The sequence below is a fragment of the Coregonus lavaretus genome (genome assembly GCF_964263955.1).
Source record: "Coregonus lavaretus genome assembly, chromosome: 33".
NCBI lineage: Eukaryota > Metazoa > Chordata > Actinopteri > Salmoniformes > Salmonidae > Coregonus > Coregonus lavaretus.
In genome coordinates this window covers 24,547,232-24,691,410 of record NC_140020.1, presented here as the reverse complement: position 1 = coordinate 24,691,410, position 144,179 = coordinate 24,547,232, and the positions used below count along the sequence as shown (strand labels likewise).

The window sequence follows — 144,179 nt, the reverse complement described above, 5'->3', positions numbered from 1 at the left end:
CAATGGTGCAGCTGTAGAACTTTTTGACGATCCGAGGGGCCATGACAAATCTTTTCAACCTCCTGAAGGGGAAGAGGCGCTGTCGCGCCCTCTTCACGACTGTGCTGGTGTGAGAGGACCATGATAGGTCCTTGGTGATGTGGACACAGAGGAACTTGAAGCTCTCAACCCGCTCCACTACAGCCCCATTGATGTGGATGGGGGCGTGCTCGCCCCTCCGTTTCCTGAAGCCGACGATCAGCTCCTTTGTCTTGCTAACATGGAGGAAGAGGTTGTTGTCCTGGCACCACAATGCCAGGTCTCTGACCTCTTCCCTTTAGGCTGTCTCATCGACGTCGGTGATCAGGCCTACCATCGTCGTGTTTTCAGCAAGTCGGGTTGGACCACGTAAGATGTGAACCATCTCTGTCTGCATCATCTTTTTTGGTGGCACCTTAATTGGGGAGGACAGGCTCATGGTAATGGCTGGAGAGGAATTGGTGGAAGGGTATAAAATATGATGCCATTCCAATTGCTCCGTTCCAGCCATTATTATGAGCCGTCCTCCCCTCAGCAGTCTCCTGTGGAGTCAGAGTGCATTATAAGTAGTATAACTGCAGCATGCTGCAAATACTGCGACCAAAATAACATTGCTTTTTTTACTGCAGTTATTTCACATTTACTGCGTCCAAAACACCACAGTTGACTGCAGTTACTGCACTTTTACTGCAGTTTCAAAACTGCTATCTTTTTTTGTAAGGGGAGTTCTGCGCTCCATGGTCCAGATCATCCATATCCACTAAATGTCAATTGAGGCAGGTTTCCATGGAGACTGTAGGAAGTAGAGTTAAGGCTCTTTGTCAGCCTGCATTTATTCCATGGCGTTATGCTTTTGGGGAATTATCCCCCTAGAAGAGCAGGGGTATTGTCATACGCCAGGGGTGGGCAAACTATGGCACGCGGGCCGGATCCGGCCTGCAAACCCATTCAATCCGGCCCATGGGAGGTTTGAGCCAGCATGCAGGAGTTTCTTTGAGGAAACTATTATTTTGGGTTAATAAAACACTCCAGGCCACTCTTGAACATCTATATAGAAAGTATGTAGAAATTATGAAGGACCTATACATTTTCAAATAACGTCCCTTTTTCTGGCCTGCAAATATGTTTTGACAAACAAAAATCTAATCTGTGCCACCCTCCATTGAATTTCGAAATCCCGATGTGGCCCTTTAGCCAGAAAGTTTGCCCACCCCTGTTATAGGCTGTAAGAAACAATGGAAAAAGCTTTCCGGAAGTGGACATAAATTAGCCATTTTGACTTAAATTGCACATCTTTTATGATAAAGTATCTTCCTTCTCATATTGTTGAAATTGATTGGGATGTGGGTCATCATAGGGATTGGAAAATGATCCTCTGTGTTTTGGTGTGTGATCACTCTCTAGTGGGGTAATGGAGTTACTACATCCAGTGGCTCCTGGTATCTGTCACTCGACTCCACCTGGGCAGAGACGAAGAAGCGAAGCGATACTACATGCTAGTCAGATTCCGATATCAATCAATGTGATATAATCATTTTCCAAAGCATCTGGTCTATTTCTTAACATTAATAAATGTGAACCCATGGCTGTCAAAGATTGTGTGACACCCTCATATTCAGTGGCGACCCGTCATTCAGGGCAGGTGGGGCAGAGCCCCACCTGTTTTGAACCCCACCTGTTTAGCTAAAAAAAAAAGAAAAATGGTTGCCTGTTTTGCATGTTATTTTGGCATTGATACGTGTCACATATCAGTTTGCAAACAATGTAAAAAAATTAATAATCATTGAGTTAATAAAGATGCATACAAACATTGGCTCTTTTTTGCTTTCTTGAGTAAGGCAGCTCCAAAATGCAGGTGTTTCAGCCTAGCTCAGTGCTTTCTGTGGTGGTGGGGCAGCCAGCGGAAAATACAGAGCGTATGGGGCTGGTAATGTTCTCTAGTTGCGCCGTGATTGGCTCAGTGTTCTGTCACTCATGGGGTCACTGCAAAATGTACGGGGAGAGCTTGAAAATTCAAGCCCCTTGGGTGCTGCCATAGAGTTACATTAGAAGTGCCCATCCAAGAAGGCTCATGGTCAATGGCCACAGATAAAATCACGTTATATCTACCATAGCTTTGATTGGACTGATCATGTCAACATCACACTTTCAAATTCTTAACTAGCAAGCTAGACAAGCAGTCATCATCATGAATCAAGTCGACAATCTACTGGCAAATACTTTTCAATACTTTTCATATGAAGATAAATTATAGATAAAACGTATCGGTGCTCATCGGCCATTGGACATAAACATTACACAAGTTAGAAATCGCAAATTCAACAATGAGTGGTTTGGAAGGAATCGGTGGCTAACTGTAAGAATTGCAAAGCAATCACTAGCCTGCTATTCAGTGGAGTGGGTGTCGGTCCAAGTCTGGGTTTAAGGGTCTCTTTTCCAAGCTTAAAAGGATAAACATTCAACAACATGTGCCAGAAAAGGTTGAATACATTGGCCATGCTGTCAATCCAGCATAATTTATGCCGAATTCAAAACAGCTGAGAACTCGGAACTGGGAAATCTCATACTTCAGTGAGTTCAAGACAACTGGGAACTCTGAAAAAAACAAGCTCCGACTGTTTTGAACGGTCATCCAACTCGGAATTCCAAGTGGGGAAATCTGGCCTCTTTCTAGAGCTACGACCTGAAGATCACAGACATCATGATTCGACCTTGTTTTTTTTCAGAGTTCCCAGTTGTCTTGAAAGCACCATAAATCCAGAGAATGCCAGACTTTGATTACAAAGTTTGATGACAAAATTTGCCCACAAGAATGACCGCCACGCCACCTTGCTGTTCAAGTGAGCAAAGCACAACAAGGTGAGTCCAAAAATGAATTGTATGCAGCTGCATAAATGATGTTATATGCCAGAGAGATATGTATACTGTAGCTAAGAAAGTAATACTAAGTGTATGTTGTGTAGTAAGCTGTTAGTAGCCCATGTGCCTCACCCTAATAATTTGTTCCCTTTGCTCCTCATAACTTAGCCTACTGTTCTGACTTGGTGGTGCACATGTAGTCTATAGCCTGTTTTGAACAAATAGTTATATTGACTACGTCTGTCCTAGCTCGCTCATTAATGTCTTAATCGAAATTACAGATGGCCTCTTATCTGCTCGTTGTCCCCTTATGCCATAATATGTACATCTCAATTGTCAGTAGAAACCACATTTGTTTAAGCAAGTCAGCCATTTCAGCTACTGTTTTTTTGAAAGCAGTAAATGAGGCTGAATGAACTGTTTCGCTGCCAGACAAGGCTCAGCTGATAGCCAGGTGTTGCAGTGGTAAGGATTTACTTAATGGTTCTGAAAAGAAAGCTCTGCTGTTATGACAGCTTTATGTAGACCCTAGCAGTTTGTGGGCACGGTTTGTCACCGTTATAGTGCAATTCATGTATTGTTTAGTGTTGTGTTGTGCAGTGGCTTTGCTAGCATTCATAAAACATTTGTTTTGTAGTTTTCGTCACTACGATTTACATGATAAAATCGCCACTGCTCATATTATGGTATTCCAGTGAAAGAAGAACTTACATATTTAGGGATAACCATTACAAAGGATCAGAAGTCTAGAGGCGTCCTACATTTTAACCCTGTTATTAAAAAAACCCAGAAGAAGCTAAACCAATGGCTACAGCGGGACTTATCTTTAAAAGGAAGAGTCATAATAACCAAGGCCGAGGGTATCTCTAGACTAACAGACACTGCTCTATCTTTATATCTTGACGGTAAAATAAGCAAAGAGATAGACCAGATTCTTTTCAACTTTCTGTGGAGAAACTGTACCCATTACACTAGGAAAACTGTAGTAATTAACACTTGTGAGTATGATGGGCTTAATTTTCTGGACTTTTCTATAATAATTCATAATAATACTTTTCTATAATACCTTAAGATCAATTGGATAAAACAATGCCTAAGAAGACCCACTTCTATGTGGAACTTTATTCCTCATCATGTCTTCTCTACTGTTGGTGGCCTTAACTTCATGTTGATTTGTAATTATAATATTGACAAAGTTCCAGTGAAACTCTCTGCTTTTCATCGGCAGGTTTTCTTGTCATTGTCCTTAATTTATAAGTATAATTTCTCTCCACACAGATATTATATTATTATAATCAGGACATACTGTATGAAAATAAATCTTTGTTTTTAGAATATTGGTTCCGAAATAATATCCTATTGGTGAGCCAACTTGTAAATGCATGGTCTTTTACTTAATTATGAAGAATTCTTATCACTATACAAGATCCCTGTTACACCTAATGATTTTGCAATCTTTTTAGATGCCATTCCCTCAGGTGTTGCTTTATTATTCAGGAACGTGTCAAGCAAGACCTGTTTTTCTTTTGTTCCATACAACAACAAAAGAGCTGGGGCGGCAGGTAGCTTAGTGGGTAAGAGCGTTGTGCCAGTAACCGAAAGGTCGCTGGTTCTGAGCCGACTGGGTGAAAAATCTGTCGATGTTCCCTTAAGCAAGGCACTTAACCCTAATTGCTCCTGTAAGTCGCTCTGGATAAGAGCATCTGGTACATGTGCCTTTCTTCAACAGGAATTGTTTTATTGATAATGTTGGGAAAAAAAAGTTTGGATGTTGCCTCACACATACAGTTGAAGTCGGAAGTTTATATACACTTAGGTTGGAGTCATTAAAACTTGTTTTTCAACCACTCCACACATTTCTTGTTAACAAACTATAGTTTTGGCAAGTCAGTTAGGACATCTACTTTGTGCATGACACAAGTAATTTTTCCAACAATTGTTTACAGACAGATTATTTCACTTATAATTCACTGTATCACAATTCCAGTGGGTCAGAAGTTTACATACACTAAGTTGACTGTGCCTTTAAACAGCTTGGAAAATTCCAGAAAATTATGTCATGGCTTTGTATTTCAAGGCCTACCTTCAAACTCAGTGCCTCTTTGCTTGACATCATTGGAAAATCAAAAGAAATCAGCCAAGACCTCAGAAAAAAATGGTAGACCTCCACAAGTCTGTTTCATCCTTGGGAGCAATTTCCAAACGCCTGAAGGTACCACGTTCATCTGTACAAACAATAGTACGCAAGTATAAACACCATGGGACCACGCAGCCGTCATACTGCTCAGGAAGGAGACGCGTTCTGTCTACTAGAGATGAACGTACTTTGGTGTGAAAAGTGCAAATCAATCCCAGAACAACAGCAAAGGACCTTGTCAAGATGTTGGAGGAAACAGGTACAAAAGTATCTATATCCACAGTAAAACGAGTCCTATATCGACATAACCTGAAAGGCCGCTCAGCAAGGAAGAAGCCACTGCTCCAAAACCGCCATAAAAAGGCCAGACTACGGTTTGCAACTGCACATGGGGACAAAGATCGTACTTTTTGGAGAAATGGGGGAATGCTTGCAAGCTGAAGAATACCATCACAACCGTGAAGCACGGGGGTGGCTGCATCATGCTGTGGGGGTGCATTGCTGCAGGAGGGACTGGTGCACTTCACAAAATAGATGGCATCACGAGGAACGAAAATGATGTGGATATATTAAAGCAACATCTCAAGACATCAGTCAGGAAGTTAAAGCTTGGTCGCAAATGGGTCTTCCAAATGGACAATGACCCCAAGCATACTTCCAAAGTTGTGGCAAAATGGCTTAAGGACAACAAAGTGGCCATCACAAAGCCCTGACCTCAATAGGAAATGTGTGGGCAGAACTGCAAAAGCGTGTGCGAGCAAGGAGGCCTACAAACCTGACTCAGTTACACCAGCTCTGTCAGGAGGAATGGGCCAAAATTCACCCAACTTATTGTGGGAAGCTTGTGGAAGGCTACCCGAAACGTTTGACCCAAGTTAAACAATTTAAAGGCAATGCTACCAAATACTAATTGAGTGTGTGTAAACTTCTGACCCACTGGGAATGTGATGAAAGAAATAAAAGCTTAAATAAATCATTCTCTCTACTATTATTCTGACGTTTCACATTCTTAAAATAAAGTGGTGATCCTAATTGACCAGGGACTTTTTACTAGGATTAAATGTCAGGAATTGTAAAAAACTGAGTTTAAATGTATTTGGCTAAGGTGTATGTAAACTTCTGATTTCAACTGTACTTGTTAACAAAATTAAGGAAGTTTATTTTTAAATTATTCATAAATATTATCCTGCCAACCAGAATATGAAGACGTTTAAAAAAGACAAAATCAAATTGTACCTTTTGTAAGGACCACCCAGAATCTTTTTTGGCATTTTATTCATGTAAAGAATCTGTGGCAAGACATGAGTAGACTTATAATTGATCATACACTGTTTCTTTACCGAAGATAAAAATGATTTTGAACAATTTTATGTAATTTCAGTAATTTCATTATTCTTCTGGCCAAATTTCATATTTACAAATACAAATTTACAAACAAAACACCAATTTTTCTTACCTTACAATGGGACATTTAACAGTATTTTAAGACAATTAAGTACTCTACCAACAAAAAAGCTCTCAGAATAGTAAATGTGTGTACATCCCTGAAGTGCTTTGTGTAATGTGTTATTGTACCCCCTAGCCCCGCCCCTAGCCCAGGGATCATCAACTAGATTCAGCCGCGGGCCAATTATTTATTGAGCGGATGGCCGGAACATAATTACAAAGAATTTGTAGACTGCCAATTAACCACAAGAAGCCCAAACAGAAATAATGTTTAACTAAAGCATAATCATTTCAAACCTTGCTCACATTTGCATAAGATCACGGGTCCTTGGGAACAGATTTCTTGAATTAAAATATTTTATGTCCAACATTTCTTTTTCGTGTGTATGTGTTTTTATATATAAAAAAAATGGCTTAGAAAACTTTAAGGGCCTATTAAAACCAGCCGCGGGCCAGTTGGGGAACCCTGCCTTAGCCCAACTGTCTTACGTATATGTGTGTTCTCGTGTACCTTTTGTATTGATTTATTATTGTTCATAAAAAATAAATATATACAGTGCATTCGGAAAGTATTCAGACCCCTTGACTCTTTCCACATTTTGTTACGTTCAGCCTTATTCTAAAATTGATTAAATAAAAAAATTCCCTCATCAATCTACACACAATACCCCATAATTACAAAGCAGAAACAGGTTTTTTGAACATTTTGCTAATGTATTAACAAGAAAAAACAGAAATACCATATTTACATACTGTAAGTATTCAGACCCTTTGCTTATGAGACTCAAAATTGAGCTCAGTTGCACCCTGTTTCCATTTATCATCCTTGAGATTTTTCTACAACTTGATTGGAGTCCACCTGTGGTAAATTCAATTGATTGGACATGATTTGGAAAGGCACACACCTGTCTATATAAGGTTCTACAGTTCACAGTGCATGTCAGAGCAAAAACCAAGCCATGAGGTCGAAGGAATTGTCCGTAGAGATCTGAGACAGGATTGTGTCGAGGCACAGATCTGGGGAAGGGTACCAGAAAATGTCTGCAGCATTGAAGGTCCCCAAGAACACAGTGGCCTCCGTCATTCTTAAATGGAAGAAGTTTGGAACCACCAAGACTCTTCCTAGTGCTGGCCGCTCGGCCAAACTGAGCAATCGGGGGAGAAGGGCCTTGGTCAGGGAGGTGACCAAGAACCCGATGGTCACTCTGACAGAGCTCCATAGTTCCTCTGTGGAGATGGGAGAACCTTCCAGAAGGACAACCTTCTCTGCAGCACTCCACCAATCAGGCCTTTATGGTAGTGGCCAGACGGAAGCCACTCCTCAGTAAAAGGCAAATGACAGCCCGCTTGGAGTTTGCCAAAAGGCGTCTAAAGGACTCTTAGACCATGAGAAACAAGATTTTCTGGTCTGATGAAACCAAGATTGAATTATTTGGCCTGAATGCCAAGCGTCACTTCTGGAGGAAACCTGGCACCATCCACCATCATGTTTTTCAGCGGCAGGGACTGGGAGACTAGTCAGGAGCGAGGGAAAGATGAACGGAGCAAGATACAGAGAGATCCTTGATGAAAACCTGCTCCAGAGCGCTCAGGATCTCAGACTGGGGTGAAGGTTCACCTTCCAACAGGACAACGGTCCTAAGCACACAGCCAAGACAACGTAGGAGTAGCATCAGGACAAGTCTCTGAATGTCCTTGAGTGTCTGAATTTGATATTTCCATTTATTTTCATTTTATAAATTTGCCAAAAATTCTAAATACCTGTTTTTGCTTTGTCATTATGGGGTATTGTGTGTAGATTGATAAGGGGAAACATTTTTTTAATCAATTTTAGAATAAGGCTGTAACGTAACAAAATGTAGAAAAGGTAAAGTGGTCTGAATACTTTCCAAATGCACTTTATATATATATATTTTTTTTAAAGAAGAGGCGAGTGGGATAACTGGACACAAAATCTGTCTTCTCCATCATGTGGCGTTTATTTATTTATTTTTACTCACCAAGCGAGTAGTTTTTTATGGAGGTCAATGACAAAAAAATCTGGATTATTTGCTACGTGTGGTTTATTTGATCGAATAGAAGTTTCGTAATGGTATTTTGTTATGAGTGTGCTGATATAAGTAGGACACATGACATCCCGGCAACTTCACACGCATATCTACCCTCTCATTGGCTAGAATGGTCCCACCTGATCTTGCCTCCTCCCGACTGCCTTCCATTTTAGAATACATTTATTTTCATTGTTAGAGTGGCCACTTGAGTTTCTGGTCAATATTATGGATAATCTGTGATTTGGGCCAATGGATGACATACAGTACTGAAGGCAGATGCGACATAGGCAGATGCAGTGGATTGAGACGCAGCCCATACAAAAAAACGGATATCTCTAGTTTAAACTGACAGATTTTGATAGGGATTTTTTTGTTATGTTACTTAGTACTGCAGCGTTTCCCAAACTCGGTCCTCGGGACCCCAAGGGGTGCACGGTTTGGTTTTTGCCCTAGCACTACACAGCTGATTCAAATAATAAACTAATCATCAAGCTTTGATCAAATGAATCGGCTGTGTAGTGTTAGGGCAAAAACCGATTTAGAAAATACTTTAGTATTGCAATAAAAAGTGATTTGTAGAGTTTGGGGGGGGGGGGGGGGGGGGGGGTTACAATCCAATCCATGTACCGTTTGTTCAATCAATATCAGAACTTTCCTAACCCTAACCTCAGTCTCCTAACCTGCTACGTTAATTCTCCTAACCTGCTGCGTAAGTTCTCCTAACCTGCTACGAAAAAGTAACTTTGGTATTGAACACCATATGTGAATTGATTGCCCCCCATCTATCCTCTGAGTTCGTACTGCTTGGTGACCTAAACTGGGATATGCTTAACACCCCGGCCATCCTACAATCCAAACTAGATGCCCTCAATCTCACACAAATTATCAAGGAACCTACCAGGTACAACCCTAAATCCGTAAACATGGGCACCCTTATAGATATCATCTTGACTAATTTACCCTCTAAATACACCTCCGCTGTCTTCAACCAGGATCTCAGCGATCACTGCCTTATTGCCTGCGTCCGTAACGGGTCCGCGGTCAAACGACCACCCCTCATCACTGTCAAACGCTCCCTAAAACACTTTAGCGAGCAGGCCTTCCTAATTGACCTGGCCCAGGTATCCTGGATGGATATCGATCTCATTCTGTCAGTAGAGGATGCCTGGTTGTTCTTTAAAAGTGCTTTCCTCTCAATCTTAAATAAGCTTGCCCCATTCAAAAAATTCAGAACTAAGAACAGATATAGCCCCTTGTTCTCCTCAGACTTGACTGCCCTTGACCAGCACAAAAACATCCTGTGGCGTACTGCATTAGCATCGAATAGCCCCCGCGATATGCAACTTTTCAGGGAAGTTAGGAACCAATATACACAAGCAGTTAGGAAAGAAAAGGCTAGCTTTTTCAAACAGAAATTTGCATCCTGTAGCACTAACTCCAAAAGGTTTTGGGACACTGTAAAGTCCATGGAGAATAAGAGCACCTCCTCCCAGCTGCCCACTGCACTGAGGCTAGGAAACACTATCACCACCGATAAATCTACAATAATTGAGAATTTCAACAAGCATTTTGCTACGGCTGGCCATGCTTTTCACCTGGCTACCACTACCCCGGTCACCAGCTCTGCACCCTCCGCTGCAACTTGCCCATGCCCCCCCCCCCCCCTCCCGCCCCCGCTTCTCCTTCACACAAATTCAGACAGCTGATATTCTGAAAGAGCTGCAAAATCTGGACCCCTACAAATCATCTGGGATAGACCCTTTCTTTCTAAAATTAGCCGCCGAAATTGTTGCAACCTCTATTACTAGCCTGTTCAACCTCTCTTTCGTAACGTCTGAGATCCCCAGAGATTGGAAAGCTGCCGCGGTCATCCCCCTCTTCAAAGGGGGTGACACTCTAGATCCAAACTGTTACAGACCTATATCCATCCTGCCCTGCCTTTCGAAAGTTTTTGAAAGCAAAGTTAACAAACAGATCACCGACCATTTCGAATCACACCGTACCTTCTCCGCTATGCAATCCGGTTTCCGAGCTGGTCATGGGTGCACCTCAGCCACGCTCAAGATCCTAAACGATATATAACCGCGATCGATAATAGACAGTGCTGTGCAGCCGTCTTCATCGACCTGGCCAAGGCTTTCGACTCTGTCAACCACCGCATTCTTATTGGCAGACTAAATAGCCTTGGTTTCTTAAATGACTGCCTCTCCTGGTTCACCAACTACTTCTCAGATATAGTTCAATGTGTCAAATCAGAGGGCCTGTTGTCTGGACCTATGGCAGTCTCTATGGGGGTGCCACAGGGTTCAATTCTTGGGCCGACTCTTTTCTCTGTGTATATCAATGATGTCGCTCTTGCTGCTGGTGATTCTCAGATCCACCTCTACGCAGACGACACCATTTTGTATACATCTGGCCCTTCATTGGACACTGTGTTAACAAACCTCCAAACCAGCTTCAATGCCATACAACACTCCTTCCGTAACCTCCAACTGCTCTTAAACACAAGTACAACTAAATGCATGCTCTTCAATCGAACACTGCTGGCACCCGCCCACCCAACTAGAATCACTACTCTCGACGGGTCTGACCTAGAGTATGTGGACAACTACAAATACCTAGGTGTTTGGTTAGACTGTAAACTCTCCTTCCAGACTCACATTAAGCATCTCCAATCCAAAGTTAATTCTAGAATCGGCTTCCTATTTCGCAACAAAGCCTCCTTCACTCATGCTGCCAAACATGCCCTCGTAAAACTGACTATCCCACCGATCCTTGACCTCGGCGATGTCATTTACAAAATAGCCTCCAACACTCTACTCAGCAAATTGGATGTAGTCTATCACAGTGCCATCCGTTTTGTTCACCAAAGCCCCATATACTACCCACCACTGTGACCTGTACACTCTTGTTGGCTGGTCCTCATTACATATTCGTCGCCAAACCCACTGGCTCCAGGCCATCTATAAATCACTGCTAGGCAAATCCCTGCCTTATCTTAGCTCATTGGTCACCATAGCAACACCCACCCGTAGTATGCGCTCCAGCAGGTATATCTCACTGGTCATCCCCAAAGCCAACACCTCCTTTGGCCGCCATTCCTTCCAGTTCTCTGCTGCCAACGACTGGAACGAACTGCAAATATCTCTGAAGCTGGAGACTCTTATCTCCCTCACTAACTTTAAGCATCAGTTGTCAGAGCACCTTACCGATCACTGCACCTGTACACAGCCCATCTGAAATTAGCCCACCCAACTTCCTCATCCCCATATTGTTATTTATTTTGCTCATTTGCACCCCAGTATCTCTATTTGCACATCTTCTCTTGCACATCTATCATTCCAGTGTTAATACTAATTGTAATTATTTTGCACTATGGCCTATTTATTGCCTTAACTTGCTACATTTGCACACACTGTATATATATTTTCTGTTGTATTTTTGACTTTATGTTTTGTTTTACCCCATATGTAACTCTGTGTTGTTGTTTTTATCGCACTGCTTTGCTTTATCTTGGCCATGTCGCAGTTGTAAATGAGAACTTGTTCTCAACTGGTTTACCTGGTTAAATAAAGGTGAAATAAATAAATAAAAATAAATAAAGTGCCGTGAAAATAGTATTTTCCCATATCAAACAGGTGTGTGTACGTGCGTCTGTCTGTCTGTGTATACACTATGCAAGGAATATCCAGCCTCAGCTAACACAGCTTGACATACCAAGTTTTGATCATCAGCTGAGGATGAATTAATTATCAACAATTGTCTATGTTGTAGCTAGCTGTAGCTGGTCATTCACTCCACCTAATAATGGAAGAGATGAAAGGAATTAAGATGGATCATTCAATTGTTCAATCATTCAATTATTCTCAATGGTAATTAGTGAGTATAGGTGAGTCTGCTCTCTATCTTTACAGAAATAGGTGGGCAGACTGCGTATACCTGTGTATGGCCACCACTACACCTGCACCACTGGGTGAGATTGAAGCTGGCAGTGTTGACAGTGACAATACACATATAGGCCCTCAGAACCGACTCAATTCGTCGGGGCATGGACTCTACAAGTTGTCGAAAGCGTTCCACAGGGATGATGACCCATGTTGAGTTCAACGCTTCCCACAGTTGTGTCAAGTTGGCTGGATGTCCTTTGGGTGGTGGACCATTCTTGATAGACACTGGAGACTGTTCAGCGTGAAAACCCAACTGCTACTCTCCCTCTGTTCCCTCTAAGGAAGAATGTCCCGTAAAACATGACATTCCTCTCCTTTCACCAGGACACACACCTCAACCTCCACATTTGTGAGCGTGTCCGTCAGGGTTGGGGTCAATTCCATTTCAATACCAGTTTATTCAGGAAGTACACAGAAATTCCAGTTCTCTTCAACGAGGCATTTTTTTGTGGGGTATATTTATTTGTGGGGTATATTTTACTCCCATTTTTTTTCTCCCTAATTTCGATCTTGTCTCATCACTGCAACTCCCCAACGAGCTCGGGAGGCGAAGGTCAAGTCATGCGTCCTATGCGCCAAACCGCACTTCTTATCACCTGCCCACTTAACATAGAAGCCAGCCGCACCAATGCGTCGGAGGAAACACCGTCCAACTGACGACCGAGGTCAGCCTGCAGGCACCCGGCCTGCCACAAGGAGTCGCTAGAGTGCGATGAGCCAAGTCAAGCCCTCCGGCCAAACCCTGCGCTAGGCCATTTGTGCACCGCCCTATGGGACTTCCGATCACGGGATTGAACCCGGGTCTGTAGTGACGCCTCTAGCACTCCGATGCAGTGCCTTAAACCACTGCCCCACTCGGGAGGCCCAATGAGGAACATTTCTAATTGGAATTAGAATTTGGTTTACTTTCTGAATTGGCTGGAATTCAAATGGAATTGACCACAACCCTGGTGTCCGTGTGTGCTTGCATATGGTGTGTGTGTCAGTTGTTTTAGTCTGCCCTAGCCATAATTCTCATAAAAGTGTGTTTTTCTTTTTTAGATAAGTGAGTTCACTGTTCTATGAAGTTGATGAGTGTTCTTAATTGTGTTTGATTTAATCTCGTTCCCAGACACTTCCGCCAAAATGGGTCTAGTGGGCCAACGCATCAAACTTGGTCTTTAGAGATACAGAGTGCCGGAAGAATCTCCCGATGCATAGGCATTGGCTTAATCTACCAGCCAATCATCTCCCACAACACCTTCCCCCTATCCCTCCCCTGTACGCTAGCACACCACAAGCACAGAGGTACACAAATACTTTACTAAGTAGGTCCCATAGAATTCTACGGTCATCCTAGTAAGGCCAACTTTGAGTGGTTGATATCCCAGGCTTATATGCGCTGTGCGCAATAGCCTGGGGACGAGGTTATGTTTGATTTGACCATGTATTGACCTTGTTGTGTGTTTAATGTGTGGTCTATCTGTGGTCAGAAGGAGCTGGGGTGCAGACGGCAGACAGCAGAAGGTGGGAGTGGAGGTGTTTGCGGTGGAGAGGTCGGTGGACTCAGTGGAGGACATCCCAGCCACTTGGCAGTATTGGCAATGCTACTTCCTACCTGACTGGTAAGTAGACATCACTTCTACTTGTACAATCAATCAAAATTATATATGGCCTTTTTTTATATCAGTAGTTGTCACAAAGTACTTTTACAGTAACCCGGCCTACACCAGAGAAACCCGGGACATAGAAGGCACCAGTGCTCCTGCCATCTCTTTCTCCGAGTGCAGGTGAGCTCTCCCGTCAACATGAGGCTCCTGCTGCTCCCGCCCCAAATACACACATACACAGGTACATACAGACAAAGAGAAACACACTATTAGGAATGTTCCCCTATTTACATGTTTGTGTGTATGTGTGTTGTGTGTCAGAGGTGAGGGATGATATGCCAGTGTTTGAGAAGGGCCGTCTGGTGTGGGAGGAGAACTTGCAGATGTTAAGGAGGATTTGAAAGCGGGGCATCCCTCGTACCAGCGGCAGCACCCGGAACTCCACGCCATGATGGCCGACTTCTTGACGTTCCTGTTACTATGAAAACCGAGCGACGTCTTCATGTTCGCCCGCAAGGACTTCTCCACCTTCGCCAACACCCAGGGGTCCCTTCAACACCTCACCTTGAGGACACACACTGTGGCTGTATCTCAATAGTCTAGTACCTTCCTCTCACAGGCACTTTAGTGAGGACAATACTCTTCTGGTTAGCACTTGTTCTCAACTGGCTTACCTGGTTAAATAAAGGTGAAATAAAAAAAATTAAGAATTAAAATAATCAAATATGAATACTTTGATGGATGTTTTGTATTTTATTTTGTGATACTGTTTTTACGGTATACTGTTTTTATTTTTATTTTTATTTATTTTTATTTAACCTTTATTTAACCAGGTAAGCCAGTTGAGAACAAGTTCTCATTTACAACTGCGACATGGCCAAGATAAAGCAAAGCAGTGCGATAAAAACAACAACACAGAGTTACATATGGGGTAAAACAAAACATAAAGTCAAAGATACAACAGAAAATATATATACAGTGTGTGCAAATGTAGCAAGTTATGGAGGTAAGGCAATAAATAGGCTATAGTGCAAAATAATTACAATTAGTATTAACACTGGAATGATAGATGTGCAAGAGATTATGTGCAAATAGAGATACTGGGGTGCAAATGAGCAAAATAAATAACAATATGGGGATGAGGTAGTTGGGTGGGCTAATTTCAGATGGGCTGTGTACAGGTGCAGTGATCGGTAAGGTGCTCTGACAACTGATGCTTAAAGTTAGTGAGGGAGTCTCCAGCTTCAGAGATTTTTGCAGTTCGTTCCAGTCATTGGCAGCAGACAACTGGAAGGAATAGCGGCCAAAGGAGGTGTTGGCTTTGGGGATGACCAGTGAGATATACCTGCTGGAGCGCATACTACGGGTGGGTGTTGCTATGGTGACCAATGAGCTAAGATAAGGCGGGGATTTGCCTAGCAGTGATTTATAAATGGCCTGGAGCCAGTGGGTTTGACGACGAACATGTAATGAGGACCAGCCAACAAGAGCGTACAGGTCACAGTGGTGGGTAGTGTATGGGGCTTTGGAGACAAAACGGATGGCACTGTGATAGACTACATCCAATCTGCTGAGTAGAGTGTTGGAGGCTATTTTGTAAATGACATCGCCGAAGTCAAGGATCGGTAGGATAGTCAGTTTTACGAGGGCATGTTTGTTTTGGGCTGTATGAGCTGCACTGAAAGCAATTCCATTCAACTCTGTTGATATGGCAATCGCAAGGGTTACAGTTATGTCAGGTGGTGTGAATAAAATAACATGTATTATTTAATGTCTTATATATTTTCCATGCTTTATTTCTGTGAATAACTTTATCCTTGAGTGTGATAATTTCAGTAACTGCTATTTTGCTTTAAATAGAGATGTTTTAGTCACTGGCCTACACACAATACCCCATAATGTCAAAGTGGAATAATGTTTTAGGAATTTTTTTATAAAAAATGAAAAGCTGAAATATCTTGAGTCTATAAGTATTCAAGCCCTTTGTCATAGCAAGCCTAAATAAGTTCAGGAATAAACATTTGCTTAACAAGTCACATAAGTTGCATTGACTCACTCTGTGTGCAATATTAGTGTTTAACCTCATCAGACCCTTTTTTTCAATTTTCGCCTAAAATGACTTACCCAAATCTAACTGCCTGTAGCTCAGGACCTGAAGCAAAGATATGCATATTCTTGATACCATTTGAAAGGAAACACTTTGAAGTATGTGGAAATGTGAAATTAATGTAGGAGAATATAACACATTAGATCTGGTAAAAGATAATACAAACAAAAAAACATCTGTTCTTTTTGTTGTTGTTGTTCCATCATCTTTGAAATGGAAGTGAAAGGCCACAATATGATATTGCAGTTTAGGCGCAATGTAGATTTTGGCCACTAGATGGCAGCAGTGTGTGTGCAAAGTTTCAGATTGATCGTGAAGCGTTGCAATATTGGACTATTTTGTATCAAGTCTGACCAAATGTGCAGAATTGGTCAATTGATACATTTTCAAGTACATAACTATAGAGAACATACAAAAATTACCTGGTAATACAAAATGTAAGTTTACACACTCCCAGGAATGTCATGCAGGATGGATCATTAGCTTATACACTAACTTTCACACATCTAGATGGCGGGGCGATGTGGGTGTGGAGCCAGAGACAGCAGGGGTTCAAACTGTAGAACCAAGTTCCTACATTTGAATATAAAAATTGATTTTATCAAACAAAACTATGCTACATTTTATCTCTGGGACCCTTAGGATGACAAATCAGAGCAAGATTACTGAATGTAAGTATATTATTTACCTTCAGAGGTGAATGTATCAAACCAGTTACTGTGATAAGTGTTTTGTTGTTGTGCATTCTCCTCAAACAATAGCATGGCATTTTTTCACTGTAATAGCTACTGTAAACTGGACAGTGCAGTTAGATTAACAAGAATTTAAGCTTTCTGCCCATGTAGTGAGGGAAAAAAGTATTGATCCCCTGCTGATTTTGTACGTTTGCCCACTGACAAAGAAATGATCAGTCTATCATTATAATGGTAGGTTTATTTGAACAGTGAGAGACAGAATAACAACAACAAAAATCCAGAAAAACGCACATCAAAAATGTTATAAATTGATTTGCATTTTAATGAGGGAAATAAGTATGACCCCCTCTCAATCAGAAAGATTTCTGTCTCCCAGGTGTCTTTTATACAGGTAACAACCTGAGATTAGGAGCACACTCTTAAAGGCACCTGTCCACAGAAGCAATCAATCAATTAGATTCCAAACTCTCCACCATGGCCAAGACCAAAGAGCTCTCCAAGGATGTCAGGGACAAGATTGTAGACCTACACAAGGCTGGAATGGGCTACAAGACCATCGCCAAGCAGCTTGGTGAGAAGGTGACAACAGTTGGTGCGATTATTCGCAAATGGAAGAAACACAAAAGAACTGTCAATCCCCCTCGGCCTGTGGCTCCATGCAAGATCTCACCTCGTGGAGTTGCAATGATCATGAGAATGGTGAGGAATCAGCCCAGAACTACAGGGGAGGAGCTTGTCAATGATCTCAAGGCAGCTGGGACCATAGTCACCAAGAAAACAATTGGTAACACATTACGCCGTGAAGGACTGAAATCCTGCAGCGCCTGCAAGGTCCCCCTGCTCAAGAAAGCACATATACATGCCCGTCTGAAGTTTGCCAATGAACATCTGAATGATTCAGAGGAGAACTGGGTGAAAGTGTTGTGGTCAGATGAGACCAAAATGGAGCTCTTTGGCATCAACTCAACTCGCCATGTTTGGTGGAGGAGGAATGCTGCCTATGACCCCAAGAACACCATCCCCACCATCAAACATGGAGGTGGAAACATTATGCTTTGGGGGTGTTTTTCTGCTAAGGGGACAGGACAACTTCACTGCATCAAAGGGACGATGGACAGGGCCATGTATTGTCAAATCTTGGGTGAGAACCTCCTTCCCTCAGCCAGGGCATTGAAAATGAGTCGTAGATGGGTATTCCAGCATGACAATGACCCAAAACACACAGCCAAAGCAACAAAGGAGTGGCTCAAGAAGAAGCACATTAAGGTCCTGGAGTGGCCTAGCCAGTCTCTAGACCTTAATCCCATAGAAAATCTGTGGAGGGAGCTGAAGGTTCGATTTGCCAAACGTCAGCCTCAAAATGACTTGGAGAAGATCTGCAAAGAGGAGTGGGACTAAATCCCCCCTGAGATGTGTGCAAACCTGGTGGCCAACTACAAGAAACGTCTGACCTCTGTGATTGCCAACAAGGGTTTTGCCACCAAGTACTTAGTCATGTTTTGCAGAGGGGTCAAATACTTATTTCCCTCATTAAAATGCAAATCAATTTATAATTTTTTTTACATGCGCTTTTCTGGATTTTGTTGTTGTTATTCTGTCTCTCACTGTTCAAATAAACCTACCATTCAAATTATAGACTGATCATTTCTTTGTCAGTGGGCAAACGTACAAAATCAGCAGGGGATCAAATACTTTTTTCCCTCACTGTAAGACATGTCTATGTCCTGGATCCCGTAGAGGTTAACATGATTTTCTAATGACTACCTAATTTATGTAACCCACACATACAATTATCAGTAAGGTCCCTCAGTCGAGAAGTGAATTTCAAACACAGATTCAACCACAAAGACCAGGGAGGTTTTCCAATGCCTCGCAAAAAAAGGAACCTATTGGTAGATGGGTAAACATGTAAAAAAGCACCCAGTCACTACAAAGATACAGGCGTCCTTCCTTACTCAGTTGCCGGAGAGGAAGGAAACCACTCAGGGATTTCACCATGAGGCCAATGGTGACTTAAAACAGCTACAGTTTAATGGCAGTGATAGGCAGTAGCGGTGTGTGGGTAAAATCACTGGGGAAGCAAAGACCCCAAACACCCCCCACCCACAAAAAAAAATGCCATATTACAACCTATGTGTTGTGATAATTGCTGTTTGCTCTATAACCTGTTAGTTCATATGCCTTGACACCGTGACATATAGGCCTAAAGGCAGAGACAATAAGAAGACATAGTGGCAGAATAAATTCAACCACACCTTTGTTTTATCACAAAACCGGATAGCAACATCTGTCCAGTGAAGTCCACAAAGCATATTGAATGTACAGTAACAGACAGTTACATGACCTACAGCATGGTCAAGCAAGTTAATGTTTCCGACATTTTTCGGACACTAAACAACTATTGATTTAGAACCACAGATTTACCGCAAGTCGCAAAGAAAACAGAAGCTGCCTCCACTATTCCAGCACCATGTAAACTTCAACATTTCAGCATCATCAAATCACCTCTGCTTAATCTAATACAGTTACAACTAAAAGATACCAAAAACAATTTAGTCCAATCAACGTAAGCTAAATATGATGTGGCTGTCCATGGTTCTGATTTCTGTGTCCGTGCGCGTTCGTATGAATTAATGGTGGTTTAGAATTGCCGTTATAATAATAATTTAAAAAAGACAATTAAGTACATTATAATCCCACTTTGTAACACAAAAAAAAAGTCAAGATGTGTGAATATTTTCTGAAGGTACTGTAGTCCTATCTCGGTCCATTCTTAGCCTGTCATTTCGGTCATTTGTGTGGTATTAAAAAAATATTCTGCATTGTAACATTAAGCAGAATTGCATTTTTTTCTCAGACCTGCAAATACGATTATAGATTCATGCAATGCTTTTACAATAAAGGAGATATTTCCACCCATACTCTTCTCCACGGTGGTCTGTGAACCGACAACCTTCTGGCCCGCAGCCCTGTGCACAATCAAAATTATTGCGTTGCTATAATGTTTACAAGACGAAGAACAGTTTCTAAAACGGCATATCTAAGGCCCTGGTCTGTCCAAGAAGTTTGGGTAAACGTTAAGGATGTTCTCTGCTATCCACTTTAAAATATATTTTGCTGAAGGGAGGGCCATCCCATTTTATTTCAGAGAGGTCCGATTTTCTCCATGTAACCCTTATTTTAAATAACGTTCACGCCCTTATTATAACCAAAGATGATGGATATACTGACAAGATACATGTCTCTTTGCCCTAACAATGGGAGTAGTTGTCCACAAAGCGGCACGGCGGGCTGTCGAGCTCCCGTCTATCCTTTATTTGGATTGGTGGATACATCTCATTGTTGTAATCGTTTTTTAAATTATCGACGAGGGTTGTTGACGTCAACCGCCAGTATTCAATGAAGAGAGACACTATGCTACTAGCCTTAACCATGAATATGCATAGCCATCTCGAGACAACTCCGATATAAAGTATTTTTTCTCAAAGTTGCTGGGATGTCACGTGTCCTACTTATATCAGTACACTTGTAACAACTTTATAAGCATTACGAAACTTCTATTCGATCAAAGAAACCTCATGTAGCAAATAATCCATCATTTTGTTTGTTGACCAAATTCGACACTGTCATTGACCTCCATTCAAAAACTCCTTGCCTGGGGGGCGAAACAACGAAAAAAAACGCCACCTGCTGGAGGGAGACATATTTTCCGCCTAGTTGGTGTATTTTTTCCTCTTCGTCTATGTTATAACTAACCTGGCGAACGCTAGCTAGGTGGATCGATGGTATAGATAGTCACACAACGTTTCCTTTGAAAACCGCTAGAACACGTATCCGGTGGCAGCCCCTTCTCTCCACGCCCACACGGAGGACATAGAAAATGAGTTCATGCACAGGAGCATCGGATCACGGACCAAAGTAGATTACACAAATATGACAATGAAAATATTTAGAAAAGGAAGATTATCCAATCTATAAACATGTTAGTTTCCACTGGCGGCACCATCCAATCTGCATTAGAGACTATTTTCGCTTAGCTCATCAATTCCTGTGCCTGCCTGGGAAATATGGCATTAGACAGTTTGCCTTGTTTTGCAATTTCTGGTCAAAAAAACATAATGCATGAATGCATTGTGATGTTTCTGTTTATATACCAAACAAAATGTAGTAATACCAAACAAACAAAAAACAGTAGTCAGCATCAAAGCAAATCAGAAATTATATAAGCAAAGCTATTTGCTTTTGTGAATATATTCATTCAATTCCCAATACACTACGTAAAAATTAATTTCATAGTACTGTCAAAGCTGAATGTTTTTCTACTGTACGATATTCCCGCGGAATCTCGCGGTAATGACCGGGTTGACCTGCCCTATGTCTCGCGCACTCGCAGCTCCAGCTCAGTATATAAAGGAGGACAACGGCGGGCGAAGAACGGCTGGGAAGGCAGAGACCGGATTTGTAAATAAGACCGTTAAAATCTGTGTTTTATTTACAAAAGTTATGCCGGCTAATTTTAAGTATCGTACCCAGTTGTTTTAGATCGTTTTTCCTTTTTTTGCTCTTATTCCTCGCTTGATTTCCGTGTGGTTTTACACTACGCGTAATGGCGAGCTCGGCAAACTCGAATCCAGTGGTAAGGATCATTCTCAAGAGGGTAGTCAGTGAGACAGAACTAGTTATGATGATGGCAAACTAACTGCTAGCTGCCAAAAAAGTTATTCTGAGTGCAAAAACATAAGGGAACCTAGGGAGTATTGTTTGCAAACATTTTAGATTCTCATCAATAAAAATGATAGGCGTAAGTACAACAATCGGCCATTTTAACCTCTTCGAACCCATAGCTAAATCATTTTCAGAATGCAGCTGGGGAATGACGTTGGTAACTTATCTTTGGCAAATGTTCTCAGATGCAGTTTTAAGCTTTAGCTAGGTGGCAGTTTTTTTTTATAGTTTAAGCTAGATAAATATCAACCTAGAAATGTGATTTGAGCCTTGTTGATTGGCTTGTATGCTAATTTGCAAGCTATGCTGCCACCTAACTACAGTAACTAGTCAACATGCATTAACTATATTGGTGAATTTATTGTTTCCTGGAGATCTAGTTAAAAAAATTATGTAACGTAGTTAGCTAGCAATAACGTTAGGTCTCGTACTAACTAGTAACTTTAGTAGCTACATGAGCTTCGAGTTTAGGAGTTGTTCCTCGAACCTAATGAAAACTAGCAGTTTGCCTCGATGTACAGTTGGAAGCACCTTCTCATCCAATGCGCATTTGTTTAATTCCTATTGTCAGAATTAAAACTGATTATCAGGTGGAATGTATTGCTTGATAATTTCAAACAAGGGCGTACAGTGCCTCTGTCCACCATTACACGAACAAGGCTGCTCGCTAGCCGCCCCAAAACACCTCGTCCTCTATTCTCCACCATTTGTCCCTATCTCTAAAATCAAATTGTAACCAGCTAAAGTCACTATCTTCTAGCAACAATTATATTTACATCCAACATTCGAATATTAGTGACTGCGAGCTTGAGCCAATGTGCGCCTGACTCCCGCTCCGTAAAATGGCTTCCATGTCTCCTCTCTCGACGGTTGTGACCCTCCTCCTTTCTGCAGCTCGGTTTTATACAGCCATATTGGCTCTCTAATATAGACTGCCCGGGATGGGAAGGCGCTACTCAACGCTACGTCACAGTCTCTACGTATAAACACCAGACTGAGCTTTAAATAGTGAGCAGACAGGCCAAGAGGCGGGGAGTTAGATGGGGACACCGGGGAAAGTGGCCGCTGTCACTGTTCATGCGACCATTTTAGTTTGAGGGTATATGGTCGATGATTGAACGTTGCAATCTATCTTGTGTTGCAATCTATCTTGTGCATGGCCGATTGAGTTTAGTTAGCGCAAGCTGATCGATTTATTTCGGTTGTTTACAGTTAGTTGTTTACAGTTAGAGAAAATCCTAAAGTCCGATTGATTGAGCAACGATTCCTGTGTTAACTTGTTTACCGTGTGAAAGCTCCCATATGCACTGACCATTTGCTGTCTAGTCCAGGGTTTCGCAAACTCGCCCCCCCCCCCCCCGCAGGTTTTTTAGCCCTAGCAATACACCGCTGTTTCAAATAATCAAAGCTTGATAATGAGTTGGTTGTTTTAATCAGCTGTGTAGTGGTAGGGCAAAAAACAACGTGCACCCGGGGGCCCATGACCGAGTTTGGAAACCCTGGTCTAGTCTATCATCGGTAATCTCTAGTTTAACATTATTGCTGACCATGGCTATCATGAAATATCACCGTTTTGAATAATGTAGGCTACAATCATATATTAATTACTTGATAACTTGATTCTGAATTGTCCCAACTTCTCCAGGAATTGTTAAAATGTTTGGGAATGCAATGAAAGTCTGCACACTTTTACTTTAAAAAACATAATTTAATCATTTGGAACTGATTTTACATACTTTAGTTGTAAGAATTGCACATTTATTTTGTTGCAATTTTGGGGTTTCTAGAGTCTGTTCATTTAAAAATTCTTATGGTATGTAGTTTATGAATGCCTGGCACTGAACTTCAAAGGCAGTCACACCCCAAAATATGAAATTTTTCAAAACATGAAATTTTGCATTACCGGGTATTTGTTGGCCAACATCCTTTACCAAGCTGCATTTGAGTACATTTCAGTTATCACAATGTGGAATAACTATACTATATATTAGAGCACTTCTAACAGTACTCTGTATGTTCTCTCAGCCTAAACTGTACAGGTCTGTGATTGAAGATGTTATCAACGAGGTCCGGGAGCTCTTCTTGGATGAGGGGGTGGATGAGCAGGTTCTCATGGAGCTCAAAACGGTACGGAACTCATCACTTCTTCCTTTTAGTCGCATTCCATTCTATAATGTTCTTCCTCATCTACAGTCTGCCATGGTCTCCCTCCCTTTTTGCAGATCTGTAGTAGATCTTACTATAGGCCTCAATCCCAAATGAATGGACCATCTAATTCCACATTCCTTTAGTGGTCAGAGGACAAGCAAGTCTGAAGATCCCTCTGGAAAACATGAAGTTCTATTAAAGTCTATAAACAGATGGTCAACTTCTTACCTACCCCCCCCTCCATTTTAAAGTTTTCCTCTCATCTTCCCTAGCTGTGGGAGAACAAGTTGATGCAGAGTAAGGCAGTGGAGGGCTTCCATACCGAGGAGCAGGCGGCCCTCCAGGCAGCAGCAGCCCAGCAGCAGGCCCAGCAGCAGGCCACCCAGCAAGCCCAGGCACAGCAGGTCCTCCTGCCCCCGCAGCAGCAAGGTGAGTCCCAGGCCCCGGCCCTGACACACCAACTCTGTTGTCCTTGGTACGTTATGGGCTGGTTACCCAGACACAGATTAAGCCTAGTCCTAGAGTAAAAAGCATGTTCAGTGGATATTCTCAATTGATTCTGCTTTTTTAGTTTAATCTGTGTTCAGGAAATTAACCCAGCCTATAAGAGTTGCTTTAAACCCTTGCCCCGTTTTACAGCCATGCCCAGCCCCAGCCTCTAACACCTCTAATCACCCTCTTTCTCACTTCTTGGTCCACTTCCAGTGTATGAGCATATTTGGGGCATTGAAAAGCGCTATGTAAAACCCATGTAGATGGTTCCCTGACACGCCCCTTTAAAGCCAACCACCCACCTCAGACCAGCCCCTGCCTGCCACCCCTAACATTTTTACATTTACATTTTAGTCATTTAGCAGATGCTCTTATCCAGAGCGACTTACAGTTAGTGAGTGCATACATTATATTTTTTCATACTGGCCCCCCGTGGGAATCGAACCCACAACCCTGGCGTTGCAAACGCCGTGCTCTACCAACATCCCTAACATCTAACCACCATGTCTGGTATTTTCACACTCACAATGTATGATATAAATTGCTATAAGTCCAGACACAACAGGTCCTCGTCTAAGTTGCCTAATTCAAAGTCAATTTCAAAGAACTACTTGAAATGACTATCTATCTGCAAAGTATGTGAAAACCACAAAGGCATTGAAAAGAGAATCCATTCTCATTCACAGTGACGAGCTGGCAATCGACCCGGCCTACTGTCACAAGCGGTAATATAATCACTTGATTATTATTATTTATTATTATTATACAGGATTTATTGATTACATACACAGTTTGTTCCAAAGCTGCATTGACAAGATGTCGTTTCACATTTATTAGAAGTATAATTACTGAGTGTATGTAATCAATACTTTAATGGATACATGTATCTCCCCCTCTCTCTCCACAGCACCCCAGCAGCAAGTCATTGTGCAGGATCCTAAGATTCTGCAGCACATGAGTGCAACGGGGATGGTGAGTGGAGTAAGGTGGTTGTCTGTAGATATACTACACATTTAGGATCAGAGACGTAAGATCTGGCGCTGAGCGTGACTGACCAGGACAGATGGAACAGAGGGATGAGGGGAGGAGGGGAGGAGACGAGGAGACGTGAGGCCACGCAGGAAATCGTTTAGTGAGAGCTACGGATTTCAGACTGGATTACTGAGCAGATAAACCTGGAAGAGCCTCACACTCGTCTGTTCTAGGCCCCCCCCCCGGTATTTTCTGAGCTGAAGTTAGATCAGTTTTAGAGTCAGGGACATTCTCGCTCTGTTTTTTAAAGACTAGATAGAAAGGTGTCTCCCTAGTTTCTGACCTGTTTTCGGACGGCCTGTTTTTCCTGTCTAATCTTCCCCGACCAACTGGTTTTGTCTTCTGAACTCACATCTGTCATAGATTTAGATGCTGTAATCTTTGTGAGATGCACATATTTCACAGGTCTGCACAGAATGTAGGATTATTATAGCAAATTGAGGTTACATTTTAAATGATTCTCCAGACATGTTAATCTGTGCAGTCTTATCTTGAACAAGCACACACTCTCGCACTCTCTCCCCCCCCCCCCCCCCCCCCCCGAATGATTAGGAGTAGCTATCTGTCCTTGTCCTTGCCTGGTTAGTAATATGTGTTTTCTCTGTTTGTCCTGTAGAGTGCAGCAGCCACCGCAGCAACCCTGGCCTTACCCACAGGAGTCAGTCCCTACCATCAGCTTATCACCAGCCAAGGTAGAACATTTTACATCACACCAGCTCTAGTGTTAATCATGTATTATAACTGATTCATTGATTTGATTATTTGAAAACTAAAAGTATATACACAGCCGTATTGCTGCAGAAAGATTACTTCACCAAATACCAATCTGTTTTTTTGTTCTGCCCTGAATTTCTTATGTCCTTTCCGGGTGACGCACATCAGGCAATTTGCCCCAGAATTGTTTTCTTAAGACAGCGGATGGTGTGTACAACCTAGGAATAAGAAGCCTTTCTTTCTGACTTGTTAATATACTTGTTTCTCAACATTCAAACTGTTCTTGGTCTGGTCATGGTTTCGATAATCTGGATCTTGGGTTGAGTCTCACGAGGTTGGGTCTGGGTCTTGAGGGCTTCGGTCTCCATTGCTCTCTCCTCTCCTCTGTTCTCCAGTCAGATCCTGAACATACTCTTCATAGGTCTAATATCCTCCGATCTCCTCTCTGACCCCAGGTCAGATCCTACAGTTTGTGCGTGCGGCCAACGGTGCTCAGTACATCATCCAGCCCCAGCAGCAGATGGTGCTACAACAGCAGGTCCTTCCTCAGATGCAGCCAGGCGGCGTGCAGGCTCCTGTAATACAGCAGGTACGCCCCATTACACAGGTAGGTCCGCTCACTGTCCTCCCACATACACTACATGACCAAAAGTATGTAGACACCTGCTCGTCGAACATCTAATTCCAAAACCATGGGTTGGTCATCCCTTTGCTGCTGTAACAGCCTCCACTCTTCTGGGAAGGTTTTCCACTAGATGTTGGAACATTACTGCGGGGACTTTCTTCCATTCAGCCACGAGCATTAGTGAGGTCGGGCACTGATGTTGGGCGATTAGGCCTGGCTCGCAGTCGGCGTTACAATTCATCCTAAAGGTGTTCGATGGGGTTGAGGTCAGGGCTCTGTGCAGGCCGTCAAGTTCTTCCACACCGATCTCGACAAACCATTTCTGTATGGACCTCGCTTTGTACATGGGGCATTGTCATGCTGAAACAGGAAAGGGCCTACCCCAAACTGTTGCCACAAAGTTGGAAGAACAGAATCGTCTAGAATGTCATTGTATGCTGTAGTGTTAAGATTTCCCTTCACTGGAACTAAGGGGCCTAGCCCGAACCATGAAAAACAGCCCCAGACCATTATTCCTCCTCCACCAAACTTTACAGTTGGCACTATGCATTCGGGCAGGTAGCGTTCTTCTGGCATCCGCCAAACCCAGATTAGTCTGTCGGACTGCCAGATGGTGAAGTGTGATTCATCACTCCAGAGAGCGCGTTTCCACTGCTCCAGAGTCCAATGGCGGCGAGCTTAACACCACTCCAGCCGACGCTTGGCGTTGCGCATGGTGATCAAAGGCTTGTGTGCGGCTGCTTGGCCATGGAAACCCATTTTGCTTCCAGAGGCAGTATGGAACTCGGTATTGAGTGTTGCAACCGAGGACAGACGATTTGTGCGCTACGTGGGCGGTCCCGTTCCGTGAGCTTGTGTGGCCTACCACTTTGCGGCTGAGAGGTTGTTGCTCCTAGACGTTTCCACTTAACAATAACAGCACTTACAGTTGACCGGGGCAGCTCTAGCAGAGCAGAAATTTGATGAGCTGACACGTTGGAAAGGTGGCATCCTATGACGATGCCACGTTAAAAGTCACTGAGCTCTTCAGTAAGGCCATTCTACTGCCAATGTTTGTCTGTTGAGATTGCATGGCTGTGTGCTCAATTTTTATACACCTGTCAGCAACGGGTGTGGCTGAAATAGCCGAATGGAGGTGGTCCCCCTCGTGCAGGTGGTCCCCCTCGTGGAGGTGGTCCCCCTCGTGCAGGTTGTCCACAGTTCAGTTAAGAGTATTTTGCGGCCACTTGCTCACTAACCAGGGCCAGAATACCTGGTCCTGTGTCAGAGCTGTGGTAGATGGCATGTGTGAGCATAAGTAGTGGAGCATGAAATGGCCGTTAACCTATGGGCCTTCTGTGAGGTCCTCAGATCCACAGAAGTGACTTAAGATGGCTGTTATGTTGTGCAAGCTGAGTGGTTTTGGAAGGTGAAGTGTCCGTTACTAGTTCCTGGTGGTTCAGTGGGGTGTAATATCATGTTGCTACCCCCCAGGTGCTGGCTCCTCTCCAGGGAGGCCTCCCCCAGCAGACGGGAGTCATCATCCAGCCTCAACAGATCGTCCTCACTGGGAACAAGGTCCAGCAGAATGCACAGGTCAGACATTATGCACTCGCTAGTCACTACTGGCGCACCATAGAAACAAAGGATAGTACACTTATTTTGATAAAATATTCATTAGTATAACTACATTCAATGTATTTTTATACTCCGCTTTTGAGAAGCTATAGATATGCATATTCAAGAGGGAATTTTAAATTGTATTATACAAATGGTGCTTCCTCTGCTGAACACCCCATCCCACATTCAACCAGCTCTCACCAACCAGTCCTTCTCAACCCATCCCTCTCTTCAGGTAATGCAGATGGCAGGCCAGCCTGGCCAGGTGCAGCAAATACAGCAGCAGGTCCAACAAGTACAACAGGCCCAGGGTGGAGCTGCTCCAGGGGCCCCACAGCAGCAGCAAGCCAAGCAGCAGCCTCCTATGATGCTGCAGGTTGACGGAGCGGGAGACACGTCCTCAGAGGACGAGGATGAGGAGGAGGAGGAGTATGATGAGGATGAAGATGAAGAGAAGGATAAAGCTGGAGGGGAGGACGGACAGGTGGAGGAGGTGGGTAGTACTCTCAATGAGACCGAGAGAGAGACACACAATGGTTCTAAACTTTTAACCTTAGAATGTTTATGACCTACTGACTAGTTGAACAAAACTATATCTCTAACAAGCTCCAAAGCACTTTACCAGCACACTGTTGTACTCTATAAATTTGGCTGTAGAGACAATCTAGAATTGACTGTAGACATTGAGTGATAGGATGAATATATGTGGGTTATTAACCTCCCTCTCTCTCTCAGGAGCCTCTGAACAGTGAAGATGACGTGAGTGATGAGGAGGACCAAGAACTGTTTGACACCGAGAACGTGGTCGTGTGCCAGTACGACAAGGTAAGGCATCCCCAGATGACATTATCGTGTGTGACTACAATACGAGGCATCCTGTGTGTGAGGAAACCCCAGACTTCCTGTGTGTGTGAGACTGGTATCCCCGTCTGCTCCCCTCCTAACGCCAACACTGACACTGTCCATTGGTTTCCCTCCGATAAACACACACGCACGGTATTGTGTGAAAGAGAGGCATCCCAGTCTGTTCCTACCTAACTCTCACACTGTTCCCTCCTCTCCTCAGATCCACAGAAGTAAGAACAAATGGAAATTCCACCTGAAGGATGGGATTATGAACCTGAATGGCCGAGACTACGTCTTCTCCAAAGCCATCGGGGACGCTGAGTGGTAAAACACACAACAAAAAAGGGTGCGTCCCAAATGGCACCCTATTACCGATATAGTGCACTACATAATCCTCTGGTCAAAATTAGTGCACTACATAGGGGAATAGGGTGCCATTTGGAATGTAGACAAAGAAACAAAACACCACAAAGGAACTCTGGAACTTTCTGTTCGAGAAAGAGAGGGAGACATCAATAACTTAAGACCAGGGAATCACTGGAGACATTTCAGCCAGAAGGCCTGTGGTGGGTTGGTGGGGGAAGGAAAAAAACGTGACACGCCACCCAAAACTGTGAGATGCACATCTGAATGAATGGTATTTCAGTATCAATACCCAACAAGCCTGAGAAGACTGAGGGTTCTATGATGCAGGGACAGAGGAGGGATCCTTTGAGCATCTTTGTTTGAATGAATTCACCTTCATTTTGAACTGACTGTCCTCTTACACACTTGTAGTTATAGTGGACCAGATTTAACCACCGACTTGAGTTGACCCACCCTAAACACTTTATACCTATAGGTTTGAATCAAGGTCAAAGTTCAGTAAAAATGCCCAGCGATTGAACAGGGAAATCTGTCAATCCCAGTTGTGCCCAGCGATTAGCTAGGAAACACAATCCCAGTGTTTATTTTTTATTTTTTAGTGACCCGGCACTACACAGTAAAGTTGACACCGGTGTATTGAGTTAAGATGACTTTTTGCAAAGGCTGATGTTATTAGCTTCTTGTTGTAATTCTCCATTCCATGTCGCTGATATGATATTCCTGCCACATGTTCTCATGGTCCATACAAGAAGTTTCCTTCCGGGTATCTAGTTGATACTAATACGCACTGTGTGTTCGGCAGTGTAGCGCTCCCCTCCTGTTATCGTTGTAACTTTTTAAAGATGTATTTTTTTTTAATGGTTTATGATGAAGACCAACACCACTAAAGTCAAAATGACAATAACGACCTAGTGATGTAAATTGAGTGAAGGAAACCCAGGGCACCTCCTATTCCCTGTATAGTGCACTACTTTTGTGAGCCCTGGTCAAAAGTAGTGCACTACAAAGGGAATGGGGTGCCATTAGGGACAAAACTCGTGTTTTGAATTTGTTTGTCTGCTTCTTTCAAGCCCTCTTCCTGAATCATCCTATCGTTGACTGACCCTTTGCAAAGACAGTTAATGAATCAACCAATTAATGGATAGATACACTTATTGTACAAAATGTCTTCAAACCCTTACGAGAGTTTTCCTATTTTGTGTATCTGGTCTTCTAATTCAGTACTTAATCAGTACAGCCAGCTGGAGATTTGCGCTGTCAGTATCATTGTATCGTGAAGTCAGTCAAGTTTGGCCACAGCATGCCCAATATTTTTCTTGTGTCTTTGTGTTGTGAGTGTGCGGTCTGTCCCGAGTTCACTGCTTGATGAAGATGGAGTCATCAGTTAGTTCAATGTTGTTGGAAGAATGGACACCCCACGTCCCCAAATAGATAACGTTTTTATGATTCATTTCTTTTGTCTATTTTTTTGTTTTATTTATTCCTGAAAGCTCAGGCAATGTTATCTTTTGGGGGTGTAAAAAGAAAGCAAGAAGCCGCACCAAACTGCTCTTATGATAACTAAGTGTTCCCTTTTTTTCTTTGTGTTGGTTGGACTAGGCTCCATGTGCTGTGGGCCATGTCTTGGCTGCTGTGTACAGCGCTGTCCGTCTGTCTTGTGCTTTCATTTTAATCATGATGATTTTATAAAAGTCCTGTTCAAGCAGGTTTCAACTTCTGGGGCAAGGTGTGTGTTCTCTGCAGTTTATTTTAACAGTGCCCCATTTGCATAATTTTTCTCTGAAATAAAGTGTTTTCAGCTTTTCTTAGGAGCTTTGATTCTGTTTTGGTTGTGTGTATATATGCAGTCATTCTCAGACACAATGGCCCAACTCATGACTAAAGTAAAGTAATTTTGAGGAATGTATACTGGAACATTTCAGATTAGGTACTGAGTCTAGAACCGAGTAGCTTCTAGTTCTGGAACTCTGCGCTTGGACAAGCAGTAGCATATGATATGAGCCACTCATCTGCTCAAGTGGTTTTGACCATTTTAATCCAAAATAATTTTAGCATTGTTCATAATTCCACGTGTTCCAATTCCCTGATGTAATTTCGTATGTGCCTTTTTGGATTTTAGTTTGGCTTCTAGTTATTCACATATAATGATAAAATAAGCATTTGAAGAGAGGATGTCTCTAGATAATGTTCTTTGACTTATTTTATTCTGATGTACCATGCTTTTCAACTGCTGTTTAAAAAACGGTTTGAGAAATGTATCGTTTGTATTATCATTCATATAACACTTTATTTTATTTAAAATCTAAGATCTTTGTAAATGACCATAACTTGGAGGATGTGCTTTGAATACAAGTAATTAGAGAAGGTAGTATTTTACTGAACAGACCCGTTTTGAGTTTTTGCCTTTTCTAAATATTGTATTAAAGTAACATGAAAGCTGGTTTGTGTATGGCATATTTTACTGGAATAGTATAATCGTTCATTGACAATTGAGCGGCAGAATTTAAGAATTTCTTACCTCAGAAAATAAAATAATTAGGGTAACGTAGCCTTCACACAGAAACATAAAAAATAAAAAAATGTTTTACATCTGAACTTTCTATCAGCTATAAATCTACAATCCTTTTCCACGGAGATGAAAATCTTTAGTTTAATCCCCACTTTCCAAATTTGGGCGGGATAATTCAAATATTGTATGACAGTGGGCCGTGTTGTGGGTGTTTCTCGTGCCTTAACTCCAGCCCGGCTGGTGTATGTTTTCATATGGGTACTTATGAGTTAAAAGGAATGCTAGTAATGGGACTAGAGCCCAGTTACTCAGCCTAGTTTAAATGGATTGTGGTGGTTTTACCTACTTTAGTTGAATGCTCTGGTTCTAGGTCACTCTGGAAAAGGGTGTCTGCTAAATGACTAAAATGTAATGTTGGTTCTGCCTCTGATTGTAAATGGAGAGTTGAGTAGTGTCCCGTCCTAAATGCCACACAGAATTGATGTTAATCCCTCAGGCGGAATGGAGGAAGGATAATGGACCCTACATACTCCAAAATGAGGCTAGGCCTAGGCTACTCATGAGTGAGCACTGGAGTAGAGCGAGCTGCTGACGTCGCTAGTTCTGCTGCCTAGTCGTTTTTAGGGATCCAGAGACGTCCGGTGTATCCTCCTGCTGTGGGCCCTACGATGAGGTGCAGGAAGATTAGAGATGTGGGTCAGTAACCGGAGGGTTGCTGATTCCAAACTCCCAAGTCCGACGGGGAGAATTTACTGGGAGTAAGCTCACTAGAGAGTGAGTATGGTATTTGACCCAGGTCTACAGGCAGCAGTCCATTTATTATAGTGATCGACACTGGCTGTTATTAAAAGTGTTGGAACGTGTGATGTGGGACCTTGTGACATGTCTCATGTCGGCTGTGTGGTTCACTAGCATGAAATAATGGCAGGCAAGGCGGTCTGGAGACACTTGAACAATCTGAAAGGGAGGAAGGAATGTTTTCTTTCCTCTCCACTTCATCATTCTCTCATTTTCTCTCTGCGTAAGAGAGCAGAGCGTGGTGGAACGCTCTAGTAGTTCTATGAGAGGGTGACCCTTGACCTTTCAAGAGCAGCACACTGACTACACCTACTGACCTGCAGAGACGTGAGAAGGGACAAGTCAACAAGCTGAGTCACAGCATTAATATAAAAACAGCAGGATCTCACAGACTCAGACCAGTCCCAATCTTTTTCCAAATTAGAATCTGTGCCTTCTCACTCGCTTTCTCTCTGTTTCTTCCCATCTCTCTCTTTCTCTCGCTTTTGATGAGTTCAGTTTCTTCCCACTATTTGTGTTGAGAAACTCAATATGGCAGCGTGGTTGCATGTCATTCATCCAAAGGGCCCTGCCCTCCTGGTTATTTGGGGAGCGGCTGGGAGATGAGAGGTTTATTTGAAATACCAGGAGAGGAATGGGCCAGGCCATGATAGGGCTGGGAACCAGGGCTAGAGAGAGAATGGAATGAATTTGGTTCAATTTAACACCACGAGTCAGTTTGTTTGACCCTGTCCGTAGACCATGACTGTCTTTTTCTTCCTTCTGTTTGATGACTATTCTATTATAATTTATGCCATAATTGTGTTATGTACTCTGGTGAACTCAATGAGATCTCTCACCCCTCTATCGAGTACAGTGAAATGCCTTTCTTTCAAGCTCTAAACTCAGCAATGCAGTAATCAATAACAATGTAATACTACAAATAAATTTGATGGCTGTTTTCAAGTATTTTATTGAGAGTTTTTACTACTACAATATAACACAGCCTGTTATATGCTCCTCAGTTTGTTTTATTCTTCTGCAGTGTTTCTTGTATTTAATCATTTTGATATGGAAGACTAAGACAATGTATTGTATGAACCAGAAAAAAAAAATATTCTACCAATTAAAAAAAACATTTTTTTATCTGTTGGAAATCTGACAAAATCTAACAAAAGGCCAATTACCTTTATTTAGCTGAACGGAAGAGTTGCATATCACTTTGGCCTTTATTTAGCTGAACAGAAGAGTTGCATGTCACTTTGGCCTGTTGCAAGTGAGAAAATAAAAAAGAATAAGAAATAATCCCTTTTTCCAGGAAAGTTAATTCCCTAGCTGTCTGCATTTCTCTGAAAATGTCAGTGCAGTTCAAATGCTATCCAGATGTCAAGCGGGCGGTCATTGGTAGAAGGTGTCCCTTTAACTCATAATAGCTCCAATATCTCACTATAGCAACAGCTATCTTGCTTTTTTATATGTAAAATATTCTGTGTTTTTCTGTATGTTTGTGTTTTTACTAGCTTTTTCTAGCAAGGCACAGACCTGGGTTCAAATGCCTGTATTTCCAAATACACAGCCCAAAACATGTAAAAACCATAGTCTACCAAATTGTATTTGAGACTATTTTAAAATACCAGAGTTAAATGCAAGGAATGTGTATTTGAATAAGTGTAGTTGAGTATTTTCAAATACTTTCCAAGTGTATTTCCAAATATATTAAAATATTATACTGCTTGTCTTTTCAAATAAAATATATTTGAATACATACATCGGAATGTATGTGAAAGTAATTGAAATATTTAAAATAGTATTTGAAACCAGGTCTGGTTGTATCTTCTCTGATTGTCTGAAAAGTCACTTATATCCTCTTGAGAATGTAAATATATATTGGTTTTGGGTTTTGGGATGTATTTCTGGAAATTCTTTGTGTTTATTTGAATCAGTTCAGTAGCAATGATTTCTAACATTAGGAAAAAACAGGAAATAGGACAGCGAGAAGAAGAAAAATAAGACAAATGTTTAATGTATCTCTGGAATGTATTATACATTTGGGGCAAAACCAAATCACTTGCGCTGTAGATACTTTTCAAAGAGAACAGTTCGGTAAAAACACTCAAAACACTAATGTCTGGTTTTCGCATTATGGCTCCTTCTATAGATTGATGCCATGTGACGATTAACACGTTTTCTCACTTCCTTTATTTAGCTGGTTTGTTAATAAAAAAATTTAAAGGCACACTAAAAAGATGCAGTATCACAACAATCTTTTGAATTTGATGTCTTTGTACATGGATTACTCTTCTCATTTCTATACAGTATACACTGTGGAACATTAAGGAATGCAGTATTTCCCTGTATGAAGTTAGGTCTAGTTTATAATCACCCTGGACCTGCAGGCTGATCTGGAATACAGTACCATGACAATATCCAGGAGTCTCTAAGGAATCTTTTAATTTCATAGGTCTGACGTTCGAGAATTCAAATATCATATTGCAGACCTCTCTCACAGTTCTCAGTCTCTTCATTTAGCACTTCGTAGTGAAGATGTTTGAGAGTTCCAGTTAGTGTAAAAAATGTCCCTTTTTTGTCTGGTATGAATGAATAATCATGGATTTAAAGTTCACAAGAAAACAGGGTAGATTTATTTGCTAAATGTGATAAAACAATTATGAATTTTTTTGGAACCAGCTCCAGTTCATCTACAGTTTAAACAAAAGTGTAAATCAACTTTGCTTTCAGATACAGTACAGATGACATTTAGCAACAGTTTCAACACCCACTGAATCTTTAGAATTAACAACGAGCGAACTGCAAAAAATTAGAATTTCCTAACGGAGGTTTTGCTGCAATCAACCAGAATATCTCATATTTCACTGACACTTAATATTCCGCGACAGTCAGTATATTAATTGCAACCAAAAACAAATCACAGCAGAAATTGTGAAAACAGTGAAACGTGCGAAAAGGTTCAGAGAAAATACTGGCTTGCTGTAAAATATCCCAACAGTTCAATCCACTTCCAGTTTTGATTTCACTGTGGCTCCTCTCCTCTCCTCTCTCCAACCAAACCACCACTGGCACCATCACGGTACTCTCTGATCTCCCCAGGCTAGGTTTGGGTTCACTTGTCCAGGCTACGGCTCTCCTCCAGACTGGGTTGCTGGAAAGTGGGTTGGAGGTAGGTTTGACCAGACCCAGAACGCTCCTGCAGGTGGATGGGTACCTCCTCTGGTCCGCCTGTTCCCTTCTCATTTTTGTCTCTCTTCTTACCTCTCCGGCCCTGGTGACATACCCCACTGCTACCCTTCGAACTGACCGTCTGCCCTCTGAAGAGCTGCGCCCGGCGCTGGCACAGCCCCACCTTACTGAGCAGGATAAAGACGTCCCCCCTGAAGGCCTTGGTGAAGATGGCGTACAGGAAGGGGTTGGCACAGGAGTTGAGAGGGTAGAAGAGCACCAGCAGGATCTTAGAGTTGGATACAGTGATGAGAGGCCGGTCCAGAACCGCCGACATGGCGTAGAAGGAGATGGGTGCCATACACAAGAAGTCCGTGAAGATAAGGACGGCCATGCGTTTGGCGATGTTGGTGTCTTTGGAGCCGGACGGGTAGTGCGGGTTGTGGACAGCGCAGTAGATCTTGATGTAACAGGCACAGATGACCAGAAATGCCAGGATGTTGAGTATCAGGACTGAGACAATGTACACCTGGGCCACAGTGGACTGGGTGTCCATGGGCAGGCAGATACTGACCTAGTTAAATAAAGATAAAATAAATAATCAATCAATCAATCGTTACGAAACCGATTAGCCAGCCCACTACTATGGCTACTCTTGCAGGTCTAGGGGGTCCTAGGCTTGCCATAGACTGGCTAATTGGTTTCGTAACACAACCAATCACTGAATCAATCAATTAATATAAATAAATAGATAAATACTGACCTTCTGGTAACTACTAACCCCCACTAGGGGGAGCACCGCTAGGAGGAGACAGAACAACCATCCAGCCAGCATCACAGCAGCAGCATGGGGCAGACGCAACTTCCTGTCCAGCCTCATGGCAAACGTTATCGCATGCCACCTTTCTAGCGTGATCACCGTCAGCGTATACACCGACAGCTCGCTGGCAAACACGGTGAAGAACCCTGCTAACCCGCAGCCTGGCCCCGTCTGCCAGTCGATGGCGTGGTTGTAGTACTCTGCCCGGGTGTGAAGGTCCACAGAGGCGATGAGGAGGAGATATATCCCCATGCAGAGGTCAGCGAAGGCCAGGTGACACATGAGGAAGCGGGAGACGGAGAGCTTGTAGTGAGAGGTGAGGAGGACTAGAAGTGCCACCATGTTGCCTACTACAGCCAGTAGAGAGACAAACCACACAGACACCCGCAGGAAGCTGAAGCCCATGATGTCCTCGCACGGGTTGAACTCGTCCGGCGCAGGGGCACAGGTCACCTCCTCGCCTTCCTCACATACCACGTAGTCGTAGCGACTGTCAAAGTCCTGGCTGGTGTCCTCCTGGGGGTTCTGTAAGATAAGATCAGATAAAATATACTTATCTCATCGATTATCACAGAGACACAGAAATGTATCCTTTTCCTTTCCTTGATTATTTCTTTTTCCCCCCAGTCAGCGCTGGAATTCGAACTGGCGACCCTCTGGTTGCTGACCAGTCTCTCTTACCTTCAGTGTCTCCCCGAAGCCCACGTCATCGTCCGGCTGGCCCCCAAAGTAAGCATGGTAGTGGAGGCTGCTGTGGAAGTCTCTCCGGGGGTCTCCCTGGGTGTCTCTGAACACCTCATCTCTGAAGCCCCCCTCGATGGGCTGCTGGTCGGCTGCATCCCCCATGGGGTCCCCTTGGAGGGATGGAACTGTGAGGGGACCCACGGATCTCTTCTGGTGCTGGTCTGCTGCAGCATCAGAGGCTGGGCCTACTTGAAGGGATGGGACTCTGAGGGGATCTACTGATCTCTTTTGATGCTGGTCGTAGAAAGCTGTCAGGTTGCAGATTATGTACTCCAGGTATCTGCAATGTCAAAAGAGCCTCATTGTAGAACTGTACTGTACATCTATGAGTTTTTCTTTGAGTTTCACTTTCTGCTTCTGTTTGTGCTTTCAGGTCTAGGCCGGGTTACTGAAAAGCTTTTTGTGACCTGTGACACTTTTGATGTAAAAAGGGCTTTATGAAGACAATGTGATTGATAGGTTGTTTTTACGACTAAGAATAGTCTGTAATGAACATTGCAAGGTGAAAAAAATTTAACTGAATGACTGAAAGTTCAAGTTGAGTGCAAACAAATAAATACAAAATAATTCAGCTTGAATCCTTTACTTCCAAATACCTCTTTATACACTCCTGAGTTCAGCTATCATATTATTTACATACCCAGTTAAAGAAGAAAAACGGATTCATGTTTTGAGAGGGTCATTAGTCTTGTTTAGACGTTGGTCTTCCTACAATAACAGTGTGGACTGACAGTAATTAAAGCCACCTAATAAAACGTTATAGGTAAACGCGTCATAGAGTTGACTTAATCTCAGCCAACATCCACACTGGAGAATTACAACTGTGCTATTCAACAGCCATTAATCATACTGTAACTACACAATACAGAGCAATACACACTACAGTACACTACCAGGGTTAGTAATGCACTCTGTAATTTGCTTTTCATTTACAAAACCATCAATGAAAGTGTTCACAGGTTTATAGTTGTAACTCCGTTTTAAGGAGCCAAGAAGCATTTATTTACAAAATAAAAGTCTAGACAAACAAATAAATGTGTGAAGGACCACAGTCAGTCAATGGGAAAAATCATTATGCTCTTGTTGCAGATGGGGAGGTTTAAATCCCTAGTGAGACACCATGGTAGAATGGAGGGATGTATTGCGAGAGGAAATGGTAGAATTATGATTTATTGGGAAAGATGGCTTGATCTGTGGCTGTCTGAAGGGTGGAATTGATGAGTGTTGGAATAATTATATGCACAAATGTACAGTATAAATGTTTGAGGTCCTCTAATCACTGTTTATGTTTTGTGGTTTGGTTTCATGCTGTGAGTGGTGTGTGTGTGCTGGTCCTGGTAGTTATGGATGCGCTTGCTTTTTCCCGCCCTTGGAAAATCCCTTTGGGCCCGGGGGCGGGGCCTTGCCTTACCGCCGTCTCGGGGCGGGTGGGGGCGAGCGCAACCACTGACCAGAGCAACCACTGACCAGAGCACCCACTAAACAGAGCACCCACTGTGGGAGCGGAAATGTGTATTGTCAGTGTATTGTATTGTTATTTTAAATTAATAATATATATATAATATATAATCAAAATAAACGTGTAAAACAACAGCTCAACAACAACTCAACAAGATACAGGCTTTTTACCTCTCCAGAAAAACGTTATTGTCCACGCAATATGGAAATGTATCTTTGGCTTCACAATGATTGACATAAAAAACAAACAACATTAAAACATAATCTCACCCTCTCTTCTTCTTGAGGTTCTTGAAGCCGCAGCAGTGGGAGGGGTAGGTGAGGTCTGCGGTAATCAGGTGTTTGAAGGTTTTGATTGGCGGGAGCTTCTTCAGGTTCCAGGCACTGCGGGCCATCAGCTCCCTGAGAGATTCCAGGCCTGCTGTGGGGAGGGATGACACCCCCGTCAGGGACACGTCACTGGAAAAGGAAACACAGGGAATACATGTGACAGCTGGAGGTCATACAGGGCTCATAGAGGGTTCTTACAGAGTTCAGAACAGTGAATACAGGAGACAGCTGGAGGTTAAAACGTGTTCATACAAAGGTCATACAGAGTTCATACAGCTGGGGGTCACAAATTATGTCACCTAAGGGAATGTGTGTGCGTGTGTGTAGAAGTGCTGTAATGGTATTTGGAATCATAGGCCATGGCATGGGCCATAGACATTACTATCATTAAAGCAACAGATGAAGCCTAGTGATGATTTGGGTTTGTACTGTTTATGACAGCAACACCTCCCCACCTCTAGTTTTTAAGATATGCATGGCTACCCATTTTGCGCATTCTCCAAATCTGGGATAAACCTTTTTGTCAAATGCCTATTTATTACCCAATTGTTAGACTTTTGCAACCTTTCTGAAACGGAATGCAAAATACAACGGCTACATCTGGTTCCTGCAAAAGAGTATCCACCGCTCTTCCATCGTCTTTATCTAATTAAACATTCTGTTTTTTATTGTCCACGTTGCCATGCCAAAGACTGAACCTCACTTGGAAGTAAAGTCACAACTCAGTACAAGCACACATCCAGTCCTTGGTTGCATCCCAAATTGCACCCTTTTCCCTATATAGTGCCCTACTTTTGACCAGAGCCCTGGTCAAAAGTAGTGCTCTATACAGGGACTAGGGTGCCATTTGAGACGTGTTCCATTTCTCCTTCAGCATCCTGTGTGATTGTATTATCAGTACATACTGTAACCTACACTCCCCCTTCGAGGGGCCAAGTGGGGGACAAAACATTAACAAGATGTTTCCTCATCTAGTGTATCAGTGAAATGATCTGCTAAATGATTTAATAAGATAATAATAATATACAGAAACACAAGCCAAACAATGCATAAAATTAAATCACACTTTCTTTCTTTCTGAGAGGCAGCTGAGTATTTTTCTGTCCCATTGGTTCTCTCTCTCTCTCTGGGGGAACATTGAGCAACACTGGATAATAATAGTGTGTGGCGAAGACATGCCGGCGGTCTGATTTTGTCATTGGGAGATGTTTAGGCCATGACCTCATGTGGATGACCTCACCGCTCAGCCAGGACTAGGACATGGACCTTGTTCCAATACTTTAGAAATATACATCCTTCCTTCCTTTTTTTCCTTGAGGTAAGCATAGAGATACGTGATTGAATGGGGTATAAGCAAGTTCAAAACCGTATTACTTTCACCAATCCAACCAATTCAGGTCAGTGATTACTTCAAGGAAGGTAGGAAGGAAGGCCGCATTTCCGAAGTATTGAACAAGGCTTAGTCCTGAGAGGGCTGGGGAACAGATTGACTTATTAAAAACGTATTAAAGAGGTTACAGCTTTAGGAGTACTACTCCAGAAAACAGATAACAGAGGTAAGGTTTCTGCATCAAACTCCCCAGAAAGGGAAGGGGATATTTAATTCCACTATGACTCTCAAAACAGAGAGGGGAAGGAAAAGTCAAAAGTTTCTCTAACACTCACACACAATCTGCGTCTGATTTCCCAGTCAAAATCCCAGCTGTCGTTAAGCTATTTTCACTCTGTGATGATTTCTGAACTGTTTCTCCCAGACATGTTTCTCACTCATTCTCCACTTTTATGGGAAAATAGAGAGGTACAAAAAGAAAGAAACTTAGCCATGAATGAATTACGGAAGTTATGATTTGAACCAATCTGGCTTTGTAAAAAAAATTGTTTTCTAGTAATTATTTAAAATTTTAGATACTTAATCATCTGATAATTTTAGACTCTATTATAAACTTTTTCTGTAAAAGTTCCAAACCCAAATCATAAACCACATATCATTGCAAAACACACTTAATATCACATTATTGGAACATGCTGTATCTCTCTGTTTAATAAGACAAATACCTGACATTTAAGACCGGAACGTGGAACATTGGATACATTTGTACCATTCGTTCAAAGTAGTTTGAGCGACTTTAACATCAGATATTAACTGAAAATGTTGGGCAGTGCAGTGAGAGATACTATTTTGTCCAGGGCTCACTTGAAAAAAGAGTTGTTAATCTCTATGTGACTTTCCTGGTTAAATAAAGGATGAACAAATACTCACAGAAGCATTGGCCCACTAACAGTGCCAGCAAACATCCTTTCATCCATCTTGGTCAGACGCTTGTTCCTATGGAGGTACCTGGAGAGAAAACACACACACATGCACACACACACGCAAACACACGAACAAGAATGTAACCGACACACTTCAATCACCATAATCATCCTGATAGCTCTGAGACATGCTACAATATTTTCACTATCCTCATCACACCACGTTTTACAGTTTATGTTCACCGTTTTCTGGAGTAACACTGACTTCAGACGGCTCAGGTCTTATCCTGAGTGTTGTTTTAAATTAGCCGTCCCACCATCGGAGAAGGTACTTCAGAAACACGCTGCGCCTTTAAAATGCATACTGTAGAATCCCTAAATCTAATTTTCATAATAAACGTGTGTGCGAGAGTATTTGTCTTGGTGTTACAGCTCTTGGATCAGCTCTTGCTCGGAGAAAGCACACATACACACTCACACACAGACCGATACACACACTCCCGGATCAGTTTTTGCTCTAAGCGCGCTCTGTGCGTGCCAACCCAAACAGCAGTGTGGTAAGACTGACTAAAGTGACTGCCCATTGGTCTAATTACAACTCCATAAGGACCAGCTAGGGTTTTACTGGGGGTGAATGGTTAAATGGAGGGGTGCAGGGGTGCAGGGGATGAGAGGGTCAGAGCTATATTAATGTTTCATATCCTGACGGGAAAGCTAGAGAGAGGTGACAAAAAGGAGGGAGGCGGGGGGTGAAGGTTGGAGTTAAAGGGCCAACAGTTTTTGTAACAAAAATAAGTAATGTTTACATGTCTTTATACAATATTGGGGGAGGGGTGTGTAGGGACAGTGTAGTGACACAATGATTGTTTTTTTTACATTTCAATTTGAAACTATTCATCCAGGTTAGTCTCAGTACAGTAAGATGAAATCTAGATAAAAATAAGACAACCCTAGAATAACGATTTTTTTGTCCCTTATGGGGAAATACATTTCCTTTGGCGCTTTGATGCTGACTTCCTGAAATCGTCTTCTTAAAAATCACGAGAACTAAGGCTTCCTAATCAAGGCTGGGGTTAACCTCTCTCTAAGCACGTCTGAGAGGACCAGTTCAGATGTAACCGTGATCCTACTGCTTGTGTAGTGTAATAGTGTAAATTTGAGAAAGGAAATATACATGCCAGATGTCAAAAATGGTTTAATCCAGTCAAAATACTAAGTAATTTAATTTAGGTGAAATGAAGGGGTCTGAAATGACTGATTGTTAAGCCAGAGTGAAAGATATCATAACTGTAACAACATAGAGTACCGTACCTCCAGTACTTCTCTATGAAAAGACTCTCCCTCTAAGGCAGTCCAAAGCACTGTTCCAATCTATTTATACAGTCATTGTTTCAAACAGCAAGAGGTCATCAACAATACAACATAACAAGAATATCTGCTGCTTTAGCGCTTTGTCTTGCATGGCTTTGGGTTGGCAGGGTCAAGCAGAGCGGCTACTAATACAGTATTTAATTTTCTGTTCTATAATTTTATATTCTATTATTCTCTATTCTATTCTATACCATTCTATTCTTTTGTGTTAATGATATAAGCAAAATAACTTACACAGCATCCAGTTTGGTCCCGTTAAAAGCATGATGTTGGATGTCGGTGAAGCCATTACTGTACAACATCCTGTAAGATAATACAATAAAATAAATAATATAAACATTAGAAAACATTCATAACAGTAATATTTACTGACGCCATCACTGTGTTATTTTATGCACCAACCCACTGACTAACTTTGAATCTGTCTGGTTGTACAGGTCCTATTAATCAGTAATGCCAATTCCAGCTGGTGAATGAAATGTATATTTTTGTGCTGAGGATTTGCCTGTGTATGCAATTTAGTGACCAAAATCTCTACAACATTTTCTGTAACATATTTCACTGTGTAATTTTCTCCCCACCAAAACCGAACAACTTCAATGTATTGGGCTAGTTGTGTCCTGAATCTGTTTGCCATTGTGACCAATATGACCATGGCTTTGGCATCTAATGTAACGGTGGTTTCTCGGCACACTCTGAGACTGCAAGCAAGGGTAATGTAATGGCCTATAGTCGACAGTGAAGGCACCAGTGAAACTGTAGAGCTATGGCTGTGTACTCACACTGTCAGCACTTGGTTGGTAATACCACGGAATGAATTGGCTGGGACCTCAGAGATGTAAGGATGATCAGCTATTTCACTGTGAGGAGATACAACAGGAAATTAGGTGGTGTTGCAAATATAGAAAACCTTGTCAGAGAGTAGGAAAAAGGAATGGAACGCCACAGAGTGGAAAATAGCTAAGTACATCTTCTAGCACTATTGTAACCACTGGCACTAGACTACAGGCAAGGCATAATGGGTTGGAAAATCCTTACTATATATAAGACAGATCTTTAGATAGGACAGGATGATGCTTCTAAACTCCCCTATGTATTTGTTTGGACAGTAAAGCTACATTCCTTAATTTGGCTCTATACCCCAGAATTCCAGCTTTTTGGTTTTGAGATCAAATGTTTTATATGACGTGACAGTACAGAATGTCACCTTTTATTTGAGGGTATTTTTATACTTATCTGTTTTACCGTTTTGAAATGAAAGCACTTTATGTATCTAGTCCCCCCATTTGAAAGTGTCATGAGTATTTGGACAAATCCACTTTTAGTTTATTACATTTAGTCAAAAGTTTAGTATTTGGTCCCATATTCCTAGCACGCAATGACTACGTCAAGCTTGTGACTCTACAAACTTGTTGGATGCATGTGTTTCGGATGATGTTGTGCCCAATAGAAATGAATGGTAAATAATGTATTGTGTCATTTTGGAGTCACTTTTATTGTAAATAAGAATAGAATATGTTTCTGAACACTCCTACATTAATGTGGATGCTACCATGATTACGGATAATCATGAATGAATCGTGAATAATGATGAGTGAGAAAGTTTTTATGGGGGGTATGATATTTATGCCTCTAACTTATTACCTCATCATTATTCACAATTAATTCATTAAATATATGTGTTCAGAAACATACTCTATTCTTATTTACAATAAAGGTGACTCCAAAATGACACAATACATTATTTAACATTAATTTCTATTGGGCACAAAATAATCCGAAACTCAACCAAAACAAACGGCAAATGCATCCAACAAGTTTGTAGAGTCACAAACTTTTGACAAATGTTATACACTATAAGTGTATTTGTCCTTCAAATGGGGGGACTAGATACATAAAAGTGCTTTCATTTTCTAAACGGTAAAACCGATATGTATGAAAAAAACCTCAAATAAAAGGTGACATTCTGTACTGTCACCTCAAATGCTATTTTGTATAGGTTTTAGCTTCACTGTCCAAATAAATATGTAGGGGAGTGTTTGTGTGTATGTCTCTCTCATAAAAGAGATTCAAACCTCAATCGATTTACTGGTAAAAATGCCATTATTTTTCACATGTAATATGGGAAAATTAGTAAGGTATATATATATATTACAGGGTTGTAATACTTGTGAGACAGTTCCTACTTGTAAGAGTATAGTACTAACAAAGGTATTATGTATTAGTATTGTAGTTTTCTTACAGTATGAAGTTCATATCATCTGAGTGGATGTTGGTGAGATTAGGAAAGATGGTGAGGCCAGTATTGAAAATACCCCTAGAAGGAACCAAGAGAGAGATGGTTAGATAGCTGGCAGGCGATGACCAAGCAGACTATCCCAATCAAAACCAAGAGAGAGATGGAAAGATAGCTGGCAGTGACCAAGCTGACTCCCTCACCAATCAAGCTACCACAGAGTATAAAATTGTAACATGACAGTGCCAGTACTGGCATATACAGTAGGAACCTTTTAAATTGAATAGATTGGATATAATTGCTCAATTATTGCCAAAGCCAAATATTTGAAGGCAAGTCTCATCTATTGTATCTTGTGTTAAAGTAACGTTGTCAGTTTGGACTCAAAATAGCGTTTTCAAAGCAAAGATGGTTTTGATTTTGAAATAAGACTGTCCCTTGATGTTTATAATACACATATGATTTCTAAAAGAGCTCACAGGTATTTCAGGTTTGGAAGGTTCTTAAATGCTTCTGGGTCGATGTATGACAGACTCTTCGCGTTCCGGATCTCTCTGAAATGGAAAACACAAATACACCTCAAGAATTACAGTCAACATGATGTTTTCCAGTTTGACATGTTCTTCTGTGTATCCTAGGATTAAGTGCTCATACATCCTTTGCTTTGCTTAGTAATTTGGCGTTCCTGTGTCACTGAACATACAGGACATGTTCTGTCGTATATATTCAGTCGATACAAGGGTTGTATTCATCCCCACTAGACCTTTACAGCTTCCTTTCATGTTCTTTAAAGGTCAAGTATGTGCTTCAGGTTCACTGACACACACACACACATCAAATGAAATCTTATTCGTCACATGCTTCGTAAGCAACAGGTGTAGACTAACAGTGAAATGCTTACTTACATGCACACACACACATGCACACACACGGACACACACACACTGAGTGCTGACAGAAGAGGGTAAGGTGCATGTCTGTCTATCGGAAAGACCAGGAGGAAAATCTCCAAAGTCTCCACATACATCTAACTCCGGAAGTCAAGGTTCAATTAACGTTTCATTAGTGTGTTGACTCTGGTGCGCCCCGGCCGTAGTGAAGCCCATGCTTGTCTAACCCATGTGGTGTGGATGAATGCTGGGGAACGTGTGATCCTAGCCCTCCTTCGCACACCTGGGTAACCGCAATCAGCACCCTGGCCAACATGTTCTGACCACTGGAAGTCTGAGCCACTGTGTGTGTGTGTTTGTGTGCAGTGAAGTGCTACCCACTCCTCTACCTTCCAACCTCCACCCCACCTCATCCTCCACCACCTTCCTCCCTCCCTCTCAGCCCCCAAGCTGGTGTGTCTGTGTGCAGTGAACCGCTACCCTCCACCCTTCTACCCCCATCCCACACTCCACTCCCTCCCTCCCTCCCAGCCCACAGCTTCTTGGTTCCCTGAACAGCTCTCGCCACCCTCCACCTCCTCTTGGTCCCTCAGCCCTAACAGCTGCTGCCTGCCCGCTGGCCACGAGCAGCTGACAGGAAGCCCAACATGAATTTGTTTCTGACCCCTGGAGGAAACCAAAGAGCGATGCCATTATTATGTGGTGTGGCACAACCACTGGACCAATCAGGTCTGAACAGGCCCTGGAGAGCCACTAGAAAGGGTGGGAGAAACCATCTTGGTCTCTACACTTTGAGCCTATCACAGAGCGTGAGCCAGGACAGGGATTGGCCAAATATAGAGCCTGTCACAGTGGGGACTTTGCTGAGGGACAGTCAATGGAATATGAGATAACGGAAAAGTTAGCGTTCTGTATTATTTACATTTTAGTAATTTAGCAGACGCTCTTATCCAGAGCGACTTACAGTTAGTGCATACATTATTTTTTTTTTTCATACCCCCCCGTGGGAATCGAACGCACAACCCTGGCGTTGCAAACGCCATGCTCTACCAACTGAGCTACATCCCTGCCGGCCATTCCCTCCCCTACCCTGGACGACGCTGGGCCAATTGTGTATTATGCTGATGAAGCAGCTTGATTAGTTTCATCCCATGTAACTTAGTGGTCAGACCTTAGAGAGAACATACATCAGATGCAGTTAAGGAGATAGAGACAACCAAGACTAACCAACATGCTCTCAAGCATGCCAGCTTCTACAGCAGCTCAGGCATGGATAGGAAAACCACATATTGACTGTTGGCTTTCCCTCTCCCCTAACATCTCCAGTTACATGTTGTTACGTCTGTCTGTTTAGACCCAGGCCTAGCGATGATGGACAGGAGACAGATACTCAATATATCAATTATTTTCTCCAACGTCATTACGTCAAAAGCCACTGTGCTAAAGTGCTACTCTAGAGTAACACGGGACGGCAAAGTGACGCTCTTCAGACCTTATGAAATGTTGTTGTCAACCGTAACTGTTATGGAAACGCTGTTGGGTAACAGTTATAGAATTTCTCTTGATCATGTATGCAAATGCTGATGCTCGCAATGGTTTGTGGCATAGAAGCGGTGAAAACTATTTCCGATCCTGAAAATAACAAGGCAACGTCATCTAACTTCTTCACCATAATGTATGTTTCATAAGAGTCACTATTAGAAAAAACACTCCCCTCCATATGTATTTGGACAGTGAAGCAAAACATTTTGTGAAGCTCCAGCATTTTGGATTTGAGATCAAACGTTTCATATGAGGCGACAGTACAGAATGTCACCTTTTATTTGAGGGTATTTTCATGACTTCTTCAAATATGGGGACTAGATCTATAAAGTGCTTTCATTTCTAAACGTTAAAACAGATATGTATGAAGATACCCTCAAATTAAAGGTGACATTCTGTACTGTCACCTCATATGAAACATTCTAGCTCAAATCTAAAATGCTGGAGTATAGAGCCAAATTAGTATTTTGATCTTCACTGTCCAAATCCATCTGGAGGGGAGTGTACATATCCTCTACTCACATGTGGGTGATTTTCTTTAGATTGTAGAAGGAATGCCTCTCAAGTCCTGCCAGTGTCACGTCCACTGATATGTATCTGAAAGAAAGAAACCATCATACTTTGATATAGTGATTCTCAATATACAGAAAGACATACGGTGTCTTTCTAATAAAATTAAAGATCCATTTTGCACTCTTTCCTGCACATTCTTTACACATATGGTTTTACTATGTAACATTTGATCAAATATAATTAAAAGTATTGTGCAATCATACCGGTTAATATACAACATAGGATTTACTTTCATATATACTCCCTTCCATATTTATTTGGACAGTGAAGCTCAACTTTGTATACTCCGGCATTTTGGATTTGAGATCAAATGTTTCATATGAGGGTACAGTACAGAATGTCACCTTTTATTTGAGGGTATTTTCATACATATCGGTTTTACGGTTTAGAAATGAAAGCACTTTATGCATCTTGTCCCCCCATTTAAAGATATTTTCTTCATAAGTATTTGGACAAATTCACTTATAGTGTATTAAGGTAGTAAAAAGGATAGTATTTGGTCCCACATTCTTAGCATGCAATGACTACATCAAGCTTCTGACTCTACAAACTTGTTGGATGCATTGGGCAGTTTTTTTGGGGTTTCTGCCTCGGATTACGTTGTGCCCAACTTTTATTGTAAATAAGAAAATAAGGTTTCTGAACACTTCTACATTCATGTGGATGTTACCATGAGTATGGATAATCATGAATGAATTGTGAATAATGATGAGTGAGAAAGTTACAGCGGAACAAAGATCATACCGCCAAAATAAATGCTAACATCTCAACATTACCAATAACAGGAGAGGCTAGCATTTGTATCCATAATCATGGTAGCATCCACATTACTCTAGAAGTGTTCAGAAACATCTTCTATTTTTATTAACAATAAAAGTGACTCCAAAATGACACAATACATTATTCACCATTCAGTTCCTATTGGGCAAAACAATCTGAAACACAACCAAAACAAACTGAAAATGCATCTAACAAGTTTGTAGAGTCACAAGCTTGATGTTGTCATTGCGTGCTAAGAATATGGGACCAAATACTAAACTTTGGACTACTTTAATACACTATAAGTGAATTTGTCCAAATTCTTTTGTCCACAAATCTTCAAATGGGGGGGAGGGGGTAGGGAAGCTAAAAAATATATGTATGAAAATACCCTCAAATAAAAGGTGTCATTCTGTACTGTTGCCTCATATTAAACATTTGATCTCAAATTCTAATTTGTAGGAGTATAGAGCCAAATGTAAAAATGCTTGCTGCACTGTCCAAATAAATACGGAGGGGAGTGTACCTGAACCACTGTGAGTAGTAAAGCTACTAGACTAATGATCATCTTCAATCCAAAACCAAGCTTTAGCCTCAGTCCTATAGACTTAACCACCCACTTCTCCCAAAGCCTCTAAATCCATGGGTAATTTAACAGGTATGTATGAACCACACATATCCATTACCCAGTCATCAGTACCACTGCTTTCATTTGTTATTACTGAGTAACTACTGTGTAGTTAGTGTGTAGTCTAATGGCATATAAAACAAACTGAGACTTAGAATCTGAATCTATATCAGAAATGGAATGCGTCTCTTCATTGTGAGAAAGCGGGGTTAGTATTTAAAGTGCAGCGCACTAGACTAGAATTGCTCCTGATTGCTAATAAATACTATTTACATGCTGTAAATTAAGGGGGTCAAAAACTTATTTCCAGTCTAGACTGTGTAGATTACAGGTTAAAAAGGGTATCTATTCCAGTATTCTGTTGCAGGTTGAAGTTTATTGTCATGAGTCTTGTCATGGAGGCAGAACTGGGCAGCTGCAAAGTCAAAATTGGCTATATTGTAAAAATGTAATATATATATATATATATATTTTTTTTTACTTTTTGATCTTAATTTAAGGTTAGGGTTAGGCACTAGGGTTAGCAGTGTGGTTAAGGTTAGGGTTAAGGTTAGGTTTAAAATCAGATTTTATTACAGCTAGTGACCACTCTGCAGAGCTGCCTCCAGAACAAGATTCATGACGAAAATCGCTAACCTGCTATTCTGTTGGGCGATATAGAGGTGTGCTGGGTGAGGCTGGGGAAAACATCTCCTTTGCTCTCTCTTTCTCTGTCTCTCTTCTTTCCTCATGCATGACTTGGACACAGCCACTGGCCTCACAGGCTGAGAGCAAGGCCTAGCTAGTGTATATTGTCAGAGAAGTCTTCTAAAAAGAACTACATTTCTAATTTTTGTATTGCTTTTAACATTTTGGCTTGGTGATACCCTTTTCCACCTTTTTCTACTGAATGTATATTTTACCACATCATCTAAACCGTTCCCTGAAAGAGGCACCAATCCATACAGCGACTCTACCGGAATACCTTGCCGATGCCTAGGCCCTTGCGGTGGGAATGCCGACATTCCTATTCTAGGAACGCATTAGCTCTTCCAACTGTGATTAGCAGACAGCGGTGATACTAAACAGAGAACAGATCATCTGCACGAGGTGAGGAGAAGACAGAGAGAGAGAGAGAGAGAGAGAGAGAGAGAGAGAGAGAGAGAGAGAGAGAGAGAGAGAGAGAGAGAGAGAGAGAGAGAGAGAGAGAGAGAAGAGAGAGAGAGAGAGAGAGAGAGAGAGAGAGAGAGAGAGTGGGGGAGAAAGAGAGAGAAAGACAGAAGGAGAGAGAGAGAGAGAGAGAGAGAGAGAGAGAGAGAGAGAGAGAGAGAGAGAGAGAGAGAGAGAGAGAGAGAGAGAGAGAGAGAGAGAGAGAAAGAGAGAGTGAAAGAGAGAGTGAAAGAGAGAGTGAAAGAGAGAGAGAGAGGGGAAGCAGAGAGAAAGAGGAGGCTTGGGAAAGGCTTGGATCTGTGATCCCAATCTTTTGGATCAGAGGGAGGAAAAGAGACAGGTGGATGATGTGGAGTTGGGATATTAAGAATTTAAATATAGCTTTGTGGCTTAACGAGTTGAGAATTTGTGATGATGATCAGAGAGAGAGAAAGAAAGAGAGGGTCAAGGAAGGGAATAATGGTGAAAAGAGACTGTGCAGATGGTGATTCACTCACATCCTTGAGATGTTGACCAGGTTGGAGAAGACATCTCCTGGAACTGATGTCAGACGTGTCTCCAGAAGCCATCTAGAAGAGACATAGAGGAGTACTGATCAATATAAAGTTTACAGATCCATGTAAAGTTGACAGATCCAACACAATCTCACACTCAATTAGTGCAAATATGTACAAAAAGTATTTCAGCAGATTTTGTGCGTTTTGTGTTGCTTAATTCGTGTGAAAATACACACATTTTGGTGCGACTTCATTCGTAGGAAAATACATTTTTGGGGGACAAACTTATTGGAGCAATGCATTTTGGACAATGGTGTTCTACACTGCCTTTTTTGAGTCCCACATTCTTTATATACAGTACCAGTATGGCAAGAACAGCTCAAATAAGCAAAGAGAAACAACAGTCCATCATTACTTTAAGACATGAAGGTCAGTCAAAACGGAAAATGTCAAGAACTTTGAAAGTTTCTTCAAGTGCAGTCGCAAAAACCATCAAGTGCTATGATGAAACTGACTCTCATGAGGACCGCCACAGGAATGGAAGACCCAGAGTTCCCTCTGCTGCAGAGGATAAGTTCATTGGAGTTACCAGCTTCAGAAATTGCAGCCCAAATAAATGCTTCACAGAGTTCAAGTAACAGACACAGCTCAACATCAACTGTTCAGAGGGGACTGTGTGAATCAGGCCTTCATGGTTGAATTGCTGCAAAGAAACCAACACCAATAAGAAGAAGAGACCTGGCTGGACCAAGAAACACGAGCAATGGACATTACACCGGTGGAAATTTGTCCTTTGGTCTGTAGTCCAAATTGGAGATTTTTGGTTCCAACCGCCATGTCTTTGTGAGACGCGTTGTGGGTGAACGGATGATCTCCGCATGTGTATTTCCCACCGTAAAGCATGGTGGAGGCGGTGTTATGGTGTGGGGGTGCTTTGCTGGTGACACTGTCTGTGATTTATTTAGAATTCAAGGCACACTTAACCAGCATGGCTACCACAGCATTCTGCAGCGATATGCCATCCCATCTGGTTTGGTCTTAGTGGGACTATCATTTATTTTTCAACAGGACAATGACCCAACACACCTCCAGGCTGTGTAAGGGCTATTTTACCAAGAAGGAGAGTGATGGAGTGCTGCATTAGATGACCTGGCCTCCACAATCCCCCGACCTCAACCCAATTGAGATGGTTTGGGATGAGTCGGACCGCAGAGTGAAGGCAAAGCAGCCAACAAGTGCTCAGCATATGTGGGAACTCCTTCAAGACTGTTGGAAAACCATTCCAGGTGAAGCTGGTTGAGAGAATGCCAAGAGTGTGCAAAGCTGTCATCAAGGCAAAGCTTGGCTATTTGAAGAATCTCAAATATAAAATATATTTAGTTAACACTTTTTTGTTTACTACATGATACCATAATGAATTATGTGGCTTACACCTATGGCACTTCCAAGGCATTTTCATGATGATTATTACAGTTGTGTCAATCATGTTATATACTTAGGCTATTGTAACAAGTTATTGTAGGCCTACTGCCTCTGCCTAGAGGCCTACTTGTCTTTCATGGCATTGGCCGTTAGAGCTCACTTTGCCATGTACAGTGAGGAAAAAAGGTATTTGATCCCCTGCTGATTTTGTACGTTTGCCCAATGACAAAGAAATTATCAGTCTATAATTTTAATGATGGGTTTATTTGAACAGTGACAGACAGAATAACAACAAAAAAATCCAGAAAAACGCATGTCAAAAATGTTATAAATTGATTTGCATTTTAATGAGGGAAATAAGTATTTGACCCCCTCTCAATCAGAAAGATTTCTGGCTCCCAGGTGTCTTTTATACAGGTAACGAGCTGAGATTAAGAGCACACTCTTAAAGGGAGTGCTCCTAATCTCAGTTTGTTATCTGTATAAAAGACACCTGTCCACAGAAGCAATCAATCAATCAGATTCCAAACTCTCCACCATGGCCAAGACCAAAGAGCTCTCCAAGGATGTCAGGGACAATATTGTAGATATACACAAGGCTGGAATGGGCTACAAGACCATCACCAAGCAGCTTGGTGAGAAAGTGACAACAGTTGGTGCGATTATTCGCAAATGGAAGAAACACAAAATAACTGTCAACCTCGGCCTGGGGTTCCATGCAAGATCTCACCTCGTGGAGTTGCAATGATCATGAGAACGGTGAGGAATCAGCCCAGAACTACACGGGAGGATCTTGTCAATGATCTCAAGGCAGCTGGGACCATAGTCACCAAGAAAACAATTGGTAACACACTACGCCGTGAAGGACTGAAATCCTGCAGCGCCCGCAAGGTCCCCCTGCTCAAGAAAGAACATATACAGGGCCGTCTGAAGTTTGCCAATGAACATCTGAATGATTCAGAGGAGAACTGGGTGAAAGTGTTGTGGTCAGATGAGACCAAAATGGAGCTCTTTCGCATCAACTCAACTCGCCATGTTTGGAGGAGGAGGAATGCTGCCTATGACCCCAAGAACACCATCCCCACCGTCAAACATGGAGGTGGAAACATTATGCTTTGGGGGTGTTTTTCTGCTAAGGGGACAGGACAAATTCACCGCATCAAAGGGACGATGGACGGGGCCATATACCGGTTGAGAACCTCCTTCCCTCAGCCAGGGCATTGAAAATGGGTCGTGGATGGGTATTCCAGCATGACAATGACCCAAAACACACAGTCAAAGCAACAAAGGAGTGGCTCAAGAAGAAGCACATTAAGGTCCTGTAGTGGCCTAGCCAGTCTCCAGACCTTAATCCCATAGAAAATCTGTGGAGGGAGCTGAAGGTTCGAGTTGCCAAACGTCAGCCTCGAAACATTAATGACTTGGAGAAGATCTGCAAAGAGGAGTGGGACAAAACCCCTCCTGAGATGTATGAGCCCTGGTTAGAGTCCCTGTTGCAGCTTTCACTTTCTTCCGCTACATTGGTGGCAGCATTGGGATCACGTCCAGCTCACGTCTAGTTATGTGATCTAGTGGTGGGAAGCATTTTGTTTTTCAACATTGTGTTGGGTGGAATTACATTGATATATCTACAGTGCCTTGGAAAAGTATTCATCCCCCTTGGCGTTTTTCCTATTTTGTTGCATTATAACCTGTAATTTAAATGGATTTTTATTTGGATTTCATGTAATGGACATACACAAAATAGTCCAAATTGGTGAAGTGAAATGAAAAAAATAACTTGTTTCAAAGAATTCTAAAAAATAAATAACAGAAAAGTGTTGCATGCATATGTATTCACCCCCTTTGCTATGAAGCTCTTAAATAAGATCTGGTGCAACCAATTACCTTCAGAAGTCACATAATTAGTTAAATAGAGTCCACCTGTGTCAGGTGTCAGTGTGCAGCGGTAGGACGGAGTCAGGTGCAGGACACAGAACTGAGTAAATAACAAACTTTACTCGGAAAAGCAATACATCTAATTTCCACGCAGGGAAATACAAATGCTCACAGCAGTACATAACACCAAACAAAGAACAATCAGGCACAAAACCATGAGGGAAGCAGAGGGTTAAATAGGGAAATAATCATAACGTGATGGGAACCAGGTGTGTACAATCAAGACAAAACAACATAGAAAAATAAACGTAGATCGGTGGCAGCTACAAGACCGGTGACGACGACCGCCGATAGCCGCCCGCACAAGGAGAGGCACCAACTTCGGCGGAAGTCGTGACAACCTGTGTGCAATCTAAGTGTCACATGATCTCAAAATATACACACCTGTTCTGAAAGGCCCCAGAGTCTGCAACACCACTAAGCAAGGGGCACCATGAAGACCAAGGAGCTCTCCAAACGGGTCAGGGACAAAGTTGTGGAGAAGTACAGATCCGGGTTGGGTTATAAAAGATTATCCGAAACTTTGAACATCCCACGGAGCACCATTAAATCCATTATTAGAAAATTGAAAGAATATGGCACCACAACAAACCTGCCAAGAGAGGGCTGCCCACCAAAACTCACGGACCAGGCAAGGAGGGCATTAATCAGAGAGGCAACAAAGACACTAAAGATAACCCTGAAGGAGCTGCAAAGCTCCACAGCGGAGATTGGAGTATCTGGCCATAGGACCACTTTAAGCCGTATACTCCACAGAGCTGGGCTTTACGAAAGAGTGGCCAGAAAAAAGCCATTGCTTAAAGAAAAACATAAGCAAACATGTTTGGTGTTCGGCAAAAGCATGTGGGAGACTCCCCAAACATATGGAAGAAGGTACTCTGGTCAGATGAGACTAAAATTGAGCTTTTTGGCCATCAAGGAAAACGCTATGTCTGGCACAAACCCAACACCTCTCATCACCCCGAGAACACCATCCCCAGAGTGAAGCATGGTGGTGGCAGCATCATGCTGTGGGGATGTTTTTCATCGTCAGGGACTGGGAAACTGGTCAGAATTGAAGGAATGATGGATGGCGCTAAATACAGGGAAATTATTGAGGGAAACCTGTTGCAGTCTTCCAGAGATTTGAGACAGGGACGGAGGTTCACCTTCCAGCAGGACAATGACCCTAAGCATACTGCTAAAGCAACACTCAAGTGGTTTAAGGGGAAACATTTAAATGTCTTGGAATGGCCTAGTCAAAGCCCAGACCCCAATCCAATTGAGAATCTGTGGTATGACTTAAAGATTGCTGTACACCAGCAGAACCCATCCAACTTGAAGGAGCTGGAGCATTTTTGCCTTGAAGAATGGGCAGAAATCCCAGTGGCTAGATGTGCCAAGCTTATAGAGACATATCCCAAGAGACTTGCAGCTGTAATTGCTGCAAAAGGTGGCTCTACAAAGTATTGACTGTGGGGGGGGTGAATAGTTATGCACGCTGAAGTTTTCAGTTTTTCTGTCTTATTTCTTGTTTGTTTCACAATAAAAAATATTTCGCATCTTCAAAGTGGTAAGCATGTTGTGTAAATCAAATGATACAAACCCCCAAAAAATCCATTTTAATTCCAGGTTGTAAGTGTTGCCTGAAGCTGAATGGAAAGTGCTATGGCCCGACCAGTTATTCAGAAGAAAATCCTCTATGACTGTCTAATTTACATAAGACCCAAAACAAACACATTGTACACATTTACAAACTACCTGTTTAAAGTGTTATTACAACCATGGTGTTTATTTGTTACTGAAGCTTATATATCAAATAACCTGACAATGATCCACATCATATGGGTAGACAAATAATGTGTGTTATCTAGCAAAACAGAATATGTATAAAAATGCCAAAAATACCAAAAGCTAAATAGAGCAGAGATTTACGACTATTTAACCATGTTAATCATTACTGAAATAAGTCAACTACAAACATTTAACCAGTTAAAGATAATGAATACATGACAACTAGATACAAATATTTTATTAAAAATAATTCATACAAAACTCAAGAGTTGGCTATAACATGAGTACAAACAAAGTGAGTGTGTGTATACAGTATGTGTGTGAGTGTTTGTGTGCATGTGTGTATTATGGTGTGTATTATAATTTCCCATCATAAAAATGTATCCCCATTCCCCAATCAAATACCCAGCAATACCAAAACAGTGATATATACAGTGGGGGAAAAAAAGTATTTAGTCAGCCACCAATTGTGCAAGTTCTCCCACTTAAAAAGATGAGAGAGGCCTGTAATTTTCATCATAGGTACACGTCAACTATGACAGACAAAATGAGAAAAAAAATTCCAGAAAATCACATTGTAGGATTTTTTATGAATTTATTTGCAAATTATGGTGGAAAATAAGTATTTGGTCAATAACAAAAGTTTCTCAATACTTTGTTATATACCCTTTGTTGGCAATGACACAGGTCAAACGTTTTCTGTAAGTCTTCACAAGGTTTTCACACACTGTTGCTGGTATTTTGGCCCATTCCTCCATGCAGATCTCCTCTAGAGCAGTGATGTTTTGGGGCTGTCGCTGGGCAACACAGACTTTCAACTCCCTCCAAAGATTTTCTATGGGGTTGAGATCTGGAGACTGGCTAGGCCACTCCAGGACCTTGAAATGCTTCTTACGAAGCCACTCCTTCGTTGCCCGGGTGGTGTGTTTGGGATCATTGTTATGCTGAAAGACCCAGCCACGTTTCATCTTCAATGCCCTTGCTGATGGAAGGTTTTCACTCAAAATCTCACGATACATGGCCCCATTCATTCTTTCCTTTACACGGATCAGTCGTCCTGGTCACTTTGCAGAAAAACAGCCCCAAAGCATGATGTTTCCACCCCCATGCTTCACAGTAGGTATGGTGTTCTTTGGATGCAACTCAGCATTCTTTGTCCTCCAAACACGACGAGTTGAGTTTTTACCAAAAAGTTATATTTTGGTTTCATCTGACCATATGACATTCTCCCAATCCTCTTCTGGATCATCCAAATGCACTCTAGCAAACTTCAGACGGGCCTGGACATGTACTGGCTTAAGCAGGGGGACACGTCTGGCACTGCAGGATTTGAGTCCCTGGCGGCGTAGTGTGTTACTGATGGTAGGCTTTGTTACTTTGGTCCCAGCTCTCTGCAGGTCATTCACTAGGTCCCCTCGTGTGGTTCTGGGATTTTTCCTCACCGTTCTTGTGATCATTTTGACCCCACGGGGTGAGATCTTTCGTGGAGCCCCAGATCGAGGGAGATTATCAGTAGTCTTGTATGTCTTCCATTTCCTAATAATTGCTCCCACAGTTGATTTCTTCAAACCAAGCTGCTTACCTATTGCAGATTCAGTCTTCCCAGCCTGGTGCAGGTCTACAATTTTGTTTCTGGTGTCCTTTGACAGCTCTTTGGTCTTGGCCATAGTGGAGTTTGGAGTGTGACTGTTTGAGGTTGTGGACAGGTGTCTTTTATACTGATAACAAGTTCAAACAGGTGCCATTAATACAGGTAACGAGTGGAGGACAGAGGAGCCTCTTAAAGAAGAAGTTACAGGTCTGTGAGAGCCAGAAATCTTGCTTGTTTGTAGGTGACCAAATACTTATTTTCCACCATAATTTGCAAATAAATTCATAAAAAATCCTACATTGTGATTTTCCTGAATTTTTCTCTCTCAATTTGTCTGTCATAGTTGACGTGTACCTATGATGAAAATTACAGGCCTCTCTCATCTTTTTAAGTGGGAGAACTTGCACAATTGGTGGCTGACTAAATACTTTTTTTCCCCACTGTATATGTATTTATTTATTTTCCAATCTGGCAACCCTCTTAAAATTCGACTTAGCCTTGTGAAAAATGTATGCACTCACTAACTGTAAGTCGCTCTGGATAAGAGCGTCTGCTAAATGACTAAAATGTAAAATGTAAAATGTATAAAATGGTGTAATGTACATGAAAAAGTGGAGCCTTGTATTAAATGCATTATTAAGAAAACTGTGTAATGTAGGCTCCACGAAATATGAAATGAGTTATGAAGAAAACCATGTAGGCCTACTGTTGCCTACTCAAAAAAAGGGACTTTCTGACTACAAGTGCAGCAGTATCCCAAAGTATTAAGCGAAAACAAGCATAGAAAAAAGTATTGGCATTAATAAAATAAAAAACTACGTAAGGCTACTATTATATTATAATTATTTTGGTGACAACCTGGTTGATTAACAATATTGAGTTGTTAACACGTTTCTTTTTTTATATAAATAAATGTGGGACACAAAAAAAGACAGTGTAGAACACCATTGCCCATCATGCATTGCTCTAATAACTTTCAAAAGATTGTTCCGAAGTTTGCCTCCAAAAAATGTATTTTCCTATGAATGAAGTCGCACAAAAATGTGTGTCTTTTCCTATGAAAAGTCTTTTCACACAAATTAAGCAACACAACAACACATAAAAACGCACAAAATCTGCTGAAATACTTTTTGTACATATTTGCACGATGTCACTCCCTGACTCAGGGGACTCTTATACACTGCTCAAAAATATAATGGGAACACTTAAACAACACAATGTAACTCCAAATCAATCACACTTCTGTGAAATCAAACTGTCCACTTAGGAAGCAACATGGATTGACAATACATTTCACATGCTGTTGTGCAAATGGAATAGACAACAGGTGGAAATTATAGGCAATTAGCAAGACACCCCCAATAAAGGACTGGTTTTGCAGGTGGTGACCACAGACCACTTCTCAGTTCCTATGCTTCCTGGCTGATGTTTTGGTCACTTTTGAATGCTGGAGGTGCTTTCACTCTAGTGGTAGCATGAGACGGAGTCTACAACCCACACAAGTGGATCAGGTAGTGCAGCTCATCCAGGATGGCACATCAATGCGAGCTGTGGCAAGAAGGTTTGCTGTGTCTGTCAACGTAGTGTCCAGAGCATGGAGGCGCTACCAGGAGACAGGCCAGTACATCAGGAGACGTGGAGGAGGCCGTAGGAGGGCAACAACCCAGCAGCAGGACTGCTACCTCCGCCTTTGTGCAAGGAGGAGCAGGAGGAGCACTGCCAGAGCCCTGCAAAATGACCTCCAGCAGGCCACAAATGTGCATGTGTCTGCTCAAACGGTCAGAAACAGACTTCATGAGGGTGGTATGAGGGCCCGACGTCCACAGGTGTGCAGGACCAACACCGTGCAGGACGTTTGGCATTTGCCAGAGAACACCAAGATTGGCAAATTCGCCACTGGCGCCCTGTGCTCTTCACAGATGAAAGCAGGTTCACACTGAGCACGTGACAGACGTGACAGAGTCTGGAGACGCCGTGGAGAAAATTCTGCTGCCTGCAACATCCTCCAGCATGACCGGTTTGGCGGTGGGTCAGTCATGGTGTGGGGTGGCATTTCTTTGGGGGGCCGCACAGCCCTCCATGTGCTCGCCAGAGGTAGCCTGACTGCCATTAGGTATCGAGATGAGATCCTCAGACCCCTTGTGAGACCATATGCTGGTGCGGTTGGCCCTGGGTTCCTCCTAATGCAAGACAATGCTAGACCTCATGTGGCTGGAGTGTATCAGCAGTTCCTGCAAGAGGAAGGCATTGATGCTATGGACCGCCCGTTCCCCAGACCTGAATCCAATTGAGCACATCTGGGACATCATGTCTCGCTCCATCCACCAACAGACTGTCATTTTTGTGTGATTTTGTTGTCAGCACATTCAACTATGTAAAGAAAAAAGTATTTAATAAGATTATTTAATTCATTCAGATCTAGGATCTGTTATTTTAGTGTTCCCTTTATTTTTTTGAGCAGTGTATTTTGAGTCAGGGTGTGTATATTCCTTGTTGTGCTTTTTCTATGTGTGGGATCTAGTATGTATAGTTCTATGTTGGCCGGTGTGGTTCCCAATCAGAGGCAGCTGTCGCTCGTTGTCTCTCATTGGGGACCATACTTAGGCAGCCTATTGGCACTGTCTAGTTGTGGGATCTTGTTCCGGTTAAGGTTTGTTGTATCTACTTCACGTTTTGTTTCGTTTATTGTTTTGTCGTGTGTTTATTTAGTTGAATAAACATGTACGTATATCACGCTGCGCCTTGGTCTGTCCCGTCAATAAACAAACGTGACACACGAATTGAGTGTGAGACTGTGTTGGGAAGAGACATACAGGAGTACTGATCAATATAAAGTTTACAGATCCATGTAAAGTTGACAAATTTAAGATTACATTTACAGTTGTTTGAACCCATTGGTACAGAAAGAAAATGCTATAGTATTTCAATCAATAGCATTATACCTTCCTCCTCCAGTGTAGCTATCATATCTGTAACAATAACAATCTGTAATGATAAGCTATAGACTTATTCAAAATGTCCCCCTGCCCATTGCGGTCAGTTGCGTAAATTGCACTAATCCCTGGCTCTTATGTTAACATAATAGATCTCCTTGTGCAGGGTTAGGGTCATTCCAATAAATTCCAATTCAATTATTGAATTCACTGATGAAGTGGAGAATTTGAGTTTAATTCAATTGAACTTGTATTTCTATGTTTCAAGTAAAGCTAGGCTGTCTGAACAGTGACATGATCATCCTGAAAGCCTGAGGGAATTGAATTCAAATTGGAATTTGTGGAATTGTTGGGGATAATATTGAATTGGGAAATGAATCATTGGAATTGAGAGGAATTGAATTATCTCTGAATTTAAAGACAGACCTGGAATTTGAAATTAATTAAATGGAATTTACAGGGAGAGGAAATTGAATTTGTGGAATTAACCCCAACCCTGTCCTTGTGCTGGTTCAGTCAGTCTGCAGAGACTATAAGCATGCCCTGAAAACACTCATCATACACTTTGTATACTGTAAACTGTGCGTGCAACAGAGCAGACAAACGCAAGAGTGCTGAAGACATGGATTCATCTTGGAGTTGAAAAGTAGACCCAACAGTGAAAAGAGAGAGAAACATGGATTGGAGACAAAGAAAGAGGGCAAGTGAGGGTACGAGCTCATCAACACTCCAAAGACTGTCGATTGCTTTGATTTCAGAATTGTCAGTATTACAAATTTGTTATAGAATCAAACAAAATCCTTAACATACAGAGAAGTAGGCCTCGGCCGGGGTTAACCCGGGTCGGCTCCAGACCAACATTGGTAGATAGACTGTATGTTTCTGGTTACTAGGTTTTCTCTCCATGCAATGCAGGGCTGGATGAAAGGGTTCTTTGAAGTGTATGGTGTAAACCCTGTCATAGGAACATGAGGGGAAAACAAAACGTTGGGTCTGAGTATGTAGGAGTGGACCTGGACCTAACCCCTCAGCTCTCAGCCAAACCAAACAACGTCTGGCCCTGCTTACACCTATGACCTGGGGGCTGGGGGTAAACACACTGGGTTATAATGTTTTATTACTAAAAAGTGGTTTATTAGTGGTTTATCACACTTTTTCTTTTTTTTGCAATAGTTCATCGTAGTGGAGGTAGTTGAGCTAGCTATTGGACCTAGGGCTTGTTTCAATCTGTAGCGCTGAAGATCTGCGCCATAGTGCAATAGAAATGTAAAGGCAATGTTCCCATGTTCGCAGAGACTGCCTTCACAGTAAACGCTGCATATGTCGGCTCAATCGGAAAGAACCTTTAAATGTCAATCGCGCTACAGTGCGGATCTTCAGCACTACGGATTAAATTGAGCCCCTAGTATCAGTTTAAGCCTATATAAGAAACACTATTTAAATGCTATTCACTAGGATAAATAGTTCCCTCAGTAGATCATTTCCCCAAAATAATTTCAGCCAACGAAAAGGGAGATCCTCTTTAGACTTCTGACTCAGATAGTAATGGAGCCGTACACTCCATAGACCTACTTCACTGTGCCTAAGTGTCTGCTCAGAACACCTGCACTTCTCTGCTAAGCATGTGTGACATTCATGTAACTTTTCCTTTACCCTTCTCTACTCCCATGTGACAACTATTTTAACACCAATCTTTACTAATTTGGAAAGATTGTATCGAAACAGGGGACGATGGGACAAGGAGGCGGGGGGTGACATGCCAGAACAATTTGGTGAAACAATAGACTAATTCAGAGCTGAGAGCTGGCGGTTCATCAGGGGGTTCGTCAGTGGCAGCGTAGAGCACGGCAGCGCTTTGACAAATTCAAACAAACAGAGGTACACAGAGCAGACTTCCATCACCATACACCATCACAATGTGTTGAGTCATTTCACTGGATACCTACTACACACACACACTCACACACACACACCATAATAATCAGCCCAGTGTTACACTGGAGGCACAGAGGGTAGACCATCAGCATCCTACAGGCCTTAGGGGAAAATGACTCCCTCAATTTGTCATTCAAGAGAGGAAGCTGTGAAAACAAACAAAGTCAGTAGAGAAGGTTTGAAGAGGGGAAAACCCTCGTAATTTATAAAGGTGTCAGAACAGAGGGGCTGACAACATGGCTGGTGTTGTTTACTATGAGATCTCTCTCTCTCTCTCTCTCTCTCTCTCTCTCTCTTTCTCTCTCTCTCTGTAGAATGATGGTGCAATACTGGGATTATTTATGGTCTTAATGATTGGCCTTAATTATTTAGTAAGTGGCAGTGTACAACCTCAAACTGTACTCAATCTTAAAATCCTAAAAGTGTCCCTAATCATGTAAAGTGGAGGCCAGTGGAGGCTCCTCAGAGGAGGAATGGGAGGAACATCCTCCTCAGTGAATTTCGTAAAAATAAACATTGTAAAACATTAAAGAAGTTATCATTTTTAGATAAAACTATACTAAATAATAATAATATAATGTTTTGCAATGAAGGTCTACAGTTGCCTCAACAGCACTCTGTAGGGTAGCACCATGGTGTAGCCGGAGGACAGCTAGCTTCCGTCCTCCTTTGGGTATATTGACTTCAATACAAAACCTAGGAGGCTCATGGTTCTCATCCCCTTCCATAGACTTACACAGTAATTATGACAACTTCCGGAGGTCATCCTGCAACCTATCAGAGGTCTTGCAGCAGGAACTGACATGTTGTCCACCCAATCAAAGGATCAGAGAATAAATCTAGTCCTGAAAGCACAAGCTACAGCTAGCTAACACTGCATTGCTCAAAATGTGGTGAGTAGTTGTCTCAAAGAGAGAGAAAGACAATGATAATTTCTTCAAAAATGAAGGAAACGCAAGAGAGAGAGAGAGAAAGAGAGAGAGACTGTATTTTGTTTTTCACTTTCAGTTTGACTAATTTATTGCCACCGGGGCCCGCTGGTACAAGTACTAAACTGCGTACTGACTATACACTGTAAGGTTACTGCATGATTGTAGCGGGTTTACTAACTCGTTAGTTCTATTAGCTATGTTACCTATGACGTTACTTTAGCTAATATTGTGACAACGATGTGGGCTGTGTGTAGCGGTTTTGATATGGTTTGGCTTGGAAAGGTTTTTTCACCTGGTCACATACAGCTGATGTGTTGTGCATTGAAGTCCACAAATGAAGGGAAAAGGTGAGAGGGGGAGAGCGTATAGATGCGAGAAGGAATACAATGTGGCTGCTATGAAAGTGAACTGTGTTTACGCGTGATCAGGGGTGTATTCATTCAGACGATTTCGTTAAAAAATGTTTCTTAAATGGAAGCAAACGAAACGAAACGGGGATAAACATACAGTACCTGAATTTGTCCAATAGAAACTCTCGTTTGCAACTGTGTGACTAATGATTACACCCTAGATCAGCTAGATGCAGGCAAGAGTGTGCAAGGGGGTATTGAATGTGTCACTGTCTTTCCATGTGTCACTGTCTGTCACCTCAAATCTTCCTCTCGACATGTGTGCACCTACGTTGTAAAATGTAATTCATAGGCTAGGTTGTAGCAACCTCATGATGGGTATAGGGAAATTTTGAGTATCATGTAGTAGCCTAAACCTATCGATGTTACATTGAACTGGGTAAATGGAATACGAATGACAGTCATCCAATATGCTATAATAGAAATAAGTCCATGCTCATGAAGAAAAAATTGTCACTGACCTCCACTGGTGTAGGCCTAGGATAAACCTTCAATCTGTACTCCACCACTACACCTGTCATCAAGTGTTAGGTTATGTAGTGCCTGGGCTCAGTGTTTTTCCTCTTCCGTTTGTTTTTCTGTTACTGTAACTGTATTTTGAGCAGAAAGTAATGAAAAAACTATGAATATCGCTTTTGTGACTATAATGTTTGTTTTCCTAAACCTTAATAAACAGATGATCAAATATAAATAGTTTACAGTTTGAAGTCATTAATTAATTCTAACAGGCTCTATTTCTTTACATACTACACAGTTCAGTGCTTATAATTATTAGTCATGGTAATTTCCTATAATTAATTAATTACCCTTTAGACACACAGTGACTACTTTAAAAATCATTTGGGAATCATTTGGGAATCGATTCTTAATAGCTAAATTAGTCAATCTCACCCCTAATTACAATCTATGTGGGATTTATAGACAATGGATACCTGGATCTAAATAAGTTCTCATTCTAGAATGAATCCAAGAATTCCAGTGTTAGGAGACTGAAGTTATTGTGGGTTTTTCCCTCTCTTGAAAAAAAAAAATATCCCTAATTATTCTCAAATGGCACTCTCTCTCTGGGTGTTTGAGAAATGTGCTGTGAAAAGTAAATATTGTATTTGAGTGCATCGAGCAGGCCCAGCGTCTGGTGTGGGAGAGCTAGCAGTCACGCTACACAGGCTTTTAAAGTGTGTCTCTGCTTTCCTTTCCACCGTACCTCTACCTCTTATCTAGCTCTTCAACGAATGGACAAGACCTGCAAAAATACACCCCCACACACACAGACAGAGAGTACTCTATTCAGGTTTACCCCTGTGACACACACACATCTGCACGTGCACTCACAAAGATATGGTACACACTTTTTATTAGCATGCACTACAAGAAACAATCGACAATGTGCTGATATGTCAACCTCTTGTAGGGAACCAGCAGTATTACAGAGAGAGAGACAGAGAGACTTTTGTACTTTAAGTACATGCACATAGTTACAACGCTGTTTATAGACATAATATCACATTTGAAATGTCTTTATTCTTTTGGAACTTTTGTGAGTGTAATATTTACTGTACATTTTGTATTGTTTATTTCACTTTTGTTTATTATCTATTTCACTTGCTTTGGCAATGTAAACATATGTTTCCCATGCTAATAAAGCCCCTTAAATTGAAATTGAAATTGAGAGAGAGAGAGGGACCTAGCCACAGTGGTAACACAAAAGAGACAGGGACCTTGTGTTCAGCTCCAACGTTGTGCCCCTGTCAGTGTGTACAGTACAACATCTTCATGCCTAAACTATCAGAACATCCCTTTCTTACACACAGGTTGCCAGATGGCTATTTTGGGCTGGGTTGTATTCAACTTTTTGAGATATTTTGGGAGATATTTTTTTTAGTCTTTTGTTTCCTGGTGGGCTTGGGCAAGCTATGCGAGGGTGAAGAATGCGGTGGCATCGCGGGGGCGTCTGGGCAGATGAATTGGGGCACTGATTAGAGCATAATTTCATGTGATGGGTGTCCTGGGGAGACCGTGAGATGGTGGCTGGGGGAGGAGGGGGACGGTTGAAGAATGGGTAACAGAGGAATGTTTTCTCAACATACTGGTAAAACAAACTGGAGCAGAATGTAGATTATCACACGTATTGTTGAACCTAAACCTGCACAGCCAGACGAGGGCTGTAGACCCACCATGCCCCACAAACCCTTGCCCTGCCCTCCCTGATGCCTCCCCATGCCTGACACACCAGATGCCCCAGTCACCAGAAGGATAAGAGAGAGTAAGGAATGAAATGGTCGCTTTTGCACAATAGCCTACCAAAGATATCTCCCTCTGCTTTGTGACATCTGATACTCATGAGTGCATCTCCAGACAATGGTGCTTTACAAATAAAGTTATCATGACGATAATTATCCTGTGAAGTGGACATGGCCTTCTTGTCTGCCCTGCTGTTCTCACCCAAGACAGGACCAGAGCTGCGTCCAAAATGGCACCCTTTTCCCTATAGAGTGCACTACTTTTGGCCAGAGCCCTATGGTTAAACGTAGTGCACTTTAGGGAATAGGGTACCATTTAAGATGCAGCCCAGAGCCAGAGATCTCCAAATCCTGACTCTTTACCCAGAGTCCCTAGCAAAGCCCCAGTGCCACTCATTGGCCACTTTCAGTGTCACAGCGTTTAGGATGCTCTGGCATGTGCAGATAAAGGAATAATAGCAGGATAATACGTTAAGGATTCAGGGGCAAAATAGGTATATACTTTAATAGAGGTATTAATATCAAAGCCACAATCCTCTCTTTTCTCTGCAGCCAATACACAATGACAAACCCTAACACTAAAAGGTTATTGAAATGTTTTTGGGAAAAACTGATAACAAACAATGCTGATTCAGAGAAACTGATTTACTCACTTGTTTAATCAATGATGTGTTCATTTTGTCCTTACACATTTACTGGCTAAAGGCTATATCTCTTGAAAATAATAGCCTATGAAGTCATTTAGATGATCTAGTGCTTGATTATCTCTGTGTCTATATACACTACATAACCGAAAGTCTGCTCGTCGAACATCTCATTCCAAAATTATGGGCATTAATATGGAATTGGTCCCCCCTTTGCTGCTTTAACAGCCTCCACTCTTCTGGGAAGGCTTTCCACTAGATGTTGGAACATTGCTGCGGGGACTTGCTTCCATTCAGCCACAAGAGCATTAGTGAGGTCGGGCACTGATGTTGGGCGATTAGGCCTGGCTTGCAGTCGGCGTTCCAATTCATCCCAAAGGTGTTAGATGGGGTTGAGGTCAGGGCTCTGTGCAGGCCAGTCAAGTTCTTCCACACCGATCTCGCCAAACCATTTCTCTATGGACCTTGCTTTGTGCATGGGGGCATTGTCATGCTGAAACAGGAAAGGGCCTTCCCCAAACTGTTGCCACAAAGTTGGAAGCACAGAATTGTCTAGAATGACATTGTATGCTGTAGTGTTAAGATTTCCCTTCACTGGAACTAAGGGGCCTAACCCGAACCATGAAAAACAGCCCCAGACCATTATTCCTCCTCCACCAAACTTTACAGTTGGCACTATGGTAGCGTTTTCCTGGCATCCGCCAAACCAAGATTCGTCCGTCGGACTGCCAGATGGTGAAGCATGAGTCATCACTCCAGAGAACGCGTTTCCACTGCTCCAGATCTTAGGCTTGTGTGCGGCTGCTCGACCATGGAAACCCATTTTATGAAGCTCCCAACGAACAGTTCTAGTGCTGACGTTGCTTCCAGATGTAGTTTAGAACTCGGTAGTGAGTGTTGCAACCGAGGACAGATGATTTGTACGCACTCGGCGGTCTCGTTTTGTGAGCTTGTGAGGCCTACCACTTCGCGGCTGAGCCGTTGTTGCTCCTAGACGTTTCCACTTCACAATAACAGCACTTACAGTTGACCGAGGCAGCTCTAGCAGGGCAGAAATTTGACAAACTGACTTGTTGGAAAGGTGGCATCCTATGACGGTGCCACATTGAAAGTCACTGAGCTCTTCAGTAAGGCCATTTTACTGCCAATGTTTGTCTATGGAGATTGCATGGCTGTATGCACAATTTTATACACCTGTCAGCAACGGGTGTGGCTGAAGTAGCCGAATCCACTAATTTCAAGTGTCCACATACTTTTGTACATATAGGGTAATAGTTTCTGAAGTTTAATTTCTGAATATATCTCAAAATCATACAGTTCAATCCTGTATATTCTTCATTTTTTACACACACACACACACACACACACACACAAACACACAGCTCAATATCACTGAGACATCAATCCTAATAAGCATGTATAAACAGATACTTACATTGTCTCTGTGCTTGCAGGAAATGTGGGAATGACATCAATGTCAAAGCAGGAGATAGTGTAAGTCTTCCACTCTGAGCATTCGCAATCAGTGGGGCAGGAGTCGGAGTCCCCCAAGGTTTTGATAGGTAACGTGAAGAGGGTAAACAGCGCACATGTTATCACCTGCAAGCGGTGTCGGTCGTTTTCAGTCATCTCTTAAAAAAAATATCTAAAGTAATTTCAAAGCACTTCAGGCACTGACGGATACCTTCTCACCTGACGCCCGCGGCAAACTGAAGTTGAAGCACGTTACTTTGTTTATGTCATAAATTTCAGCACATGAACTCGACTCGTCCCAGTGTAATTATACTGAGTTTTCTTATTGGCCGCTGACTCTCCGTGTCGTGTGAGAGAGCGGCGAGAGGAGATGCTTGGGGATACTCTCTGCGGTGTGGATTTAGTCTTGCTTTTTAAGGATTGGGTCTACAACAGACTTCTGAGACACTCTTGTGTTAAGTAGGGGAATTTAAGATATTGCATTTTCTTTACCTCATGGTCTGTTGGCTATTTTATAAAGTATATAGGCTATCCTACAAATACAATTTCATATCATAAAGCTAAAGCATCTAAATATCCTTAAAACACCACATTACAATCATGTCTTGTAGCTCAGTTGGTAGAGCATGGCGCTTGCAACGCCAGGGTTGTGGGTTCGTTTCCCACGGGAGGCCAGTATAAAAAATTTATGCATTCACTACCTGTAAGTCGCTCTGGATAAGAGCGTCTGCTAAATGACTAAAATGTAATAATGTGTGCTAAAGTTCACAATATTATCAGCCTACTCATTAATTGAGCTACTAACCTATTATAATGATTAATTGTCAATAAATTATAATCATTATCATTTTGTAGACTATAGATAACAGGCATAGGCTAGCCTACATAAAATAAACAAACAAAGTCTTATCTTCTTATCTTCTTAATTATATCAGTAGCCTCCTACTAACTAGAGGCGTTGCGCTGTAATCCAAAGAGCGGTCGCAGTGGCGCAATATGCATGTCCCCAGAGCAAGTTTCGGACAATGTAGTTCTCAAGAATGTGATTCACACATAATTCCGTCACTGAGGTAACTTTAAAAACTACAACTCCCGACGTCATTTGAAACCGTTCAGCTCTTGTTGTCTTCCTGTTCTTGGCGGCCAGTTCAAGTTGCCATAGCAGAGAGAAACTGGCTTGTCCCTATTCAGTTGTCACTTGCTAAAGTGACTTGTTAACGGTTTCTATGTTGCTAATTCATGCTGGTAAGTGTAGCTAATATATTGAGAGTGTGTTTAGTTGAGTTAGCTAGCTACCGATGGTTCCAAATAAAACCAGTTTTTTTAAAATTGTTTAGCTAGGCTGGTTTAGCTAGCTAACGTTAGCTAGCCATAGTTAGCCCAGTTGTATTAATGTTAGCTAGACAGTTTTCTATCTGATTTACTAACAGTCATAACGTTAGCTAGCTAGCTTCCATACTCATAGCTAGTTATACAAAAATGTACAGCTAACTGAGTTTGAATAGAAAACGAACTGTCATAAAGATGAGATGCAACTAGCTAACGTTACATTTTCCAGTTTGCTAGTTTGCTAATCTGATTAGTTAAATTGCTAATCAGCGATTAGTAATCTCAGCAGTAAAGTTTTTTTTTTTAAAGGCTACCCCTGACCAAAACAATGGAATCCTCCAGCGAGTCAGACGCCTTCGACCGGACGAGGGGGCTGAGATCACGGTCACGGGGGCGGGATGCCAGCTCCAGACTGCGACGGGAAAGTCACAGAACAGGTCCTGATGCTGCAGGCATTTCTGAGAAAATTAACACCTTGGCGAGTACTTTACAGGTAGGCTAGTCTCCTTTCTTTTCCCTGCTAATGGCAGTCAAGAACTGTATGCAGTTGTGGAAATATTTGCCTTGTTATTTACAAACAACATGTGACAGATTAATCTATTGAAACCAATCAAAACCTTTCGAATATTTTGCATACGAATTGTCTTTCCTAATACCATTATAGCCAGCACTAATGGCTAATTTCTCCTTCTAGGACACTAGTAGGAATTTGAACAAAGTGGACCGGATGCTGGGGCAATACAGAGAGCACACAGATGACCAGGCAGAAGCCATGGCAGCAGTAAGTAAAACATTGTCAAAAATGTAATGTCTGCAACTGTTTAGTTTCAGTTGCCCACGTCTCATTTTATACATGAAGGTTGTGTGCTGTAAAACTCAGTCAACACATTGTCAGAAGTTCTCTAGTACATCCTGTCTCTCCCTCTCCCCCCTCCCTTCCTCCCTCCCCCTCCCTCCCCCTCTCTAGTTGAGGGAGAATCTGGAGGAGTCTATCTCTCAGCTGCAGAGCCAGAGGCTGCGTAATTCCTCAGGGGTCCGGAGTGCCTCAGCCTCCACCCTGCACACCAGCGACCTGGAGGCTGGCTATGGCTCAGGTGATATATGCTATATATAATGTCTAGATGTGAGACCTATGACAGACAGATAGTCAAGGTCAAAAGACCAGGGGGCAGGTGGAATTAATTTAGAAACTTTACTTATTATAACTGTTTTATTTCGAAAAACAATTCTGTGCTGTTATACAGTTATAGAATAGTTATATAGCCTACAGTTTATTATGTTTATGTTTGTAGAGGGCCAGCGCTTCTACCCCACGTCTCCCTTGAAGGACTATGGGAGATCTGAGTCAGCCGGAGAAGGAGGAGCGAGAAGGAGGTCTAGATCAGCTACAGTCCGCTTCAGAGACCCCAGCCTGCCAGACGGGGATGTAAGTCCTGAGACCACCTTATCTGTCAAAGCTCTGCATGTTCGATGTCGTCACTTCAACGCTCACTGTTGCAGTGCAGTTAGAGGCAAGAACCAGCAGAGGGCGCGTTGCATTGTTTTTGTGCCCTAAAGTTTTCTCAGTAACAGTTGAATCTGGTAGTATCAGGGTACGACAGTGGTATAACAGTATTATGCAGCCCTTGTTAACGTTTTAAGGAGTGCAAGTGTTCTCTTTGTCTTCTTCCTCCTCAGGTCCACGTCCTGCACCAGTCATTCAGAGACCTGCGCAGTGATCAGCTGAGACTGGGGGACGACATGGACAGAGAAATCCTCAGGAGGAACAGGTAGAGGCCCTGTAAGGTCCAAAATGTACCATTTATTAATTCATTAATTAATTCCTGTTTCCCTGTTTCTAAGGTCTGACATTGACACCAGGCGAGCCTTGGAGAATCTCTCTGAGCACCTGACGACTTCACAGAGACAGGACTCGGTAAGTTAGGGACATAACAGTAACATAACAGTACGAAAATGTATGCACTCACTACCGTAAGTCGCTCTGGATAAGAGCGTCTGCTAAATGACTAAAATGTCAATGTAATAGCATCATACATGAATTCACATTAAATACATAACTGTAAAAACATTATTCCAACGTTAGGTGCTCCACTCTAGATGTGATCTTAGAAAGCTTAGTGCTGTAACCTACAGTGACTTTCTCCCCCAGATGTCGTCTCGTGTGGAGAAGCGTCTGCAGGAGATCGAGAGGGAGATGTGTTCGGAGCGACAGAACGTGTCAGAGAGACGACCAGAACAGCGGGGGAACATGTCTGATGAACTGCAGGAGGTGGGACACCTTGACTTCTACCCTTCCCTAATATAACCCACATTCATCTCACACCATCCACCCCTCTCATCCAAACCATTCTAGCTGTCCTCCCGTCCCTGCAATTAGCCTTTTCCATGTCAGTGTTGTTTTCAAATTAAGACCAGATCCGAAGGTTGCCACTGGGGGGCAGTGTTTAACTATGTATCAGCTCTAACCCTCTCCTCCCCTCCTCAGACAGAAGCAGTGATAAGAGAGGTGGCTAAGTCATTTGCATCTCTTTCCACTGCAGAGAGCTTCTTCTTCTAATGAGAAGCCGGTTGCCCAAGGCTAGGGGAAAATAATGTATGTGTTCTCAAATTAAGGGTAAATAAACAAGAGGAGAGGAAATGAAGAGGAAAATCATCTCTTTTACTAAAGGGAGAAGGGGCAAGGGAGAGGTCGGCCTTTGTAGTTGTATTATAAGGCTACACTCCAGTGGGCCTACTCTACTCTACTGTACTGCCATGATGTGAATGAATGGAAAGGATGAGTCATTTGGTGGATGGTGTGTTATGGGGCTGTAATACATCACTAAGCCTTTACAAAACACCACAGAAACAGGAGTGTGTGGGATGGGATGCTAAGCTCTATTAGAAACCCAACACATGATCTCTTTGAGTGGAGATGGAAGCTAGCTAGCCATCTACTGTAACACTATTACTCGTGTTTCTCCTCCTGACTGTTCGGTTATCAACTAGCCTAAAGGCTATTCTTCTCCTTAGCTTTTTCCATTCTCAACTTGCCTACAGGCTAAAAGGCACGTTAGTTAATTTAGTTTGAATGTGATACTACATACTAAATGTATACATTTACATTTTAGTCATTTAGCAGACGCTCTTATCCAGAGCGACTTACTTACAGTTAGTGAGTGCATACATTTTTCATACTGGCCCCCCGTGGGAAACGAACCCACAACCCTGGCGTTACAAGCGCCATGCTCTACCAAGTGAGCTACAGGGGACCTATAGTGCTGTGGTGTGTGTACATGTACGTATCATTCATATACTCTCTATGGTTTCCTTATCAAGGCTCTGAGGAGGCGAGAGGCTCGGGACCTGGAAACTGAGGAGGCCGTCAAGAACAAACTACTGAGATCAGAGAGCGCGAAGACCAAGGTGTGTGTGTCTGCGCTTGTGTGTCTGCGCTTGTGTGTGTGTGTGGTAGGTGCTGATTTTGGAAGTGGGCTGCTCATTTGATTGTTACATGGAACAGGCCTTTTCTGACAAGCTCATTAAATACCAGCCCCTTGTATCACGCCTGGACAGCCTGGGATAGCAATGCAAGTTGGTGGCATTGATATTTGGCAGTCTCGGCCACGTACATAGGCTTACTGTACGCAGCCTTCAGATTGCAGGCCTGCCTAAGAGTAGAACAAAACAACTGACTAGGTACTGCTCTGTTTCCGCTGTTATGGGCAGACCAGCTGTGTGGAGGAGAAGGTGCTTTTTGTGTCCTTGCATCAACGACCTTTGAAATGTTTGAATCCTTTATGATGTGGCGCAGTGGTCTAAGGCACTGCATCACAGTGCTAGCTGTGCCACTAGAGATCCTGGTTCGAATCCAGGCTCTGTCGTAGCCGGCCGTGACCGGGAGACCCATGGGGCGGCGCACAATTGGCCCAGCGTCGTCCAGGGTAGGGGAGGGAATGGCCGGCAGGGATGTAGCGCAGTTGGTAGAGCATGGCGTTTGCAACGCCAGGGTTGTGGGTTCGATTCCCACGGGGGGCCAGTATAAAAAAATTATGTATACACTCACTAACTGTAAGTCGCTCTGGATAAGAGCGTCTGCTAAATGACTAAAATGTAAATGTAAATGTAATGTAATGTGATTTGTGGATTCAAATTAAAGTATTTAAAAAGTGTGTGCATGCAAATCATACTTTAGGCATATATTCTGTATCCCACTTTCTGCCTTTTCAAAGTCGAAGAATGCAGATGATATCATTCTATAAGAGCTGAAGTACTTCCTGGTTGTATAATGAAAGGGATCTCATGAATGTGCCTGTATCTGTCGAGGTCATGTGAAGGGCAAGGTTTTTCTTCCTGACCGTGTGACCTGACCAGATAAAACTCTTGGCACTAATCATGTGATCTGTCCTCCAGATGGAGGCGGAGCTGGAGAAGGCCAGGAGACAGCTGGACCAATCAGAAGGAGGCAGGTGCGCTCTTCTACAACAGGTACTCGAGTAGCTCTTCTTAAAGGTGTGTGTGTAGTGTTGGGTGCTACAGTGTTAATCAAATTCATATTCTGTGTGTGGGTAAACTCCTCCATGTGTGTGTTCCCAGGTAGAGGAGATGCGTGTGCAGCTGCTGAGGACAGAGAAGGAGCGTATGGATCTGCAGAGGGAGATCTCCCAGCTCACTACCCAGCCCAGAGCCACTCGCATGGACAGGGAGGAGAGAGGAGCAGGACTGGGACTAGGTACTGACTGCTGGAGCTCTCATGGGTTAAGGGTTTTTCAGTGGAGGTTGTCGGCTAAAGGAGGGGAGGGGAGGAGAGTGAATGCCTGGGCTTAGGTACTGACCTACTGCTGCCCACAGGAATACGTTTTTTTTCTTCAGAAATTGTGGAGGTTGCATCCTGTCTGAACACTAAATGAAGGCTGTGTGGATTTGGCATGTGTGTTATCTGACGTGTAGAGCATGGCATGTGTTGTCTGACTTCGAATGTGGTGTGTTTTTGTTACATGTAGACCGGTCATCGGAGCTAGAGAGAGAGGTGCAGGAGCTGAGAGCCCAGCTGAGCAGGACATCTGTCCTCAGTGAGGTGGACGATCTCAGGAGGACTCTGGAGCGCAAAGACCGAGAGAGAACACAGCTCTGCAACCAGGTCGAGGTACGTGTGTGTATGTGTGTGTGTGTCGATAAGTAGATGTGTGTATGCATGTCTGCCTGAATGAGGTTAAATCAGGTTATCTTTGTGCCACAGCTTCTATTTGCTGCAAACTCTCTCTTGATCTGGTTAAATGTGCCAAGTGAGATGACAGTCAGAGTAGAACATCAGTCGTTTAGCTAGCTAACAGTCAATTATCCGCCTCATAGAGCTGAGATCTGTCAGTTCACTGAAGGGAAATATCAAACCCTCCCCACTAAGCACAAAGAAATAAACAATATTGTAGTGGAAATATTTTTACTTAATGAAGTTATAGTGGATATATTTCCACAGTTTTTTAGTCTCTGCTACCTTCACTGAATCTCTCTCTCTCTCGCTCTCGCCTCCCATCCCACTCTCCCTCTCTCCTTCACCCCCTTCCTACCCCAGGCGTTGTCGTCAGACCTGGCGAGGCGCGAGCAGCAGCAGTTGAGGATGTTGGAGCAGTTGAAGGAGATCCAGGGCCGTTCGGAGGTGTGTGCTGCTGAGCGGGCCCGGGCCCTGCTCAGGGCTGAGGACACTGAGGCCCAGCTCCAGGACAGCTCCATGAGAAGGGAGGAGCTGAAGACCAGAGCCCAGGAGGCAGTCAGACAGTGGAGGGCCAAGTGTAAGAGGATGGAGAGGGACATGGAGGAATTGAGGGGACAGGCCCAGCTGGACACGGAGAAAGCCAAACAGGTCTGTATTGATGGTGCATTGAAAGAGATGCATCAAAGTATGTTTTGTGGATGACCTGTTGCTGTTCAGAAGAGTGATCAAATGCACTCCTCTCAGTTACTCTTAGCAAAGCTTTCTAATACTGAAAGAGCAACTGCCAAAGCGTTTCAGAGTCATACTGGCCTTATGAGGCTGAAGAACACAAGGCTCATATACAGGGGTGTGGAAGCGTGAGCTGCTAGATCTACTGGGGCTGCTGGTATGGGTGACTGGCCTTAGCTAAATGATTAGCTGTAGTCAGTCAGCCAGGCATTATTAGTGTGAATGTCACCTTCCTGTTTTTTCTGAGCAATGAGTCACCTCCAAACTCTCTCCCCAGCAGCAGCTGACTGACTGACTGACACCTGGCTCTCTCTCTCTACGTGACAAGAATGAATACCCTGAATAATTTCTCCTCTTAATAAATTAGGAGGCAGAGAATTAACTGCTCAATTAACTGATTAGGAGTGGAGCTCTGAGCTGGGACAAAGCCTTGCAGACAGTCCCTCAGACAGCAGATTAGACAGTGGGGTGTTTTGTTAGAGTGGGATCAGAGACGGAAAGGCGAACCAATCTTTCTTAAACAGACCAGGGCTAGGCCTATAGCCTTAATACAGATCTGAGCTGAGCGACAGCTTTTTACTATCTACGTTGAAGCTGGTGTTTGCACTTTGCATACATTGTCCTCTCCACATATCTCTCCCTTCGTTTGTCTCACTCTCCTCCTTCTCGTCCTTTCCCTCTCCTCCCTCTCCTCTACCCCCAGGCGTGTAAGGAGAGAGAGCTGTCCCAGGCCCAGCTGAAAGCCCTCTCCCAGCAGGCTGAAGGGTTGCGCAGGGAGCTAGCAGAGGTGCTGGGGCGTCTGGCTCGGAGCGAGGAAGAGGTGCACCGTAAAGACGTGGAGCTGTCGGAGACGCGGGCGCGTCACCTTGGCCTAGAGCAGGAGTTAAGGGAGGTGAGGGAGGCCTCCATAGCCCTGCAGGCCAGGCTCAGAGAGGAGAACCAGAGTCTGGAGGAGGAGGCCCAGCGGCAGTCTGTCCTGCAGGCCAGGCTCAGAGAGGAGAACCAGAGTCTGGAGGAGAGGGCCGAGGCCGTGGCCCGACGCAGCCAGAGAGACCAGGAGGTAGGCTACTTAATAGCCGAGTCTGAAATGTTACCCTATTCCCTAATATAGTGTACTGCTTTTGCCCAGGGTCTAGACACTACAACTTTGGACTTTTAAAATATAAAATAACTAAGCATAAAGTGACATTCATTTCTAAGGAGTTACGTAGCCTCCAGGCAGCCATGAAGGAGTTAACCACCGCCCATGCCCAGCTCACCACCCTTCTAGCTGAGGAGGAGGCATCCAAGAGGGAGCTCCAGAGGAACGGGGCGGAGGGGGCGGTGCGGCTGGCCGCGGCCCAGGAGCAGAGGGCTTCCCTGGGGCAGCAGCTGGAGCTGGAGAGGGAGGTGCACCAGAAGGAGCTGGCCAGTGTCAGAGCCACTGTGCAGGACGGCAGGGCCAAGCAGGATAGAGACATACAGGAGACGCTACGACTCTGTATGAAGGAGAGGAATGAGATGGAGCAACACCTCAAGGAGATCAAGGTAGGTACTGGTTCATGTAAGGCACGTTCACACTGCACCTTAGCCCAGGGCTAAGAACCCAGGGCTAGGTGAGTGTTCACACTTGCACATTCTAAAGTGGGCTAGCACCAACCTTAGCCCAGGGCTAGCTGGACCTGCTCCGGAGCAGGGTTAGCACCAACCTTTTCTTCTTGTGCTCTTGGTTCGTGTTCACATCCTTTGCGGTTTAAATGTTAACACATCTCTGTGAAATAATATTACCCCCATTATCCGTGATTAGCTGCCAAACACTCCCTATATTAAAACCAAATCATTTATTTATATTTTTATTGTATTTGTCACATGCTTCGTAAACAACAGGTGTAGAATAACAGTGCAATTCTTACTTACGGGCCCTTCCCAACAATGCAGAGAAGAAAATAAATGGGGTACCAGTACTGAGTCGATGTGCAGGGGTACGAGGTAATTGAGGTAGATATGTACATATAGGTAGGGATAAAGTGACAAGGCAACAGGATAGATAATAAACAGTAGCAGCAGCGTATGTGATGAGTCAAAAGAGTTGCAAAAAGGGTCAATGCCGATATTCCAGGTAGCTATTTGGTTAACTATTTAACTATCTATTTACAGTGGGGGAAAAAAGTATTTAGTCAGCCACCAATTGTGCAAGTTCTCCAACTTAAAAAGATGAGAGAGGCCTGTAATTTTCATCATAGGTACACGTCAACTATGACAGACAAAATTAGATTTTTTTTCTCCAGAAAATCACATTGTAGGATTTTTTATGAATTTATTTGCAAATTATGTTGGAAAATAAGTATTTGGTCAATAACAAAAGTTTCTCAATACTTTGTTATATACCCTTTGTTGGCAATGACACAGGTCAAACGTTTTCTGTAAGTCTTCACAAGGTTTTCACACACTGTTGCTGGTATTTTGGCCCATTCCTCCATGCAGATCTCCTCTAGAGCAGTGATGTTTTGGGACTGTCGCTGGGCAACACGGACTTTCAACTCCCTCCAAAGATTTTCTATGGGGTTGAGATCTAGAGACTGGCTAGGCCACTCCAGGACCTTGAAATGCTTCTTACGAAGCCACTCCTTCGTTGCCCGGGCGGTGTGTTTGTGATCATTGTCATGCTGAAAGACCCAGCCACGTTTCATCTTCAATGCCCTTGCTGATGGAAGGAGGTTTTCACTCAAAATCTCACGATACATGGCCCCATTCATTCTTTCCTTTACACTGATCAGTCGTCCTGGTCCCTTTGCAGAAAAACAGCCCCAAAGCATGATGTTTCCACCCCCATGCTTCACAGTAGGTATGGTGTTCTTTGGATGCTACTCAGCATTCTTTGTCCTCCAAACACGACGAGATTAGTTTTTACCAAAAAGTTATATTTTGGTTTCATCTGACCATATGACATTCTCCCAATCCTCTTCTGGATCATCCAAATGCACTCTAGCAAACTTCAGACGGGCCTGGACATGTACTGGCTTAAGCAGGGGGACACGTCTGGCACTGCAGGATTTGAGTCCCTGGCGGCGTAGTGTGTTACTGATGGTAGGCTTTGTTACTTTGGTCCCAGCTCTCTGCAGGTCATTCACTAGGTCCCCCCGTGTGGTTCTGGGATTTTTGCTCACCGTTCTTGTGATCATTTTGACCCCACGGGGTGAGATCTTGCGTGGAGCCCCAGATCGAGGGAGATTATCAGTGGTCTTGTATGTCTTCCATTTCCTAATAATTGCTCCCACAGTTGATTTCTTCAAACCAAGCTGCTTACCTATTGCAGATTCAGTCTTCCCAGCCTGGTGCAGGTCTACAATTTTGTTTCTGGTGTCCTTTGACAGCTCTTTGGTCTTGGACATAGTGGAGTTTGGAGTGTGACTGTTTGAGGTTGTGGACAGGTGTCTTTTATACTGATAACAAGTTCAAACAGGTGCCATTAATACAGGTAACGAGTGGAGGACAGAGGAGCCTCATAAAGAAGAAGTTACAGGTCTGTGAGAGCCAGAAATCTTGCTTGTTTGTAGGTGACCAAATACTTATTTTCCACCATAATTTGCAAATAAATTCATAAAAAATCCTACAATGTGATTTTCTTGATTTTTTTTCATCTCATTTTGTCTGTCATAGTTGACGTGTACCTATGATGAAAATTACAGGCCTCTCTCATCTTTTTAAGTGGGAGAACTTGCACAATTGGTGGCTGACTAAATACTTTTTTTCCCCACTGTAGCAGCCTTATGGCTTGGGGGGTAGAAGCTGTTAGGGTCCTGTTGGTTCCACGTCGGTACCGCTTGCCGTGCGGTGGCAGAGAGAACAGCCTATGACTTGGGTGGCTGGAGGCTTTCTCTTCCTTCTCTGGGCTCGTGTTCACAATCCTCCATCTATGGCATCTAAGGCTCTTTTTTCAAATGTCTTTCCTCGCTTGCTCAAAACACTGGAAGAAAACATCCATCTCCTATGTTTTTTAAAACGTTGGAGATGGTTTCCAATTTTAACACATTTTTGTATTTAATTTTTTGAACACTTTTTGCGCATCCTCCCTGCAGGCGGATGCAGCGTCGGACAAGGAGCTGGTGAGGGCCCTGCGTGTGAAGCTGGACAGGATGAAGACCGAGTGTGACCGGATGACAGAGGAGCTGAGCGGAGGAGAGGAGCAACGCTCACACCTTCGCAGGAAATACCAGTTACTCAAGCAGGAACTGGATGACAAGGTGAGCCCCAAATGGTCTTCCCCAAAGACATAGATAGATAGAAGCTTTTAACCACAGATCTAAGATCAACTTAATGCTGGGCTTGAACAGACGCCTACACATCCTTTATGACCACAGACAGTTTTACCTACATTACTAAAGAATATCACCCATCCACTCCTCTGTCAGACATCACTGTATTTAACTAAAGTAACTCAAGTTCTGCTGGATCAGTATCCACTGAGTGGCCTAGCTCTTATTAACTTTACACACACAGACACGTTAATGATCCACACATCCACACACAGCCTCCCTCTCCCCTGGCCCCCTGGTCGCTTAGTTTATATTGACATATTGATTCATGTATCTCCATAGAGACCCAGAGAGTATTGACTCTATGGGGAGGAGGAGCTGACACTAGAACGGTTCATAAGGGAGTAAGTGGAGAGAGAGGTCAGATGTTCAAGGTTGTCTCTGCCCTACCTGTCCATCCGTCTGTCTGTTTTTCTCTAGAGTCTCTTCTGTTGTGATATTGGAAATGGAAGCTTGGCCAAACTTCCATTATAGCATTTTCCTCCACATAGAGGAAGACCAAGCCATAATAACCACAGTTGTAAACGTGAGCTCTCTCTCTCTCTCTCTCTCTCTCTCTCTCTCTCTCTCTCTCTCTCTCTCTCTCTCTCTCTCTCTCTCTCTCTCTCTCTCTCTCGTCCTCCTCCAGGTGAAGTGCATGGTTCAGGGAGAGGAGCGGAGGCGTGGGTCAGAGCAGGCTGTAGCTACACTAGAGGACAGACTGTCTCGTCTGGACACTGAACAGGAGTCCATCCTCAGTTCTGTAGCAGAGGAGATAGACGCTGCCTGCAGAGCACTGTCCAAGGACTCACAGGACAAACTCAAAGTAAACACCATCAACTATTCTCGATAGGCACATACTCCTACACACCTGGACCTATTCCATACTAACCCTCCCACACACCCAAACTTGTTCCATACACACATACCATTGCCTACTCATCCTTACCTATTCCCCACACACAGACTTCTATCTAAACCCGTAGCGGTGTTGTTGGAGAGGGGTGAAGATAAAGCTTTTTGTCCGGGCGCCAGACATGTATTTACACTGCCGATATGATTAGTGTATAGGAGAGAGAGAGAGGACTGCTACCAGACACACACACATCAGCGGAAGAGACTGCCAAGTGTAGCCTGTTTGCCAGATAGCCTGTGGATAAGACACACCATATATACACAAGTCACAGCACAGGGGTAACCCAACCAATAATACCTCATACAGTAATAATGATTAGAGTGACTCAGAGGTGACTTCGTATAGGCAATAGTTATCAACATTAAATTATTTGCAATAATCTGTATTCATTCACAGAGTTGGTACATGAATGTGTGAGTGTTTGTAGTCCAAAACAAAAAAAGCCTTTAAATGTCCCAGTCTCTTTAAGGCAATATACAATATTCCCACAATACCCTGTCCTGTTCCCTCGCCGCTGAGTTTAACGACCCCAGTTAGCCCTCTCTGCTCCAGCATATAGATTTTCCAATATGCACCGAGGCGAGTCGGGCTAATGCAATGTTCCTCTGTCATTTATCATGTTAAAAAAGAGTCAAACTGTGTCAAGGATTGGGCTAATGAGGGGGATCATTAGGGTTAAAGGTTAAGAAAGGAACAAGCAGCTTTAAGCTGTCTTTCATGAACTATTAGATACTTATAACACCTCCTTCATGCTACTCCTCTTCTCCTTCTTCCTCTTGTTCCTTCCTTCTCCCCCTCCTCATATTCTTCATCCTCCTTCCTCTCTTCCTTGTCATCCTCCCCCTCTTCTCGCTCCTTGGTGGAGATTTGAACAAACACCTGTTTATGTAGGCAGTATGCATCACACAGACACAGACACTCACACCCCGCTCCGACATCACTGCTCTGCTGCCTGTTCTACCCCGGTGCTGTGGCCCTCTTTCTTTCATTTCACCTGGGTGCTGTCTGTCAAACAGAGCTTTTTACTCCTCCTATAATATATCCTGCACTTTCACACCTTTTATCAGCCTCCCAACGTTACACACAAGGCTTTTGATCACTGAATGGAACAGGGAGAGAAAGAAGCAGGTTGCTCCACCTGTACATGATCACACTCTTTCACATAGTTGTAGACGCACGTACGCGCACACACACATGCAGGAAAGCAAGCACACACACACACACACGTACACACTTTCCGTTATGCCCGACTCTGTCTTCCACTGCTGACCCATGCAGAGACACAGGCTGTGTTGACAGCAGAGGGGTATGTCAGGGGAGGAGACGTTTTCTTTTATGTGACAGTCAGAGAATGTCGTCTGTCTCTCCCCACTCTGTGTGTGATGTTGCCGGAATTGACCATTTTGTAACTCCCACTCACTGTTCTGAGGAGGTGGGAGCAGTTTGGGGCTGAGGGTTTTCACACACTTGATGGTTCCAAAGTTCTAAACCTAACTGTCTTTGTTATTTCTAGGCCATATCCCTCAATCCTGGACTCCAGAAAGACCCTCATCGCTGGTTGGCTGAGACCAAGGTACACTACATTATCCATCTTTTATAGAGATGCTTTAAAAGCATTGACCTGCCTGTCGCTATAGGAAGAAACTGCCAGTTCATCAGGTTTTATTTGGTGTGAATGTGAGAGGTGGGGAAACAACCTGCATGTGTGACATTGTGTGTAAGATTGCATATTACTGCATTATGAAAGGAGGCTGTGGGTGTAACAGTGTGTGTGTAACAGTGTGTGTATGTGTGTGTGTGTGTGTGTGTGTGTAACAGTGTGTGTGTGTGTGTAACAGTGTGTGTGTAACAGTGTGTGTGTGTAACAGTGTGTGTGTGTGTAACAGTGTGTGTGTATTCCAGACCAAGCTGCGTTGGCTGTGTGAGGAGGTGTCTGAGCGTGAGGCCAGAGAGAGGAAGCTGCGTCGGCAGGTCCAGCAGGACAGAGAACAGCTGAAGGGACTGAGACAGAGCAGAGACTCTGAACAACAGGCCCTGCTACAGAGACTGGACCAGCAGGAGAAACTACTGCACTCCATCAGCACAGAGAAGAAAGGTAGGGCTGGATCCCATTGATTCATTCATTCATTGATTGAGGGCCAACTTCTAAAGCTCCCGTACATCAGTTTGAGAGCTGCAATATGGGCTCATCCAGACTGGTTCTGTTCCATCTATATGGTTGCTAATGAATTGTCCAACATGTAGCTAGCCTCATTATGGGAGTGCTCTCACTCTTTTTTTTTGAGTGTTTCTATCTGCGTGAGTGTCCTTGTTTCTGTCTATAGTTCTTTGTTTGTGTTCATTTCTGCAAATGCACTTGTTTGTTTCTCTAATTTCTTCACATCCACACAGGAAAGCTGGTCTCGCTCCCAGTTTCTAAACTCAACTCTGGATAATGAGTTAGAGAATGGGACCCAGCAGAGCAGGGTCAAAACAACCAGGGGAACCTCTGTCTAATTCTAAACTCCCTCCTCCCTCTGTTTTACACAGACAGACAGACAGAGACAGACAGAGACAGACACAGACAGAGACAGACAGAGACAGACAGAGACAGACAGAGACAGACAGACAGACAGAGACAGACAGACAGAGACAGACAGACAGAGACAGACAGACAGAGACAGACAGACAGACAGAGAGAGACAGACAGAGAGAGACAGACAGAGACAGACAGACAGAGACAGACAGACAGAGACAGACAGACAGAGACAGACAGACAGAGACAGACAGAGACAGACAGACACAGACAGAGACAGACAGACAAAGACCTAATCAACCAGTCCCTCTCATTCAGAGGTGCTGTGCTGCTCTGCCTGGCTGGAAAACACATGCACACACACACATGCACATACTGACTGGAACAGCGGGCATTGTGTAGTGATGGGCGGAAAAAATAGATACAGTTACATATCGCTATGTTATTTTGGACAATATTATATCGATGCTTCAATATTGTTTTTGCTAGGTAGCGTTAACTAGTGCTAATCGGCTGTACCTGCGGCAAAACTCCAGTATTTTTCATCGTACAGCTAGTTTGTTCTCCACCTTCTATTTAAATAGGTAGATAGGCTTGCGGTTAAGAGCGTTGGGCCAGTAACCGAAAGGTCGCTGGTTCGAATCCCGAGCCGACTAGAGTCCTCTTTTCCACTCGCACTTAAAAGGGCCTAATTCGAGGTGACTCGAGTGGAATTCTCAAATTCAAGCTGGTTCAAGGGAAACCAGGGCCAGCGCAGCCCAGTTTCACAACTGGTGCCAGCCCGACTAGAATTCTGGCTGGTGACGCCGTTACTATGCAACCACCAGCTAATCACTGCTGGATGCTGACAACGTTTAGCTAGCTCGTCTGGGCTTGTTGCTGTTAGCTAGCACATGGACAAGCAGTTCTGCAGTAGTCAGACTTGACACAAATGACCACCGTAGCTTCATTCATTTTTTTGCTACACAATAAACTTTTATGAGAACAGTCATCCCTCTAATGGTAGCTACCTAATGTTAGCCAGCAAATCAGTTGAAACAAGCTCTCTAGCTAACGTGAGCTAGCAGGAATTATAGCTGGCTAGGTTGTATTTAAAGCTAGCTAGCTACATCATATCAAATTTGTCGTCTAGTTTGCTTGGTTAGTTTGCTCCTGTAAGTCACTCTGGATAAGAGCATCTGCTAAATGACTAAAATGTAAATAGTGAGCCAACATGTTTTCAGCATTTTTATTTCCATGACTGATCAAAACTCATTTTCTCATGCTCTCTCTTGTCTCTCTGCAGCAGACATACAGTGCATTCGGAAAGTATTCGGACTCCTTGACTTTTTCCACATTTTGTTACGTTACAGCCTTTTTCTAAAATTGATTAAATACATTTTTTCCCTCATCAGTCTACACACAGTACTCCAAAATTACAAAGTGAAAACAGATCTTTAGAAAATTGTGCAAATTTATATTAAAATAAATATTCAGACTCTTTACTGTATACTTTGTTGAAGCACCTTTGGCAGAGATTACAGCCTTGAGTCTTCTTGGGTATGACGCTACAAGCTTGGCACACCTGTATTTGGGGAGTTTCTCCCATTCTTCTCTGCAGATCCTCTCAAGCTCTGTCAGGTTGGATGGGGAGCGTCGCTGCACAGCTATTTTTAGGTCTCTCCAGAGATGTTCGATCGGGTTCAAGTCCGGTGTCTGGCTGGGCCACTCAAGGACATTCAGAGACTTGTCCCGAAGCTACTCCTGCGTTTTCTTGGCTGTTTTTGCTTTGTCATTATGGGGTATTGTGTGTAGATTGATTAGGGGGGGAAAAAACGATTTAATCCATTTTAGAAAAAGGCAGTAACGTAACAAAATGTCGAAAAAGTCAAGGGTTCTGAATACTTGAGCAATATGTTTGGAACATCAAATCGCAATAAATTCGCTGTATCGAATAGCAATGCATATAGATTTGTGGGAATCGCAATATATATCGTATCTGCACCTAAGTATTGTGATAATATCGTGTTGTGAGGTCCCTGGCAATTCCCAGCCCTAGCATTGTGGATCCTAGACACCATAATAATGATGCTGTCTAACCCCCAACTCTGCCTTACCCTTGGCAAAGAGGCTGGTAGCAGTATATCTTTGGCGCTATTTGGTACAAAACAACAGAAAACTAAATTGGGCCATCTGGAAATGTTCTCTCTCATTAGGAACGAACAACAACACATCTTAGGTGTATTTGTTCTATCTAGATCCAAGGTTCACTGGGTGCACTCCTCATGTCTTTGATCATCGTAACTTATTGCTGACAGTTGCTGCCAGTGCCAGTGTACTTTTCTCCCTCTTACCTTTCAATTGCTTAAGTTCTGGTCACCCAACTTAAAGGACAAGTGCAGGCAAAAACTTGATTTTCCGGTGCTTTATATATATTTACACACTATGAGGTTGGAATAATTCAGTGGAATTGTGAAAATGATGATAATGCCCTTTTAGTGTAAGAGCTGTTTAAAATACTTTGAAATTAGTTAATAGAACGATAAGAAAAAGTGTTCCAAACCTCTCTGCCAATAACAGCTAGTTTTCAGTTTTCCCCTCCCCACTCAGACCACTCCCAGACAGTCCTAGTAAAATTATTCCTTCAGAAATTGCTCTTTGCTAAGAAGCTTTTTTTGTTTATTTTTTAACATTTTAATTGAAAACAATCACAGTTGATATTGAGATAAAAATGGCTGCATTGGACCTTTAACTTTTGCCTTCTTTCTAAAACACTACTGTGGTACATTTCAGAGGAACTTTTTCACTTGCATAAGGTTGAACTTTTAACGCCTCCCTCTTTACTAAAAAACTGTCTGTGGTAGATAGCTGTTGGATTACAGGTCTTGCCTCAGTAACTGACTTCCACAGATTTAGATTAAACAGAGATACTGACTGAGCGAGGAGAGGAGGCACTTTGGCAGTCTGTGACTTTCTCTCTCACGTCATGGCCCGTCGTCTTTAGACCCATTTAGACTGCCAGAGTCTCGCTGGCGCCATCTGGAGATTGGCAAATGGCTCAGTGGCTGCTTGGGTATTCCTGAGGTGGCGGCATGGGGTCCCGGCTGGGTGGGCACGGGGTGGTGTGTATGTGTGCGCCTGTGTGTGAGTGTGAGTGACAGAAGTGGGTGGTGCGGCAGGGACTGAGGGACAAGGATAGAAAGCAGTCATCCAATGCCTAGTGATTGAATATTGAATGTGTGAGCTGGGAGCAGCCTCCTCTCCTTCTCGCCCAGCCAGCCTTCTCAGCTCAGCTAGACAGCACTGAGGGAGTGGGAGACCAATGAGCAGCAATCACAGCAATCTATTTGATTTTACCAAGTTTAGGGAGGTGTTGAGACTTGACAGCAAGGTTGTTTCATAGCTACTGATAGCATGGCTAGTCAAGGTGTTAAGACTGTGGGTCCCAAATGCCTCTGTCTATGTGGATATTATATTAGATGGTAATTATTCATGTGTTTGTCTCATTAAAGAGCTCTTGGAGAAGACTCGGAGGAAGGAAGATGAGATGAGAAGTCTTCAGGTGAGCCAGAAACTCATGTTAGGCCTTGCTCCTCTGTCTGAACAATGCAGCCTGCTGTCCAGGGATCCAACACACAGACTCACCCTCAGACAGAGTACCCTGTTATAGTATTAGTACCACCCCCTCACTCTCTAATATTAAACATCACTACACACCATCCCCAATCCAGCTATAACCTCCGAAACCCCATGGCAGTCCTGTCCAGTCACACAGTCTGTTTTCCATTTTCTCCTCAAAGCGGTGTGTGTAGGCGTGTGTGTGTGTGTGTGTGTGTGTGTGTGTGTGTGTGTGTGTACTGGGGCCCATCTGTGTCTGTACGTGTGCACCTGCTATAATTAATCAGTCCCCTCAGACCCAGCCAGGCCTTTAATTAAGAAGAATGAGGAGTCGAGTTCAGCCACACACTGCTGCTACCCAACAGCCAGCGCAGTCACAGGACGGAGGGAAGAGGGGAGGAGGGGGAGAGAGGGAGGGAATCTAGCAGGTGTGGGGATGGATGAGTGACAGGCCGATAAGACGCATCGCATCACTTATGCATCATTAGAGACCCAACATCACTCAGGAGTCAGATGAGAGGGAGGAGAGAGACGAGCGTGTTCTCAACAGCTTCTTCTGTTCCATCCCCTGTTGCTTGTTTATTGGCAATACACATGCCGTGCTGACTCACTCACTGTTTAGTGGTTTAAGATTTGACATTCTTTCAGTCGCTCATACACGTCTCTTGGTCATTAAACAATAAGTAACTGTAGTTCTTGTGTCTTCACAGGATCGTATCTTGGATCTGGAGATGGTGAGATTTGACTGTTTATACACTACATGACCAAAAGTATGTGGACAGCAGCTCGTCGAACATCTCATTCCAAAATCATGGGCATTAATATGGAGTTGGTCCCCCTTTTGCTCCTATAACAGCCTCCACTCTTCTGGGAAGGCTTTCCACTAGATGTTGGAACATTGCTGCAGGGACTTGCTTCCATTCAGCCACGAGCATTTTTGAGGTCGGGCACTGATGTTGAGCGATTAGGCCTGGCTTGTAGTCGGCGTTCCAAGCCATCCCAAAGGTGTTCGATGGGGTTGAGGTCAGGGCTCTGTGCAGGCCAGTCAAGTTCTTCCACACCGATCTCGACAAACCATTTCTGTATGGATCTCGCTTTATGCATGGGGGCATGGTCATGCTGAAACAGGAAAGGACCTTCCCCAAACTGTTGCCACAAAGTTGGAAGCACAGAATCGTCTAGAATGTAATTGTATGCTGTAGTGTTAAGATTTTCCTTCACTAGAACTAAGGGGCCTAGCCTGAAACCATGAAAAACAGCCCCAAACATTACAGTTGGCACTATGCATTGGGGCAGGTAGCGTTCTCCTGGCATCCGCCAAACGCAGATTCGTCCGTTGGACTACCAGATGGTGAATTGTGATTCATCACTCCAGAGAACACGTTTCCACTGCTCCAGAGTCCAATAGCGGCACGCTTTACACCACTCCAGCCGATGCTTGGCATTGCGCATGGTGATCTTAGGCTTGTGTGCGGCTGGCTTTTTACATGCTTCAGCACTCGGCAGTCCCGTCCTGTGAGCTTGTGTGGCCTACCACTTAGCAGCTGAGCCGTTGTTGCTCCTAGACGTTTCCACTTCACAATAACAGCACTTACAGTTGACCGGGGCAGCTCTAGCAGGGCAGAAATTTGACTAACTGACTTGTTGGAAAGGTGGCATCCTATGACGGTGCCACGTTGAAAGTCACTGAGCTCTTCAGTAAGGCCATTCTACTGAGTGTGTTTCCTTTTAATATAGCAAACAAAACTTATTAACAGATATATGGCTTCCCTCTTGATAGCTTGATGGACTCAAACTAGAGAAGGTTTGTTTGTAAACTTTGATGCCTAACTTGAAAATGGTTAATTGTTAGTGATTGTTTTTATAGAAGTGCTGAGCATCATTCAATCACCATAAAGGTAACATGATCAGGTATATGTAAGGATCATTAGACACTGACAAGGGTCCACTGACTCAACAACAAACATTGACCCCTGGCAGGAGAATGTAAACACCCCACTCAAACATCCGTTATCACCCGCTCCACGTCATGTCAGCCCAAACAGACAGACACATTCGTTAGGGATATCGAAAGGCCGTATTGACCTAAGAGTATTTATGGGCAGTGAAGCTATGAAGCGATCTGTATTCTCTCTCTATCCATCACAATTATGTGTCGCGGCCAGCGGCCTCGACTTCAATTAGCTTTAATAAAAACCCTGCGAAGCCCATCCATTCAGATCATTCCTGCTTACTGCTACAACATGGTGGCACAGGGTATCGACCTGTGTGTGTATGTACAGTGCATTCGGAAATATTGAGACCCCTTCCCCTTTTCCACATTTTGTTACGTTACAGCCTTATTCTAAAATGTATTTAAAGATGTCCTCATCAATCTACACACTATCCCATTATGACAAACCGAAAACAGGTTTTTAGAAATGTTTGCAAATGTATACAAAAAAAATATATATATATACCTTATTTACATAAGTATTCAGACCCTTTGCTATGAGACTCAAAATTGAGCTCAGGTGCATCCTGTTTCTATTGATCATCCTTGAGATGTTTCTACAACTTGATTGGAGTCCACCTGTGGTACATTCAATTGATTGGACATGATTTGGAAAGGCACACACCTGTCTATATAAGGTCCCACAGTTGAATTGTCCGTAGAGCTCCGAGACAGGACTGTGTCGAGGCACAGATCTGGGGAAGGGTACCAAAACCTTTCTGCAGCATTGAAGGTCCCCAAGAACACAGTGGCCTCCATCATTCTTAAATGGAAGAAGTTTGGAACCACAAAGACTCCTCCTAGAGCTGGCCACCCGGCCAAACTGAGCAATCGGGGGAGAAGGGCCTTGGTGAGGGAGGTGACCAAGAACCCGATGGGCACTCTAACAGAGCTCCAGAGTTCCTCTGTGGAGATGGGAGAACCTTTCAGTAAGACAACCATCTCTGCAGCACTCCACCAATCAGGCCTTTATAATAGTGGCCAGACGGAAGCCACTCCTCAGTAAAAGGCACATGACAGCCCGCTTGGAGTTTGCCAAAAGGCACCTAAAGGACTGACCATGAGAAACAAGATTCTCTGGTCTGATGAAACCAAGATTGAACTCTTTGGCCTGAATGCCAAGCGTCACGTCTGGAGGAAACTTGGCACCATCCCTACGGTGAAGCATGGTGGTGGCAGCATCATGCTGTGGGGATGTTTTTCAGCAGCGGGGACTGGGAGACTAGTCAGGATCGAGGGAAAGATGATCAGAGCACAAAGTACAAAGTACAGAGAGATCCTTGATGAAAACCTGCTCCAGAGCGCTCAGGACCTCAGACTGTGGCGAATGTTCACCTTCCAACAGGACAACAACCCTAAGCACACAGCCAAGATAACGCAGGAGTGGCTTCGGGACAAGTCTCTGAATGTCCTTGAGTGGCCAGAGCCCAGTCTTGAATCCGATCAAACATCTCTGGAGAGTGATATGGAGTGATAGCCTTCCTTCTTCAAGATCCCTTTTACCCTGTACAAATCTCCCACATCACCACCACCAAAGCACCCCCAGACCATCACATTGCCTCCACCATGCTTGACAAATTGCATCAAGCACTCCTCCAGCATCTTTTCATTTGGTCTGCGTCTCACAAATGTTGTTCTTTGTGATCCGAACACCTCAAACTTCAATTCGTCTGTCCATAACACTTTTTTCCAATATTCCTCTGTCCAGTGTCTGTGTTCTTTTGCCCATCTTAATCTTTTCTTTTTATTGGCCAGTCTGAGATATGGCTTTTTCTTTGCAACTCTGCCTAGAAGGTCAGCATCCCGGAGTCGCCTCTTCACTGTTGACGTTGAGACTGGTGTTTTGCGGGTACTATTTAATGAAGCTGCCAGTTGAGGACCTGTGAGGCGTCTGTTTCTCAAACTAGACACTAATGTATTTGTCCTCTTGCTCAGTTGTGCACCGGGGTCTCCCACTCCTCTTTCTATTCTGGTTAGAGCCAGTTTGCGCTGTTCTGTGAAGGGAGTACTACACAGCGTTGCACGAGATCTTCAGTTTCTTGCCAATTTCTCGCATGGAATAGCCTTCATTTCTCAGAACAAGAATAGACTGACGAGTTTCAGAAGAAAGTTATTTGTTTCTGGCCATTTTGAGCCTGTAATCGAACCCACAATTGCTGATGCTCCAGATACTCAACTAGTCTCAAGAAGTACAGTTTTATTGCTCCTTTAATCAACACAACAGTTTTCAGCTGTGCTAACATCATTGCAAACGGGTTTTCTAATGATCAATTAGCCTTTTAAAATGATAAACTTGGATTAGCAAACACAACGTGCCATTGGAACACAGGACTGATGGTTGCTGATAATGAGCCTCTGTACGCCTATGTACAGTGAGGGAAAAAAGTATTTGATCCCCTGCTGATTTTGTACGTTTGCCCACTGACAAAGAAATGATCAGTCTATAATTTTAATGGTAGGTTTATTTGAACAGTGAGAGACAGAATAACAAAAACAATTTCCAGAAAAACGCATGTCAAAAATGTTATAAATTTATTTGCATTTTAATGAGGGAAATAAGTACTTGACCCCCTCTCAATCAGAAAGATTTCTGGCTCCCATGTGTCTTTTATACAGGTAACGAGCTGAGATTAGGAGCACACTCTTAAAGGGAGTGCTCCTAATCTCAGTTTGTTACCTGTATAAAAGACACCTGTCCACAGAAGCAATCAATCAATCAGATTCCAAACTCTCCACCATGGCCAAGACCAAAGAGCTCTCCAAGGATGTCAGGGACAAGATTGTAGACCTACACAAGGCTGGATTGGCTACAAGACCATCGCCAAGCAGCTTGGTGAGAAGGTGACAACAGTTGGTGCGATTATTCGCAAATGGAAGAAACACAAAATAACTGTCAATCTCCCTCGGCCTGGGGCTCCATGCAAGATCTTACCTCGTGGAGTTGCAATGATCATGAGAACGGTGAGGAATCAGCCCAGAACTACACGGGAGGATCTTGTCAATGATCTCAAGGCAGCTGGGACCATAGTCACCAAGAAAACAATTGGTAACACACTACGCCGTCCGTGAAGGACTGAAATCCTGCAGCGCCCGCAAGGTCCCCCTGCTCAAGAAAGCATATATACATGCCCGTCTGAAGTTTGCCAATGAACATCTGAATGATTCAGAGGAGAACTGGGTGAAAGTGTTGTGGTCAGATGAGACCAAAATGGAGCTCTTTGGCATCAACTCGCCGTGTTTGGAGGAGGAGGAATACTGCCTATGACCCCAAGAACACCATCCCCACCGTCAAACATGGAGGTGGAAACATTATGCTTTGGGGGTGTTTTTCTGCTAAGGGGACAGGACAACTTCACCGCATCAAAGGGACGATGGAAGGGGCCATGTACTGTCAAATCTTGGGTGAGAACCTCCTTCCCTCAGCCAGGGCATTGAAAATGGGTCGTGGATGGGTATTCCAGCATGACAATGACCCAAAACACACGGCCAAGGCAACAAAGGAGTGGCTCAAGAAGAAGCACATTAAGGTCCTGGAGTGGCCTAGCCAGTCTCCAGACATGGAGGTGGAAACATTATGCTTTGGGGGTGTTTTTCTGCTAAGGGGACAGGACAACTTCACCGCATCAAAGGGACGATGGAAGGGGCCATGTACTGTCAAATCTTGGGTGAGAACCTCCTTCCCTCAGCCAGGGCATTGAAAATGGGTCGTGGATGGGTATTCCAGCATGACAATGACCCAAAACACACGGCCAAGGCAACAAAGGAGTGGCTCAAGAAGAAGCACATTAAGGTCCTGGAGTGGCCTAGCCAGTCTCCAGACCTTAATCCCATAGAAAATCTGTGGAGGGAGCTGAAGGTTCGAGTTGCTAAACGTCAGCCTCGAAACCTTAATGACTTGGAGAAGATCTGCAAAGAGGAGTGGGACAAAATCCCTCCTGAGATGTGTGCAAACCAGGTGGCCACCTACAAGAAACGTCTGACCTCTGTGATTGCCAACAAGGGTTTTGCCACCAAGTACTAAGTCATGTTTTGCAGAGGGGTCAAATACTTATTTCCCTCATTAAAATGCAAATCAATTTATAACATTTTTGACAGGATGTTGTTATTCTGTCTCTCACTGTTCAAATAAACTTACCATTAAAATTATAGACTAATCATGTCTTTGTCAGTGCGCAAACGTACAACATCAGCAGGGGATCAAATACTTTTTTCCTTCACTGTAGATATTCCATTTAAAATCAGCCGTTTCCAGCTACAATAGCCATTTACAACATTAACAATGTCTACACTGTATTTCTGATCAAGTTGATGTTATTTTAATGGACAAAACAATTGCTTTTCTTTCGAAACAAGAACATTTCTAAGTGACCCCAAACTTTTGAACGGTAGTGTACATATCCTTTAAAAAAATATATTTCCCTTTATTACTTTCCAACCCCACCACCCCTTCCCTAATTGGAGTAAACTAGTGAACAACAATGCTTAGGCCTCTACTTCCAGCTTATACATACTATATACATTTTATGGACACAGTCAATTTTACAAGAATTATATTTTGTTTGTTTTTACTCCTGCACTTCCTCTACCCTCAACCTCTCCGATCATTTTCATGATGTCCATCTGGTTTGCTTCTATATGCCATATCTTTCTAACTGTGCTCTTTCACAAAAGCTCTCAACCTATAACCTATATACTTATTATGGACACAGTATGCTTTACATTAGTTATCTTGTTGTTAGTTGTTGTTAGTTGTAATTAGTCCCATCCTTCAGCTCCATTCAACACCTCCCATCTATCACTTAACACCATCCATATTGGATTTCTATTTGCCATATCTTTTTCAACTGTACTGTGATGTTTCACAAAAGTTCTGAATCCTTCCATTCTCATTGTTTCTACAGATTGTAAATCTGGGTGAAATACTTATTGACTCGAGACATTTCAGCTTTTCATATGTAATTAATTTGTAAAAATATCTAAAAAACATAATTCCACTTTGACATTATGGGGTATTAGGTGTAGTCCAGTGACAAAAGATCGCAATTTAATCCATTTTAAATTCAGGCTGTAACACAACAAAATGTGGAAAAAGTCAAGGGGTGTGAATACTTTCTGAAGGAACTGTACATGTATTGTGTAGAAAAGAAATAACAGCACACTGCACTTTCCTAGTATCACTAGTTCATTTAAGCTCACTTATAGCAGCCTACTGCCTTTGTCAGAGCTTTAGTACATTGCGTGACAGTACAATAAAGCCTTTTGAATTGACATGAATAGTAGTTGGAAATAGCACCTTGCTGTGTTGTATTGTGGGTAAAGCTAATGTGCAGTATATTAACCTCCCTGTATTCCTTTATCTATTCAGAGCACCAGGCTGGCGGTAGATCACCTGGAGTCAGTCCCTGAGAAGCTGTGTCTGCTGGACAACTTCAAAGACCTGGAGGTGAGGCTCACTGGGGAGACCTGGGATGTACTGAATATATGGGTCATTCCACGAAATGAGGGCCTTTTGCATCCCTTTGATATTCTAAGTAGAAATTGTGCACAAATATTGAATTTTAAAAGCTTGTTATATTAAACTAAGTGCCCTTTAATATAGACCACATGGAAAATTCCATAAATCTGATATTTCATATGAAAAAAGACTTGCTAAAGTGACTAAATTCAGCATTTTGACATGTCCCTCTGTGCATCCTCTGTGACTTCTAGGAAGATTTTAACCCACTTAACCCCAACTTTTCTCCAAAGCTTTCACCATCATTGTAATGCCCTAATTATTTTGTTGCTTTGACAAAGTCATTTCTGAAGATTATTATTTCTATTGTGATACATTTTAAGGTAAATAAAACATCTGTCCTTCATTTTAACGGGATACTTCAGGATTTTGAAGCCCTTTATCTACTTACCCAGAGTCAGATGAACTTGTGGATACCATTTTCCTTCATACTGGACACAGAGACATAAAAATGGTATCCATGAGTTCATCTGACACTGGGGAAATAGATCAAGGGCTTCATTGACAAAATCCCGAAATATCCCTTTAAGGTCAACACTGTTACATGAACAGAACTCTCGTTTTAATATGGTAAAACTATTCCTTTTTAAGTATTTTTTTCAAAAGAGACATTTAACACCTACTAGTGAAATCATAGTGTAAAAGCAGGTGAGCTCGTTCTACTCTTTTTGGCCTTTTTCTCGTGTTTTGTGGTGGAAAACTCAGCGGGTCGAGCATAACACGTCAACCCTGTTACCCATAGATAGACTGGCTATAATTTTTTTACCAATTGACATTTTTTGGTGAAGCTTGCATTCAATTGCCCCTCCCTGTTGCACACAACAAGCTTCCATGGCTGACTTAAGATGAAGTCATCAACCCTGTTACGGTCAACCCTTTAGCTTTATTTGGGACTTATTAGGTACTTACTATAGTCATTCTTTTATTGAACCTCTTGAGATGGGAAAAGGTGTTTTTTATTAAGTTGAACATCTGTTTATGACAGAATGTTAAAATAAGGTGAAATACACCTTATTATCACCAAGTTACACTAAAAAGGCATCTAATTGGTGGAACGACCCATATGTCTATAGGGGAGACCTGCGGCCTGGGTCTTTCTATGTGTTTGATCTCTTCTTAATCTTAGTGACTTGATTCTAAAAAAAGACACCAACCTAGGTGTCTATCGAACCTGATCCTAGATCTGTGCAACTTCAACTTCAAACCGATTTTGTGATGAGTTCCATTTTGTGCCTGGTTTGTGTAGTGAGTGACTGTTTCCATGTTGTTTATATAGGAGTCACAGCGGCAGAAGGAGTTGGTGGAACAACGTTACATCAAATACAAAGAGATCGTTGGAGTCCTGCAGCACCAGCTGGATGAGTCCAAACGACAGATACAGGAGTGCAGGGTACTGGACTACATTACCCACAATGCACTTTATGTATATGCTACATCAAATATCAGCTTTATGATACCTACAAACCCAAGTAGAGACTTTGCCACTTTGCCATTTCAATACTTGGCCTGTTCAAAGAGCACTTTGTACTCTTACTCCCAGAGCTATCCAGCCTATGACACCTGCTGAGTTCACTGGTGTATCGTTTGTCCACAACTGGCATTTGCATCTAGTATGAATATTCCAAGCCAATGTTGGCAAACACAATTGACAGAGTGAGACAGAGGGTAATAACTTCCAATCAGTCCTAATCATCGTATTTATCTTCTCACGCGGCCAACAGAGAAGCATCATTGCATTGTTGACAGCAGATTGCCATCAGTGTGTGTCTTCCCCCCTCACAGCAGCCACATCGTAGACACACACACAGCAGCCACATCGTAGCCACTTCTTAAAGTGCATTAATCTGCCAGACGACTCTGCTGCGTTGCCAAACGACTCCCGTGTTGATCCATAAGTGCTGATTGCATTAGTGCCTAATGGCAAGCCGCCCACCAGGAGTTTATTTAAAGAAAGTAGAATGAAGAAAAGTCTTCATCTACTTAGCTTTCACTTTGATTGCAGTTAGCAGCAATCTGTTTCAGTACAGAATGCTGATAGTGTCTGTTCTCATTTAACGCTGGTCCTGGGGACCCACAGGATAAGCACTGAGCAGAACTTTTTTGCAGCCTAGTATTTTAACACCTGATCAACTAATCAAAAGCTTGAAGATTGGTTGCTTAGTTTAATCCATCGTGCTAGTGTTGGACTGGAACAAAACCCTGCTCGCCCTGTTGGCTCAACCAGGACAAAGTCTAAAGAGCACTGCAAGAATACATTTCACATAAGGTTGGATGTTATGCCAGTTTGCAGTGTGTGTGTGTGTGTGTACTCAAGACTGTACCCTCTTCCAGGATGACAAGTTGGACGCTACAACTCGGAGCATTCGATTAGCTGCTCTGTCCTCCTCCATAAGAGGCCCTAGCACTTTCCTCACCAGCTCCATGCTTACTGACACCACATGTGAGTACACAGCCGCAATGTTCACCTCTTGTCTCCTCTTGAAGAAGGCAACGGTTGTGATATGTGGTTGTTTTACCTACTTCAGTTGACTGCACTGATTGTAATAGCGTCTGCTAAATGTAATGTCTCAGACTCTGTAATGTAAACAAACTCTGTGAAAGAAGCATTGCGTTAAATAGCCCTAAAACATGACTCTTAATAGGTTGTGCTTAGTGTTGTAACTCCTCCCTTTGTCCCTGTGGTCCTTAGCTCCACACAAACGCCTGGCCTCTCCAGACTGCACCCTGGACTATAGCCTTTCTCTGGACCACCGAGCCTCTCCTGCTGTCAACGGTGCCCACTCTCACTCTATCTCCGACCACCTCAACAGTAAAACATAGTGCCCACCATCAGGAATTCACACTGGTTACATACATGTATTCATCAACAAGCCTTACATTATAGAGTTGGATAGAGGGCTCACACAGAAGTGTGTTTTAACATGGGCATAGAGGCAAAGATAGTTTCTAAGTCTATGCCTTACTGACAGGACAATCAACACCCATCTCTATGCAGTACCCTGGTTGCAAACCATCACAACAGTCTTCCATGACTACCTCAACCAAAAAAACAGCCAACCAAGCCAAGCTGCGTAACTAGCAGCCAACCTAGAAAACAGCTAGCATGAAGCCAAGCATACCTACTAAGTGCGATTGTGATAAGTAAAGCAGGGTTAAACCTAGTGGAGGGTTCATAGCACATAGCTTGGGATATCTTATAAGAGAACCACCAAATGTAGCACTGTGAAAGACGATTGTAGCTTTTTTATAAACTGATATTGATGAAGATTTTTCATTGAATGTTACTTTGTGCAAAGAAAGCATGCACAGCTTAAAAAACCCATGAAGTTTGACTGAAAATAGATTGAAGAACCAGTGATAAGCCAAAGTAGGTCAACATTCCAACATTTCATACTAAAGTTACATTTTTGTATATATATATATATGTATTTCAACACTCAAACACTTATATGAAAAACACTGATTTATGTCCCAATTTTTGTTTTTTTATTACAGTTTTTGTACTCTGATGTTATCATGCCAATGTGTTTTATCGGAAAGATTAAATGTGATTATTATATTTATGCTGACATTCTGTGAAAGCTGTGGTGCCTTTCTAACTTTATGTAGCCTATGCATTAACCATATATAATTTTTTGTGCCTGTGCTGTACCTGTGCATTCATTCAACAGACTTGACAAGTCACAATGAGTTTGTTTTTCTATTCAAACGTTTTTACCACTACCTTAATTATAAAAATAAAAAAATGTTTTACTTCTATGCAGTTGTGGAAATATGTATTTATTTGTAAAGAAGAGAGAAAAAAATGCCAATAAGCACAATAGTATATTTTTGTGAAATGTAGAAAATAATATATGCAATAAAATAAATCTCCACAGGTCTGTAAGGATCATTTTCCTGAGCCCTGGTCTCATCCATTTCAAAATGAAGTGTTGCTTCCTAAGGCTTGTAAGTCTCTGTGGTATGTCAATTGTTGTTGCCTTTGTCCATCTGTTGAGAAAAAGACTCGTAGCATGGGCTTATATTTGTAGGTTTATACAGTTGAAGTCGGAAGTTGACATACACCTTAGCCAAATACATTTAAACTCAGTTTTTCACAATTCCTGACATTTAATCCTAGTAAAAATTCCCTGTTTTAGGTAAGTTAGGATCACCACTTTATTTTAAGAATGTGAAATGTCAGAATAATAGTAGAGAGAATGATTTATTTCAGCTTTTATTTCTTTCATCACATTCCCAGTGGGTCAGAAGTTTACATACACTCAATTAGTATTTGGTAGCATTGCCTTTAAATTGTTTAACTTGGGTCAAACGTTTCGGGTAGCCTTCCACAAGCTTCCCACAATAAGTTGGGTGAATCTTGGCCCATTCCTCCTGGTTGGGATGGTGTTGTTCGGTTTGCAAGCCTTCCCCTTTTTCCTCCAAACATAACGATGGTCATTATGGCCAAACAGTTCTATTGTTGTTTCATCAGACCAGAGTACATTTCTCCAAAAAGTATGATCTTTGTCCCCATGTGCAGTTGCAAACCGTAGTCTGGCTTTTTTATGGCGGTTTTGGAGCAGTGGCTTCTTCCTTGCTGAGCGGCCTTTCAGGTTATGTCGATATAGGACTCGTTTTACTATGGATATAGATACTTTTGTACCTGTTTCCTCTAGCATCTTCACAAGGTCCTTTGCTGTTGTTCTGGGATTGATTTGCACTTTTCGCACCAAAGTACGTTCATCTCTAGGAGACAGATGTCCCATGGTGTTTATACTTGCGTACTATTGTTTGTACAGATGAACGTGGTACCTTCAGGCGTTTGGAAATTGCTCCCAAGGATGAACCAGACTTGTGGAGGTGTGCAAAAAAATGTCTGAGGTCTTGGCTGATTTCTTTTGATTTTCCCATGATGTCAAGCAAAGAGGCACTGAGTTTGAAGGTAGGCCTTGAAATACATCCACAGGTATACCTCCAATTGACTAAAATGATGTCAATTAGCCTATCAGAAGCTTCTAAAGCCATGACATCATTTTCTGGAATTTTCCAAGCTGTTTAAAGGCACAGTCAACTTAGTGTATGTCTGTAAACAATTGTTGGAAAAATTACTTGTGTCATGCACAAAGTAGATGTCCTAACTGACTTGCCAAAACTATAGTTTGTTAACAAGAAAGTTGTGGAGTGGTTGAAAAATGAGTTTTAATGACTCCAACCTAAGTGTATGTAAACTTCCGACTTCAACTGTATGTCCACTCCAGCCTTATTTCAGCTTCAATTTACATTTACCAAATGCATCTGTACTTCAGAAGAGCCAATACAAATCTGCTGAACAGTAAAAACAAGTCTAGAAAGTTCTGTGTGTTTTCAATTTCGAGTTAATGGATTTATGTCCTGTGTTGTGCACATAAGATTTCACACCTCGGACCACATGTAGCTATGCTCTCTCTTTCCCTCAGGAACTTACAAAGTTACGGTAGCAGCCTCATTCTCAACCTTTCAAAGCTGAATACTGTACTTTCATGTATCACTGTCTCTGTAAAATTCACTGATGATCTTTGTTGATCGAAACTTCTCTGCAGTGCATTCAGAAAGTATTCAGACCCGTTGACCTTTTCCACATTTTGTTACGTTACAGCCTTATTTAAAAATTGATTAAATTGTTTTTTCCATCCTCATCAATATACACACAATACCCCATAATGACAAAGCAAAAACAGGTTTTTAGAAATATTTGCTAATTTATAAAAATAAAAAAAAACTGATATTTAGACCCTTTAGTCATTACTTTGTTGAAGCACCCTTGGCAGTGATTACAGCCTCACGTCTTCTTGGGTATGAAGCTACAAGCTTGGCACACCTGTATTTGGGGAGTTTCTCCCATTCTTCTCTGCAGATCCTCTCAAGCTCTGTTAGGTTGGATGGGGAGCGTCTCTGCACAGCTATTTTTAGGTCTCTCCAGAGGTGTTCGATCGGGTTCAAGTCCAGGCCACTCAAGGACATTCAGAGACTTGTCCCGAAGCCACTCCTGCGTTGTCTTGGCTGTGTGCTTAGGGCCGTTGTCCTGTTGGAAGGTGAACCTTCGCCAAAGTCTGAGGTCCTGAGCGCTCTGGAGCAGGTTTTCATCAAGGATCTCTCTGTACTTTGCTCCGTTCATCTTTCCCTCGATCCTGACTAGTCTCCCAGTCCTTGCCGCTGAAAAACATCCCCACAGCATGATGCTTCACTGTAGGGATGGTGCCAGGTTTCCTCCAGACGTGATGCTTGGCATTCAGGCCAAAGAGTTCAATCTTGGTTTCATCAGACCAGAGAATCTTGTTTCTTATGGTCTGAGAGTCTTTAGGTACCTTTTGCCAAACTCCAAGCGGGCTGTCATGTGCCATTTACTGAGGAGTGGCTTCCGTCTGGCCACTCTACCATAAAGGCCTGATTGGTGCAGTGCTGCAGAGATGGTTGTCCTTCTGGAAGGTTCTCCACAGCGGAACTCTGGAGCTCTGTCAGAGTGACCATTGGGTTCTTGGTCACCTTCCTGACCAAGGCCCTTCTCCCCCGATTGCTCAGTTTGGCCGGGCGGCCAGCTCTAGGAAGAGTCTTGGTGGTTCCAAACTTCTTCCATTTAAGAATGATGGAGGCCACTGTGTTCTTGGGGACCTTCAATGCTGCAGAAATTTTTTGGTACCCTTCCCCTGATCTGCGCCTCGACACAATCCTGTCTCGGAGCTCTACGGACAATTCCTTCGACCTCATGGCTTGGTTTTTGCTCTTGACATGCACTGTCAACTGTGGGACCTTATATAGAAAGGTGTGTGCCTTTCCAAATCATGTCCAATCAATTGAATTTACCACTCCAAGTTGTATAAACATCTCAAGGATGATCAATGGAAGCAGGATGCACCTGAGCTCAATTTTGAGTATCATAGCAAAGGGTCTGAGTACTTATGTAAATAAGATATATCTGTTTTTTATTTGTAATAAATGTGGAACATTTTTAGCTTCGTCATTGTGGATTCTTTTTATATAAGGCTGTATCTTAACTAAATGTCAAAAAGATCAAGTGGTCTGAATATTTTCCGAAGGCACTGTATCTACTTGACACTGTAGGTGTTTTGTTAGGTGTGACGTCATTACGTCCAGCTGTTTTTATCGACAAAAGATAGTTAAGTGGAAACGCACCCTAACAGGCAAATGTTGCATCTATTTTCAAAACAATCACTGGATGAGTTAATTGAATCATACAGTGCCTTCAGAAAGGATTCATATCCCTTGACTTATTCCACATTTTCTTGTGTTACAGCCTGAATTCAAAATGTATTAAATTCTCTTTTCTCACTATCTACACAATACCACAGAATGACAAAGTGAAAACATGTTTAAACAGAAATATCTCATTTACATACATATTCATACCCCTAAGTCAATACACATTAGAATCACATTTGGCAGTGATTACAGCTGTGAGTCTCTCTGGGTAAGTCTCTTAAGAGCTTTGCACACCTGGATTTAAAATTCTTCAAGCTCTGTCAAGTTGGCTGTCTTGCCATAGATTTTCAAGCCAATATATTTCAAAACTGTAACTAGGCCACTCAGGATCATTCACTGTCTTTTTGGTAAGCAACTTGGCATTAAGTTTTAGGTTACTGTCCTGCTGTAAGGTGAATTTGTCTCCCAGTGTCAGTTGGAAAGCAGACTGAAGTTTTCCTGTAAGATTTTGCCTGTGCTTAGCTCTATTCTGTTTCTTTTTATCAACAAAAAAAAACCTCCCTAGTTCTTACCAATGACAAGCATACCCATAACATGATGCAGCCACAACTATGCTTGAAAATATGAAGGTTGGTACTCATTGATTTGTTGTGTTGGATTTGCCCCAAACATAACGCTTTGTATTAATTGCTTTGCCACATTTTTGGCAGTATTACAGCAAACAGGATGCATGTTTTGGAATATTGTTATTCTACAGGCTTCCTTGTTTTCACTCTGTCATTTAGGTTATCATTGTGGAGTAACTACAATGTTGTTGATCCATCCTCAGTTTTCTCCTATCACAGCCATTAAACTCTTTAACTGTTTTAAAGTCACCATTGGCCTCATGGTGAAATCCCTGAGTGGTTTCCTTCCTCTCTGGCAACTGAGTTAGGAAGGACACCTGTATCTTTGTAGTGACTGGGTGCATTGAAACATCATCCAAAGTGTCATTAATAACTTCACCATGCTCAAAGGGATATTCATTGTCTGCTTTTAATTTGATTTTGCCTATCTACCAATAGGTGCACTTCTTTCTTTTTTTTTTTTTTTCTTTTTTTTTTTTTTGGGGGGGGGGGAATGGATCAGCTTAATATTGCAGATAGATTGTATCTTCTATCAATGTAATTGTCTGCATCACTTCCAATCCCCCATGTTTATTTTAATTTTTTATATATATATTCCCCTTTATTACTTTTCAACCCCACCATCCTTTCCCTAGGTGCACTTCTTTGCGAGGCATTGGAAAGCCTCCCTGGTGTTTGTGGTTGAATCTGTGTTTGAAATTCACTGCTCAACTGAGGGACTTAATTTACAGATCGTTTTATGTGTGGGTTACAGAGATGAGGTAGTCATACACAAATCATGTTAAACACTATTATGTGACTTGTTAAGCAAATGTTTCCTCCTGAACGTATTTAGTCTTGGCATAACAAAGGGGTTTAATACTTATTGACTCAAGACTTTTCAGCTTTTAATTTGTAATTCATTTGTTAAAAAATTCTAAAAACAGAATTCCACTTTGGCATTACGGGGTATTGTGTGTAGGCCATTGCCACAATATCTCAATTTAATCCATTTGAAATTCAGGATGTAACAAATACCTCCTGAGAACCTTTTTAGCATGTTTTTGCTTTAGAGTTAGGAGAACATTCCCTTGATGTCAAACAGAACATACCCAGAACGTGGTTACCATCTTCTCAGAATATGCAATATTAATGTTTCATGGGACGTTGCAAGAACATTCATTTGTCATTTTCTGTGGGTTAGGAGAATATTCCATCAGCGTCCCATGTTCTAGACACGCTTCATGAGAACGTTGCAAGAACATTAATGTGTCCAGTTTTCTGAGGGTTAAACATCAAATCAACAAGGCTAGATATGCTTAGTTTAATACACTGAAAACAAACTTAAAGATACCAAAAACAATTTAGTCCAATCAATGTTGCTAAATATCATGTGGCTGTCCATGGTACTGATTTCTCTCTCTCTGTGTGTGTGTGTGTGTGCATGCGTGCGTGCTCAAGTAAAAAAAAACAATTGACTCGCCCTACTACTTGTAGACTAGTTGAACGGCAATGACATCCTCCTCTCTGTCATGTTGGCAAAACGCTCTATGACTCTGTCAAACAGTACGCTTTTAGTTTTGTTGTCATAGGCTACCTAGCTAAAATGCACGCTAGCCTAACTTCCTTACATGGGCAACAATGAACCAGCTAAGTTAGATAGCTAGTTAACGTGAGCCTACTAGGCTACATCTTGAACTTCAATCATCTCAGGCCAGTGGCACAATATATTAATTGATGGTTAGATCAGAATCACCATCATAGTCATTGGCCTGTACAAAGAATTAAGTCAAAACCACAAGTCCAAATCCCCATCTCCATCCATGGCTTAGGGAAGAGTCGATTTAGCAAGCTAGCTACTGCAGGACGTCAACACAAGCAGGCCAGAAACAGACATGTTTTTCTGACAATGATGACACTTTGCTTAGGATGTGATTTGATTGGTCTTAAGCCAAATCCAAACTGGCCTCACTTGGGGGGTGTTTTGCTGTGCCAGGACAACCCACAGTTGAGCTCAGCTCAACGCTGATTGGCAAATTATTTTTCATATTATTTTTATCAAGAGAAGCCAAACGCTTGTTGGCATCAATCAATCAAATGCTACGGCGACAACATCAGATACATGGGCTACACATACTGAGACAGAGGGGCGCTGTTTCCCTCGCTCTGATGATTTCTCCGGTGAGATTCAGCCACTTGCGAATTGATGGAAAATTATGAAAACACTAAAGAAATTATGATTATGATTATAAAATGATTTTGTCAAATATTTGAGGAAGCCTGGCTTCCCTTGGCGTCCATGAATACACGCTACTGACTCTCACATTCTTAACAAAATATGTTAATGTCATTATTTGGCAACAGTTAAAATGAGTTTTCATTGAAAGATGGGAATCTGTAGGATTTGCCCTTGAGCACTAATTATGACTAGATTTCCACTACCTCAAAAATTATCAGTATTTATTCATTCTATATAGCTGAGCATCTCAAAGAGAACTCTACCGTCTTTTTTAAATCTACACCACATACCATGTAAAACAAATGTGTAATTTTAATTAGATCAGATAGGTGTGTTGTAACTGTTGCCAAATAATGACATTAACATATATTGCTTAGAAGGTGAGAGTAGGGTGACTCCCCTAGTGGGTCTCAAACCCAGGCCACCAACACCAATGACGAACACCCTAACCACTGTCCCAATAAGGGATATCTCTAGGCCATGTACTTATTGGGCCAGTATAGTTAGGTCCTGCCCAGAAGAAACCCTAACCCCTCCTCCCTAGGTTCTTATGTAGATTAAACAACTTGATAGGTGTAAGCAATAGGGTGAATGCGTTTTGAAGTAAATGTCAGTTGAAAGTACACTCAAGAAAAACTATTTTATTGATCATAGTGATTCAGGAGTATCATTAAAACATGTTAACATGCCCCACCAACATTAGACAACTATACAGAAAGCCCTTAAATTGCTGAAATAAGTAAATACACATTAAATTATGAGAATAGTCTGATTAAACGATACCTGACACAGACATGGTGGCATAGTGGGAAGATAGTAATACTGTGAACCAAGAGGTTGTGAGTTCAAATCCCAGGAAATGCATGCACAATGGAATAATGTGTGTCAAATACGTAAGTTGAAAACACTGTACGTTAAAAGCAACGTGCGTGCGTGCAACCCTGCCAACAAACAAAGAGCTATGAATGGATCAGTTGTTCACCAATCAGGGCCTTGATTTTCTTGGCAACAGTAACAAGGTATAATGAAACGTGTCTAGAATATTAATATATATTCTGAAAACATGGCAACCATGTTCTGTGTATGATTGATGGAATATTCTCCTAACTGACAGAAAACTGGACACGTTCTTGCAATGTTCCCATGAAACATGTCTAGAACATTAATATTTTAAATTCTGAGAACATGGTAACCACGTTTTGTAGTTCTATTTTACAATAAGGGAATAGTCTCTTGGAAACATTCCTTGCACATCACGGGAACATGAAAACGTTACCTAATGACCTAATGAGACTCTTAAGGGATTGTTCTCTAAAGTTGTGGGAACGTTGGTTGTTAGCTAGGTATACACTACAGCCTATGGTAGAGTACTGGGGAGTCCCACACATTGCTTCCAAATTGACAGGGAAAATGGTGCATTCACTTTTTCAAGGAGTCCCTAACCAACCAACCAACACGCACGTACGCACACACACACACACTCTTTTTCAGTTAATTATCTTCTTGTACTTTAACAGTCTGGTTGGGTGTGCAGTAGATTTATTCAGTTTATACAGTTTAGCCTTTACCTGTGGGACGTCCAGAAGGGTGTGTCCCATTTAAATTCTGCTTTTATTAAAAAGCATGTTCCATTTAGCCTTGTTGAGGATTGAGAGAAATAAAGTCAGAGTTTAGACTTGTTTTCTTGTAACTTGTCTTTCCCAGACACCTTATGGTAAATAGTTGACTGCAGAGCAAATAGAAACAAACACATATTTGGTCTGAGCTAAGCTAACCGACAGTAAATTATATGAATTATATTCAAAGATATTCAAAACAGGACAGTCATGTATTCAAATCAATTCAGAATGAATTATTGAAGGTTTTTCTTACCCTCCATTAAATCAGAGACGGAATAGAAATCAGGTCATTACAGCTGTGTTGTGTTGTGAATGATGATACACAATAGTCTTCAACGCTGCCAGCTAGTGACTGACAGCAAACACACACACACACACTGTAATGTACACACACACACACAGACACGCTCTATAGCATACTGCAGTGCCAAACGGGTAATTTGTAAATACACCAACCTTCTGTTGTTGTTCCAGTACTTACTGCCTCTCATTTGGATCACATAACGATGGGGTGTTTTGTATTGCAGCCTGGGCTGTTATACTTTTACGGTGCTGCTGGCGTAAGCCTTTACAGCATCAACACAGCCTGCAGCCTGCTCCCATCAGAACAGACCTGTTTGGCTTGCATTACAAACCCACTGAATCAGACAGGCTTGCTGTTCTACTGCTCTACCTTAAGCCCCCTGGCTGCTGGGCTGGAAGCTAGCTGGGAGTGTATTGTATTTAATGCTGTGTGTTATGGCAGGTTGCAGCTCCTACAGTGTGTGTGTGTGTGTGTGTGCGTGCGTGCGTGCGTGCGTGCACGTGGGTTGTTGCAAGCAGCTTACTGCTACAGTATGTGTGTGCCCTACTTTCCCATTCCGTCTGTATGTCTGTCTGTCTGTCTGTCTGTGCAGACGCTGCCTGTGGGACGGGTTGGGTCTTGGGAGAGTGGTGCTGAGTCTGGGATGCTTATTGCTACATTTGGATTCTCATTGAATCCAATCACACAGTAGAAATCAGCCTGTCAGCACGCACACACGCTCTGTCACACACACACGCACGCACACGCACACACCATAGCACAGCAGTTTGTCTGCAGTTCACACACACGAGAGAAAACACAACCCTGTCAATTCCTAGGCTGTTGAGCTCCACTGAGCCAATGTTTTGGCGTGCTGCTCCTTTTTTACCCCGTCTCTCTCTCTCTCTCTCTCTCTCTCTCTCTCTCTCTCTCTCTCTCTCTCTCTCTCTCTCTCTCTCTCTCTCTCTCTCTCTCTCTCTCTCTCTCTCTCCTTCATAGCACAGTGGAGCAGCAATACCAATCTCATTCTGGCTGACATGGTTGTTTGAACTCTTTAAATCTCACCTTCTGTCACACCTTGTTATTCAGAAATCTGAAGTCAGTGTGTGTGTGTGTGTGTGTGTGTGTGTGTGTGTGTGTGTGTGTGTGTGTGTGTTTGTTATTGTAGGTCTGCTACATGTTATATAACTCTGCAGCTAAAGCCGTGTGTTGTGGTCCTCTGTAGCTCAGCTGGTAGAGCGCGGCGCTTTTAACGCCAGGGTAGTAGGTTTGATCCCCGGGACCACCCGTACACAAAAATGTATGCACACATGACTGTAAGTCGCTTTGGATAAAAGCGTCTGCTAAATGGCATATTATTATTGTATATGCATGGGAAGTTTTGTAAATACTCTACCTAACATCCACTTGGTCCTCCTGATTTCTATATTAAATCTTAATGCAGCCGATACATTTTTACAAAAGAGCCCTTTCCGTTATGCAGACTAGTACAGATGTTTCCCTAGAATACTGAAAATGGATGCCCCAAAGAAGTCTGCATCAATTCTGCAAAGCAGAGCAGGAGAACGGGACTCTTAAACCAGCATGTCATTCCTGTACTCTGTCCCTAGATGGCACTGTCCAGTACCCCAGCCAGTACACTGTACATCACCAGTGAATGTTTATCATGATGCTGTGATAGTCATAAAAGCCTTTGTCAGTGGAACTATAGATTTGGATGGTCGATTTGCACGTTCATATCGCTCCAGTTAATTAGGTGTGAGGAGCAAACTAAAAGCGGTGGCTACATGCCCATACTGCTCTAGTGGGAGAGGAGGGAACTAGATCAATGGACGGGCATCTCTTTATTGTGTACACACATTCAGAGTGAAAACACACACACACACACACCATACCGTACCATACAGTAGTTTGACTGCAGAACACTGCATGCTCTTGCCCTTTTCTAAACCTGGTGTTAAGGTCGGATCAACTCATATTCTACTTGTCAGGTTTGATCACCTTTTCCTCAGAGCAGGTTTTCTGGGGTATTGGATAGTTATGAAGGGCTGGAGCAGCATACTGCTGCTGTACAGAACCATTCCTCATTCAAGAGGTATCACTGCTAGTAAGACCCTTGCTTGTGATATACAGTATAAAAACCCAAATGGTTCGAATTGCCTTTACTGCATGATTGTAGTGGTAAAACTGAACATCAGTGCTTGACATGGACTGAAATAGGTGCCGGTATTCATTTTGTGCGCCTGTACTGTTTATATTTAGGTGTTGGAACTCCACAATATATTTTTTGCTAATATTCACAATGATCACTTGTTATACTTTTACTAATCTGTGAAGCTGTCATACTTCTTTGTTTAATTTGTTGTTTAATTTTACATTCAGAGGAAAGGAAAGGAGAGGAGAGCACAGCTCTTAGAAGTAGAACAGAGTTTAGCTTCGAGAAATCGAACACTATCCAGAGAGCAGAGTGAATTTATGCAATCGTACCAAAAACAACTATAGGAAAAAGTCATTAGCGAATGTAAATAGTTTTTTCTGTCAATTAAAGATTCAGTGCATTCGGAAAGTATTCAGACCCCTTGACTTTTTCCATATTTTGTTACGTTACAGCCGTATTCTAAAATGGATTAAATCGTTTTTTTCCCTCATCATTCTACACACAATACCCCATAATGACAAAGCAAAAACAGGTTTTTAGAAATGTTTGCAAATGTATTTCTTGGGTATGATGCTACAAGCTTGGCACACCTGTTCTTCTCTGCAGATCCTCTCAAGCTCGGTCAGGTTAGATCGCTGCACAGCTATTTTCAGGTCTCTCCAGGGATGTTAGATCGGGTTCAAGTCCGAGCTCTGGCTGGGCCACTCAAGAACATTCAGAGATTTGTCCCGAAGCCACTCCTGCGTTGTCTTGGCTGTGTGCTTAGGGTCGTTGTCCTGTTGGAAGGTGAACCTTTGCCCCAGTCTGAGGTCCTGAGAGCTCTGGAGCAGGTTTTCATCAAGGATCTCTCTGTACTTTGCTCCGTTCATCTTTCCCTCGATCCGGACTAGTCTCCCAGTCCTTGCCGCTGAAAAACATTACCACAGCATGATGCTGCCACCACCATGTTTCACCGTAGGGATGGTGCCAGGTTTCCTCCAGACGTGACGCTTTGCCAAAGCGTTCAATCTTGGTTTCATCAAACCAGAGAATCTTGTTTCCTTTAGGTGCCTTTTGGCAAACTCCAAGCGGGCTGTCATGTGCCTTTTACTGAGGAGTGGCTTCCGTCGGGCCACTCTACCATAAAGGCCTGATTGGTGGAGTGCTGCAGAGATGGTTGTCCTTCTGGAAGGTTCTCCCACCTCCACAGAGGAACTCTGGAGCTCTGTCAGAGTTACCCTTCTCCCCCAATTGCTCAGTTTGGCCGGGCAGCCAGCTCTAGGAAGAGTCTTGGTGGTTCCAAACTTCTTGTCAACGATGTAGTGATGGTGTGGTGGGGAATCAGGCGCAGAAGCAGAGGTACAGTCCAACAAGACTTTACTATGCAAAATAATCCACAAACGGCAGGATGCCAAACAGACGCGCACAGGCGTCAACACACGATCGCACAAAAACACAGTGCGCAAAACTCTCATAAACAGAGGAGGACACTACTAATCCTGGCGTACTGGAAAAATAACACAGCTACGCAACCATCTGACAAGCGACAATTACACACAACAATATACACACAAACAGGGAACTAAATAGGGTGCATAATGAGACCTAACACAAAACAGGTGTGGCTAACAGACAAAACTAATCAAACAGGAAACACAGAACATAGAACGGTGGCAGCTAGAATTCCGGAGACGACGAACGCCGAAGCCTGCCCGAACAAGGGAGAGAGGCAGCCTCGGCCGACACCGTGACAGTACCCCCCCCTTGACGCGCGGCTCCAGACGCGCGCCGACTCCGGCCTTGGGGACGACCCGGAGGCCGCGGCGCAGGGCGCGTCGGATACCCCCGATGGAATTCCGTCAGGAGCGACGGGTCCAAGATGTCTCTCCTCGGCACCCAGCACCGCTCCTCCGGACCGTACCCCTCCCACTCCACTAGATACTGAAGACCCCCTCTCCGACGTCTAGAATCCAAGATGGATCTCACGGTGTACGCCGGTGCCCCCTCGATGTCCAACGGGGGCGGGGGGGTCTCCAAGATCTCATGTTCTTGGAGTGGGCCTGCTACCACCGGCCTGAGAAGGGACACATGGAACGAGGGGTTAATACACTTATACTCAACTGGTAACTGTAATCTATAACATACCTCGTTCAACCTTCTCAGGACTTTAAATGGCCCCACAAACCGCCGACCCAGTTTCCGACAGGGCAGGCGGAGGGGCAGGTTTCTGGCAGAGAGCCAGACTCGATCTCCAGGTGCGTACACAGGCCCCTCACTGCGGTGTAGGTCGGCGCTCGTCTTCTGTCGACGTATGGCACGCTGCAGATGGACGTGTGCAGCGTTCCACGTCTCCTCCGAGCGCCGCACCCACTCATCCACAGCGGGGGCCTCGATCTGGCTCTCATGCCATGGTGCCAGAACCGGCTGGTACCCTAAAACACACTGAAAAGGGGTTAGTTGGGTGGAGGAGTGGCGGAGAGAGTTCTGTGCCATCTCGGCCCAGGGCACATATCTCGCCCACTCCTCCGGCCGGTCCCGGCAGTATGTTCTGAGAAACCTGCCCACATCCTGGTTTACGCGTTCCACCTGCCCATTACTCTCCGGGTGGTAACCCGAGGTGAGGCTCACCGAGACCCCCAACCGCTCCATAAAAGCTCTCCAGACTCTGGAGGTGAATTGGGGACCCCGGTCAGCCACAATGTCCTCGGGCACCCCGTAGTGCCGGAACACATGAGTGAATAGTGCTTCGGCGGTCTGTAGGGCAGTAGGAAGACCCGGCATGGGGAGCAAACGACAGGCCTTAGAGAACCGGTCCACAACGACCAGGAGTGTAGTATTCCCTTGAGAGAGGGGAGTTATAAAATCCACCGAGAGGTGGGACCATGGTCGTTGTGGAACGGGCAGGGGCAGTAACTTACCCCTAGGCAGATGTCTAGGCGCCTTACACTGGGCGCACACCGAGCAGGAGGAAACATAAACCCTCACATCCCTGGCCAACGTGGGCCACCAATATTTGGCACTAAGACAGTGCACTGTCCGGCCGATACCCGGATGTCCAGAGGAGGGTGACGTGTGAGCCCAATAGATCAATCGATCCCGACACTCGAGCGGAACATACTTCCGACCCTCCGGGCATTGTGGTGGACTAGGGTCGGTGCGTAATGCCCGCTCGAGCTCAGAATCGAGCTCCCACACCACCGGTGCCACTAGACACGACTCCGGCAGTATGGGAGTGGGCTCCACGGACCTCTCCTCCCCGTCATACCGCCGAGACAGCGCATCTGCCTTACCGTTTTGTGACCCAGGGATGTAGGTGATCTTAAAAGAGAAACGGGTCAAAAACATACTCCATCTAGCCTGTCGAGGGTTCAGCCTCCTCGCTGCCCGGATGTACTCCAGGTTACGGTGGTCCGTCAAAATGAGGAAAGGGTGTTGAGCCCCCTCAAGCCAGTGCCTCCACACCTTAAGGGCCTGTACCACAGCTAACAGCTCCCTGTCCCCTACGTCATAATTTCGCTCCGCCGGGCTGAGCTTCTTGGAATAGAAGGCACAGGGGCGGAGTTTAGGTGGCGCGCCTGACCGTTGTGAAAGCACGGCGCCAATACCGGCCTCAGACGCGTCCACCTCTACCTGAAATGGTAAAGAGGGATCCGGATGCGCCAGCACCGGAGCCGAGGTGAACAGGTCCTTCAGCTTCTCAAACGCCCTGTCCGCCTCGACTGACCACTGCAGACGCACCGGGCCCCCCTTTAAGAGAGACGTGATGGGAGCTGCCACTTGCCCAAAACCCCGGATAAACCTCCGGTAGTAATTCGCAAACCCCAAAAACTGCTGCACCTCTTTCACAGTGGTTGGTGTTTGCCAATTACGCACGGCTGACACTCGGTCTACCTCCATCTTCACCCCTGACGCAGACAACTGATACCCCAAAAAGGAAATCGACTCCTGGAAAAACAGACACTTCTCTGCCTTCACATACAGGTCGTGCTCCACCAGCCTCCGCAACACCCTGCGCACCAGGGCCACATGCTCGACACGGGTAGGTGAGTACACGAGAATGTCATCTATGTACACCACGACTCCCTGTCCCTGCATGTCCCTGAAGATCTCATCCACGAATGATTGGAAAACTGACGGAGCATTCATCAACCCGTATGGCATGACTAGATACTCGTAATGGCCCGAGGTGGTACTAAAGGCTGTTTTCCATTCATCATCCTTCCTGATGCGTACCAAGTTGTACGCGCTCCTGAGATCTAATTTCGTGAAGAAACGCGCCCCATGCAACGACTCAGTCATGGTCGCAATCAGCGGGAGTGGATAACTATACTTCACCGTAATCTGATTGAGACCACGGTAATCGATGCACGGACGCAAACCCCCATCCTTTTTCTTCACGAAAAAGAAACTCGAGGACGCGGGGGAAGTGGACGGCCGTATGTATCCTTGTCTCAGTGATTCGTCTATGTAAACCTCCATAGCTTTCTTCTCCTCCTGAGACAGAGGATACACATGACTCCGTGGGAGCGCAGCTCCTGCCTGAAGGTCTATCGCACAATCCCCCTGCCTATGGGGTGGCAACCGCGTCGCCCTCGCCTTACTAAACGCAATAGCCAAATCCCCATACTCAGGTGGAATGTGCAATGCGGGCACCTGGTTTGGACTCTCCACCGAGGTAGCCCCTATGGAAACGCCCAAACATCTACCCACACACTGAGCAGACCACTCCATCAGAGCCCTCTCCTGCCACGAAATAACGGGGTTATGGGTACTTAACCAGGGCATGCCCAGCACCACCGGATACGCAGGAGAGTCAATCAGAAACAGTTGAATTATCTCCTGATGACTCCCCTGCGCACACATCCTAAGTGGCGCCGTGACCTCCCTGATTAAGCCCGTACCCAACGGACGACTATCTAGGGCGTGAACGGGAAAAGGAACATCAACAGGGAGAAGGGGAAACCCTAACTCTAAACAAAACTTCTTATCAATAAAATTCCCAGCCGCGCCTGAATCTACCAGCGCCTTATACTGGGAATGAGGTGCCACCTGCGGAAAACGCACAGGCATACAAAAATGGGCAACAGTGAGCTCTGGGTGAGTGGGGCGCCTACTCACCTGGAGGGAATCCCCAGTGCGGGACCTGTCGTCATCTCCCCGAGGAGGCCATCCCCAGCACCTAGCCGCGGTGTGTCCTCCCCGACCACAGTTGGTGCAGTGGATGGACCCCCTCACCTGCCGACTCCTCCTATCTCTAGCGCCAGCGCCCCCGAGCTCCATAGGACACGGCTCGGATGCGCTGGAGGGTGAAATGGACGGACCCCCCTCAGGACGTCCGCGGGTGGCCAATAGGTTATCTAACCTGATTGACATGTCGACCAGCTGGTCGAAAGAGAGACTGGTGTCCCTACAGGCCAGCTCCCTACGGACGTCCTCTCTTAGGCTACATCGATATATATCGACGAGGGCCCGCTCATTCCACCCTGCATCAGCCGCTAGAGTACGGAATTCAAGCGCGAATTCCTGAGCACTCCTCCTCCCCTGCCGGAGGAAGACCAGACGCTCCCCTGCCGCTTTCCCCTCCGGGGGATGGCGAACACCGCCCTAAAGCGGCGGGAGAACTCGTCGTAGGTGATACTCGCGGCGTCGATCTTCCTCCACTCCGCGTTGGCCCATTCCAACGCCTTCCCGGACAGGCAGGATATCAGGGCAGACACGCTCTCATGCCCCGAGGGTGCCGGGTGTACGGTGGCCAGGTACAACTCCACCTGGAGGAGGAATCCCTGACACCCAGCCGCGGTTCCGTCGTAGGCCCTCGGGAGAGCGAGTCGGATCCCTCGGTGTTCTGGCGCTGGAATGGGCAGGCTGGCCGATGGTGCTGGCTGGGCTGGCGGTGAGGAAGGTGTTGGAGGTGCGCCCCAGCCTCGGAGCGTGGTGATTACCTCCTGCAGGGCGGTTCCCATCTGGAGGATCTGTTCCTGTTGCTCCCGAACCTGGACCTCCAGTCTCGTCGGCGCTGCTTCGGCTCCCGCTGATTCCATGTTTAAGGTGTGTAATTCTGTCAACGATGTAGTGATGGTGTGGTGGGGAATCAGGCGCAGAAGCAGAGGTACAGTCCAACAAGACTTTACTATGCAAAATAATCCACAAACGGCAGGATGCCAAACAGACGCGCACAGGCGTCAACACACGATCGCACGAAAACACAGTGCGCAAAACTCTCATAAACAGAGGAGGACACTACTAATCCTGGCGTACTGGAAAAATAACACAGCTACGCAACCATCTGACAAGCGACAATTACACACAACACTATACACACAAACAGGGAACTAAATAGGGTGCATAATGAGACCTAACACAAAACAGGTGTGGCTAACAGACAAAACTAATCAAACAGGAAACACAGAACATAGAACGGTGGCAGCTAGAATTCCGGAGACGACGAACGCCGAAGCCTGCCCGAACAAGGGAGAGAGGCAGCCTCGGCCGACACCGTGACACTTCTTCCATTTAAGAATGATGGAGGCCACTGTGTTCTTGGGGATCTTCAATGCAGCAGAACGTTTTTGGTACCCTTCCCCAGATCTATTCCTCGACACAATCCTGTCTCTGACCTCTATTGCTTCGACCTCATGGCTTGGTTTTTGCTCTGACATGCACTGTCAACTGTGGCACCTTATATAGACAAGTTTGTGCCTTTCCAAATCATGTCCAATCAATTGAATTTACCACAGGTGGACTCCAATCAAGTTGTAGATACATCTCAAGGATGATCAATGGAAACATGATGCACCTGAGCTCAAAGCAAAGGGTCTGAATACTTATGTAAATAAGGTATTTAAAAATAAAACAATTATATATAAATTTGCCGAAATGTCTAAAAACCTGTTTCGCTTTGTCATTATGGGGTATTGTGTGTCGATTGAGGCAAAACATTAATTTAATCCATTTTAGAATAAGGCTGTAATGTAATAAAATGTGGAAAAAGGGAAGGGGTGCAAAATCACTGTATGAATTATCCAATCTGTTTGGGCAAATTTATGTAATCTATTTCTGCACATTTGACTAAAAGGGAAAACAGTCTGTCTGAGCCATCAGGCACAACAGTTAACCACCAGCTGAGTTGGATCACATGGCCCTGAGCTGACATTTGAAGTGCACAGGGTAGGATGGGCCAGCGTACACCTGAAATATTACCTGCCAGTTAGCAGACAAGTTTACCCAAAGCATCTTACAGTACGAGTGCATTCATTATTAGTATACAGTGAGGGAAAAAAAGTATTTGATCCCCTGCTGATTTTGTACGTTTGCCCACTGACAAAGAAATGATCAGTCTATAATTTTAATGGTAGGTTTATTTGAACAGTGAGAGACAGAATAACAACAACAAAATCCAGAAAAACGCATGTCAAAAATGTTATAAATTGATTTGCATTTTAATGAGGGAAATACGTATTTGACCCCCTCTCAATCAGAAAGATTTCTGGCTCCCAGGTGTCTTTTATACAGGTAACGAGCTGAGATTAGGAGCACACTCTTAAAGGGAGTGCTCCTAATCTCAGCTTGTTACCTGTATAAAATACACCTGTCCACAGAAGCAATCAATCAATCATATTCCAAACGCTCCACCATGGCCAAGACCAAAGAGCTCTCCAAGGATGTCAGGGATAAGATTGTAGACCTACACAAGGGTGGAATGGGCTACAAGACCATCGCCAAGCAGCTTGGTGAGAAGGTGACAACAGTTGGTGCGATTATTCGCAAATGGAAGAAACACAAAAGAACTGTCAATCTCCATGCAAGATCTTACCTCGTGGAGTTGCAATGATCATGAGAACGGTGAGGAATCAGCCCAGAACTACACGGGAGGATCTTGTCAATGATCTCAAGGCAGCTGGGACCATAGTCACCAAGAAAACAATTGGTAACACACTACGCCGTGAAGGACTGAAATCCTGCAGCGCCCGCAAGGTCCCCCTGCTCAAGAAAGCACATATACATGCCCGTCTGAAATTTGCCAATGAACATCTGAATGATTCAGAGGAGAACTGGATGAAAGTGTTGTGGTCAGATGAGACCAAAATGGAGCTCTTTGGCATCAACTCGCCGTGTTTGGAGGTGGAAACATTATGCTTTGGGGGTGTTTTTCTGCTAAGGGGAAAGGACAACTTCACCGCATCAAAGGGACGATGGACGGGGCCATGTACCGTCAAATCTTGGGTGAGAACCTCCTTCCCTCAGCCAGGGCATTGAAAATGCATGACAATGACCCAAAAAAACTACCAAGGCAACAAAGGAGTGGCTCAAGAAGAGGCACAGTAAGGTCCTGGAGTGGCCTAGCCAGTCTCCAGACCTTAATCCCATGGAAAATCTGTGGAGGGAGCTGAAGGTTCGAGTTGCCAAACGTCAGCCTCGAAACCTTAATGACTTGGAGAAGATCTGCAAAGAGGAGTGGGACGAAATCCCTCCTGAGATGTGTGCGAACCTGGTGGCCAACTACAAGAAACGTCTGACCTCTGTGATTGCCAACAAGGGTTTTGCCACCAAGTACTAAGTCATGTTTTGCAGAGGGGTCAAAAACGTATTTCCCTCATTAAAATGCTAATCAATTTCTAACATTTTTGACATGCGTTTTTTATTTATTTTTTATTTTTATTCTGTCTCTCACTGTTCAGATAAACCTACCATTAAAATTATAGACTGATCATTTCTTTGTCAGTGGGCAAACGTACAAAATCAGCAGGCGATCAAATACTTTTTTCCATTACTGTAGGTATGTGATGACTGTGGGATATTGAACCCACAACCTTGGCGTTGCTAGTGCCACACTTTTACCAAATGAGCCACCAAATAGCAGCTGTGTGTGACATCACTAAAGGCTCAGTCAGTCACTTGCGTCCTCCTCCTCATTAATATGATCAGCCTTACAGTTATAGACAGGCTACTGATTGGTGCAGTCAGGTGTTTTTTGACAAACCCATTCAGACACTAATATGCTGTTATTGGATTTCTATACATCATACGTAGATTCTTACAGAGTCAATACAAACAACCTCACTAAGCCCAACCAACCACGAGTACTGAAAGCCCACTAAGCCCAACCAACCACGAGTACAGTAAGCCCACTAAGCCCAACCAACCACGAGTACTGTAAGCCCACTAAGCCCAACCAACCACGAGCACTGTAAACCCACTAAGCCCAACCAACCACAAGTACTGTAAGCCCACTAAGCCCAACCAACCACGAGTACTGTAAACCCACTAAGCCCAACCAACCACGAGTACTGTAAGCCCACTAAGCCCAACCAACCACGAGTACTGTAAGCCTACTAAAATGTTCCCATTGAGAGTAAAAAGACCATGTAAGGAGGTCACTCACTGAGAATGTAAAAGTACTTTAAGGTCGTAAAGAAAAAAAAAACTCTTAGCCTCTTATTACCCTTGGCAGAACCAGAATGAATGAGTTAATATGTAGTCATTGAGCTAGCTAAATATACTCCTTACAGCCCTCTGATAACTTACACCAATGGGCTATTCCAAGGTAATGATCAGGACTGTGTGTCCCATTTGCGCAAAATATGGAATGGTGTAAAAATGGGTCTGGGAAGCAGGTGCAGCAGCCAGCCATTCACGAAGTCATAACCTGTCCATATGGTGCCTAGAATAAAATAACATCTCATTCCCCCATTCATGCGTTACCACAAAGACCTGGCGATGGAAGGGCGTAATGGCATTCTTCTTATTCCGGTCTCTTCGAAGAACCTACTGTGCTTGGAGAGTATAGGAGAGTTAACACTGACTCTGGCTATAGCTAGGTTTCCATTCAATTGGAGACAGATTTTCATGTGAATATTCTCAAATCTGCATACAAACAATATGCGCATTTTCCCACCAGAGATGTGTTTTTATCAAATTGACTTGTTGTGGCTAAAAGGCTGTGCGTGATGACGTAGCGCACTTTTGCAGTTCCCATGTACCGATTAAAAAATCTAATTTAAATTAGTTTCCATCGCATTTTCAACTCTACTGATAAATGTTGCGTTATATAGCGAATGTGCCCACTCTGGTCTTGGCACGTGTGCTCTAGCCAACTGCTCGTTAATTCAACTAGGTCAAATCATGACGTCAGTGATCTTTAGGTCGGAAAGTCCGAGCTCTAGAAAGATGCCAGAGTTTCGGACTTGGAATTCCGAGTTGGATGACCGTTCAAAATGATTTTTCCCAGTTGGAGCTAGTGTTTTACCAAGTTCCCAGTTGTCTTGAAAGCGCTGAAGTCGGAGATTTCAGAGTTACCAGTTGTTTTGAATGCGGCATCAGATCCAGACTCATTTGTAGAGAAGAAACTAACATCTGTGGGTGTGGCGTAGGGTATGTCGGAGTAAATCAAGCTCATCATTTTTTATTATTTTTTGTCATTTAGCAGATGCTCTTATCCAGAGCAATTAGGGTTAAGTGCCTTGCTCAACGGCACATCAACAGATTTTTCACCTAGTCGGCTTGGGGATTAGAACCAGCGACCTTTCGGTTACTGGCACAACGCTCTTAACCACTAAGCTACCAGTGCTGGGTCTCAGAAATACACCAGATTATTTCTTTATTATCAGGTTTCTCTTCACTGTTTTTATGTAAAAAACTAAACAAAAAAACAATTATTTAATCTGTAGCCTAATAAACTGCATGCTTTCCTGAGTTGTAGTGGGAGGACCACACAACACATCATTGCATGACTCCAAGTTTACTTTGATATGATGGTTATTATATCAATATTTGCATATAGGGGCTGTTTCCACCCCCATTTCTGGCATAATACATTTTACAGACACAAAAAGATCTCACTTTGTGTAGCTTATTTTGTTTTACTGACAAATTTGCTGTTTCCATCAGGCCTGTTGTGAAATGTTTTATTCTACATGTACTTTACTCTCAGAAAAAGGTTGGATGGAAACCTGCTTTGTAAAAAGGAAGTAGAGGTGAATATCTGGTCATGTTACCTGAAGATCAATCTAAAAATGTACTATTGTGTTTAGGACTTTTAATTAGGGCTGTGACTATACCAGTATGACAATATTTTTTCCATGACAAAAATGAAAACGCGAAGCAGACTAAACTATTTTGTCCTTTAAAAACCTGCTGTATGTAAAATATTGTGTGTTCTAGCTTGGAAAATAAATAAATATGACTCTGGATGACAACATAATGATGTTTGTTTCCAACATTAGGGCTGTTTTCCTAAAGAAGTTAAATCCGCTTTGTGTTTTGTTTCCTTGCCACGATACTAACGAGTATCGCAATACTGGTATCGGCCCTTTAATGGCACTTTTTGGGGGATATTTTAATGGAAAATTATTATAATGTAATTGGAAAAAAAACATTAATCCATTTTGCAATAAGATGGTTCAGGTAACGGATACAGGTTGAGGAACTGAATCCTGTTACTGATGAATGTACTTCTAAAAAGCTCATAAACCCTCTCCATGTCAACGCTTTTTATTTTTTATTTCTTATTATTTTCCCCTTCTGTTCATGTCTATACTCTTTATCACATCCACACCACATGACAGACAACCAACCATACTCTACCATTGAAAACTTGGGGAAGAACATTTTATTGCTGGGATTTATTAATGGGTTGAAAAGCAGTAATAACAACACAAAATCAAAATGAATGTACACAACGACTTGAGATTTGCTTAGAATGTGAACTGAACAAGACACAATCAAATATATTAAGTAATAAATAAATACAAAAAATTTACTGCCAGCCCAAACGGTCATAAAAATGATAAGACTTCAAATGAAAACTGCACAATAAGGGGAGAAAGATAAACGTAAAAGAACAGCAAAAACAGAAAGGAAGGAACATAGACATCACAGTAAAAAATACATAATCCTGTATCTTAGTAAGGTGCCAGCGCTGGGTCTCAAAAATACACCAGATTCTTTCTTCATTATCAGGTTTCTCTTCACTGTTTTTATGTAAAAAACTAAACAAAAAAACAATCAACGTAATCCAGAATCAGGAGGCCCTAGTACAATATCGATTGACTTCTCCCAGTGGTCAAATATTCATGCATTTTAGAAACACCATCCAAAAAGAGTAGATTTTCTAACCTATCAACATTTTCCTCCTCTCCTTACAAATAAATGCAAGTACATCATCGTTTTCTCCAATAATCACTTTCTCAACATCAAAAAAAGGTTAGATTTTTTGTCATGTATTGTAGTACACCGAGAAAATAAATCAGCTCAAATGATCTGTCTGTACAATACAATACAAAAAACTCAAATGAAAACTCAAATGTTATGTACAATATTGACCTGCAAAGGACGACGGCTATGATGTAATAACATATGTAAACATATTTGTTGTTTTTGACACAGTTGACTGTGACAACAGAAAAAAATGCAAAACTTTTTCACATTAGATAAGTCTTCTTTAGCCACATTGTTTTCAATATTGTACCAAAAAAACTCTCAGACATCATGACTTTGACTAAACCTCCACACACTGAGAAATGGGACAAACAGAATGTAACAAATAACTGAATCAGTGGTCTATGGAAAACTGAATAAACTGAAATAAAAATGCTATAAGGGATCTAAAACATTGCATTTTGCCTGCTGCATCCACTCTAGTATGGTTGAATACCTTCTTGATTGTGGATGTCATGCATACTGTAGATGTCAAATCCTTATTTGAGACCATGGGAAAAAAATGTTTTTTTTTAAATGGAGATACATTACTGCACTACCATTCATTGAGCATTGACTGGTCAGCCCTGACAATGTCTCATCCCTCAAAAAGCATAAGGCAGAAAAAAGACTCCTTAGCTACCACACACGTACCTTCCCTCATACCAATGCTAGGCATAGAAATGTAAATGTTTTATGCTAATTATGTTTTGTCAAACTTTAACTTTAACCGACCAATCGTTCTTATCTTCAGGTCCCTCACACAGATGCCAGCACCACATCACATACATCTCACATGCATGCTCAGAATGGCCGAAATGATGGTTGTTTGTTTTGTTATTTTACAGGGTTACAATGGACAAGGTTGTTTACGCCAAGGATCACACATCTCTGACAGTCACTTGGGAGGGATAGCGAAGTAACAGTGAAATATCTTACACTGCCAAACCTCTGGCAACGACTCCGGGCAGAGCTCCGTCATCTCGTCACAACAAAGTCTCTTATAGTGGTGTCCCTATCAGCGTGTTTCTCCGTATGCTTACCATAGTGTGCTTTTAGGTCACAGTACATTTGAAAATGTTTAAACTTGGACTCATTCACTTAGAGTTCTCATGAGCAGATTTTGTTTTCCTTTTTAAATTACAGCTCCCAATATGGTACTGTCAAGCGTTTATTCCTATTTTCTCCAAACAGTTTTTGAATAATTTTTTGTTTGCGTTGGGAATGGTTGATTTTTTTCTATACATAGTATTCCTTGTCCTTGTCTTTCGGTCTCTTGCTGCTGGCTCCCTTGGCGCCACTGCCCCCGCTGGGCGTTTTGTCTTTCACCACGGCGCCGTTGGTCTGTGCCGAGTTGCTGATGTAATTCCGTGTCTCGTCTACCTGGTAGGAGCCTTCGTCTCTGTTCCTGTACTTGTACATGGCGTAGAGGAGGATGAGGATGCAGAGTGCCGCGGCCGAGACGATGCCCACCACCATGCCCGTTGTGCTGCTGGATTCTCGTATCACCTCCGAGGCCCCCGGGGGCACCCGCCTTACGACAGGTACAGTGGGTAACGTGGCAGGCACTGTGCGTAGCATGGGTGAGGTGATGAGGGGCCCGCGGGGCTTGGTGCCATCCAGGTCGAAGGACGCGGTCGGCAGAGGCAGCAGGACTATGTCCGGCTGTAGGGGTTTGATCACCTCACGGTTATCCATTTTCCCGGCGGGCAGTTTGGGCGGCGTGCCATCCGAGGGGAGGGACGCCTCCGCTACAGTGCCCCCGAGGTTGGGTAGAGGCGGGGTGGGTGTAGTCCTACCCGCCTCTGAGGCTTTGCTAGGCCTCAAGTCCTTGGCCTCCCACTTGGGCGCGAGAGCTTTGTAGCCACCTTCATAGGCCGACGTGGTCAAGATCTTATCTGTTACCAGGGAGAAGGTGGTGTAAAAATCTTCATCGTCAGTGGGGGGCAGGCTAGAGTCGAAATCTTCGCCAGAGCCAAACCCCGATATCACCATTCCATCACCATCATCATCATCACCACCACCACCATCAAGACCATCATCACCATCATCACAATCATCGCTGCCTCGGTCCGACAAGCAAGGTACCCCCGCCTCAGTGGCCATGGGCAGGGACTCTTTGGTGGTCTCGATAATGGTGAGGACGGGCCGGAGGGTTGGGGGGAGGGGGGTAAAAGGAGAATGGGTGGAGACAGGAGGGATGTCTATGGGATCCTCTACAAGTACGGGGATGACTAACTCCCCTCCTGCAAACAGAAACAGAAAAGAGAAGAGTTAGAAGACATGCAAGACGTTCTGAACAAAGACAATAGCTAATCAATCAAACACCAGAAAATAATTACATAAAACATAAAAAGCAAAGCGGAACAAAAACAAACAAAAGGAAATCATATCAACATTAAAGAAAAAATAATAAAGAACAGAAAATACCATACCAGTGCAAATTCAATGAAACCAGAACCAACCAAACAAGACCATGAACTGAAAAGAAACAATAGCCATAGAAATGTCTACATTGAATCAAAAGGCTGCAAGGGATGTGCAAGGGTGAGCCAAAATATCAAACAGAGTTTTTACCACACCTAAAATTCCTACGCTTCAAGTTCAATAACAATTGTACTCTTTTGTGGACAAAGATATCATTATTGGTGCTGGCTTTGTAGCTCTGGGACCTACACACCAGAGGGGTGTAACTGTATTGATTCTGTCTGGTCTAGCATTGCTAGTGTCTGGCTGTCTGGATACATGCATACAATATAAGCTTGAGAAATACACTGACTGTACAAAATGTTCTTTCCATGACATAGACTGACCAGGTGAATCCAGGTGAAAACTATGATCCCTTATTGATGTCACTTGTTAAATCCACTTCAATCAATGTAGATGAAGGGGAGGAAACAGGTTAAAGAAGGATTTTTAAGCCTTGAGACAATTGAGACATGGATTGTGTATGTGTACCATTCAGAGGGTGAATGGGAAAGACAACATATTTAAGTGCCTTTGAATGGGGTATGGTAGTAGGTGCCAGGTGCACCAGTTTGAGTGTGTCAAGAACAGCAACGCTGCTGGGTTTTTCACGCTCAACAGTTTCCTGTGTGTATCAAGAATGGTCCACCACCCAAAGGACATCCAGCCAACTTGACACATCTGTCAGAAGCATTGGAGTCAACATGGGCCAGCATCCCTGTGGAATGCTTTCGACACCTTGTACAGTCCATGCCCTGACGAATTGAGGCTGTTCTGAGGGCAAAAGGGGGTGCAACTCAATATTAGGAAGGTGTTCCTAATGTTTTGTACACTCAGTATATGTTCTAACTAATAACTCTCAAGTTTTGCTGAAAGGCAAAGACAGCTTGCTATAGTCTTATAGTTTTTGTAGCTACTGGGCACTCTTCTCTGAATTCCTAATATAAAGCAATAAGGCATCAACATAAAGTGATGTTTGAAAAAAAAGAAAAAAAAAAAAAAAAAAGGTGAGATTTTGCTTTCCCATGTGGTTTTGGATTATTGGCCAATGCAAATAATAATGGAGATAGAGGTTAACCTTGTCGGGTTCCTCTAGGGTGCAGAGAACAGGCTAAACTTTCTGTAGCTATTGTTAAGGTCTAACAAAATGAAACTGAGCTAAATATTCCTTCTTATATTCATGTTTTCTCTATGGTGACTTCCGTAGGCTCCCCCACAGACCCTAGACCCTTGCCTTTTGACTTATCTTATACAGTTACCACAATGGCACAAAGTCACTTGACAGTTCAACAACAACTGAATGTTCTGCTTTTATTTATTGTCAAGTGTAGAAGCCCACTTATATCAGTATCAGTTACTATATGTGTGTTCTTGGCTAGTTTTGGAACATGCATCTATCTTTCTTTTACCTTCTCTTGTCCTTTATTATCTTATTTTACTATTACGGCTGTTTCTAAAAACATACAAAAGTAACATTCAGATGTCGATTGAATCTGCATAAACCTCTTGCCAAGGTGGCTAGCTTGTACACTGCAAAGGCTCATCACAAACAGGGCACTAAAAGAAGATGCAAATCTCTAACAACAATACAAATTCTACAAAAGAAAACAAAAGGAAAAAAAGAAAATATAAGTAAAGCAATGCAAACACAGTTAAGACTGTCAAACTGAGAGTTAAAGCAAACTTCTTCAACATTCACAAACTAAAGGCACAGACAGATTTATCCATAAGAAGGATTAGTACGTAGAAAGAGGTAAAATAAAGTCAGCTTGGAAAATCATAAGAGAGCCTACAAAAAATAGTTTTCAAAAGGAAGAAAGCATACCATCAATTTTGTCAACTTACATCAACAAATTGCCCGCATGATTTTGGCAGGAAGAAAACAATTTACAAAAGAAAGTTGTGTGAGAATGCTTTTGGACAAGTTAGGTTAGTTTCTTTTGAACAATTTTGATTAATTGATTAAGTTATATCTCTTTTAGACAGGATGGTACAGGGAGGAAACAACACATACATCCACACATCATGACATGAAAAATAATCTTCACCATTCTGTTCAGGATTTTTTTTCTTCTTTTGATATAGTCGTTTTTGTTTTTAAAAAAGAAAACTGTACATCTATAGATAAGTCTGGGCTTTGTGAGAGATAAGCTGCTTTTACGTAGCTTCTCCATAAATATCTACAGTCTGATTATTGAACGTTTTTTTTTTCCTTTAACTTGAACTTCGTTGTTCATTAGTTTTGAATGAATGGATGACTGTATCTTAACATCTCTATGTAAAGGGGGGTTTGGGTGGGGGGTGGGGGGGTGGGGGGGTGGGGGGTGAGAGGGGGTTGGGACCTATGAACAGACTAGGTAAAAAATGACATAGATGGGGGTGAATGTGTACGTCAGTTGCCATGTCCATGTAAAGGTGGCACGAAGCGGCCGGGCAGCATTAGAGCTTTTGGCTGTAAGGAAGGGACGGGGACATACAAACAATGAGCATATACATGCCCATCTACAAAAGAGAACAGCACTTTCAACACAGTTTTTTACAAACCCTAAGCTGCAACTTCTTTCTTTGCCATGCACAAATTAATAATCAATTAATTCATTATAATCCAAATGTAATCAAAATTGCTAACAGGAAAGAATATATCAGTGTAAGAACAGCTTTGAAACAATTTGAAACAGATAGTGGTGAGGATAGTTGTATTTTTGAGTTTTCTTCTCTTTTTTTCTCAATGAAATGATTTTGTAATTTGTAATTGTATAATGGCTCAGGTGTTTTGGGTAGCCAATCAGAGCAGTGGATTTCCAACCACAGTCGACCAATCAAAATCATTAAGAAAAAAGGAAGAAATGTACTAATTAAGAATAAATCATGATAACATTATCAATAGTACTTCTAAGCTAATTATCAGATTGTTAAAGAGGTAATTTCAGTAATTAACATAGATATCCACATATATGTATGTTTACATATATGTACAAACAGACAAATAAAAAAAACAATTGGCAAGCAAGAAATTAAAAGCATAAAAAATTCTCACACACTATCAAAGATGAACAACCAGAAAGCACACACTGAGGCAGACGTAGAGAGGAGGGACAGTTCGTAGGGGAAATTGTCACCAACTTCATATAGTAACTAATAATAATAACATTGTTATTAGTTATTTCTTTATGAAATACATATCTGTTGTTAGTATTTTTAAAACACAAAACAGGCGTGCAATCTGGGTGTACGTCAGAGAGAGGTAAGAAAATATTGGACATTGGATATTTTAGTTGTTTTTACTATAAGGTTAATGTTTAATGCATGCTTTAAGTAAGTTGCATTTAGGGAGAGTAATATACAGTAACAGTACAGCAAGCTGGGGGTCATGGTGGCAGGAGGGGGTTAAAGGTCACTAGAGGTCATCGTACCAAAGGCTGTAGGGTATATTGTTTTCAGGCAAAGAACCATTTACTATTATCAGACATTAACCATCTGGTAGGAAGAAGGAAAACCATTGGTGATAGTATTTACCTAATCAATCAAGTGGAAGTTAATTAATTAACGTCGACTTTTAGTAAATGTTTAGTTCAGTTTTATGCTAATGCATAACCAACAGCCTTTGCTTGACAGATAAACAGTGTTTAGACAAAGTTCCATAAGAGGGCACAAGGAGTTGGGGCTATCCATGCCCCATGGGGACAAGAACATTTCTTTTTAGATGTATAGTCCTGGTTCTCCTGCTTTGGGCTCTGGAACAGTTCTCTGAGAGACGTGATTGGATAAAATTGTGTATATAGGTTTATCACTATGAAAGAGAGCTTAGGTATCTTTAGCGTTATTGGTTGGTACTTGCCTTAGGATGTCAATGTACATGTCACGTTATTTAGCTAACACAACCTATAGGGTCCGTGGATCACCGCCAAGCCCAGGTGTGTAGTCTAGAGACAATATACTCTGCTCTGTACACAGCATTCCTGTTGCCATTGTGTGACTATGGTAATGTTTTAATCAGGAATCGGCTACCTGCCTTGTTAGAAAAACAGTAGCATTGCTCACTAAGTGATTTCAGAGTCTGTTTATCTCTGTCTACCCTGTATCGTCTTGGCCTTGTTTGCATCTGTACGCTCACTCCTTCATTCCTGAATGTCTAAAAGCTTTTGGCAATTGTTAGCTTTCCTGCTAGATCAACAAACGCTTTGCATCCCATCTGAAGGGAGCTGCCTGAGTGTGTGAGAGTGTGTGTGTGTGAGTGTGTGTGTGTCTGAGAGGTGTGTGTGTGTGGCTCTAGGAAGAAAAAGCCTGCCAGAGGACCTTGACGTTTTAGTAAACACTTTAATCCTCTACATTAGCACTCTAACCAGCACTGCACATTTCTCAGTGTTTTACCTCAGTGCAAACACTGCACATTCTAATGGATTTGCTTAACGAAACGCAGTTTCTTTAGTTTTCTCAGCTAATGTCAAGACAGAGGGGCTTTGTGCTAAGCCTCCCTTCCTTCACAAATAAGTCTACAGTGTACACTTCAGTAGACCTGGAGGTACACCTGCTAGTGTTTTCTTTCTCTCTCTCTTTCTTTCTCCCATGGTGATAAAGTCTAGAAAGAAAAGCCTTGAGACTAAATAGGGAAGCAGTATGATGTACTAACATCTTCTGACGTCATCCTATAAACAAAGTGGTCCTTCAGACAGACGAACGCTAATGTAGGATGCGTCAGACTAGACGGGACAAAAGCAGTTTGAACAAAACCATCCTCAACCTCACTAGTGACCTGAACATCCGGAGGGAACCAGATTATGATCAAAATCTCAGAGCAGCAGTTTCTGTCCTCCCCAAGTTTTAAGTTTCAAGTTTTATTAGCCGTATGGAGATGAGTCCCGTCATGCAGCGTGTCATAGAGCCCTGCACAGGCATGAATTTTAAGCCCTACCCATGCCCGCGACGTTCAGGCCCTACCCTACCCAGGCCCAATTACTTCCGCCAAATTTAAGGCCCGGCACTGCCAGAAACCCGAAATCAGAAATAACTTCCTACGTTAGTAAATCCATTACCTGCTCCTCTCCGTCTGTCACTCACTCCTTGCGTGCAGCCAACTCGCTCTGCATGCACTCTGCTTATGGCGGATCTGAGTCTGTGAGTATCCATAGCAACGGCTTTGCTTGGGCTGCTATGCTCAATGACAAGACATGAGAAAGCTAGCTACTTTTCTTCACTCAGAACAAAACTCAAGGAATATTATTTTCTGTGAAATAATCTCTCCTGTCTTATATTTGACGAGGTTGAAGCACTTCTGACACCATGTTATGATTTTAGTCAGATATGACTGTACCGCGCAGCAGAGCATGAGCAAATGGGTCAGCTTCAAAATGTTAGTGATCAATTTAGTGATACCCGAGCCCTGCCTGTACCCTGATGAAAAAATAGGCCCTACCCGGCCCTAAGCCGATGTATAATGTCAGGGCCCTTCGGGCTCGGGTTGGGTAGCAGAGCTCTAAGGCTCGGGGTTTATTGGCTGGGACACCACAGAGAGAGAGACAGCAGGCAGGCAGCACAACGACACCGGCCCAGACACGGCCACACTGACTCAATGGGATTTTACAGGGCTGGTAGAAGATTGTGGGTGAGTCAGTAGTTTTTGGGCCAAAAAGCCCATTGTGCCTTAGTGCATTGTCGCCCAGAGGCCTACTGAAGAAAATGAATTCACCTCTGGCTCTGCTGCAGAGAGATGAATACCAGAGCGAGAGAGAGAGAGTGGCTCCGCTCCTCTCCAGCGAGCAACAACACAACACTTAGACCTAGATTTAAGCAGATCAAGAGTTAACCGGTGATAGCAGACACCCGCATAGTGGATGTTTTGGAGGTGTTAGAGGTGGAACTGTGTTGGAGCCGTCAAATCGGTGAGTAGCTGCTCTTGCGATCATTGTCAGGAAGCCACACCCACTCTACTCGCATTACAAGTTCAGAGCGAGAAAGTGTAGGCTATTTAAGCAATAAGGCCCGAGGGGGTGTGGAATATGGCCAATATATACCACAAAACCCTGTGGTGCCTTATTGCTATTATAAACGGGTTACCAACTTAATTAGAGTAGTAAAAATAAATGTTTTGTCCTACCCGTGGTATACGGTCTGATATACCACGGCTGTCAGCCAATCAGCACTTAGGGCTCGAACCACCCAGTTTATAAATATAAATAATTACACTCAAATTAAAAAATAGGGATTTCTATCATCCTAATCAAGGTGTAGATTACATCTCACATTCCAGTGTTTGAACTTGTAAACAAGGCTGCATGGGATTTCTATTAATGTGACTCCATGCAACCAATGGCAATGTCCGCTTAAGGTATAATGCCAGGAGCATTATGGATTTGACAACTCTAATGCAGTTCCACCTCCGACACCGCCAAAACAACTGCTATGCGGATGTCGGCTAAAGTGGATCTGATTGAATAAAGCCCTTACTCTCAGAGTATTAAAAGGGATATATAGCACCTGGGCTTATTATAACATACAAGTGCATCGGGGGAAGTAAAAATAACTTATCCTATCATCTAGAACCCCTGGGGCTACTTGGCCTATCCACAGGGGTTACTTGAGAAGACTCATGAGACCATAGGCCTACTGGTAAAATGCACATGAGGGGGTGCTTCAGGGGTACTCCAGGCGGCGCAAAATTCAGTTGATGGTACAGTAACAGAAAAAGGTTGGGAACCACTGATCAATGGGGCACAAACTTAAAAGTTTATATTTTCCACTCGAGGTAAATCTCAGTAGCATAAATCTAAGAGAAGATTGACAGCTTGTCAGAATACAGACAGCAAGACAGGAAGAAATCTTCACCAGTTTGTGAGGAAGCACCAATGTCCTACTCTACAGGGGTGAGGGGGACTTCTTTTTCAGAGGGGTGTCCCTTATCCGGGCGTGTGGGTGGCAGATATCCGGGCGTCTCCGGGCGTGTGGGGGGTGTCCTCCTGTCCTATCCTTTAACCAGTCACCTAGCATGGAAGATAGCTAGGATGTTTTTTTGTCGAGTTGTGCTGTCCTTTGTAGGACAGTGTGGCAGATAGGCTGGCTGGGTGCACTCCGGCCTATTAAATTGGCATCCTCCAGCCAGCCAGCCACCGCTGTGTAAAGCAGCCAAGCGAGTACCCTGTCGGCCGGTCGATTTGTCGAAGGGCCATTAAGCTCACCTCACCGCTCTGATGACATGTCAGCTGAACAACCTTTAAACTGATCTGGGGCCTGCGTCAAAGTGACAGTCAGCCCGATGGGGCCTGACGATGGCAGCTCCAGCCAGCCAAGGTCCACCGTAATGCCACTAGGCGAGAGAGAGGGAGAGTCACTGATCTGTCCCGCTCATAGTTCACTCTCTCCTCATCGCGCCCGTCGCCCGCCTGACGCCCCCGCTTCGTCCTGGTCCTTCATATCATCAGCACTACCATCAGCACTACGATAAAGAAATCATGGGCTACATCGCTCCCGATCTAACACAGCCTCCTCAATGGCATCTCTTTCTATGTTTCCCTGCCGCCTCATGTGTTAAAGAGACATGCAGAATTAGGTTAGTCCTCCATTAGATCACTGGGCCTATTCATCGTCGTTGATACGCTAATCTAATGGCTCATGCGGTTACATTTCATAAGGTTTTATTACATGTCGTTTATCCTTCTGCTGGATGGCTGTCCTGTGTCCTCGTTTTATGCAGGCACTGTGAGACTGAAAGTGGCGCTGTGAAGTAAACTATCTCCGTACCTGACGACCTGCCGCTCTGCTCTTTGGGTTCTTTGAAAAATTATGTTGCACTGGATAAGAATGTCGGCTAAGTGACTAAAATGTAAATGTACAATGTAATGATTGGCCGAATTGGTTAGGCGTTAGGCTAACCAAAGTGATTGATCATCAGCAGCATTTATTGTAACGATGACCCCTCACAAGAGACTTGAACAGCATGTGGATTTCCTGGTTGATCAGTCAATTTGTCAACTTCTGAAGTGGCTTACATCTATCGGAGATTTAGCTGTCTAAATGAGGGTTGATAAGAAAGTAAGTTAAGGGAAATGTGCTTTATTGTGTTGTCATCTACTTATCGAATCGGTACAGCGTACAACTGTAGTTCTTGAAATGGAGTCAGCCCCAGGTGTAGAATATTCTGTTCCTGCACTGTTTCTCTCGCCTTCTTGTGGAACTCTCTCAGGATCAGAGGGTAGTTTCAGGTTGACAGTTTTAAAACATAGACAAAACAATCACAGACAAACAGTAAGAACAGACACAACAGGTTGGCAGACATACACAGACACAGAAACAAGACATCACAAGAAGCAGGAGGGGCACAGTGGAAGGGTTTTAAACCACCACTGCTGTCCCTAAACACATAACAACAGTGGGCAGGGCGGGGCAGGGTTAGCCTCAGAGCAGAGTTATGGGTGGAGGTAGAAGCATAGAAAATGTCCGCCAATCAAATCCACATGCATTAGCAGAAGGAGGAGGAGTCACCGAGGTAGTTACAGAAAGTTAGTCTTCTAGTCTATTGTACAGTCACGTACGTATGCATGCCACAAATGCCTTCTACTAGGAGCAACAGATATAGAATAGAAAAACAGATATACTTTGTGGCAATAAAATTATTTTTATGCCATCTGCATTCAAAACAGACATGTATATGCAGAAAGGCTGAGAGAAAGAAGGCGGGGTTGGATGGGGTTGGGTTGGGGTCGGGGTAGGATGTTGTGGGGGCGGGAGTCATTCTTTCACACACAACTTTCTTGAGACAGAATGGGGTTGCCTGCACAAGGCCCAAAAAAGGATGATGGCAATAAATTATTTTGTTGCCTTTCATTTCCTGTGTTGTAAATCGAAATGGGGGATGTTTCAGAATCAGCCTTTAATGGCACAAAAAACATAAACAAGAAGATGAGTAGGAGAACTGTAGTTTTTTTTTAACCACCAAAATATCATGCGGCACAAGATGAGGCAAAACGGAGGGAGCAGCTCTATCCTGGTAGATGGACGGATGAGGGCACCAAGATAAACAAATAAATACAAACAAACGAGTCAGGACAACTCAAATCATAAGCAAATGGAACAGATAGTCAGAAAGGGGTACATCAGAGGAGAGATGTCCAGAATGCGCTTCACCATGGAAAATAAAAATGTTAAAATGAAAAAGAAACAAAACAAATAAAAAGCAATGTCATGCAACTGTTAACAAAACCGGAAGCAGGGGATCAGAATGAGGATATGAATTTCTGTGTCAACATGGTGAGAGGTATGTATGTATGACTGTGTATGACTAAATGTAGTTTACTATTACCATCACTATATGAGGGGGGGAGGGGGGGTACCAAGTTGACTAAATTCTGACTAACAAGTTCATAGTATACTGTAGTTACTGACTTACTCAAACCTTTGCTTTTGAGAATACTTGGGATTCAAGTTTTAATGTTAAACTTTTAAATTGTTCAAGCTGTCAGCCATGTCCATTTCATTTCTTCTAGGGTAAATACAGACGTATCTCCATGCCACAAGATAACATAAAGCTATCATATGCATGGCTTTGCAGAGGAAATTACTTTCTCCTGACAATTGTCAAATCAAAAGGACCACACACAAGAAAAGATAACATTCCTGCTAAAAAACCTTAAGCACAATTTCCACACAACGAATGCCCTTAGCCTACGTTACAATAAAACTACAAGATGACAAAGCTCTAGAGATTATAAACTGTATAATTACTTCCTTATCCCTGTACACATATTCAGAAACCTATCTCAACACGGAAATATATAAATAAATAAAATATATAAATAAATAAGCCGAATCGTCGAGCCATGATCTTCTACCAGGAATAACAGAATAGGCCAATATAGCGTTTTCAATTGGTCTTAATGGAATCTGCTTCACATTGTGCTCGGTGAAAAGTGGACATATGTTTCGTAATTAGCCCGGGCATATTTAGGCAGATTAGTGAGGCATTAATTAGTGTTCTACGATGGCATTCTGAAGGACAGCCCAGTAATTAAAAAGCTTTCGCTTGCTAGTGAATGACTGCCATAGGGCTTCAGGGGAGGAGAGAGAGGGGGAGAGGTCCTTCACACCATAGATATACACTCACTGGCCAGTTTATTAGGTACACCCATCTAGTACCGGGTCGGACCCCCCTTTGCCTCCAGAACAGCCTAAATTATTCGGGGCATTCTACAAGGTGTCGGTAATGTTCCACAGGGATGTTGGTCCATGCTGACCCGATGGCATCACATAGTTGCTGCAGATTGGACAGCGGTACATTCATGCTGCGAACAGCCCGTTCCATCTCATCCTAAAGATGCTCTATTGGGTTGAGGTCTGGGGACTGCGCAGGCCACTCAAGTAAACTGAACTCGCTGTCATGTTCCAGGCAATATATTTCCACTCTTCAATTGTCCAGTGTTGGTGATCGCGTGCCCACTGGAGCCGCTTCTTCTTGTTTTTAGTTGATAGGAGTGGAACCCACTGCAATAGCCCATCCGTGACAAGGATTGACAAGTTGTGCGTTCCCAAGATGCCGTTCTGCACAACATTGTTGTACTGCGCCGTTATTTGTCTGATTGTGGCCCGCCTGTTAGCTTGCACGATTCTTGCCATTCTCCTTTGACCTCTCTTATCAACAACCTGTTTTCGGCCACAGGACTGCCGCTGACTGGATGTTTTTTGTTTGTCACACCATTCTCAGGAAAACCTAGTAATTTCTATTTCCGTGCTGGTTCGCCCACTGAACCAGACAGTATTAGTTAGTAGTTATTCATTCTCAGGCGCAATAGGAGTCTATCTGGGTTTATTATCCTCATACGACAGACAACACGACTGCGTGAGCTCTGTTGGGAACATGATTGACAGCTTGATATGAATATTAACATGCATAAAACCCTAAACCCAAGTCGTCTCAAAACAAGTGACATGTTTCCATTTAAAACACACTTAATTATCACCTCTGATATTATGTGTTATTATTCTTTCACACTACTGTTAAGTGAAGTGAGAGTAACAGTGCCTTCAGAAAGTATTCATACCCCTTGACTTATTCCACATGCTGTTGTGCTACAGCCTGAATTCAAAATTGACCCCCCCCCCCAAAAAAAAAATGAGTGAAAATATGTTTTTAGACATTTTTGCAAATGTATTGATAATGAAATACAGAAATATCTCATTTACATAAGTATTCACACCGCTGTGCTATGACACTCCAAATTGAGATGGCTGTCCAACCAAACTGAGCAACCGGTCAAGAAGGACCTTGGTCAGGGAGAACCCAATGACCACTCTGACAGAACTACAGAGTTCCTTGGCTGAGATGGGAGAACCTGCCAGAAGGTCAACAGTCTCTACAGCACTTCACCAATCTGGGCTTTATTGGAGAGTGGCCAGATGGAAGCTACTCCTGAGAAAAAGGCACATGACAGCACGCCTGGAGTTTGCAAAAAGGAACATGAAGGACTCTGAGAGCATAAGGCAAAATATTCTGTGGTCTGATGAGACCAAAATTTAACTATTTGGCCTGAATGCAAAGCTCTACGTCTGGAGAAAACCAGGCACAGCTCATCTACTGTGAAGCATGTTGGTGGCAGCGTCACGCTATGGTGATGCTTTTCAGAGGCAGGGACTGGAAGTCTGGTAAGGATAGAGGAAACAATGAATGGAGCCAATATATTGTGGAAATCCTTGATGAAAACCTGCTTCCAAGTGCAAATGACCTTAGATTTACGTTCCAACAGGACAATGACCCTAAGCATACAGCCAAAGCAACGCTGGAATGGCTTCAGAACAAGAATGTCAAAGTCTTTGAGTGGCCCAGCCAAAGCCCAGACTTGAATCCTATTGAAAATCTGTGGAAATACTTGAAGATTGCTGTTCACCACCACTCCCCATCTAACTTAACAGAGCTTGAGAAAATCTGCTAGGAAGAATGGGAGAAAATCCCCAAATCCAGATGTGTAATCGCCACCACAGATGCTTCTACAAAATATTGACCCAGGGATGTGAACACTTTTGTAAATGAGACATTTCTGTACTTAATGTTTTATACATTTGCAAAAATGTATAAAAACATATTTTCAATTAGTCATTGTGGGGTATTGTGTATAGATTGGTGAGAAAAAAGAATATATTTAATCCATTTTGAATTCAGGCTGTAACGCAACAAAATGTGGAATAAGTCAAGGGGTATGAATATTTTCTGAAGTCACTGTATATCTCACTTTAACCTGGTGACAAACTATGTGTGGTATAGGAGGAGAGACAGAAAAACGATGCGCACAGAAATTCGAGGATATCTGTTCTCTATTAGAATGTTTCAGGTAAGGCAAGCCTCCGACGTATAAGGAAACAAAGGAACAAACAGGAGAAAGAGAGAGGGGGAGGACTGGGTCCGTTGCAGTTAGTCTGCCACATATCACAGTATCTATGCTGAAAGCATTTTGTTCTTTGACATTTTTTCTCAAAATGTATCCTCTGTCGAGAAGACGCACACACACGCACAGCAAGAAACATGTCAACCATTTAAAACAGGACAGATACATTTTGAAGCATCAGTTTGGACAGGTGAACATGGAGCTTGATACTAATTTTGTACTTTTTGATTGAAAGTTTGCTCTCTTGAATGCTGAGAGAACAAAATTAGTATTAACGGTTTTAACCATGTTAACGACCAAAGGCCCCATTGCTAAGTGTAACTTATATCAGAGACTATACTAAAACTGTATCACTGACTATAGGCTATAACACTATACTATATGTGGGTGTGTCTAGAACTATGTATATATGCGGTTACTTACAGTTTGGAGCATAAACATAACTTAAAACTTAAAAAGTGACTTTTCTACAGAGGGCATGCTAAGGATATCATCTTACTTTCATCCAACTCCAAAGTGCTTAGAGCACTTTCAACTTTCCATTTAGCTAAAACCTTAGACTCGTGCTACTGTATCTCTTGGTGATTTTAGGAAGTCTTTTGAAGTTACACTTTAGGCTCCCATGGGACCTGATGCTTAGAGGAGAACGATCCTCTTTTTGGTTTTGGTTGCAAATCAAAGTAAGGAAGAAAGAAAGACTGGTAGGTCTGAGCAAGCACAACTCGACACACCCATCCCACCTGCGTGTCCGGAATCACACTCCTCCAGATCCTCGTCATCGCTGGAACACTCCGCTGATGATACTATGTCATCTGTCGTCTGCTGGTGGAAGGAAGACACAGAGGCACACAAGGGACAGACACACAGAGACAAACAGACAGAGAGAAGACATCAAAGAACATGGTGAGAGGCTGAACAGCACATTGAGTCACAAACACACACTATGAATCACCTAAGTTAAAGATATCTGTATGGAAGCTGTTTTGAATCAGCCGAGAGGAGAAAATCTTAACAAATTGGACAGTTCTTGATTTCCTTGTCCCAAATATTTTATTGCATCCATCCTCAACCCCAGGACGTGGGTGCTCACATTACACCAGGATTCCCTAGTTGATCCTGCACTGGAAAAAAAATGCCGACAAGCAAACAGCGAGCTGCTTTATTAGTGTGCACATTATTATGTGCAGAAACATCAAATAAGAGACGGAGGCGCAGAATATGGACCCACAAATGGCTGGACAGACTATACCTTTTAGGGTAATAATATAACTTTTTTTTATATAAAACCAGGTTGCTATAGGGGAGAGGCTATTTTATCCCAGCCTTTATCTTTTTGGTTTCTGTCATTGTAGGACGCAGAGGTAAAATTGAAAAGGCTGCGTTCTCTCCACAGCTCCACCAATATGTCTTCCATCACCTCGGTCCACATGGTGCGTGTTGTTGTTGCTTTCCTCTTCACCATGATTGGGCGAGTTTGTTTAGCATGGCCCGGTACCCCGGGTGGGTGGAGATTTCACTTAAGGACCAATAGAATGGTCTAAAATGTACAAACTCCGCCCACCCGGGAAACCGGGCTATGCAAAACGAACTTGCCCATTGTTTTGGTCTCACATTTTTATTTATTTAACCTTTATTTAACTAGGTAGGCCATTTACAACTGCGACCTGGCCAAGATAAAGCAAAGCAGTGCGATAAAAACAACAACAACACAAAGTTACATATGGGATAAACAAAAACGTACAGTCAATAACACAATAGAAAAATAGATAATCTATATACAATGTGTGCAAATGTAGTAAGTTATGGAGGTAAGGCAATAAATAGGCCATAGTGCAAAATAATTACAATTTAGTATTAACACTGGAGTGATAGATGTGCAGAAGATGATGTGCAAATAGAGATACTGGGGTGCAAATGAGCAAAATAAATAACAATATGGGGATGAGGTAGTTGGGTGGGCTAATTACAGATGGGCTGTGTACAGGTGCAGTGATCGGTAAGCTGCTCTGACAACTGATGCTTAAAGTTAGTGAGGGAGATAAGTCTCCAGTTTCAGAGATTTTTGCAGTTCGTTCCAGTCATTGGCAGCAGAGAACTGGAAGGAATGGCGGCCAAAGGAGGTGTTGGCTTTGGGGATGACCAGTGAGATATACCTGCTGGAGCGCATACTACGGGTGGGTGTTGTTATGGTGACCAATGAGCTAAGATAAGGCGGGGATTTGCCTAGCAGTGATTTATAGATGACCTGGAGCCAGTGGGTTTGGCGACGGATATGTAGTGAGGGCCAGCCAACGAGAGCGTACAGGTCACAATGGTGGGTAGTATATGAGGCTTTGGTGCCAAAACGGATGGCAATGTGATAGACTACATCCAATTTGCTGAGTAGAGTGTTGGAGGCCATTTTGTAAATGACATCGCCGAAGTGCTTATTGGCTTTTGGCAGTAGTCCTTGCCCAATCTCGTCGTAGCACTGCTCATACTACAAGATTTCACCCTGATCATGAACATTTATCAGGGACGGCAAAAACGTTGCGGATTCGCGGTAAAATTGTGTAGTGTATGCCCGGCAACAATCTCCTACTACCATCCCACTCAAGGACATCTAACCAGCCTATACTGTACATAAGGTAGGTTTTCAGAGTATTCCACCCCGGCCCGAGCTTCCTACAGTACATCACCTCAAGTCAAACATCTTTCATTGTGTTTATCATTCTTTACTTTGTGTTCTCTCCTCCCTCTCCGCCTACAGATAATTGTTTTCCTTTTAGCTGTCCTTTCCTTCCTGCTCAAATTATTTACAGCCCGCTCCTCCTCTCCTCCTCTCCTCCTCCTCTCCTTCTTCTACAATCAATGGCCTCTCATGAAACACCCAGAGCCACAGATCAGCCTTGTCCTACTGAAACGCTGTGATTTGTGCAGTAGAGAGGGGGAACGGTCGGGGGACGACGACTGCGTCCCAAATGGCACCCTATTCCCTATATAGTGCACTACTTTTGACCAGAGCCCTATGGGAACTGGTCAAAAGTAGTGCACTAAATAGGGAATAGGGTGCCATTTGGGATGCAGATGAATTTGAGGCGCTTGCCGACCGGGTGGATTATCAGCCAACCTCCAGTATCCCACAATTCTGATTTATACCCTCGCCTCTTCTCTCGAGCCTCACACGGGGAGGACGGAGAGGTCGTATTTCAGCGTGACGTGGAGCGGCGTTTATTAGAAGGGATCAGCAGGTAGATAAAATAAAAGGTGTCACAGAGCAGGGTTATGAAATCACAGCGCTGATTGAGTTTGCAGTGCTGGACCACCATGCTGCCTGCTAGGCTTTAAATATCATTGAGTTTGACAGACTAATGAAACGCGGCTGCTGCTGCCTTCACCTCCTCCGCCACCTCCATGATAGCCGTAGCCGCCCTGGAGAAGGCAGTCAGGCAGTGGCCCTGATATGCCGGCGAATACACACACTCCACGGTTAGCGAGTCAATTTATTAGAAATATATTCAGAGAGAGAGAGAGAGAGAAAGAAGAGAGAGAGGGAGTGATAGAGAGGGTGATGTGGTGTGTGTGTGTGTGTGTGTGTGTGTGTGTGTGTGTGTGTGTGCGTGTGCGTGTGCGTGCGAGAGAGAGAGAGAGAAATAAGTCACAGAAGAAAGAAGGGAAACTCTCTAAACTGAATTGCTGTAAAATATATGATATATATGATGTGATTCATTGAAGTCACATTATGTGTATAAAAAGCCTGGTTATTCCTGAGAGAAGATATTGCTCGCTGCTTGCTGGTTATTCTGATCGCAAACGCAGAAAAGGACATAGAGAGAAGAGAAGAAAACTAACCCAGACTTCAAACAATGGCTGTTCCACCAATCTCAGTCTCTCCCCACACATCTCAGCTCACTATCAATCCAAATCTCACAGCTGCCCTGGATATATTGTTTCAGCTGTGAGCCCAACACATTCTAGGTCTTTGGTTTTCAGCTTCAGCCCAAAACATCCTTATGCCTGTACCCATCTGCTTGTATGTAACCAACGCCTGACACACTGTACACACTGAACATGTTTGAAGCCTGTGTGCCTGAGGAAGTCTCTGCCCTGAGGCTCTCACCTATTCTCCAATATGTCTCACAGTATAGAGATGTTGGAGTCTAGGAATAAATGTACCACAGTCTCACAGCATAGGGAACCCACGTCTGAGTTGGAAAACAAACCCACAACAGGACCAGAGGAGATTGGCCACCATGCAACAGGCAGCGGGGTGCTCTGTCAGGAAGTAGAGGGATGGAGAGATGGTTGGTTGATGCTTTCTGTCTGAGTCTAGAGACAAACCCACAACAGGACCATAGGAGATGGGAGGTTGGCCACCATGCGACAGGCAACAGGATGTTGTGTCAGGCAGTAACAAAGCTATCATGGTTCTCAGCCTGGGAAATCCGTCTCTCACTGGGTTTTGTAATCTCTCTCCTCTCTCTCTGACCCAATATCACACAGAGACCAGAATACTAGAACTGAACTGAAAGAAAAAACTTGAGGGTTTGGAGTTCAACAAAATAAGGAAAGTCTGTGTTGGTTCTTCACTTTATACAGGTTTTATGAAAGATACATCTAAGTGGACAGGTTCTGAATCATGCATATCCTCTATTTTTGGAAGTTAATGCAGATCAGATTACATTTCCTGACATAGATTACATTCAAAGTCAAATCCACAATGTTTTTAACTGAGATGTTTGAGATAGTCTAGGCTTCTAAAGCTTTAATCCCCACCTTTACGCTGATGCAAAACCAATGAACTGATGCCTGCATTATGAATCATACACCTGTCTCCTAGACGGTCAGAAACATCAGTATTGGTCTTCACAAAGTTTTCTGCTTCAGTGTTTTTAGATATTTTTGTCAGATGTTACTATGGTATACTGAAGTATAATTACAAGCATTCCATAAGTGTCAAAGGCTTTTATTGACAATTACAATAAGTTTATGCAAAGAGTCAATATTTGCAGTGTTGACCCTTCTTTTTCAAGACCTCTGCAATCCGCCCTGGCATGCTGTCAATTAACTTCTGGGCCACATCCTGACTGATGGCAGCTCATTCTTGCATAATCAATGCTTGGAGTTAGTCAGAATTTGTGGGTTTTTGTTTGTCCACCCGCCTCTTGAGGATCGACCACAAGTTCTCAATGGGATTAAGATCTGTGGAGTTTCCTGGCCATTGACCCAAAATGTCGATGTTTTGTTCCCCGAGCCACTTAGTTATAACTTTGCCTTATGGCAAGGTGCTCCATCATGCTGGAAAAGGCATTGTTCGTCACCAAACTGTTCTTGGATGGTTGGGAGAAGTTGCTCTCGGAGGATGTGATGGTACCATTCTTTATTCATGGCTGTGTTCTTAGGCAAAATTGAGAGTGAGCCCACTCCCTTGGCTGAGAAGCAACCCCACACATGAATAGTCTCAGGATGCTTTACTGTTGGCATGACACAGGACAGATGGTAGCGCTCACCTTGTCTTCTCCGGACAAGCTTTTTTCCAGATGTCCCAAACAATCGGAAAGGGGATTCATCAGAGAAAATGACTTTACCCCAGTCCTCAGCAGTCCAATCCCTGTACCTTTTGCAGAATATATATTTTTTATTATTTCACCTTTATTTAACCAGGTAAGCCAGTTGAGAACAAGTTCTCATTTACAACTGCGACCTGGCCAAGATAAAGCAAAGCAGTGCGATAAAAACAACAACACAGAGTTACATATGGGGTAAAAAAACATAAAGTCAAAAAATACAACGGAAAATATATATACAGTGTGTGCAAATGTAGCAAGTTATGGAGGTAAGGCAATAAATAGGCTATAGTACAAAATAATTACAAATAGTATTAACACTGGAATGCTAGATGTGTAAGAGATTATGTGCAAATAGAGATACTGGGGTGCAAAAGAGCAAAATAAATAACAATATGGGGATGAGGTAGTTGGGTGGGCTAATTTAAGATGGGCTGTGTACAGGTGCAGTGATCGGTAAGGTGCTCTGACAACTGATGCTTAAAGTTAGTGAGGGAGATAAGAGTCTCCAGCTTCAGAGATTTTTGCAATTCGTTCCAGTCATTGGCAGCAGAGAACTGGAAGGAATGGCGGCCAAAGGAGGTGTTGGCTTTGGGAATGACCAGTGAGATATACCTGCTGGAGCGCAGACCACGGGTGGGTGCTGCTATGGTGACCAATGAGCTAAGATAAGGCGGGGATTTGCCTAGCAGTGATTTATAGATGGCCTGGAGCCAGTGGGTTTGACGACAAACATGTAGTGAGGACCAGCTAACAAGAGCGTACAGGTCACAGTGGTGGGTATTGTATGGGGCTTTGGAGACAAAACGGATGGCACTGTGATAGACTACATCCAATTTGCTGAGTAGAGTGTTGGAGGCTATTTTGTAAATGACATCGCCGAAGTCAAGGATCGGTAGGATAGTCAGTTTTACGAGGGCATGTTTGGCAGCATGAGTGAAGGAGGCTTTGCTGCGAAATAGGAAGCCGATTCTAGATTTAACTTTGGATTGGAGATTCTTAATGTGAGTCTGGAAGGAGAGTTTACAGTCTAACCAGACACCTAGGTATTTGTAGTTGTCCACATACTCTAGGTCAGACCCGTCGAGAGTGGTGATTCTAGTCGGGTGGGCGGGTGCCAGCAGCGTTCGGTTGAAGAGCATGCATTTAGTTTTACTAGTGTTTAAGAGCAGTTGGAGGCTACTGAAGGAGTGTTGTATGGCATTGAAGCTCGTTTGGAGGTTTGTTAACACAGTGTCCAATGAAGGGCCAGATGTATCCAAAATGGTGTCGTCTGCGTAGAGGTGGATCTGAGAGTCACCAGCAGCAAGAGCGACATCATTGATATACACGGAGAAAAGAGTCGGCCCAAGAATTGAACCCTGTGGCACCCCCATAGAGACTGCCATAGGTCCAGACAACAGGCCCTCCGATTTGACACATTGACCTCTATCTGAGAAGTAGTTGGTGAACCAGGCGAGGCAGTCATTTGAGAAACCAAGGCTATTTAGTCTGCCAATAAGAATGTGGTGGTTGACAGAGTCGAAAGCCTTGGCCAGGCCGATGAAGACGGCTGCACAGTACTGTCTATTATCGATCGCGGTTATAATATCGTTTAGGACCTTGAGCGTGGCTGAAGTGCACCCATGACCAGCTCGGAAACCGGATTGCATAGCGGAGAAGGTACGGTGGGATTCGAAATGGTCGGTGATCTGTTTGTTAACTTGGCTTTCAAATACTTTCGAAAGGCAGGGCAGGATGGATATAGGTCTGTAACAGTTTGGATCTAGAGTGTCACCCCCTTTGAAGAGGGGGATGACCGCGGTAGCTTTCCAATCTCTGGGGATCTCAGACGTTACGAAAGAGAGGTTGAAAAGGCTAGTAATAGGGGTTGCGACAATTTCGGCGGCTAGTTTTAGAAAGAAAGGGTCCAGATTGTCTAGCCCAGCTGATTTGTAGGAGTCCAGATTTTGCAGCTCTTTCAGAACAACAGCTGTCTGAATTTGTGTGAAGGAGAAGTGGGGGGGGGGGCATGGGCAAGTTTCAGCGGAGGGTGCATAGTTGGTGGCCGGGGTAGTGGTAGCCAGGTGGAAAGCATGGCCAGCCGTAGCAAAATGCTTGTTGAAATTCTCGATTATTGTAGATTTATCGGTGGTGATAGTGTTCCCTAGCCTCAGTGCAGTGGGCAGCTGGGAGGAAGTGCTCTTATTCTCCATGGACTTTACAGTGTCCCAAAGCTTTTTGGAGTTAGTGCTACAGGATGCAAATTTCTGTTTGAAAAAGTTAGCCTTTGCTTTCCTGACTGCTTGTGTATATTGGTTCCTAACTTCCCTTAAAAGTTGCATATCGCGGGGGAGCTATTTGATGCTAATGCAGTACGCCACAGGATGTTTTTGTGCTGGTCAAGGGCAGTCAAGTCTGAGGAGAACCAGGGGCTATATCTGTTCTTAGTTCTGTATTTTTTGAATGGGGCATGTTTATTTAAGATTGAGAGGAAATTACTTTTAAAGAACAACCAGGCATCCTCTACTGACGGAATGAGATATATATCCATCCAGGATACCTGGGCCAGGTCAATTAGGAAGGCCTGCTCGCTAAAGTGTTTTAGGGAGCGTTTGACAGTGATGAGGGGTGGTCGTTTGACCGCGGACCCGTTACGGACGCAGGCAATAAGGCAGTGATCGCTGAGATCCTGGTTGAAGACAGCGGAGGTGTATTTAGAGGGTAAGTAAGTCAGGATGATATCTATGAGGGTACCCATGTTTACGGATTTAGGGTTGTACCTGGTAGGTTCGTTGATAATTTGTGTGAGATTGAGGGCATCTAGTTTGGATTGTAGGATGGCTGGGGTGTTAAGCATATCCCAATTTAGGTCACCAAGCAGTACGAACTCTGAGGATAAATGGGGGGCAATCAATTCACATATGGTGTCCAGGGCACAGCTGGGGGCTGAGGGGGGTCTGTAGCAAGCAGCAACAGTGAGAGACTTATTTCTGGAAAGGTGGATTTTTAGAAGTAGAAGCTCAAACTGTTTGGGCACAGACCTGGAGAGAAGTGGCTTCCTCGCTGACCTTATTGACACCAGGCCACCCTCCAAAAGTCTTTGC

General features: G+C 43.2%; 3 protein-coding genes across 6 annotated transcripts; 2 read left to right on the top strand and 1 right to left on the bottom strand.

Moving 5' to 3' along the window:
* The first annotated feature begins 21,251 nt into the window (after positions 1-21,251).
* On the top strand, positions 21,252-31,836 carry LOC311108039 (transcription initiation factor IIA subunit 1-like). Of its 4 annotated transcripts, none has more exons than XM_084150681.1 (12): positions 21,252-21,485; positions 23,600-23,701; positions 23,995-24,151; positions 24,901-24,939; positions 25,122-25,186; positions 25,863-25,938; positions 26,129-26,167; positions 26,416-26,549; positions 28,059-28,160; positions 28,420-28,677; positions 28,920-29,009; positions 29,251-31,836. In XM_084150681.1, exons 1-12 carry the CDS (start codon positions 21,456-21,458, stop codon positions 29,356-29,358), a joined length of 1,200 nt encoding a protein of 399 aa, XP_084006807.1. In that variant the 5' UTR covers positions 21,252-21,455; the 3' UTR covers positions 29,359-31,836. The 4 variants fall into 4 exon arrangements, with proteins under 4 accessions (XP_084006807.1, XP_084006806.1, XP_084006809.1 ...); XM_084150680.1 differs by having other exon boundaries at positions 26,416-26,567; XM_084150683.1 differs by lacking the exon at positions 26,129-26,167.
* Positions 31,837-35,803: 3,967 nt separating this feature from the next.
* Positions 35,804-68,556, bottom strand: LOC311108381 (thyrotropin receptor-like; the record flags this gene model as incomplete). The annotated part of the gene is made up of 12 exons (XM_084151015.1): positions 35,804-36,433; positions 36,623-37,204; positions 37,361-37,703; positions 39,152-39,340; positions 41,472-41,549; positions 43,070-43,138; positions 43,618-43,695; positions 45,078-45,152; positions 45,551-45,625; positions 48,026-48,100; positions 51,110-51,181; positions 68,363-68,556. 12 exons carry the CDS (start codon positions 68,554-68,556, stop codon positions 35,804-35,806), a joined length of 2,460 nt encoding a protein of 819 aa, XP_084007141.1.
* Positions 68,557-69,561: 1,005 nt separating this feature from the next.
* cep128 (centrosomal protein 128) lies at positions 69,562-98,296 on the top strand. Its single transcript, XM_084150911.1, has 25 exons — positions 69,562-69,645; positions 70,039-70,222; positions 70,424-70,510; positions 70,697-70,823; positions 71,022-71,155; positions 71,407-71,498; positions 71,572-71,644; positions 71,879-71,998; positions 73,048-73,134; positions 74,122-74,196; positions 74,305-74,440; positions 74,712-74,854; positions 75,281-75,568; positions 76,353-76,709; positions 76,850-77,176; positions 79,708-79,872; positions 80,573-80,749; positions 82,353-82,412; positions 82,742-82,934; positions 86,846-86,895; positions 87,662-87,685; positions 94,310-94,387; positions 95,736-95,849; positions 96,791-96,899; positions 97,149-98,296. The coding sequence occupies exons 2-25, from the start codon at positions 70,058-70,060 to the stop codon at positions 97,277-97,279; spliced, it is 3,312 nt and encodes a 1,103-aa protein (XP_084007037.1). The 5' UTR covers positions 69,562-69,645; positions 70,039-70,057; the 3' UTR covers positions 97,280-98,296.
* Positions 98,297-144,179: the final 45,883 nt, after the last annotated feature.

Coding starts and splice junctions, on each gene's coding strand:
- cep128 (XM_084150911.1), top strand. CDS start 70,058: ATGGAATCCTCCAGCGAGTCAGACGCCTTCGACCGGACGAGGGGGCTG. Junction 71,999..73,047: donor TGTCTGATGAACTGCAGGAG/GTGGGACACCTT, acceptor TTCCTTATCAAG/GCTCTGAGGAGGCGAGAGGC. Junction 86,896..87,661: donor ATGAGATGAGAAGTCTTCAG/GTGAGCCAGAAA, acceptor GTGTCTTCACAG/GATCGTATCTTGGATCTGGA.
- LOC311108039 (XM_084150680.1), top strand. CDS start 21,456: ATGGCGAGCTCGGCAAACTCGAATCCAGTG. Junction 23,702..23,994: donor TTCTCATGGAGCTCAAAACG/GTACGGAACTCA, acceptor CATCTTCCCTAG/CTGTGGGAGAACAAGTTGAT. Junction 28,161..28,419: donor AGGTCCAGCAGAATGCACAG/GTCAGACATTAT, acceptor CCCTCTCTTCAG/GTAATGCAGATGGCAGGCCA.